Genomic DNA, 144179 nt, shown 5'->3' on the forward strand with positions numbered 1-144179 from the left:
GACGAACCGCACAGGTATTCCGACGGTCTAGGAGACCCTAAATCCTCTGAAGGTGCAAGTCCTTCGGTGTTTGTCGTGCCCGAACGACTTTTGATGAGTTGCATTATATATGTATTTTAAAGCCGCGTGTTATCGCGCATTCCATGCAACATGCATTTTATACATCAAAAACAAAAAACAAACACACATGCATTGCCACGCATCATCATAAATAGTTGCATTGTCATGCATCGTTAGAACATAGTGCATACTGCATTGTCATGCATGTTTGTAAATATCCATTGCATGTTTGTAGATATTGCATTATAGTTTGCATGCATTTATTGCATCACCTTCCATCTATGGCTTGCGCCTTTCCAGGTTGAGCTTGGTCTAGTATGTGCCCTTTCTTTTCACGTTAAAGCACAGTTCTGCATGTGTACGCGCCTATTCCACGCTGGTATGTTGGTTTGAGGGTTGCGGCACCTTTTCTGTGTTAGACATGGCTCGTATGCGTACATGCCTTTCCTAGGCAAGATTTAGTTTGGCCCGCGTGCCATATCCATTGTATCCATTTCCATTGCATATTTGTAGATATTGCATTGTAGCTTGCATGCATTCATTACATCACATCCGCCCATGGCTCGCGCCTTTCCATGATTGAGCTTGGTCTGGTATGTTCCCATACTTTTCACGTCGAAACATAGTTCAGTGGACCGTTCTATGTTAGGCGCGGCTTGTACGCGTACATGCCTTTCCTAGGCAAGATTTAGTTTGGCCCGCGTGCCATATCCATTGTATCCATTTCCATTGCATTATAGATCGCATGCATTCACTGCATCACCTTCCATTTATGGCACGCGCCTTTCCATGATTGAGCTTGGTCTGGTATGTGCCCATACTTTTCGTATCGAAGCATAGTTCAGTGGACTGTTCTATGTTAAACATGGCTTGTATGTGTACATGCCTTGCCTAGGCAAGATTTGGTTTTGCCCGCGTGCCAAATCCATCGCCATCTCCCCAGCATATCCATATATATATTACATTATAGTGTAATTTTTGCATCCGGCATTAGGATCGTAGTCCTTTCTCCAGCGGGTCGTTTCCCCACTTGTGTCAATCCCCCCAAATACTTGTTCTTGTGTCTACCTACGTTACTCATAGTTCAGTTGACCGTTCTGTGGTAGGCGGACTTGTTACCCCCATCAATCTTTTGACATAGGTAGGGTTTTGAACCGCTCGCGATTGGATCATGATTCAATTGCTTTGCATATAGTTTACATTGTTTCAATCGCATTTTCATTTTCATTTGCATTATTTATACATTGTTTTGTATATGTTGCATGATCATAAATTGTGTCTGGCTCTGTGCATTGTCTTGCATTTTCCCCTGCCTTCGGGCGCATATCTTGTTTGTCTTGCGTGTTTGTCTGAGTCTTCGGCCTTGTCAAAAATGGGTCGTCTCTGGGCTTTGACATTCACTCCCGTCATTGTTATGACTTTCGAGTTCTGTCAAAGAGGGGCAACTGTAGACACCCCATTTTTGACCGTCCTCAAGACTCGGACGTCACCGTTTGAACACTCGGTGATCATCCATGTTTGTGTTCGTTTGGAGTTCCCAGAGGTCGCGGCTACGCGCCCTGCCTCAGGATCTCCGAACTTGACCGTTTTGTGTTTGGTTTTGCACCAAACACTTGTGTTTTGCCTTGGAGGGGCAGGGAATGCCTTGTGAGGCATCCTCACACACCACCGGCAGTGGCTAGAGGTCACCGGCTGGTTTTTGCTGACATCGGCACTTTTTGTTGCCGGTCGGCACTATTTGTTGCCGGTCGGCACTCACTTTTGCCAAAATGGCATCTTTTGCCGGCCGACTACTGTGCATCTGCTTTTGCAGATATTTTATCACAGCTGTCTTGCATTTGGCTCCCCTCCATACACGTGTATGGAGGGATCTCTCTCTTTAGAAGCTTGTCTTGTGAGCTTTACAAGACAATAAGCTCTATAAAGAGAGGTCTTCTCTCTTGTTGAAAGGGTTAGACACTTTAGACACTTTAGAGAGTTTAGACAGCCATATTAGGGTTTTGAGTTCTAGGGTTAGATATTCATACATATCCTATCTCTATTCTCCCTCTTGTGTGTGTTCTAGGTGTTTTAGTCCATACTATTACACACAAACACCTAGTGCTTCACCTTCCTTTGGCTACTGAGGTTCTAAGGGGCTGGTTTTGGTGTTTTGGAGCTGGATTCAAGCCAAGGAGGGCTGTTGGAGCATCATTGGTAAAGGTAGTCTTCAAGGGTAAGAAACTTGCCTTTATATTCCCCATTTTTGCATTGCTTTTCTACCTATCTTAGAGCTGTTTTTGTGCTTAGTGTATAACATAAAAAAGTTCTGTTTTTTAGCCCTTTTGATTGTTTATTAAGAGTGTTTTGTGGTTTGGAGGTGTTTGACCCCTCTTAGGCCTTGAAAGGCCCCATTTTGTGCTATTTTGAGTGAGGTTTGAGACTTTGGTGTTAGGGCCTCTTCACCACTGAAATCTTGAGGGATTTCAGTGGCGGAGATGGTGCCTTGAAGTCTCCAAAAGGGGAGGGCCACCCCCTCTCCTTGTTGTCCTTGAAAAGGACCCCTTTTGGCCTCTTGAGGGAGCATCATGTTGGAGTGTGCATTAATCATGCCTTGGCTGTTTTCCACGCTCATTATGTCATAATATAACCTTGTTGTGTGTTGGTTTTGGTACACCATGCATACTTAGCATACCTACCATGTAATGCCTTGTTATTGCCTCAATATGCCTTAGGTTGTTAGCCCTTGTTCTAGCATGTTTTAGGCTTAACTTTGTGAAGTTTTTGTGCATATTTTGCCATGTTTAAGGTCTGTCCTAGGTTGTTTGGGTCGGATTTGGCATGCTTAGTATAGCCCCTTTGCATTCCGGCTTGTTGGCCTTAAGTGTATGGATGTATAGCATGACATTCTTGCATTGATTTAGTGGTTTGGAACTATTCACCATGTCATTTCAGTCCCCTTTGCATGCCTATATGTTTGCCTTGGATGTCTCCTTGATGCCTCATGAGCTTGTGTTATATGCTCCATGTTTTGGCCATTGCACATGCCTTAGAATTTGAGTCACTTAGATGCCATCTAAGAGCCCCATTTGCATGGTCTAGGCCTGTCTTGAACCTATTTTAAGTCCTCTTAGCCTTGTGAGGCTTAGTTGACTTGGTCATGGTTCAAGCCCCTTTGACTTGCTTCAAGTACTTAGGCCATTTATTGCATGCTTAGTCTATTTTGTTTGCTTGGTTTGGCACCATCCTTACATGATTTTCAATGCTTACCTTGCATGCCATATGTCCATGATTACCCTCTTTCAAATGTGTTTGAGAGTTGTCCCATTTGTGCCTAAGTGTTGGCCCCTTTAACATGTGCATGTGTGTATGTGTTTAGTCCTTTATTTTGGTCACTTTGGCCATTGTTTTAGGCCTATTTAGAGTTGCCTAAATCATGTATAAGTCCACCTTTTCATCAATTTGCATTGCCTCATGTTTGCTTGTATGCTAGCATAAGTGTCTTGCCATGCCATGTTGCATCCTTAGCTTGCATGCCTAGGTTGCATTGCATCTTGCATGCATGCCTTGTTCCTTGACTTGGTGGTAGGAATTGGGCCTTGGTTCATTTGTTTGGTTTGCATTTCATTTGACATGAAAGTTGCACACTTGATCCTTTGGGCCATCATGCACAGAAATGCGTGATTGGTGGTCCGAGAATTGAGACACATGTCCTTTTGAGTTACAAACATGATAGGGGACATGATTGGTGCATACATTGCTTGAATTGTATTGCCATGCAAGTTCTGTCCTCTGCTGCTGTGAGTTGCAGGTTCTGCAGGCATTCTTTGCCGATCGGCAGTAAATCACCAGCCGATGGATTCATCTTGTGCCGGTGACCAAAATTCACTGCCGGTGGTAATTCTACTCAGCCGGTGGTGATTCCCAGTATCCAGAGAAGCATCCTTGAGACTTTGGCAGTCTTCAGAGAGGCAGAGCAGGGAAAACAGAGGCAGACTATGCATGGCCGTGCAATTCCGAGCGGGACCCGAGCATGCGCTGCATCTGGCTCTCCTCCCGAAGCGGTTTACTGCTTTTCCCAGTTTAGTTAGTTTGTTAGCTGATTAGGCAATTTGTAATATTTAATTAGCTTGCGTAGTTAATTAATTTGTACTATTTATTTGTACCCTCCGAGTGAGGGCAATTGTGTAATAAGTGTGCGTGAATGGGTGTATGTCTTCCAACCCCACGTCTTTCTTCCCTTTTATTTACCTGCTTATGATGGTAGACTAGGGCATATTTAAAATTAGCATACCTCATGCAATGCATGCGTGCATTCATTCATTTGTCTTACATGCACCGGGCTCGGCGCATCATTCTAACTGCATCTGTACTTCAATTCCAAATTGAATACGTGCATCAACTGATTGCATTTCACATGTCATGTTTAGGTTAGCCGAGCCTATTCTAATTGCATTCTATATGTGTTGCATTAGACATTCAAACATGGACTTGGATCATGCATCGTTTACTAACGAGTTTATTGTTTTGGCTCGAAGTACGATGTAAGTATTTTCATGTTTTAGCATATCGCATGCGTGTGAATGCTATCATAACAGCATGTTTACCGTGTGGCTAGATGCTTATGTGATAAACTGTTTGAATGCCTGTGGATGAAGGTTGGATTGCTTGAGTTGGAATCGCTCGTTGAAATTCGTATTTTAGCCTACTTGCGAGTAGCAAATTCCAAAGCTTTTTTTTTTAAAACAAACGGATATGCAATGCTTGCTTCCAAATTAGGCAATCTAGTCTATACTTGTTTGCTGTGCGCATAACATAGTAATTCTAGGCTAAAAACCGGATTAAGAATACATAACGTTTTCAAAATCGGATATCACGGTTAGTAGAGGCCGATCTTCGGATCGGGCGAGAGGGGGTGCTCATAGCTGACCTTCCCCAATCGTACCCTAGCTCCCGAGCCGAGGCAACTCTAGTAATGACGGACATGTGGCCTTTGGCACCGAGTCAGGGTTTCCTAAATTCCCCCATTTTAAAATATTTAGGTGGCGACTCTGTATCTGGCAAAGCAGTCCATGTTTGGCACTTCTTTTCAAAAAAATCTGTTTCTCAAAACGATTTGCCGGATTTGGACTCTTTGGTTCAGATTAAGAACCGTGACGATTTGAGAGTCCGAGCTGTAGTGACCCACCCCCCAAAATGAACAGAACGGGACTCACCCTCCCGGGGCGTTCGGGGACGTCTACACCAACCGATTGAAATTCGAATTTTTTTGAAGATTCTTCTCAATCTTTGCTCCTTTGCTTGATTCTTGAGGTAGGGGTCCTTATTCCCTTTCAATATTTGCATTCATGGATGGAATTATGGAATTTTGTGTATATACAAACAAAATCTATAGTTTTGAGCATATTATGTCCAACTTGAGAATTGAGGGTTTAGAGTTGGAGATGTTGGAAGTTGAATTGGTGGGTTAAAATGATGGATTTTGACTCCTAGATGTATAATCATTGGGAAAATTGGAATAAAAAGTAATGGGTTAATAAGTTTGTATTTTTCTTGAAATTTCAATATTTTTTTGAAACCCTAGGTTGATTAATGATGATAACCAATGAATTGGCCCAAATTGAAAGTATAGTAATGAAATTGAGGTATGGAATTATATGTGTTCAAGTTTAATTGGAATTTGGAAATGTTTGAAAATTATATTTAAAATTTGCGAATGAGCTATATTATAAACATTGTAATTCATGCTGTAATGTGAAGGGAAAATTGGGGAAATAATCTATTAATGATATGGATGATATGAACTCGGTTTTGGAATGTTGAAATGGAATTCAAGGATTTATTTTGAATTATGTTAAATTACAAATGGTGTTGATGAATTAAGTGATATCGACTTTGTTGGATTATGTTGTCTGACTTATAGTGAATTGATTGGTGTTGTACTATGATGAATTATGTTTGAATTATGTGAATTGTGTAGGGTCAGCTACAGGGGCGGATCAAGCACCTGAACGCTGTGAGTAGTAGTACTTTGATGTACCTTTAACCGTATATCGTTATTGATGTTAAATCTTCGTCGTAAGAATTATGCTGACATATATGTTATGTATGCTATGTGAGAAACACTGTGACATTATGGAAACTTCAAAAGAGTTTGTGAAGTTATGTGAGAAACATTATGAAATTATGAAAGCATCAAAAGAACTTGTGAAATATGAAGTTATGTGACCAAGGGCCATTTGTGAAGATCAAGCCTACGTGGCCAAGGGCCGACTTGTGACTTATGAAGCTATGAGGCCAAGACCAAATTTGTGAACTTGTGAAACCAATAAAGTCATCTGTAATCTAATGAAAATGTGCTTACTTTTCATTACTACTTATCAGGAATGTCCTGTTAACTTTACGTTAATTATGTCAACTCATGGGAATGGTGTAACGGTTACCATTAGAACTCTGTTAATTACAAGGCAAGGCAACAATGTTAACATATAAAAATGATTAAACAAAGGCGTATGCTATTGATTAATAGAGCACGTAAAGTAAGTCATTTACCCAAAAGAATTTATGTTCATTCTTGAAGAATGGATTCTGAGTAAATATAAGAGTAGCTATGTGTATCCATATGAATTGAAGTTATTTTGCTATGTTGCTTCTAACTTGGAAGTTATTCGGAATCTAAGATATAAGTGCAAAGTTTAGCATCATTGTGTGACCCTCATGAGGATGTGAATTAGTCTCTCATTGTTAAGCGTACGATAATGACATGATACAATAAGAAATGCTCTAGTCATGATATGTTCCGTTTGAATTAATGAATGATGTTCAAGTATGTTTCAGGCATGTTTCCAGTATGTTACAAGTTCAGGTATGTTCAGTTATGTTTCAAGTATATGTTACAAGTGTAAATATGCTACAAGGTCAATTATGTTTCAAGGGCTTTATGCCAATCTTTCAAGGGCTTTATGCCACATGTTTCAAGGGCCTTAGTGCCATATGTTACAAGGGCTTTATGCCACATGTTTCAAGGGCCTTAGTGTCATATGTTATAAGGGCTTTATGCTACAAGTTTCAAGGGCTTATAGCCACCATGTTTCAAGGGCTTATAGCCACCATGTTTCAAGGGCCTCGTGCCACCATGTTTCAAGGGCATATAGCCACCATGTTTATGTTGCAAGATTGAACCTAAGGCCATTATGTACTTAGCACAGAATCAGACTAACTATGTGAACTCTACATCTTTATATGCATTGCTATGTGTTATGTTTCAAGTTAAGCATCGTTTTATTTATGTGTTACTATTCACTGAGCCCGGCTCACTCTCTGTTATGTCTGTTTCTATAGGTCGCCAATTAGGTGATCAGTCCCAGCCGTGACGCCGCTTTCTTTTGTCAACCTTCGTATGTCCAGTCACTATACACAGCCATTGATTTTGTTAAGCTGATAAGATATTGGCTTGCTTTTCGAATGTCTATCTAAGAGTGATGTATATAGCTTTCGTGTTTTTGTATATGCCCAATGATAGGGCTGGGTCTGTATATATGTATGTATATAACCGATGTTCAAGTGTATGTTTTAGATTTTATTTGTTTGTAAAAGTTTGTGATCCTGGCATGATAGTAGTAGCTCGATGGAGTATGTTTCCAGTGTCAAATTTTGATATTTAGTGCTTCCATTTAGGCCCCATATATATAGATACAAAATAGGTTAAGTGTCCGTTTCTGAAGTGGTCATGCCCAAATTTCTAGGGACGGGTTTGGGCTGTGACAAATGGTATGGTAGATTCATAGAAAATAAGTATATGGCATGTGTTATATTCAATGAGTATTTTTGCTTGTAATGGTAGGCCTTGTGAGTGAAAGGTGGGATAGGTAGAAGTACTTGGCCACCACTATTTGTGAATGTCATTTTTTTTTTTTTTATGAAGTTTGAGGAATTAAACGGGTACATAAAGTTAAGGGTGCAATTTATAATTGTAAAATTTTGTACATAGTTATAAACTTTAAAACTCAGGAAAATATAGTAAACGAAAGAATTTGAAATTAATTTTTTTAAAGTAGCTTAATTAAATATTTAATTTCATACCAGATTTATTTCATAACTTTTGGGAGTCTAAATCCATATAAATTGATGCATTCAAATTTTTCCAGAAAACTAGTACAAAACAGTAACTTTGGAAGTCTCGTTCTCTTTGGGTATAAATCTAAAAATTATCAAATCAATGTCATTAGAACCGGCTACAAGTCTAGTTTCTTACATTTTTGTCCTTGCATTGATTGCTCGTGTATACTAAGAGAACCATTAATTTCTTTAAAGTACTACAGAAAACAACCTATTTGGATATAATTAATTGTAAATAATTATTTTTATAAGCAAATCAAGTAAAACCAATTGGGTTTGAAATTTAGAATATATTAGTTGATATCTTGAGGGTTTTGGAATTTTTCGCACAGCGTGAAGTGAGTTTTTAATTTTCAAAGTTAGTGAATAGATTGAGAAAATTTGCTTAAAACTCTGTTTTATCTTAAAGTTACTTTTAATTAAATTTCGATCTGAACTCATGTCTTGCGTAATTTTAGACCTTGAAGAACATGAACTTAGGTATTATTTAAGAGTGACGGTGAGTGGGTTAAGTTGTGTTAGTGCGCTTTAGTGTGGGGTACTTAGTTTATTATTCTTTTTACTATTTTTGAATTAGTAGTGACGTGTAGTTTTCATACTTGGTTCAGGACACTAGTTGGGCTTTTATACTCTATTCGAGAATTGCATTATTCCGTTTTCAGGTGAGTAGTTGCATGCTACATATTTTCATAAATGTTTCCCTACCTTGAACTGTTGGAAAATTAAATTGTTGTTTCAAGACTAAACTGTTTTGATAAATTGTTATAGTATCAATGGAATTAAATTATTTCTGAAACATGTGTAAACTTGGAATACAGTAAACTATTTGTTATGGTCTCATGTTTATAATGGTGAACTACCATGTTTTGTGAAACTAAATTGTATTGATTATTGGGATCATCTATATATGAAAGTCCAAGGAAATTTAATTGTGTGCTGTGACTCAGGCCACTAGGGAACAAACCCGGGCTAGGTTGTGATGACTCTAGTGCTCAACGATTGTAAGGAAAAGACCTAGACTAGACTAGGTGACCTTCAATCGGATCGTCTTAGAGAAAAGGCCCAGGTTGCTACCCCAAGGATGACTTTTGGTTCGATGTTGGATCCAACGGGCTTATAATCTTGTGAACTTTGTGGCGTGTTACTTGTTATTCTTGGTACCCAGAAAATTATTGGTGATCATGTTATAATCTGTTTTAAGTGGAGAATGTCATTTGTTATATTCTTGAGAGACATGAGTATTTTAACTGTTGAACTGTGGAACCTTCTTTTTGAAATAGATTATCTTTATCAAAATAGTATGTCAATCTAGTTTTTGTGATATATATCATATTTGGAAATTGAATCCTGTTTTCAAAACTGTATTTACTTTCCATGCTTCTACTCACTAAGTTATCAACTGATTTATTTGTTTATCATTTCCAGGTGGTAAAATGACTTAGAGTGGACTTATGGCATAGCAAAGACTCAATTACATGGACCTCTAGGACATTTTTTTTTTTTCATGTTTATTTTTCAGATTGTTATGTCAAGTTTGTACATTTTTTTTTTTATTGAGGTTCATTTAGGATTATTCTGTTATGTGGGCCATTTATATCACATTGGTTTGGATGATATTGATTAGGGTTGGTTTTGTCATTTATACTTGTAACTAGATTGGGTTTTGATTTATTTATTTCTGGACTATCGTTAAATTTATTCTTTGTGATATTGGGTTCGTATTGAGGGTTACGTGTGCTTTGGGCTTAGTCCCTGTGGGCCTGTAGACACCCCATTTTTGACCAACCTTAAGACTCAGACGTCATCGATTAAGCGCTCGGTGATTACACATGTTGTGCTCGTTTCGAGGTTTTGGAGTTCTTGGCTGAGAGCCTCGCCTCCGGACCTCGGGACCCTTTGTACTTTGACTCGGTCTGCGGGCCAAGTCTTGTTTTCTCTTCCCGGAGGGAGGGAGAGGTCTTGTAGACCATCTCTTAGTGGTCGTAGGCTACTTTTCGTGGTCATAGGCCACTGTTCCCATTTGGAGACTAGTTTCCGGTTTTCAGAGTCGTCGGTCGCGCGCCTCGGCTCGAGACCGCTAAACATTCTCCGTTTGGCACGGTTTTTGGAACACACATTGTTTCCTCTGTCTAGAGGGACACTGTGGTCCAGAAGACCACTTTTGTGGCCGTACGCCACTTTTGGTGCTCAACAGCCAGTTTTCGGGGCACCTGGCCGCGCGCTTTGCCCCCCGAACTCTCGTTTTGCATCCGTGTTGGTTCATTTTTGGCATGAACCTTGTTTTCCTTGTTTGGGAGGTGGTACACGGGTGGGAGACCACCTTTTCTCCTTGGAGACCACTTTCTCCCCGCCAGCCGATTTTCTTGTCGGAAAGCTGGTTTTCTTGGTCTTTGGGCCACATTTGCTGGTCTCCCACCACACCACTAGCTTGCTTTCAAAGTGGAGACCACCAAATGGAGCCACCGACCAATTTTTTGTGTGGGAGACCGACCAGGGAAAGTGGTTGGCCGACCACCTTTTCTGGTTGGCCAGCTCTCTCCTGTTTTGTCTGTTTAAGTGGGTGCCAGTTGTGCCAGCTGGAAGGCACAGACTGTATCCTCCATACACGTGTATGGAGGATCTTGAGCCTTGTTTTTAGCTTCTCAAAGAAGCTTTAGCCTTGTTTATCTATAAGAGAGGCCCTCCCCCTCCTTGAACCAGGTTTAGAATTTCTCTAAGGCAAAACAATACATATCTCTCTATATCTCTATATCTTGGCTCATAAGGTGCATCGTTCTTGACCCTTTTACACTACACCTCATAGCCATACACTTCCACCATTGATTTGAGGTTCTTGGAGGTTGTTTTCAGAGGTTAAAGAGCTAGTTTTTGGTCCCAAAGTTTGCTGGTTTTGCTGAGCTTCAAGGGTAATCATTTTTCCCTCTTTTAAGCATTATTTTGATCATTCTCTTAGCCTCATTTGCATGCTTATTTGAGCTTTGTTGTAAACTGAAAAAAGGTTCATATTTAAGTGATTTTCATGTTTGTTTAAGGCTCTTTTGGTGTTGGAGGTCATCTACCCTCTTGCATGCTCTATTTAGCCTTGTTTTGAGCCATGCCATGAGACCTTTGTATTGAGCTTTGCTTGGCCCTTTAGCCATTGAAATATAGAGGATTTTCAGTGGTTGGCATGTAGTTTTGAGAGCCAAAAATCAGAGCGGGGTGACCCTCTCTCTTTTGGCCTTATTTGCTTGCATTTTTGGCTTTCCAAGGGAGCATATATTTCCACACTTCCTAGCCTTGGTTCAGGCCCTTTTTAGTGACTTTTTGGACCTGCCTAGACTCTGTCTATGGCTGGTTTGGTCACCTTTTGTTTGCCTCTTGCACGTGTAGGACAATCCCTTGCATAGCCTATCAAAGTAACACCTCATTTTTGCATGTATTGGTCATGTTTCAGTGGGTTTTTGGCCATCATTTGGCGTGCCATGATTCTGTTTTTGGCTGGTTTGGTAGCCTCTCATATGCTTCACATGCTTGTAGTGTAAATCATGTTCGCTAGCTTATAATGCATGTTGTTTTGGCCCTCTATGCTAGCATATTTTGGCCATGCTCCAAACTGATTTTGTTCATATTTTGGGCTGCCTTAGCTCTGTTTTGAGGTCCCTTGGTCGAATGATGCTTGCCATGTATGGTTGTAGTGTAATAGCCTTGCTTAGCGTTGAGTTTTGAATCCCCTTGCATGCTTAACTTGAGGTGTTTGCATGTTTTAGCATCATTGAGGAATGTTATTTCAGAGCTTATTTCTTGGCCATATTCTCATGTTTGTCACTCTTTCAATGTGCTTGAGAGTTACATCATTATACCCCATTTGGGAGCCATTACATGAGCTTCATTTTTGTGCCTTTCAAGCCATCATCTTAGTTCACTTTTGGACCTTTTCTGGCCTGCATAGGGTCTGTTTGGAGTTGGTTTGGCCATTTGAGCATTGCCTTGCATGCCTATAGTGAAATACACTTCACTAGTTTCGGTGCTTGAGTCATTCAACATGCATTGTGTGAGTTGTCTACATCATTTGGAGTCATTTTGTATGCCATTTCAGAGTTGGAACATGTGTCCTTGCACTCCATATTTTATCATTTTCAATGCGTTTGGAAAGTTGTGTTTTATGCCTTAGGCTTGGGGCCATTGCATTCGGCATGTTTGCATGAGTTTTGGAGCCTTGTTTTCATCATCTTTGGCCACTGATTTGGGTGTGGCTGAGGCCCATTCATTTTGGTTTAAGTCCATTTTTTTGCATTGAGTATGCCATTGTATTCCATAGCATTGAGTATGCCACATTGTTGCATGATTGATCATTGCATTGTGCATGCCTTGTTCATCTCATTGTGTATGTTAGTTCTTAGGTGCATTGTGTATGCTAAGTACCACGTGCATTGAGTATGCCATTGTTAGTTCATAGCATTGTGTATGCTAGTTGCATGTTTGCATGTCATCCTTTGCATGTTTGCATCACTTAGTTGCATAGCATTTAGGTTGCATCCTTAAAGTTGCATTGTGCATGCCATGTTTGTTGCATTGTGTTCGGAATAGGAGTTAGTCCGAACATGGGAAACGAGGGACGTTTCGTACTCAAAGTGATGAAACGTGCCTCGATTCCCGATCGCCGACACTCTTGACTACCCATGACGGAGTTGTTGGCTTTAGGTGCTTGTATGTGCATTTATTTCACATTGAGTCGTGCAATTCGACTCCTCGGCCATCATGCATCGAGAAGCGCGACCGGTGGCCCGAGGGTCGAGGACTACACTCCCTAGAGCTTATGCAATGACGGAGAGAGTGGTCATGCACACATGTGTTGCAAATACCTTGTCGTGTCTCTCTCTTTCCCTTTGTTGCAGAAAAACAAAATCTAGGAGAAGAAACTGGTCGGCCGACCAGGTTTTCTGGCAAGCCGACCACCTTCTTTGGTTTCCACCACAAAAGGTGGTCGGTAGTTGGTCTCCCATGCCTATAAGCTGGTCGGCAGCCTTCCCACAGTTTCCCGGGGTGGAGTTTCATCTCTCTGGAACTTTGTGCAAATTTCTGAAATCAATTGCAAACAAAGGCAAGCCGGGGCATCACGATGGCTTTCCCGACAAGGCGACTCGAGCATGCATGCATCCTTTATCATTCAAGGTAGAGCTGAGGCCGTCCACATTCATGTAGTTTGCATGCTAGTTTAATTGCTAACTTAGTTAATTTGTTAATTAGTTAGAGTTGTGTAATAATTAGATGTAGCTTGTTATTCATTTTGTTGTGTAATAACTAGTTTAATTAGATTAGCTTAGATTAGCTAGTTGGTTCTGTATTATTCATTCGAACCCTCCATTGAGAGGGCCAACTGTTGTAATAAGTGTGCGTGTGTGTGATGCATGTCTTCCAACCCCACATCTTTCTCCCTTTTATTTACCAGCTTATGATGGTTAATTTTAGGGCATGTTTCAATTAGCATCCTTATGCTCGCTTGATTGCATCCATTCATCTGTCTTGCATGCACCGAGCTCGACGCATCATACTAATTGCATTGTATTTCAATTCCAAGTTGAATGCATGTTATCTGTAACATCTCATATGCCATTTTAGAATAGCCGAGCCTATCTTAGTTACATCCTGCATGTGTTGCATTAGGTATCTCAACATAGGTAGGATTCATGCATGATTTCTAATTAGCTTCTTTCTTTGGCTCAGAGTACTTGGTGAGTGTTTATGCATTAACATCCTTGCATGTGTGTGAGTGACTGCCATGATAGCATGCTTGCCATGAGGCTAACTGATTATGTGATATACCTACCTGAATGCCTGTGGGTGAAGGTTTGATTACTTGAATTGGAACAATTCATCGATTACGAGTTTTAAGCCCACTTGAGAGTGGCAAATCACCCTATTTTCTAAGCCCACTTGAGGGTGGCAAATCCACGTCTTAGCCTACTTGCGAGTAGCACCATCAAACCATTTTCAAATAAACAAACATGAAATGTTTTGTTCCAACTCAGGCGATCTAGTCTATACTTGTATGCTGTGTGCATCACATAGTAATCCTAGGCTAATAAACCGGAATAAGAACGCATGTGTTTTCAAAAACTCGATATCATGTTTAGTAGTGGCCAATCTTTGATCAGGCGAGCGGGGGTGCTCATTGCATGACCTTTCCCAATCGTACCCAAGTTCCCGAGCCGAGGCAACTTTGGTGATGACAGACACATGGCCTTAGGCACGAGTCAGGGTTTCCTAAATTCTCCCAAAATAAATATGTAGGTGGCGACTCTGTATCTGGCAAAGCAGTCCATGTTTGGCACTTCTTTCTAAAAATCAGTTTTTCAAAACGATTTGCCAGATTTGGACTCTTTGGTGATTTATCGGCCTCGCATTGCACTTTGCGGGATTAGATTCAGAACTGTGACATTTGAGTCCGAACTGTAGTAAGCCTAATGAACAAAACGAGATTTTCCCGGGACATCTACAGGGCCACAGCCGGTCATGCCTGGTTTTGGGGTGTGACAGGTCATTTCTCAGAAAGTCCTATTCTTAAATGTTATGTTTCATTCAACCAATTTTCTTTTTTAATATTCCATTAGGTCTTGTTTAAGGTAATATAACCAAATTGCCCTTCTAAGCTTTTTGGGCGTATTTATATTTTGAAACAATTTATAATAAAAAATAATAATAGTCTTTCATTTCATGGAGAACATTTCTCTCTCATTCTAGGGAGAAAATCTCTCCCTTATTTTAGGGAGAAAATTTCTTACATTCCCAAAATCCTAAATCTACCTTACTTTGACGTAAAGAAACAACATTGTAAACATTCACATCGATCAAAAGACACCATGAACATCCACATTGCTGGTGGTTGCTTATATTTGTATACACATAACAATTGGCTTCATGTGAGTTGTGGTAAATAAATATTGATGTAAACTTTCACATTACAAATGTATGTTGGTAAAATAACATATTAATGTTGTTTGCGCTTGTATGACTATTTCTGAATGTAATATTGACATTCATTAATAATGTGATGGTCACAACACCAATTGTAACACATTACAATGTAATAATGCATAATAAGCAGTGACACCTTACAATATGAATATTCACCCCATGTAATAATCATGCAAAACTCATACAATAATCAGTGATATGTAAACATTCACATTATGCAAGCTTGCTTACGGGGCAGAAAAAGTTGTTACTTGATTTGAAAAGACTGGATATGGAAATTGTGTTACATGGTCAAGATGCGGTATTAGCAGCAATGTCAGCTCAACAGGCACTTATTAAAGAAATCAAACAACGGCAAGTAGAAGATGAGTATCTGAAGAAAGTTTGTGATGAGATGGAAACAAGGCCAAGGCCTAGGTGTACCTTTGAAAATTCAGTGGTGAAGTTCAAGGACAGGTGGTTTGTCCCAAATGTTACAAAAATCAAGAGAAGAATTATGGAGGAAGCACATGTCTAAATTTTCCCTACATCCCGGTAGTACGAAAATGTACCAAGATTTGAAGCAAAATTTTTGATGGCCAAGTATGAAGAAAGAAATTGCCGAGTTCGTTTCAAATGATTGCAATGTCAGCAAGTAAAAGCCGAGCACCAAAGACTAGCAGGACTACTTTAACCTCTCCCAATTCCGGAGTGGAAATGGGAACATTTGATCATGGATTTTATTGTTGGCTTACCCCAAACACTCTAAGGTATGAATTTCATATGGGTTAGCATTGATAGATTAACTAAATATACTCATTTCTTACCTATGAAAACTCAATATAATACGGATAAACTTGCAACTGTGTATATGAATGAAATTGTGTGGCTATATGGTGTTCCAGTTTCAGTTGTATCCGATAGAGATCCAAAATTTGTCTCCAGATTTTGGCAGAGTTTACAAGATGCTATGGGAACAAAATTAAAATTTAGTACAGCATTCCAACCCCAAACCAATGACCAGTCAAAGAGAACGATACAAACACTAGAGGATATGCTTCGGATGTGTGTCTTGGATTTCCAAGGGAGTTAGGAAACGTATCTACCATTGGCGGAGTTTGTATACAACAATAGTTTCCACTCAACTATAGGATTGGCATCATATGAAGCGTTATACGGAACGAAATGTCACTCTCCAGTGTGTTGGACTGAAGTCGGTGATAGATCATTGCTTGGGCCAGAACTGGTACAACTAACTACAGAGAAAATTAAAACCATTCAACAAAGATGGAAAACCGCCTAAAGCAAGCAAAAAATTTATGCAGATTACCGACAAAAAGATTTGGAATTTGAGGTTGGTAATTATGTCTTTGTTAAAGTCACCCTGATGAAAGGACAGACAAGATTTGGTAAGAAATGGAAATTAGCACCCCGATATGTAGGTCCGTTTCAGATTCTAGAAAGAGTTGGTCCAGTGGCTTATTATGTTACTCTACCATTGAGTATGGGACAAATACATAACGTTTTTCATGTATCCGTGTTACAGGGTTACCTCCAAGATCCGTCCCATATTATAGATTACCATCAAATTGCTTTGGATGATAACTTGATCTATGAAAAGAAACCGATTCAAATTTTGGATCGACAAGTGAAACAATTGCGGAACAAGACAATTCCAATTGGTGAAAGTTGAATGGCAAGAACATTATGGGAAGGAAGCCACTTGGGAAAGAGAAGAGGAAATGAGACAATGGTATCTGGAGTTATTTTCTACTTGAGGTAAACTAAGTTTAAAGGGACCAAACTTCTTAAAGGGGGGAAGACTGTAATAACCCGACCCTCTCATATGCTTAAATCCCTCATTAGATGTGTGATTATATGTGTATTTATATGTTTGATGTGAAATTCCATGTTTTAATGTGTGAATTATATGTTTATGGAACTATATTTGTCGGTTATAAGAACATCTGTTGAAATTGCAACCTTTGGATTGAAATTGGAAGCTTTAAAGGCGCGATAACCGGAAATTGGCTTTACAGTTATGATGAACATGATTTTTAGAACATAATATGAAGTTTTGTAAAAATTTGATACGTAATGATTTAATTGACTTTATTTGGTTAATTTTCTTAATTTAGCTCACTCTAGCTAAAGAAGTGATATATACTTAAGTCTTAGTTGAGGCTTAGGCCCATCAAAAACATAAAATACCTCCTAGGAGGAGCTTTAGAGAAAGAAAGAAGAGAAAAGAGGAGAAGGAAAGGAGAACTCAACCTAGGGTTTAGAGATTGAAGAATTGAAGAGGATATTCAAGGAATTTAGCTCAAGGTATGTTTAACTCATCAAGAATATTGTATGTCTTTCCCCAATTGTTTAGAATCAAGACTTAAAATGAAGCTTTGGCACTCATGGAATTAGGGTTTATGAGTTATGAACTTGGGAAAACAAATCTCTTGAAAGTGAAAATGTGGTCTTTACATTTTTTTTGCTTTATGAGTTAATTCCTTTATTTTGAGTTTGATTATGTGAAATTGTTATTTAATCTCCTCCCTTGCATGCCTTGAGTTCATGTGTATATGTGTATATATGTATACATATGAAAAAGATGAAGTACTGAAGGAAATATAAGGAGTAAAGTTTGATATGTCAAATAAAAGGAAGTTGGTATCTATCTAAGCTTGAGATTCACATGTATTGTGTTCATATGTTATAATTTTGAAGTTGTATTGCTTGATTTGTGCCATAGAAATGCCTTTGTAAGCTTGAATTTGTTGGATTTTCGGACTGCACAAACAGAGCCAGAACTGCACGTATGGGGCTCATGGCCACACGTGCGGGGATGCACAATTGCACGTGCAAAGCTCACAGCAGCACATGCGGAAAATAGGGGAGGCAGAGACTGGCATTCTGAAATAAAAGCACGTGCGGGCCGCACATGCAATGAGGGACCTCCGCACGTACGGAAAGTGGGAAAAATTTCTGTTGTTTTCTGATACCCTTTTTGACCTTCTGAACCTGTTAATATATATCTTTTATCTCTCCGAAATACTTAAAAATGAATAGAAAGTGAACCAAACGAAAGAATGAGGAAGACAAGAAATAAAGAAAAGAATGCATTACTTATCAATTTCAGTGTGTGATGTGTAGGTCACTTGCCGAAAGAAATGATTGCACGACCGGATCACTGTGAGTAATAACAGTGTAACGACATGTTATGCTTATATGTTAAGAATGCATTCTTTTTATGGAAGATGATATCACACTAGATCACAATGGCATATGAATTGGGCCTGAGGCCATTCTGTTATTATTGGGCCCAAGGTCGTTCTCTTATTATTGGGCCCGAGGCCATTCTATTATTATCGAGCCCTAGGCCCTTCGAAATGTATTGATAAAAAGAACATACATGCATTATGTACATATTCTACAGGACACATGCTTATTTATATGTCTTCATACATTATTATTATTCACTGAGCCTGACTCATTCCGTATTCATGTATGTTTTGTAGGTGGTCAGCTTGGAGACCAGGCCTAGGTTAGCTTCAAGCGTTTTTTGAGGACTTATTTTGTTAAGCCCAAAGTTGGAGTCTTTTACCTTTTAAGGAGTCTTTTTCATGCCACATTTTTGTTAAGTTCTTGGTGGCTTTTGTTAAACATTTTCTGATTATGCAACTTTTGGGCTGTTAACTCTTTGTATATACACATGATTTGGATTTGGCTTTGTTTGACCTGTACACTTAGATGTGAATCTGAATGATCCTGGCATACATGCACTACTTAATGGACATTCTATTATTTAATTGCTTTCTGTTTTGGGCCCCATTAGTGAATAAAATATTGTTGGAAATTTTGTTTGGAGGCCTAAGTGCAAGCCGGTCATGTCCTAAACTTTTAGGGGCAGGTTTGGGTCATGACAAAAACTCTTATATATTGTAGTGCAATATTCTGTAAATATAGTTATTTTGTATATATGTTTCGGTGAATTAATTGGAAGAAAAAGAAATGAAGGGTTAACTGATTAGGTGGCTTGAATATCTATCAGGCTAGTAGTTAGTGTGGAATAGTGTAATGGTATGGTGGATTCATAGAAAATAAGTATATGGCATGTGTTATATTCAACGAGTATTTTTGCTTGTAATGGTGGGCTTTGTGAGTAAGACATGGTAGGAGTACTTGGCCACCACTATTTGTAAATGTCATATTTTTATTTTTTTTTTTATGAAGTTTGAGGAATTAAACAGATACATAAAGTTGAGGGTGCAATTTATAATTGTAAAATTCTGCACATAGTTATAAACTCTAAAAATTAGGAAAGTATAGTAAACGAAAGAATTTGAAGTTGAAATTTTTTTACAGTAGCTTAATTAAATATTGAATTTCATACCATATTTATTTCATAACTTTTGGGAGTCTAAATCATATAAATTGATGCGTTCAAATCTATCCAGAAAACTAGTACAAAATAGTAAATTTGGAAGTCTCGTTCTCTTTGGATATAAATCTGAAAATTATCAAATTAGTGTCATTAGAACCAGCTACGAGTCTAGTTTCTTGCATTTTTGGCCTTGCATTGATTGCTTGTGTATACTAAGAAAACCATTAATTTTTTTAAAGTGCTGCAAAAAACAACCTGTTTGGATATAATTAATTGTAAATAATTATTTTGATAAGAAAATCAAGTAAAACCAATTGGGTTTGAAATTTAGGATATATTCATTGATATCTGGAGGGTTTGGGAATTTTTCGAACAGCATAGAGTGGGTTTTTAATTTTCAAAGTTAGCGAATAGATTGGGAAAACTTATTTAAAACTCTGTTTTATCTTAAAGTTACTTTTAATTAAATTTCGATCTGAACCCATGTCTTGGGTAATTTTAGACCTTGAAGAACATGAACTTAAGTATTATTTAAGAGTAACGGTGAGTTGGGTTGAGCTGTGTTAGTGCACTTTAGTGTGGGGTACTTAGTTTATTATTCTTTTTTCTATTTTTGAATTAGTAGTAACGTGTAGTTTTCATACTTGGTTCGGGGCACTAGTTGGACTTTTATACTCTATTCAGGGATTACATTATTCTGTTTTCAGGTGAGTAGTTACATGCTACATATTTTTATAAATGTTCCCTTATCTTGAACTGTTGGAAAATTAAATTATTGTTTCAAGACTAAATTGTTTTGATAAATTATTATAGTATCAATGGAATTAAATTATTTCAGAAACATGTGTAAACTTGGCATATTGTAAACTATTTGTTATGGTCTCATGTTTATAATGGTGAACTACCATGTTTTGTAAAATTGAATTGTATTGATTATTGAGACCATCTATATATAAAAGTCTAGGGAAATTATTCAACTATGTGTGGTGACTCTGGCCACTAGGGAACAGATTCGGGTTAGGCTGTGATGACTCTAATGCTAAACAATTGTAAGGAAATGACCTAGGCTAGGCTAGGCTAGGTGACCTTTAATTGGATCGTTTTAGAGAAAAGGCCTGGGTTGCCACTCCAAGGATGACTCTTGGTTCGATATTGGATCCAACGGCTTCTTACCTTGTGAACTTTGTGGCGTGTTACTTGTTATTCTTGGTACCTAGCAAATTATTGATGATCATGTTGTGATCTGTTTTAAGTGGAGAATGTCATTTGTTATGTTCTTGAGAGACATAAGTATTTTAACTGTTGAACTGTGAAACCTTCTTTTTGAAACAGATTATCTTTGTCAAAACTGTATGTCAATCTAGTTTCTGTGATATATATCTTATTTGGGAATTGAACACTGTTTTCAAAACTGTATTTACTATCCATGCTTCTACTCACTGAGCTATCAGTTGACTTAGTTGTTTAACATTTCCAGGTGATAAAATGACTTAGAGTAGACTTATGGCATAAAAGGGACTTAATTACATGGACCTCTGGGACATTCATTTTTTTTTTAATGTTTATTTTTCATATTGTTATGTCAAGTTTGTACATATTTTTTTATATATTAAGGTTCATTTAGGATTATTCTGTTATGTGGACTGTTTATATCCCATTGGTTTGGATGATATTCATTAGGGTTGGTTTTTGTGACTTGTAACTGGATTGAGTTTTGATTTATTTATTTATGGACTATCGTTACATTTATTCTTTGTGATATTGGGCTCGTGTTTAGGCTTACGTGTTTAGTCCCTGTGGGCCACGGCCGGTCATGCCTGGTTTTGGGGTGTGACAAGTCATTTTTCAGAATGTCCTATTCTTAAATGTTATGTTCCATTTAACCCTTTTTTTTTTAAATATTCCATAAGGTCCTGTTTAAAGTAATATAATTAAATCATCCTTCTAAACTTTTTGGGCTTATTTATATTTTGAAACAATACACAATTAAAAATAATAATAGTCTTTCATTTCATGGAGAACATTTCTCTCTCATTCAAGGAAGAAAATCTCTTCCTTATTTCAGGGAGAAAATCTCTTATTTATTCTATGGGAAAAATCTCTCCCTTATTTTAGGGAGAAAATTTCTCACATTCCCAAAATCCTAAATCTACCTTACTCTGACGTAAAGAAGCAACGTTGTAAACATTCACATCGATCGAAGTGTAGACACTGTGAACATCCACATCGCTAGTGGTTGCTTATATTTGTATACACATAACAAGTGGCTTAATGTGAGTTGTGGTACATAAATATTGATGTGAACTTTCACATTAAAATGTATGTTGATAAAATAACATATTAATGTTGTTTGCGCTTGTACGACTATTTTTTAATGTAATATTAACATTCATTAACAATGTGATGGTCACAACACTAATTGTAACGCATTACAATATATTAACGCACAATAAGCAGTGACACCTCACAATATGAATATTCACACCATGTAATAATCATGCAAAACTCATACAATAATCAACGATATGTAAACATTCACATTATGCAATAACCATGCAATCATTACTACATTGCACGTCATTCAACCATCGCATGCTTCTAATGTTGAAGTTCACATCATGAATGCAAAACATTAAATTATGATAATCGACAACAATAATAACTTCAGTGAATGTGAACATTAACATTCACTGAAATACCCCACCCAAAAGCATATACACACTAATACATGAAGGTATCCATTTGTTACTGTGGACACCCCATTTTTGACCGTTCGCAAGGCTCGAACGCTTTACTCAGAACACTCGATGATGAAAATGGTATTGTGCATGGTTCGAGGTCTCAACGAAAGAGCCTTATTTAAGCTTCGAAACAACCCCAAACCTTCCATATTCCCAATGATCATACCCAAGAAATTCATTTTTACAGCTTGTGCCACCTTGTGTTGAGGCTAAAACAGAAAACAGGAGAATTCAAAAAGGCCCGGCCGTGCCTCATTGAGGGCCAGTCGTGGCTATTGAGGGCCGGTCGGGCTTCAATAGCGAGAAACACTGTTCTGGGCAGGAGGCCGCCAGCTGTCCATTTTTGAAGATATTTATCATTTTTTGTGCTCAAATTCTTTAAATACGACCATATACCTCTGTTTTGGGGGTTGAACAATTAAGAGAAAGCCTATATGCATAGAGAGAGCTCCTTCTTCCTCTTTCTTCCATTGCAAGCTACATTTGAGTTAACCTACTAACCTTGTATCATCTATATACACCGTACACAACCTTGACTCATCATCTTAGAACCTTGGTTGACCCTTGAAAAGCATAATTCAAGCTTAAGAGTGTGTCAAGAGTGAGTTTGATCATTAACCAAAGCTTACTCCATTTTAAGAGGTATAAGCTTGTAACTTTTGTTCTTGCTTTTGCTTACTTTATTTCTACCTATTTCTTGTATTCTTGGACTGTTTTGTATTCATTTTAGGTGTTGGAACTTCGGTTTGGATAAGCTATCAAAGGTGGTAAGGTTGACACCCTTACTTGCACCTATTTTTATAGCTCAACCCTTGGTTCTTTACACTCTTTTTCTTTGATTTTTGAACTGATTTTCAGAGTTAAACTAAGGCCAAAAAACATGGTTTGAAGTCTTGAAATTGGCGGGATTAGCCACCCCTCCTTGTTTTTGCTTACATAGCTTTAGTGTCTTTGCCTTTTTGTTTAGCTCTTTGAGTTCTTTTCTTACATTTTCAGCCACTATTTTTGGCTTTTTAGAGGCTGTTTTACAACTGTCCTAATCTATTTAATTGATTCAAGCTTTGATTAGTTCATTTGTTGTAGCATTGGTCTTTGTACATAGCTTGTATTATGTTGTTCTTAGCATTTCTTTGTCCAACTTTCATAGTAATAACCTCATTTTAAGAATCAACTTGTCACTCCTTTCTTTCATTTGAGAGTTATTTCAATCAATTGATAGTTATTCGACACATGAACTAGAAATTTACGCTTAATAGCTTAATCTCTACGGAGATTCATTGTCAACGGCATAATTTCTCTTTCATGTTGAGAATTACTTCCCGTTTGGCACTTCTCTCCTTTTAGAGGACTTAATCATCACTTCAGACAAATGGACTAAAGAATGGAAATGACTAAAAGAATTGGTTTAAAAGAAACCAACACACATTAAGAAAATGAGTCATCTTGCTTAGGCTTGGCCGGACGTTATGCCAAGTTTATCGAGTCAAGAGTGATCATGCGCTAATTCATGGCATTTTGATGATTCTTGAAGCGTCTCTACTTCCTTTTTTTGAGTTCATTCCATGATAATAAAAAAATAAAAAATAAAAAAGAGGAGTGGTCATATTCATTACATTCATTGATGTTTGTTCAAAATTGTATCCGGAATCAACAAGTAATCAATTTGCTCATTGATGGTTTTGGAAACAATTCTAACCTTCTCTCGAGGCTTTTCCATGATAGAGAAGGAATGAAGGAACAAAAAGAGCTTGAACAACTCTGTCTGCACTGTTTTCACTGCAGAACACAAAACAGAGTTTTGCACAAAATTGAGGCATGGTCGGCCTTCTTTAGGCCCGGCCGAGCTTCATTAAGGGCCAATCGGCCCTCAATGTTTAGTCAGCAGTGTATTTTTGCAGAAAACAGATGGCAGTGGCAGAGGTGAAATAGAGCAAGCCTGAGGTAGACAAAGCTGTTCTCAAACATTGTGCATGTGCATGCATGTAATCCTTGCGCATTGTCGCTTACATTACGATCGTTGTTTTAATTAATTAATTTAATATTGCTTATTGTAATTAGTCTCGTTAATTATTAAGTGTTGTAATTATTATTATTGTCCTTTTGTAATTGTTGTAGTTACTTAGTTTAGAGAGATAGTTTACTTAACGTAGTTATTCTTGTTGCAATAGCATAGTTAGATAGTTAATTAGCCTTATTTATTTATTCATTCGGTTTTGTGATAATTAGTTAAATTTGGACTTTTCGGACTTTGATTCGCACCCTCTTGCATGAGGGCAATGTTGTAATAAATTATATGTCTTCCAAATCCACGTCTTTTTCCTTTTTACTTACTCTCTTACAATGGTTAGTATAGGACATCACATTTCATTAGCATTCTTATGATTTGCATCCATTGTCTTGCATACATCCAAGGTTCGGCTCATCATGCTAACCTAATATCAAATGTTCAAATTCATTTACTTAAATACATGCTCTCTTGCATGTCTTGAATGAAATCATATGACATGCTCATAGCTGGGCCTATAAAAATACATAATGTGTACGTTGCATTAGTCATATTGCATAAGTTAGGGACATGCATATTTTTCTAACTCTTTCACCTGTTTTGGCTCAAAGTACTAGGTGAGCTTTTATGTCTTAGCATCTTGCATCGGATGTTTGTGTTGCCATATCTAAAGCATGAATACCATGAGACTAATTGCTTAGATGATATAATTGTTTGAATGCCTGTGGATGAAGGCTAGTTGCTTGAACTGGGATGGTTTGATTAAATGTCCATTTTAGCCCACTTTTTCTAGTGGCAAATTCACAAAACAATTTCAAAACAAAGCATGAGATCAAATGTTCCAATTCTTGCAAACTAGTCTATACCTTGTATGCGCGTCACATAGTAACATAGCTAATAAATATGAACAAGAGCATTTAATGTAAATAAAAAACACATCATGATTAGTAGAGGTCGATCTTTGATCGGGCGAGTGGGGTACTCAATTCATGACCTTCCCCTCTCGTACCTAAGTTCCCGAGCCGAGACACTTTGGTGATGACGGACTAATGGCCTTTGGCACGAGTCTCGGGTTTCCTAAATTTTTCAAAAATATTTAGGTGGCGACTCTGAAATCTAGCAAAGTAGTCCATTTTTGGCATTTGATTCAAACATCGATTTTCCAAAAAGAATTGCAGGATTTGGACTCTTTTTGTGTTTTCACTATTTCACATTGTACTTGTGAAATTAGATTCAGAACCACAAGTGGAGTCCGAACTGTAGGACTATTCACTTTCTGGAAGGAGCAAGGAAAGTCAAGCTACAGTTTCTGGCGACTTTACTGGTGAATTAAACTCATGATGTGAATTTTTATTTACACTTACATGTTCTTTGCATTGCATTTGCATTGGTGCACTTAAGTCACTGTGTTTGCCGACTGCTATTCCTGGACGCTTTACCAGAGGCTTGCCTAAAAAGCTTGCCAAAAGGCTGATCGGTCATGGGCTCTACCATGTTGGGAACACAACCCTTGGATCTGGATTACTGTCGTACCGCTTGATCCACCTTTCACTTTTCGGTGTTAGGTGTGAGAGGTATATTAGGTATTCTTGCTAAAGTACTCTTTTGACCATTCGACCTAGTTGCATATAGTAAAGCTATAGTGACTATTCCAACTTACGACAAGATGCCACCCATTTGTAGGATGTTGTGAAACTCGTTGTTTGAATTAGTGCAGCCTAAATCATGCCAAAAATCTAGGACAGGGTAACCCTACCCCTTATAGGGGTGTTTTGGTTTTTTTACTTGATAAGTGCTTTTACAGTGAAGCTGTACAGGATGGTTCATATCAGTATGAGTTTAAGAATAGAGTTCAATGGGGATTACAGTTCAGCTATGCGTCTTGACTGTTGTGAATTGGGACCGAAGTGTTGTCCAATTTCGATTTTGTTTTTTCTTTCTTTTTGCTAGGTAGTTTACCATCATAGCTTCAAAAAGACCCGATATTCCCCAAGTTGCGTGGACTCGTTTTTGCAAGCTGTGTAAAACTCGAGACCTTATTGGTGGTCAGCCCGTGCTAGTCTTGCTTCCTCTAGTCACTCGACGGAGAAGAAACAGACGGTTAGTAGTATCAGTATAAAGCACTCCACAAACACCTACCCGTTCTCAGTCAATCAATTCACCAACATCTAGTTCACCTAGACTAGCAACGGCATAGAACACAGCACCAAACGTAGAGGAATTCGCTACCATGATGACTGTCGTCCAAAGGACTATGGGCACTGTAAACCAAAGGATGGGTGCACAAGATAGAGTCATTGCCGATCTACGGCGTACATCTAGGGCATCAGCGTCAACCGTGCACCCGATCCCTACTGCTCAGACAAACTTGGATCTACCCCCGCCAGCAGAAAATCTACCAGTCCTAGATCCTCAGGACATGTTTCCCCCAGCTCCAGCTTATCGTCCTCTGATTCAATCTCATCTAGGGATTTTTCCTTTCAATATCAATGAAATTGATCTAGCCTTGGTCAAAATTACTAGATTGGAGAAAGCATTGAAGAAATCCCAGGGCTTCGACTCCATTCCAGACATCGAAGATGGGTACACTGAGGCTTCGGTCAGATTACCAAAGAAATTTGAGATGCCCCACATCAACAGATTAGATGGGAGTGAGGATCCAATCGTGCACGTCTGATTGTTTTCAGATGTATTGAGGCCCATGGGTTTGTCTCGGGCGCAGAAGCTTTCGTTGTTTAGGAGAACCCTGTCTGATGTGGCGGCCATCTGGTACGCTAAGTTGGAGGACTCTACAAAATGGAATTGAGAGGAGCTATCTGAGGCATTTGTCAATCAGTACTCATATAACACCCAGATAGAAGTAACCATTAGTGAGCTGGAGGCTATTACCTAGAACCCCAAAGAATTATTCATTGATTTTGTCGCCCAGTGGAGAGCCAAGGCAGCCTGAATGACAAATAGACCTGTCGTGAGAGAACAAGTCCGACTAGTGGTCCAGAACCTAGAGCCAAACATGCTGCAGAGAATGATAGTGGCTCTGTTATCCACATTTGCTTCCTTACATGAGTTGGGGGTCCATATTGAGAGTGCATTCAAAAAGGGTATCATCCACAGAACAAGTGAACCCGCAAGAAGGTCGTTCTCTCCAAATACCAATGCTAGCAATAGCACTATTCCGCGACCCGCAGATGTCAGCAATGTCGTCACAATGGCCAAGATGGTTGATTCTTTTGCTACTGCCACAATCTCACAACCTTCACAAAATACTTATCCACCCCGAAACCGTAGTCTTTACTTCCCTCCATATGAGCCCAACCCACGCCCTCAAGCTATTAATGCAAAAGGGGCATCTCAAGCCCCTTGATCCTCATCCACTTCTAGATCCATTTCCACCCAAACACAACCCTATCCAGTATTATATCTTCCACCAACAACATGGCCATCCCACAGACATGTGCTACCATCTACGTCATAAGATCCAGGATCTCATTGACAACAAAGTTATCGCCCCACCTTCCAAGCCCAACATAACAACCAACCCACTTTCTGCACATAACCAAGTCCCCCTGTCCAGAAATATTCACCACATCCATATACTACCGCCCACCTTCAACCCTAGCATATACATCACCTCATCCTGCCTACCAAAATCAAATATGGTCATTCCAGAAATCACAGACATGTGCATGACGGATCTGATACCACAAACCCAACCCAGGCCCGTAGCAGTAGAAATAGAGGAAGAGAAGAATTCACCAAAGACAGGGTCGCCTGATACTCGTGTCATAGAGAAGGGGGTTTCGCTCGCAGAGGAGTACGATCCTAGCTTATACATTGTGGCCATTGATCAGCCAAAGCTAGTGGTCATACTGCCGGACTTTCTCAACATCAATACTATAGGGGAAGACCAAATGGCGTAGAATCAGAATGAGTGGCCCGAGCAAGGCCTGAATGACTTAGCAAACATAGAAGAGGATCTGACATAATTAGAAGAGGATCTGGAGGATATGTTGGTTTGAGATTAGATCCCATCAAATATCTCTTTAAAAAACCAACACTTACAGGTAGGTTAGCCCGTTGGTTGCTTCTTCTCTCCGAATTTAATCTTACATATGTTACACGCAAGTCGATTAAAGGGAGAGCTGTAGCAGAATTCCTGGCAGATCACCTAGTAGAAAGGAATGAAGCGGTAGAGAACCTTTTCCCAGATGAAAATATTTTGCAAATAGAGGAGAAAACGTGGACGATGTACTTTAATGGAGCAGCCAATCAGTACGGTTATGGGATCGGTGTGTTGTTGATAGCACCTGATGACTCTCATATACCCTTAACTTTCAAACTTCGGTTCAAAGTATCCAACAACGAAGCAAAATATAAGGCTTGTATTGCTAGTTTAGAAGCTGCCCTGGACTAGGGGCAAAAAGGTTGGTCGTCATCGGGGATTCGAATTTGGTTGTTTCTCAAGCCAACAAAGATTGATGGGTTAGAGAAGAAAAAATGAAGGTTTATCATCAGGTCTTGGATATGCTGATTCCGAGATTTGAGAAGTTAACGTTTACCCATCTGCTAAGAGAGAACAACCGATTCACTAATGCACTAGCAACTCTATCTTCTATAGTAGACATTCCATTGGAAATCAGGATGCGTCCGGTCATTATTGAACAGAAGTACACGCTCGCCTATGAAACCATTTTTGCGATAGATGAGGCTTCAGACAAGAACCCCTGGTACTATGATATTTGAAATTTCCAAGAAAATTAGGCATATCCACTAGGAACAAATGGCAATGACAAAAGGGGAATACGGCGTATGGCCGTTCAATTTATGATCTGCGGAGGCAAACTATATAAAAAAGGCCATTTGGAAATGCATATGCTATGTGTTGAAGAAGAAAAATCAAAGCGCCTTATGGAGGCCATTCACAGAAGAGAGTGTGGAGCCACATGAATGGTGTGATGCTCGCTCGAAAAATCCTTAGACAAGGCTACTACTCGTCAACCACGGAAGAAGATTGTATTGGTTTCGTTCGGCGATGTCATAAGTGCCAGATTCATGCCAACTGAATGAACATTTCGTCGTCGAAGCTCTACAACATGACTTCACTATGGCCATTCTCTGCTTGGGGGATAGACGTTATCGTCGCAGTTATGCCAAAAGGGTCAAACGGGCATGAATTCATTCTGGTAGCAATCGATTACTTCACAAAATGGGTGGAAGCCCAGTCCTACTCTGTGCTAAAAGCATCGCACATGGCTAAGTTCATCAAAACAGCATCATATGTCGGTTTGGGGTGCCCAATGAAATTATCTTCGATAATGGGTCACACTTCAAGAAAGAGGTGATAGACTTGCTTGAAAAATATAACATGGCTTTCCATAAGTCATCAACCTACAGGCCGTAGACCAATGGAGCTATCGAAGCTGCAAACAAAAATATCAAGAGAATTCTGCAGAAGAAAATGGAAACCTGCAGTGACTGGCCAGATAAATTGTCATTTGCACTCTGGGGCTACAGAACCTCAATCCGAACATCTACAAACGCAACCCCCTATTCTCTTGTCTATGGGATGGAGGTTGTTTTGCCAATCGAAATTGAAGTGCCCTCGCTACAAATTATGGCCGAGTTTCAAATAATAGAGGCAAATTGTCAGCAAAGTAGGTTTGAGGAGTTGATGTTGTTTGATGAGAGAAGACTAAGAGCATTGTATCATGTCCAAGGCTACCAACGCTATATTACTAGGGCTTTTAACAAGAAAGTAAAGTTCAGGAATCTTCAAGAAGGGGACATGGTATTGAAAGATAACTGAGCTCCCATTCATGACCTTAGGGGCAAGTTCAAACCTAACTGGATTGGTCCTTACATCATCAAGTCAATCTGGTTATGAGGGGCAGTTATTCTTATGGATTTGGATGGCCTGGAGTTCTCGTAACCAATCAACATGGACAAGTTGAAGAAATATTACTCCTGAGAGGCTCGCTAGGCCGAAAACCCGAAAGGGCGACCTAGGCAAAAGTTAAAGCATAAAAAATTAGAAAAAAAAAAAAAAAAAAAAAACTGAGCTCGCAAGGTTGAAAACCCTAAAGGGCAACTTTGGCAAAAGTTATAGTATAAAAGGAAAGAGTTAATACTTGAGTGAACCTTAACCAAACTACGTAAGGCCTGATTCCCATTTTTGGGATACGTAGACAACTTCATCCTAAAGTTCGGCCGTAAATATCTCCAGTTCAACTGTCCAATCCGTTTTCTTGATCAAGTCATCCTTGTTCATCATCTATTAGTTCAGTTGTGCTTCATATTTCAGGCAGAAAAGCTGAGTACAGAATAGAGGCAATAATATGCAGCGAGGGAGAGTTATGATTTCTTTTGATTCGGAATTATACATCTTGAGGATTGACTCTATGCGTGTTAGGTGGTGATCGTTTTTGAAAATTGTTTTGGAAATTTTTAACAAAAGTTGATTTTGTTCAAAACTTTACCCTTCTACAACTTGGACCATTTTGGGACCGAAAGGAAAATTTTCAGTACTCGCAACTTTAATTTTATTAATTTCAACACAAGTACATTCTCCAACTCTTTGATTCAAATCAAAGTTGTTTTTTACATCTTAAACTTGAAAAGAAAATATCAAATCCATAAAACTAGGGGCACAGCTAAGTCATGTGGCTCTATACCAAAGACGGCCCAACCGCTGCCTCTTTTTGAAGCCAAGTCAAACACTCCTCTGACAAGGTGTAACTGAAACTAATGGCAAGGGCCAGAATCTCTCTTATTCTCCAGGCCACAAGATACCGGGCTAGGTGCGACACATGAACTGGAAATGAAGCAGTGTATTCCATCCCCTCATCTGGTCGTATCTAATCATGCCCAAATTAACGTCGGAACCGGAGAGGAAAATAAAATACGCAATGTGTGAGACCAATCAACTCTACACCTGACTATCGGGACATGCTGTAGCACATCTCTACCAAATTAAGCCAGGGACAACGCTAAGTTATGTTAGCTGCGGACCGGCTGCACATCCAATCACACCATAAACCCTCTGAGGGGAAATCTATTAGCCATTGACGAAAGAAGTAGGCTCGGGCCGAATACTCGGGAAAAGGAGCAGCTACTTATAATTTATCCATGAGCCATACCTGGGAAGGGATGAAAAATAAGAGAGATTAAAGAATAGAGAGGTGTATGATGAGAGAAAAGTAAGGAAAGGGGCTTTAAGAGAAAAACAGAGAATGAGTGTTGAGTGATGTAAGAATCATAAATTAGAAGGGTGGAAAATAATACCTGAAGAAGTAGCGGATTCCCTGTCAGCCGGGTGGTCTCTCCTCGGTGGAAGGCATCTAAACCCATCAAGGTTTCGGCCAGTACCAAACCCATGCAACTTTTACCCTATTTTAGACGTTGAGCTACGTCGATTAACCAGATGCTAACTCCACTGAAACTAGGGGCAATGAGGAATTGTGCAAGAAGGCATAAATAGAGAGCATGTTACAGGCGACCTCGCCAAAGAAGGTCATTCCTGTCTTCAACAACGAAAAATCGATGAACTAAACCAGGGATATCTAGCTCCCCATTATGTACCAAAGACCGAGCCTCATGTAATGTTAACCCACACATCTATCCCAAAGCTTAGGTATAGCCAAAACGGAGCTGCAGTATCATTTCTTCGTCGTGCCGAGACTCCATCAAGGCTTAAAATTCCTTGAGTCTCAGACACACTTCTTGAGATCTGAATTGAAACACATGTGTGATCGGGTTCCAACATCGAACAGTAGCATGTAAGAATGGAAGGCAAAGAGAAGTGCAACTTAGAGGAAACAGGGCATTTTGGCCAAAATCGCGAAAATTCACCTTCTCCGAGCCATCCAAAGTGGCTATCCAGTCTCGGAGCCTATTGTTGCACAATGTCTCCATTTTGAGAGCAAAATATCTAAAACTTGTTATTCTACCAGAAAAACAACATGGGAGCATTATTTATAGAATATGAGAATGAGCAGTGCATGACAGATGGGCAGCACTAACCGTTCTCACATTGAGGCCCGGTCGTGCCTCAGTGAAGCCCGATCATGCATATTTAGGACCGGCCGGGTCTAAACGGTGTTTCAGAATCGATGCAGTTGCAAGAAATGCCAACCTTTGCCTTGACATACCATAGTTGTATCTTAAGTCTTGTTTTGTTTGTACCAAGTGTTTTTTTAGTATTTTCGAGTTGTTTTTATTTTGTTTTCCTGTTATCGAGTTGTATTTCACAATTTTGTCCGGTTATGGGTAGTTATCCGATTCAAATGAATGCAATAGCAAGTTTTATGTAAAGTTATCATGCAAGGATTACGCCATTCATCACATGAAAATATCATTCATCACATTGTGCAAGGAAATCATTCAACAAAAACTTATCTTTTATAACTAGTGGGTCCAATCCCGATCATTGTTTTACAGAGCAATAAAACAAAAGAAATCCTTTAAAACAAAAACAAAAACAAAAACAAAAACAAAAACAAAAACAAAAGCAAAGGGCTCTATCTGAAGCTAGTCTTTAACTACAAAGCAAAAAAAAAAAAAAAACTAAATCAAAAATCATCATCCTCATCAATAGCCCATCCTCTCTCTCTTTCTCCTCGGTTGCAGAGGAGGTGCATCACTATTATCACTAGGGCTGCTAGACTGCAAGTCAACCTCCTCTCCCTTGTCCTCAGGGGTCGTAGACCAGTCAAAAGACACCTCGAAAGATGAGCACTGCCTCGCTCGACCTCTCCCTCGATCGGCTCCCCCTCAACCCCTCACTGGGTCCCGTCTCTGTCTACTGGCTGCGGAAGGTCCTACAGGTACTGCTAGCAGTGACTCAAGCTGAAAAGAGTGCAGGCATTAGTATGACTAACAGGAGTGTATAGTATGGCAATAACAGTAAACTACAGATAGAATGTACCTCGATCCCATGGAAGACTAAGGTAGACTGCCTCCTCCATACCATAAGAAGCAGTTGGTCGATCGTATGAAGAAGGTCATCAACATACGCCCGGGGTACCTACAAAATGAACAAAATCTAAGAAAAGCAGACAAAAATAATAGAGAAGAATGAACAAAAATGGTAGAAAACAAGGTAAAGTCCAATAAGTAAAAGCATAAAGGAATGTGTAGCTGCTCAATGCCAGGGGCAAAAACTAGTCTGCGGTCCCTCTCCTCGATGCACTTAAGCAGGATATGCTCGATCACTCCATCCGGATGCATGTACATGATCTCAATGGGGATCACAGAAAATCCAAGAATGGAAGCAACAGTAGGGGCACCTCCAGCAGGCGCATCACCAGCCACAGCAGCAGCAGTAGCAGCAACCTCCGGCATAGCTCAAGCCACGCCCGGGGTAAGAGGCCCCATCACCCAAGTGTGTAAGAAGGTAGTGAAGTCACCAAGCTCATGATGTCAATCGCCATCCTCGCCCAACATCAAGAGGTCGATCTGAGGACCATCTTGCAGCTCATCCACTACCCTTATAACTAGAGGAGGCGAGTGTGGAATGTCGGGGTCAACGACACCTCGCGTCTGGAGATGAACCTCTCCCCCAGGTAGTAAGCCCGACCGGACCCTCAAATAGAATCCGCATGGTGGAGGCATACCATACCACGACGTAGGTCGTCCTCGATACTTGGGGAGTGCCCGTCTAAGGATGCTAGTCAACTTGTGAAATCAGTGCAGTGTCAAAAATCAGTACAGTGCGGGAAATCAGTCCAGTATGAGAAGTCAATGCAGTATCAGATGTTAGTGCAATGCCAGAATCAGTATAGTGTGAAAAACCAACAGTATGAGAATGACGGTGCAGTGTGGGAAACAGTGCAGTATGCTCATGGTATGTAACAGTCAAAGGCTGGTATTTTGTTATCTGGTATGTAGTGATCGTGTCAAAGAAGTCATGAAAATAAAGGAAATCTCGGTCTACGCTGCGGCGGCACTCAATCGAGAGTTGTAGTACCGTGAGCAAGGTACTGACAACTCTATCGGCCTCACCGGGACCGGAGCCAAAGATGCAAAGTATATGTAAACCCAAAACTGCAAATAAAAAAAGATAGATGAAGCAAATGAGCAGAAAATGAAAATGTGAGGCATACCTCCCAAACTCTCCAATAGCTGCCGAGTGAATCCACCTTGTGGCGGGAGACGGAGCTCATATAGCAGTATAGGATGGCCAAACCAGCGCCACCCCAATTGTACTCTGTCACCTGAGGAAGGTGCACTAGTGCCCTCAAAAGATACAACCCCACAATATTTTCTATGTTCGTAAATAGAGTAGCACCGAGGAGATACATAAGGAGGCCACGGGTGTACTGGGCGACCTCATCTGGAGTAGTGGGCTGAAAGTCGGAGAAGTACTCGAAGAACCAGTTGTACCTCACCATCCCGTGGTTGGTAATGTCTAGGATCGCTCCAAGAAGCTGACGTTGTGTGACTCTCCACTACGTCATGTCAGGATCGCATGGGATCGGGCTGCCAACTCCAACCCGCAAGCCGATGGGCATTACAAAGTCGTACGTGGTCAGAGTCATCTCCCCGATCGATAAGAAATTGAATGAGTATGTGGTGTCCCATCATCTCTCAACCAGGGCCCCATACTACAGTGACTCGGCTCTCATCTGTATAAGCCCTGAGCAGAAGGGTTCGAAGCCAGCTACATCAACTAATGCGCAGACCTCCATGAGCAGTCTCTCATACCAACGCCGAGGTCTGGATATGGATCCGTATCCACCAATCCTCCTAGCTATCACCTACAAATGGAAAATATACGGCATTTAACTGGTGGTCTATTTGTGAGCTTCAACAATGCATCAAAACAAAATGAAAGTTACTTACTGTGGAGGCATTGACGAACAAGTGCTCTGTGGGCTCTCGTAGCAAGATATCCTCGTTTATCCCGAGAATGAGGCCCTCGAATCTCAAAATCCTACTAGAGGGTGGAGCGTGTGTGCGTGGTCGGTATATGGCCGCGTCAAATGGCCTATCAACGAGGGGAGGCAACACGGGAGCGTCCTTCGCCTCCATGTATACGTCTAGGGCAGCCACAATACCAATGGCGAGGTCTAGAATGGGAACTTCGTCACTAGCCATGGAGAAAAATGGAAGAAATGAAGAGAAATCAAGAAAATGTAAGGGGCTAAGCCCTAGGAGAGAGAAAATGAGAGAGGAAAATGAAAACACGAGAGTGAGTCCCCAAAAAACCAAGAAAACTCGTAAGAAATAAGGCAAAAACAATGAGAAACCCAAAAACTTGGCCGAATCAAAATCCAATCGGTTTAAAATGTAGAGGAGAGAAAGGGTTTTGAATAAAAAGTGGCGAGGTTTGTTGATAAACGCAAGGAAAAAAGGAAATCTAGAGAGAAAGGAAAGCTAAAGAGAGAGCGGAAGTGATTTCGAGCAAGAAGGTGTGAGGAAATAAGGTTTGGATTTTTTTTAAACACATAAGTCGCGAGGAAAGGCCAAAACTGCCCCTGCCATTATCGACGCCGGCTGGCTGTTGCAATGCCGGCCGTGCTTCATTAAGGCCCGGCCGGCCCTCAATGACAACACAGTACAGCACAGTTTTGTTCTTTCCCTCTTTCTCTTCCTTTCTGTTATTTATTTCTTGTTTTATGGAGTTGAAAAATAAGAGAGTTCAAAAAAAAAAAAGACAGTAAAAAAAAAAGCAAGATGAAAAACCAAAAAAAATAAGAGAGTTCAAAAGAGAAAGAAACAGTGAAAGAAAAAAAAAAAAAGAAAGGAGAAAACCAAAAATAAAAAATAAAAAGAGAACAAGAAAAGAAAGACAAAAAAAAAAAAGAGAAGAAAGAAGAAAAACAAAAGATAAGAGAGTGAAAAAGAAAATAAGAAATAATAAGAGAGAAAAAATAAAAATAAAAAAAGAAAAAGAAAGGTTTTTGTTTATTTATATATATATATATATATATATTTATTATGTGAACGCATTTGTTTGATTCTTGATTTAATTTGTTTAAAGTTTACTTGTTCAAACTCATTTGTTCAAAGTTTTAATATATTTAAACTATTCCGAGTAGTTTATAATCTGCTTTATCTAAATCATGGTTCATTCTGTTATTATGTTCTGTTGTAACCAGACGATATTGTATGTATGGTTCATTCAAAAGAGTTCCAAGTAAAATCATTCGTGCCACAATAAAATCATCGTCCATTTCACAACCGAATTGAAACACGGTGCACTATGTTCATTGTTTTACCACATGGGTAAATTGGCTTCCACTTTACTACGCCGCTTTGATTGTTTTGATTTTGCGCCTTTCTGTGTAGAGTCCTTGTTTATTTCTAATTCCTACTTATGTGATTTCCTCCTCTCACGTGTGACGCGTTAGGATTGTATCCTTAGTTAAAAACATCGAGTGCGCCAAGTGTTCACACCACTTTTCCTCCTCTCGCATGTGACACGTTAGGATTGTATCCTCGGTTAAAAACATTGGGTGTGCCCGATGTTCACACCACCTTTCCTCCTCTCGCGTATGATGCATTAGGATTGTATCCTCAGTTAAAAACATCTAGTACGTCCGGTGTTCACACCACATTTTCTTCTCTCGCGTGTGTTACATTAGGATTGTATCATCGGTTAGAAGCATCGGGTGCACCCAGTGTTCACAACACCTTTCCTTATCTCGCGTATGACGCGTTAGGATTGTATCCTTGGTTAAAAACATCGGGTGCGGCCGGTGTTCACACCACCTTTCCTCCTCTCGCGTGTGACGCGTTAGGATTGTATCCTCGATTAAAAACAACGGGTGTACCTGGTGTTCACACCACCTTTCCTCCTCTCGCATGTGACCCGTTAGGATTGTATCCTCGATTAAAAACATCAGGTGTGCCCGGTGTTCACCCCACCTTTCCTCCTCTTACGTATGACGCGTTAGGATTGTACCATTGGTTAAAAACATCGGGTGCGCTTGGTGTTCACACCACCTTTCCTCCTCTCATGTGTGACGCGTTAAGATTGTACCCTCGATTAAAAACATGGGGTGTGCCCGGTGTTCACACCACATTTCCTCTTCTCGCGTGTGACGCATTAGGATTGTACCCTCGGTTAAAAACATTGGGTGCGCCCGGTGTTCACACCACATTTCCTCCTCTCGCGTGTGACGTGTCAGGATTGTACCCTTGGTTAAAAAGAGCAGGTGCACCTGTGTGTTCACACTACCTTTCCTCCTCTCGCATATGACGTGTTAAGATTGTATCCTCAGTTAAAAACAACAAGTGCGCCTGTTTGTTCACACTACCTTTCCTTCTCTTGCGTGTGACGCGTGAGGATTGTTTACCTTGGTTAAAAAACATTAGGTGTGCCTATTTGTTTACACCACCTTTCCTCCTCTCGCGTGCAACGCGTTAGGATCTCGGGTGCGCTCGATGGTTACGTCGCCCTTCTCCCTTTCTACATGAGGCGTAGTTAGGTCTGTATTTTTTTACATCCTTTCTACGTGAGATGTAGATTGATTTGTACTTTCTTTGTGTTTTTCACACGAGACGTGCCTGTTTATTCATTTCTTTCCATGTGAAACACGGCGAGGTTTATTTTGCTTTGTTTTGCATTGTCTTTCAAACGTTGCATTATTGTCTAGATTGTTGCATTGTTTCATTACTTCATTTATGTTATGTTTCATTGCATGATCATAAGTTATTTGCTGCATTTCGTTTTTGCATTTTGCCCCGAATTCAATTTTTGCATTTATGTCTTGATTCTTGCCCGAGACTTGCAGCCTTGTCAAATGGGTCATCTCTGGGCTTTGACATTCACTCACGTCACTTTATGACTTTGAGCTCTGTCAAAGAAAGGCAACTGTGGACACCCCATTTTGATCACCTGTAAGGCTCGAGTGTTTTACTCGGAACACTCGATGATGAAAGTGGTATTGTGCATGGTTCGAGGTCTCAACGATTGAGCCTTATTTAAGCTTCGAAACAACCCCAAACCTTGTATATTCCCAATGATCATATCCATTTTTACAACTTGGACCATTTTTGGGATCGTTGTGTCTTTCAGTTTCGTCGTGCCGTCACACCTCTCGGCTCCGATCAATCGAGATCTCCGTCATCCCCAACTCCTTCCTCTCATCCGATATGATTGTGAAGAAACTAAGATCTGTGCAGCGACTCTTCCGTTGGATAAGGCTTGTGGAGATGATCATGATGATGATGGGTGTTGTGAAATTATGCATTGAATATTGATAACTAGCACTATCTGCTCCGATTCTGCCTTCAAGCCTTAACTTGTTAGGGGGGCTCTTGAAAAGAGTCCATTCGAATCAGACTCTGAGAAATTCTTCATATATCATATATATATGTTTTTTTTTTAAAAAAAAAAATTATTTGTTAATTGTTTTGAGTTTGAAACATGTATGAGAGAAATTGAAGTGATGAATATTTCCCCAAATGATCGAAATTGAAATTACCGAGCACTATTCTCTTTTAGAGAAAAATCCAAGCTAGGATATTCTAATCCATCTCTCTTTTTTTATATATACATTTATGTGCGTATATATATATATATATATATATCTAATGCTTATGGATTCTATCTTGATATGTTTCTGTTTCCGATCATGATGATGATAATGATTATCGATTGATTCATCGTCTACCCCAAGTAGTTGTAGACGGTTGTTCTTCAAACCGCCCTCCTTTTTGCTTGTGGATTCTATTTTGATTTGTTTCTATTTCCAATCATGATGATGATAATGATGATTGATTGATTCGTCGTCTACCCCAAGCATCTTTCTCTTTTTTCTTTTTCTTTTTTTATTGTAACAGATAGCGACAAAAATACTTTTTGTGTGTGTGTGTATGTGTTGTTGTTGAAATGTTTATATTTGTTCAAATTTTTTAGTTGTTGTTGTTGTTGTTGTTCAAATTTTGAACAATGGAGAGTTATTGATGATGATAGAAAAAAATTAAATAGATAGGGTTTTGTATGGCTCTGTATTGCAACAGATAGAGGTTGGTTTGGCTTTGTATTTCAATAGATAAAATTTGGTTTGGCTTACTATTTCAACAGATAAGATTTGGTAAAAAAAAATTGAAGAGATAGAATTTTGACAGATAAAATTCAATGAAAAATTTGAACTAATAATAAAATTTCGAGAGATATTTGAACAAATAGACAAAAAAATTTGAACAAATAGACAAAAAATTTGAATAGATAGGTATAAATTTGAACAAATAGTTAACGAAAAGTCAAACAGATAAAAAAAAGTCAAAGGGTAAAATTAAAAATAAAATGTCGTCCAGAACTTTTCACCAAACTATTTCCCAAAGTGTGAATTTCTCACTATAAATAAAATAAAATAAAATAAAATAATAATAATAATAATAAAACCATTGGACAAATGCCTTAGATTTTCTATAGTAGATTTTTGACAAATTTTCTCCTATAAATTTTCTTCACGAACTTATTGATTTATCAATAAAAATCCTACTTTTTTTTCCGGTTCTATTAAATAAAAAATTATATTTGTTTTTTTTTTAAAAAAAGTGAGGTTTGATATACTCCACATGATGGTGGCCAATGGAGTGGTAAAGGAAATTAGGGGTCTTTTCCCAAACTAAACCCCTACACTATTTTATTTTTCAAACTAAGTCTAGTTTGGCCGAATTTCCCAAACTAAGCTGAAACATATTTACTAAACACGCTTTCAGTATTTTTGTGGTCCAGACAAACAAAATAAACAAAATTATGAAAGCGTGTTTAGAAAATGCGCTTTTAATTAAGGTCTCACGGTTACAAATCGCACGTTTATTAATTATCGCGTTAATTAATAAAACGCAATTAAAAAACGTACAACATGAAAACGTGTTTTGAAAACATGCTTTCAATAAATAAAAAATAATTAATTAATTAATTTTACACCCACATCACTCACACTCACATCACTCCACTCACTTTCTCTCTTTCACACACATTCACACACACTTATAATAAATAAATAAAAATAAAAATAATTAATTGTATTCAATATATTTATTTTAATAAAACTTATATAATTTTTAATATATATAAATTTTATTTTATAAAATTGAGACCAATATTAAATATGTATATATATATATATATATAATAATTTACAATAGCAAATAATAATCAACTATATACAATGATCATTTTTTTTATTTTAATTCTTAATTTTTTTTTATTTTAAGATTTAGGATTTAGGGTTTAATTCTTTTTTTATTTTATTTTAGGGTTTAGGGATAAAATTTATTTATTTTTATTTTAAGGTTTAGGATTTAGGATTTAGGATTTAGAATTTATAGTTTAATTCTTAAAATTTATTTTTTTCTTTTAGAGTTTAGGGTTTAATTCTTAAAATTTTTTATTTTTTTATTTTAGGATTTAGGGTTTAATTCTTAAAATTTATTTATTTTTATTTTAGGGTTTAGGATTTAAGGTTTAGGGCAAAGTGTAATTTATGATGCCAAAAAACATAGTAAGAACATAAAAAAAAAAAAAAAGAAGATAAATTTGTGTCATTCTAAGGACGATAAAAAACACAATAGGGGGTCACAGCAATGACCCCGTGGCCATAAACAATAAAATAAGGCTCAGCGTCAGACATCACACACACTCACACTCTTTTCTCTCTCTCTCTCTCTCTCTCTGACGAACTTACACCCACATCACTCCACTCTCCCTCTTTCACACACACTTATAATAAATAAATAAAAATAAAAATAATTAATTTTATTGATTATATTTATTTTAATAAAAATATATAATTTTTAATATATATAAATTTTATTTTTATAAAATCAATACCAATAAAAAGATATCAATCATATTTTTAAAATGAGACCAATATTAAATATATATATATAATAATAATAATTACTTTGTGCCAAATATTTTTTGTTTTTAAATTCTCAATTTTGAAGATAAATATTTATATTGACATAAAACGGCTATAGGAAAACCGTTTTATAATACGGCTTTAGCAAAGCCATTTTTAAAAAAATGTTTGTTTTTTTGGTTTGTTAGTGTTGGTTTTGGTTGAATACACGTTTTTGCCCTGCTCCCCAGTCCAACACATACAAACGAAGTCGAAGAGAAAGGAAGAAAGACGAAGGTAGTGCACAACGGAGGAGGGTAATCACTTTTTTGGTTATCACTGTTGAACAGATGAATGAGTTCAGAGATCTTGTTTGTTCCCTTAAATATTTGTTGTCAAGAAATATTTAAATGAAACTTCACACAACATATACAAAGTATCTAATTTGCTAATTACTACTACGAACAAGGAAACAAAATAAAGGTATAACTATAACACTTATAACACTTTAGAACAACGTAACTAGTTCAAACATAAGTATCTTACAAAAATAATTTGTGGAAACATTCAACATAACACAGTACATAAAATAAAGCGACGAGTACAATACTTAACAATTACATAGACAAATATTAGACAAACCTTTCACAAACTCATTGCCGGAAGAGTTATTTTAACACACACAGTACATAATTATAGATAACATATAATTTAGTAAACAGATAGACGCCTAATCCTCGCTCAAATCGGCAATCTCAAAGTCCGAACAATTTAAGAGCTCAGGGTTAGAGAGAAGTGTAGGATCCTCCTTGATCGCCTCAATATTTGGAGTTGTTCCTTTCTTCTTGGCATCTGACTTAAGTATAGATAGTTTCATATCGCGGGCTAACCTACGACACATTTGAGAAATCTCACGTCGAAGTCTTTCACATAGTCGATCAACATTATCTGGATCTTCCTTTTGGATTTCAACTGAACGTGCTTTTGGCGCCTTCAGTTGATTTTCTTGACATAATCTTTCCATTTGCACTTGCTCTATAAATAGTGTAGGCCACTTCAGAAGTGTAGCGTCTGCTAAACCATATATTGTTTGATTATCAGATGGATCCTCCACAAAACCACATGGATCTCAATAGTACATGGGCATGACAAAATGTCACTTCCCAAACCTATCATGATAAGTACAATAGGCATCTAACAAAGCAAATGGTGTTTTATCTTCAGCATCGCCACTTCCCCTTCCCGTTTCTCTTCATCGGCGTGAACTCTCACCTCTTTCGAAGTTCCTACCCCCTACGAGTCCCCTTCCCGTTCCTCTTCCTCGTCGTGAACTCTCACCTCTGCAATTCCTATCCCCTGTCGTGAATCTATACTCTATTTGATTTTTTCTCAATAAATGAACAATAGTTTCCTAGGGCGAACTGAGTGGAAAGGTTGTGTGTTTACCTTCATTTCTTTAGTCCTTTATATAGTTGTTTGTCAACACTATTGTCAAGTGGTCGTATTAATGTGACTTAGATGAGTTCTAAAATGCAAGAAAAAAACAAAGCATCTAAGTCGCGCTGCACAAAGTCACATGCCATTAAAAGCCCACATTTACCAACACATCTTTATGAGTTGTCATTGTAAGGAATAAATAATCAATGCTAAACACGCTCCACACAATCAGTACTTCAATCGTCACTCGAAAGTGACTACTCACTTTTTCAAAAAAGACCAATCATCCGTACGCTGTTTACTGTGGCCATGTGAACTTGGCCATTTCATTGAGTCCTTTAATTTATTACGTCTGTTAAAGTCACTGCATCACTAAGAAATGTTGGATGTATCACTGCGACGACTTTGACGAGACTACTCACTGTATGAAAAAAACAAGAAGTCGTACCATAGCTACTGTGCCCATGTGAGCTTCAGCAATTCATAACGGGATGAGGGGGTGTCAGAACAAAATAACAAAACAATTAGACCCTTTGTGACCCTATGCAGCTTCAAATAGATTGATAAATCTTGAAGCGAAAATATTATAGAGTTGGAATATATTGAAGATTAATTTGTAGTAGAGTACTTATAGATGGGTTTTGGATGTATAGAACTTGAAAGTGTTACAGATAAAAACTAGCCTAGTATCCAAACAAGAACAACAACGACTTAAATCAACACATAGTTAACTAAAAATTTGAGAAAAATCATTAAAAAGTAGTTCAAAGAGATTTTAAGAGTAGTTAATACAGCAACAATTCAAGAAAATCAAGGAAGTGGAACAAGTTAAAAGATATCTGCCGAACTGAAGAATCCAAACCCCATCATGTACATCTAAATAAGCTCACAATACCTACAAAAGATAGAGAAATTAAATTGAAATTGAATTGGTGAAATTTCTCCAATTAAATTAAATTAAATATGTAAGGTGAAAAGTGAAATTAAATATATTGTCAAGGCAAAATAAATTGAATTAAATTTGTAAGCAGAAAAGTGAAATTAAATTTCTAAGCGGATTTGAACTTTACTTAAAACCTTTAGATATGCACTGAGTAGTCAATAAAAGTCGAAGTGACAACTCCTATAAAGCTGATGCATAGTTGTTCAGGTCATAAAGGTTGACGTGACAACTCTTTTACAATAATTTTAAACATACAGCTACCATGTGAAACCTCCTAAAGTATGACAAGTCACTGTCGGCATGTGAGTTTAGAGTTTATAAGACATGAATTCCTGCGTCTATTTCCATTTTGAATTTGTGCATGTTGCAACAACTGTGCATATGTAGTATAAAAATATTGCATCAAAGTTTTATAGATATATTGAGAGATATCATCATGAGATATACGGTGGTTGATCTATATTCAGCAACGAGTTGCCATTAGGTTGCAGATGGAGATGAATTTCAATACCCATTAAATCCAAATTTGCGTTACTTACATACCACTGTTAATACCATGAGAGCTGAGTGGGAATTTCGCATAACTCGAACAAGCGTTCTCGTTGAGCTATGTCGTGAAGTTAATGTTAAATTTCCTTGACGGTTAGCCATGTGTATGCCAATTGACACTCCACTGTTGTTGCAAAAGGCATTGCATCATATCCGCGACGAAGTTAATCGCATGACCCAACGTTTGCAAAGGTCTAAACTAATGAAGACCACAAATAAGCGTGCCGAAGATGGGTTAATGGATGATGCGCACCAATACTTCACTTGAAGCATGGATGCTATGTATGAATTTCACATTGAGATGTCAGATGATGAAGATAATGAATGAAATTGATTGGATGAATGACCAAACCATTTCTCTTGTAATAGCTCTCTAATGCGTATCCACGACTTATCAATGAAGGGAGAAATGTCAATAGTTTTTGAATAGTTCTTGTAATTCTACAAATAACAATTACCTTTACTTTCTCTCCGTTATTGTTATTTTGAAGACCGCTTATTGAAAGTGTGTTCCAAGTTTAGTGAAAGTGAAAGAATATATATAGATTGTTACATTTTATTAATTTGATTTTTATTTTCTACATAATGTTTGGTTTATGGAATTTTTAGATTTCATTTCATTGATTCGCCAATCTTCCTGGTGACTAACAAGTTTGTTTGTACAATTTTCAGAATTTGTATATCAATTTCTCAAAAAATTAATTTAGATTACATGTGATAACATATCAAATGTTAATGTCATTTGATTTGTTCATCCATTTTGTGCATGTCTTAATAAATAATAATGATTACTTAAAAAGAATTTTTTAAGTAAACCTAAATAATTAATGAGGTAATACAAGAGTTGATGTCCTATAACACGCCAAAAAAAAATAATTTAAATATAAGTAAACCTATGAAATTTACGGTTCAACCACTTAAACAGCACAGACAATAAAATTAATAAGCTTAATTATTTCCAAACTTTCAAAGTTAACAAAAGGAAAAATCAAATGCTACTTACGGGCTAAGACAATGTATGTCCGTAATTAAGGGATTTGATCTCTTAATTTATGTTCATTTGTGGGAGAAACTCTGGTATTTCCCGTGACAATACCCCAAAAAATAGCACTTGAATCTCTCTGGGCCTTTGTTATAATCAAGCAAAATATTGGAGTATAAAATATTAGAAGAAATGATCATATCATATAGCAATATCATTATTCAAAATACATTATAAGCGATGCAAACATTTGAGAAAAAAATATAATATATAAATAATTTAGAAAAGTTCTATAATACATCTCAAAAAAATGGGGTACCACTGGATTGAACTCACATTCCTTTGGAAAAAAATTGATTATCACTTTGGCAAAAGCTATGTACCACTAGATTGAAATTCACAAAACCCTAGCTCTAACCCTCTCTAAACCCCAATTTGAATTCACAGAACCCTAACCCTAACCCACATTGGTATCTTCCAAACTTCCTCCCTTACTATTCTACCCACATTCGCATTTTTACAAATGAAATCAACATAAATAAAATTCAAACTGAGAAAGAGAGAGAGACAGCGCCAACATACCTGCGAGAGAGACGAGCTGCGAGAGAGACGAGCTCAGAGAGAGAGAGGAAGGTGCAGCGAGTGACAGAGAGAGGGAGAGTCACTGCGAGCGACCCACAGAAAGAGAGAGAGAGTAGAGAGCGATAGAGAGAGGGAGAGTGATTGTGAGCGACAGAGGGAGGAAGGTTGCCTCTAGTCGGGGTTTTGGGGGAAAAGAAAGAGAGGAGGTAGAAAGCGTGGTTGCAAATGAGGAGGGGGACCATTTTATAATGACTTTCTGTTAAAAACGTGTTTTCAAATCACATGATCATTATCTGAAAGTGTTAATAGTAACAACGCTTTCTTAAGTAAAGGCGTGTTTTCTAACAATACTTTCATAACTTCACTGCCTGAGCCAGAAACATGCTGAAAACGTGTTCTTAGTTTGAGAAATTCGGTCAAACTAGACTTAGGCCTCGTTTGGGAACAAACATTTTTAGTAACTTTTTAATTTTTTGGCTAAAACATGATGTAAAAAAAATTAGTATGTTTGGAATGACTTTTTGACTTTTTATGAAAAAATATATAAAAAGTAGAGAGAAAATGAAATTTTTATTTTTTTGATATGAGTTATTAACTTTTTAATAACTTTTTAATTTTTTAATTAAAATAACCACTTAACAAACGAGGCCTTAATTTGAAAAATAACTTAGTATGTTAGTATAGGAGTTTAGTTTGGGAAAAACCCCCGAAAATTAGAGTGACCCTCATTTTCCCGCCATGTGACTTTCCCGGCAAATCGTGACCCTCTCTTTTTCTCTTCCAATCTGTTTCAATTTGTATCTAGGTTTTTGTTGTTACTCATTTCCAAACTCACATCCATACCTCTCTCTCTACCCCCAAAAATCCCACCCTCGATTTTATATTTTCTCCAAGGGTTTCTTGTGAACCAATCTGTGGAAAAGGAAATCCAAAATCGAATTCTTCTAACTTAATTGTTGTTGGTGTTGTTGTTGAAGCAGAATCATGACGTCTTTGTCGTGGAGACACCACACTCTGATTCAAGCTCTGCTGTCGCGTGGTCCTCTCAAGGACCAAGAATTCCACTCCATCTTTTCCGGTGTTACTGGCAAAACCCCAGGTCTCTCTCTCGCCCTCTCTTCCAATCTGTATCTTAGATTTCACCTACCTACTCTTGTTTTGTAGAAACTTTATTTTGACTATGATTGCCACAAGTCCATTATTCAGCTTTATTTTGTGTATTTGAAGAAGATCAACTAACTAGACATTTTTTTATTTGATTTTTTTTTTTTTTGGGTTAATATAATTTATATAGAGTTAACTGTGCAGATATTTTTAGGTGCAAAAATCGCAACTTGAATGGGTGTCATTGTTGTCCTCATGTTTTTATTTATTTTTTATTTAATTCCATTGGTCTGTTGTTTGATAATTTTATTTTTTTAATTTCCCTGCTTTAGTGCCCTATTGTAAGGTTTATAATTGGGAACCAAAAAGTTTTTAGTTGTATGCTTTTGGACTCTGGGATTGTAGGTTACCAATTCCAGGCCACTGCTTGAATGATTTCAAACATTCAGACCTGGAGCCAGGATTTTGGCTTAGAGTGGGCAGCATTAAGCCATAAAATTATGTATTTCATGTAAAAATACCAATAAATACACCTGAAAAGAAAGAAGCCTATATGTATTATGTTATGTTATATCATAAATATTTAAATATCAAATTTAGCAAATAAAAGTTTAATTTAATTTCATAAAATACTCCATAACACTCCATCCATCTAGAAAGAACCAACAAGTTTTATTTTTCACACAGTACACTCTTGCCGAATTGTAACAATGTTGGATGATTTCATGAAAAAAAAAAATCAACATTGTCATGTGTCAAACAATGAGCAAGGGTCATTTATGCCAAACATCGGTTCACTATCAGATTCTGCCCAAACAACAAAGAGCAAAATCAGGGCAAGCAAGAGTGAGCCCAAAGCTGAACTGCCCCGTGTTGTTCCTAATAGTGCATCATGACTGCAGAATATGCCAACCATTTAAACATAGACCACAAAATCTCACAAAACACAAGATTCAAAGACAAACAATAAAGCCTAAAAAAAATACAATCAATCGAAATGGCATGTGCAGTGTGTACAACTCACAAAATCTATAAACGGAGATCAAATAATACAAATGAGTGTGAAATAATATAAAGTAGGATTTTTTTGGCATAATGAAAATTTTCTGATAGGTTTAAATTTAAAATTTATCCAGGAAAAAGAAAATAAAATCAACTATAAATCTCATTTTTGTACGAATAATTAAAAAAGACATGGATTCTTTATGTTTTTATTTTTATTTTTTTCTCATTTTCTTAATTCAAGCAAAATTTTTTTTTTTTTTTGGGGGGGGGGGAATCAACTTCTTTCACTGCATTTTGAATATCTTTTTCCATCTAAAATTCTAGATTCAAACATAGGTATTAAAGGAAAAAATTATAGGGATTTTGTTAAAAAGAGAAAAGAAAAGAGGGGTTTCAAAGATTTAGGTGGTATATATGAAATGTAAGGGGGAAAATTGAATTAAGTTATTACAAGAATGGGTAAAAATAAAGGTTTACAAAGTTTGAGAGGGGGTAGCTGCTCCCAGACTCCTGGTGACTCCGTTACTGCAGTCTGTAGACACTAGCCATTTTCTTTTTGCTTGCATTTGTGTGTGCCTAGGAAGCACGGGTGCGGGTATGGGTATAGGTACATTGATACAGCAAAATTAGACAAAAATAGGATACGGGTATGACTAGGGTATGCCCAAAACATAAATGTTTTCATAGTTTGAGTAGTGCATGGTATATAACAATTAGAAAGACGAATGTAAAAAATAAATGAAATAACAATTAGAAAAATAGAGAACAATTGATTTGAGGATGGAGAAAACAAATATGAAGATGGGTACTCCAAGAGAGAGGACTGTTAAAAAAAGTAGAGAGGAAGCCAAAAAAGAACTCCTAGTATTTTAATTTTTTTGATAATTTCAAAAATATACTGTATGTTTAATTTTTTAAAAATACGCACAATATGCTTGTTCTACTATATTTTTAAAAAATTACATATATGCCCCGATGTACCCACAAAAGAACCCAAAAGGAACCTATCCCATACTTGAAACATACCCACACCGTATTCAAAACATATCGATCTCGTATCCAAGATGTTACTCCCCAATTTTCAAAGAGTAGGCGGAAACTAATTAACCTAAGCGTGAGGTTTTTAAGTGAGCTCCATTTATTACTTAATTCATTCTCAAAATCACTTTCCTTAGCCAATTCTCATTTGATTATAAAAATGTGGTTTACCTCGTAAAATGTGCCTGTTATCATTTTCTTAAACTTAAGCAAAATTTAAATGACAAAAGAAGTTTTTCGGGATATAACTGACTAGCCTTGGGAAATGTGTATAATTTATTATTTTTTATAGAAATAATAATTAAATGTTTTTGAAAAGCATGTGAAACACTCAATTACATAATGTATTCCCAGAAAGTGAAATGCAACATAATATAATAGAGGAAATGTTTAAATTACAGTCCCGAGATTAATTAATGCAAATAATTTGACAAAAATGTATGAAGGCACGCAGGCCTAATTAACCTAGGGTCTAAACTTAACAAAATAAACTACGTTCTGACACTCACAACAGCGGGCGTCCATCAGTATCTACACAATGCAGGGGGGTGAGTAATGACACTCGCCCGACAATAATCTCATAGCTACATTATTAAGCATGCGGGTACAGTGATAGAATATATAATGCAATGGACATGTTTGATCTCATAAACACATACCATGTCTAAACCGCAAATAAATACCTACTAGGTCCTAGCCTGAGCATGCCCCAGGCTCCCTCTGAGCCGCATGGCAGAAAATCCATACCGACCTCTCCACAGAGGCTACTATTCCTCTCAACTGTGCAATCAATGTTTGGGATTCTAACCCGCAAATAGTTGGATCTATTATCTCCTCAAGCGTATTGGACCACAATATCGGCTATAAGCCTATAACCCGGGCCAAGCCCATAAAATCAATAATACCGGGACACGCCCGAAAAGCAAGTAAAGTATAGTAAATACAAACACCAGTTATTTAATAATTAAGTTCCACTTTTCTACACTTTGAATATTTTTCAACACTAGCCACTTTCTCAACAATTCCTCTTTCTAGCTAATTTTATCCAATTGCCCCTATGACTATAATAGTACATATACTGTAAGCATTACCATTTGTTCTATTAAGTCCCAAATCATTAAATAATTCAATTAAGTCACTAAACTAACTTAATCATAAAATAATCATTAAAATGTATATTTAATGAAACTAGCAAGTAAACTAAATTGAAATTTATAAAAAAAATATCAAATCACTATCAAATCAAACCATCTTTTAAACTAAGTCAAATTATTCCATTATTAATCTAACTAAACTATTTTCTCCAATTTTTCAACAATTTAAATTTAAATAATTCAAAAAAAAATTCAAAGTTGTTCAAATCTCATGTTCTTTATATCAATAGTCTTTTAATATGCCATAAGGTACACTTTTTAATGTTTGACATGAAAACCCTAAATTAATTAAATAATGATTATTTATTTATTTATTTATAGAAGACATGACAATATTATACTCAAAATTTATGAAATCATGCAACACTATCAATCTTAAGGATTTCATAATGATAACTCAACTCTAGTTTAAAAATGAGTTATTAAGCATGAAACAAAGCTTGAATAGGAATTTAGCTTAACACATTCAAAACATGGATTAATGGAGCATTAGTTTCATGGATTGAAATATATATGAAACAAATCATGAATACAAAACTAACTCATACTTTTCATGCTTGAAATCATACTATTAGTTAAAAAAATAGAAACCCCAACATGCTTCTAATGGAGATGTGAGAAGACCCCTACCTTTAACGAAGCTTTTTGTCTCACCTGAAAGCCTAACAACAAATAATTTAATATATGTAATAATTCATACTAAATCATTAATTAATTTTATCAATCCAAAGGCATATAATCAATCTTAAATAAGACAAAATAATCACAAAGCTCCATTCAAATAGATATTTCGATAATCAAGTTTATATATTTCTTAACACACTTAGCAAAAGTAAGCTAATACATTATTCTTTGATGTTGTGTAAGGTGTAAGAACTTGTGTAAGCAAAAGTAAGAATTCCCCCAAGGTGCTAATCTAACAACTAACCATTGACTTTCGCTAATCGGAAAAAAAAAGGTTTTTGAAAAAAGAAAAAGACGGACTTTTGGAGAGAGATGAAGAAGGTTTCGGTCAAGATGCTTGGAGGATCTCAAAATTGTTCAAAATTGATTTATTAAACTTTTTCCTTTATCCCTCCAAAGTCTTAACTCAAATCTGTACAAACTAATACAATTTTTGTACGTTTTCTGTACTAGAATTTAACAAAATTTGCAAGGACAAGTAATAATAATAAAATATACACAAATAACACACAATTAGTAATTATAGGGCTCGAAGAGTCCATCTCTCAAATCTCAAGTCGGATAGGGCCCATATGCATGCATAACGAGACAATCTATGTATTGAGATTTTCGATTCACCAGAATATCTCCAAATTAACTAATAACAGTCTACAAGCATAAAAGCATTTGATACCAAGCCTGGTGAGTCTATCTCTCGAAACTTATGCCGATTCAGATTCAAGTGCACATAAATTGAGATAAACATATGTGTGGAAAGTTGAACGACGAAAGTCTAAATTAAAAAGATTAGGGAAATTGATGGGTTTAATTTTTTTTTATTTTTATCAACAACAAACGACTTTATTGATAAATCAAAAAAGGAAGCGAGGATGAGGCATCCTCTTACAAAAGGAAAAAGAGAAAACAAAGAGCAAAACCCTAATAAGATAATCTCAGGCAAAATCCTACATATCACGCACTGTCAACCAATCTCTAACTAACAAAAAAAGTGGGACCCCCTTAAATAAAGAATTCCTTAAAACCCAAAAAGAAGTTAAGTGGCAAACACTATCCCACAAACAATTCACCTCCCGGACCTTATCTTCAAACAACCTCGCATTTCTTTCCATCTATAGAACCCAAAAAGTTGCAAAGACAGCACAAGACCATAGCATTTTGGCCTTCGATCCTCCAAAAGTGCGAAAGTCAACTCGGAGCATATGCGCACTCCCTTTTAGGGCTACTCACATAACATTTCCCAACAAAAATAATCTGTGCCATAAATTCAAAGCAATTGGGCAATGCATAAACAAATGATCCACTGATTCCCCATTCTTACAATATAGAATGCACTACTGAGGATTTAGAAAGTGATTAGGTCTCCATTCTGCTATGTATCATTTGTCAAAATATCTCCATGAACCAAGGCCCACATGAACACCTTCACCTTTAGAGGAGCACAAGTCTTCTAAATTCTTTTGCAAAAGGAAACTGAGGAAAATAAGGAGTATTGATGATTTTATCAAAAAAAGACTTACAAGAAAATATCAACGATAAATGAAGAGCCCAAATCCTCTTGTCCTCCAAAAGAGGAGGCAAAGAAAAACTATCAATTTTGGACAACAAAGAAGTCAATTGTGAAGCCTCCTTATCATTAAGATTCCTAGAAAAATCAAAATTCTAGGAAATTGGAGTCAAAAGTGAACAAGTCATGGAAGCAATAGAAGAGTTATGAGATCGAGCCATTCTATAGAGATGTGGAAAATCAGAAGCAAAAGAAGATTGACCCATCCAAACATCCTCCCAAAATGAACAATTTTCCTATTGCCACCCTTATAGAAAGATGACGAGACCAACATGTGTAGATTTGATAAATTGATTTCCAAGAAGTGAGACAGTTAACCCTCAGAACCACCTGTGAATCCCTACCATTGTCTTAAGCCTCATACATGCTTCTAATAACCGAATGCCATAGTGAATCACTCTCAAGTGGAAACTTGCATAATCACTTGCCAAGAAGGGCCATGTTCCTAGCCAAAATGTTACCAATAGCCAAACCCTCCTTCTCCTTAGGTAACGAAACTAAATCCCAATTCACCAGGTGATCCTTTTTCCCCTCATCCTTGCCCTCCCAAAGAAAATCCCTCATCAACTTTTGAAGTGCCCTTGCCACCTTATTCAGAATCTTGAACAAAGATAAGAAATAAATAGGAATACTACTCAAAACCGTCTTAACCAATGTGTATCTACCCCTATGTGACAATAAAGCCTTACTCCACCCTTCCAACCTCTTGCCAATCTTTTCCACAACTGGATTCCAAAAAGCTTCACTCTAGGATTGCCCTCCAATGGAAGACTTAAATACTTAAACGGAAGTGACTTATACCACATCCTAAAAGTGCCGCCTTATTTTGAAGCTGATCTTGTTGCATATTAATGCCCACTATATAGCTTTTCTCCAAATTAACCTTGAGCCCTGAGATTATCCCAAAAAGTCTCAAAATAGAATAAAGGTGAACTATCTGACTTTCATCCGCTGAAGAGAAAAATATGGTATCATCCACGTATTGCAAATGTGTCACACTAACTCTATCCCCCCGCCCCCCCTCCCTCCCCACCTCCAATCCCTCAAAAAGACCTTCTTTAGCTCTATCAACCATCCTTCCCAGTACGTCAGCCACCAAAATAAAAAGAAAAGGAGTTAGTGGGTCCTGTTGTTGTAACCCTCACGAAGCCTTGAAGCAATCCCTTGGTTTACCATTATGACATATTGCACGTTGACAAACATCCCTAATCCAAGATCTCCACCGCCCACCATAACTCTTCTTGCCTCAAAAAGACCTTCTTTAGCTCTATCAACCATCCTTCCCAGTATGTCAGCCACCAAAATAAAAAGAAAAGGAGATAGTGGGTCCTCTTGTTGTAACCCTCACGAAGCCTTGAAGCAATCCCCTGGTTTACCATTATTGCACGTTGACAAACATCTACTAATTCAAGATCTCCACCGCCCACCATAACTCTTCTTGCCCATTACATAATACAAAAACTGTCAATCCACATGGTCATATGCCTTCTCGAAGTCCACCTTAAAAATAAGTCTCTCCTTCCCTAGACTTCTATATTCCTTCACTACTTCATTTGCCATTAAGGCTATATCTAGGATTTGTCTTCCTTTCACAAAAGCCCCTTGCGCCACAGACATAGTCTCCCCCAAAGAAATCCTTAGTCTTTTTGATAAAACATTCCCTACAATCTTATAAAGTAATGTGACTAAACTGATGGGCTTAAAATCTCAAATTCTTACAACATTCACTTTTTAAGGAATTAAACAAATGAAAGTGGCATTTGAGCTCAAATTAACAACCCCCGACTCATGAAATTTTGAAAAAACTCCCAACAAATCCCCTTTCACCACCTTCCAACAGTCCTGAAAGATGATCATGGAAAAACCGTCCGGACCTAGAGCTTTGTCTCTTTCACAATCGAAGACTACCTCCCAAATCTCCATTTCGTCAAATGACCTTTCAAGCCACGATGCAATTGTCTGATCAATGGGAACCACTCCCCGGTCTATTCAACTCCTCCTTTGAATAAAGCTTAGAATAGAAGCCATAAATTCCACTAACAATCTAATTCTCCCTTTCCTCCACTACCCCTAGGCTCACTTCTAATCTCTTGATGAACATCTTCTTTCTTTTCCCATCTGCCACCCTATGAATTTTTTTTGAATTCACATCCCCTTCCTTCAACCATTTGACCTTTGCTTTTTGAGCCCAAGATATTTGCTCCCTAAAACCAACTCTTCCAATTTCAATCTCAACTCAAATCTTTCCCTCTTAATTGACTCAGCTAAACCCCCTGCAACTCGAAGCAATCTAGCTCTTCGATTATGCTCACCACCTCTTTCTTTGAAAACTCCAAATTCCCAAAAACCTCCCTACTCTAGCTTTTCACATTCTCCTTGACCATCTTCAACTTTCTTATAAATTTAAAACCTTCTCATCGATAACAACTAGCATTGGCCCACTATTCCTCAAAATTTCATTCAAAAGATGGATGCTCTAGCCACATGTTCTCAAATCTGAAAGGCATCAGTCCCTACTTTAATGGGCAACTTTCTATCACAATAAGACAATAATCTGAAATTAATTTAGGTAGCGATTCCTACCTTAAATTGGAAAAAACCCTTCTCACCCCAAGGAATATAAAAATCTATCCAGCCTACAACACACTAAATTTTCTTGCACATTAGACCATATAAATCTTGTATTACACAAAGGAGGATCCACCAACTCGTATTCTCTTATAAACAAATCAAAGTCCCTCATACCCCTAGTAGATCTAATCCCATTGAGATTTTCTGCACTCTTCCTAACCACATTAAAATCTCTCCCTAAACACCAATTTAGGGAACACAACCCAAATAACCCATATAGCTCCTCCCAAAAATCCCTTCTCCTAGAAGGCCTATTAGGTCCATAAACCCTAGTCAAACACCACTCTGTACTGTCAAGATTCCTAAACCTAATTGATAGTGAAAACTCCCCCAATATAGTTTCTTACTCAGAAACAACTCTCTTATCTCACACAACCAAAATGTCCCCCTATCTACCAACTGAAGGCAAACAAACCCATCTCCTACGTTAACTCCCCAAAGACTTTTCATGAACCTTCTATCACACACTTCTACTTTAAATTCTTGAAAAACAACTATGTCCGGTTGATGACTCCTTAGAAAATCCTTAATAACACTCCTCTTTCTCTGAGAACCCAACCCCTTACATTTCAATTAATAATCTTTATTGGGAAACATTTTCACCCCTTACCTCCTCTCGCCTCCCCTCATAATTAACTGAACTTGCTAAATTCCTTAGTTCCCTTGCCCCCTTTTTGCTACTCTCTCCTACCTTTCTAACAGCTTTCTCCTTTGTGATCCTATTATTCTTACTAAATGGTCCAGGAGTCCCCTTGAGTTTTACTAATGACAATCCCATAACTTGAAGTAACCGCATAAAAGGGACGTCCTTGTCCGCAATTGGGCGAGTCTCATACTTGCTCAACTCCTTCAACCATCTTTCCGTTTCCTCTCCTTCACTAAAAACTTGTACCCCCTTGTCAAAATGATTGCCTGAGACCTTGCCTTGATTGCCATGCACCTGACCATGAGAAATATTAGCATGTAAGGACTCAGACACAATAGTAGACTCATTCACAATGGCCCCAGGGATTTCAGAGGTAACCCCTTGTTCAATAATATCAACTGATGAGACCTCAAGAACAGGACAAATCAGTCTGGAAAAATGAAACACTGGAACCCCACCCCTAGCCCCTTCCCCAAAAATAGAAGAATCTGGAATAGCTTGTACCCCCTTATGAGGAGATGAAAATGTTAAATTTTGGTTAAATGAAGGACTAACCTGATTTAGAGAGTTGGAAACCTTCTCGATATCCTCACCGTCAATAGTACAATCAGCATTGAAAAGACTATTGAGGTCCCAGTCATGATCAGCCTGCTCATCCTCAATGCTTTCCACTTCAGATTGTGAATCTGAGCTCTCAGATTGTGAAAAGACTATTAAGTTTAATTACAATTAATTAAACTTAATTGGAGCTCAATTATACTAATTAAAAGTTCAAAAATTTTCTTGATCATTACACAAGCCTTACCCAACATTCAAAAATTACCAAATATGTATTTTCACGTACCCTGTATGCATGCAGCATACTGGTACTTGTACCCATATCGGGTAAGTATCCAACACTTGTATGACAATATTTTTGGAGTACCCATGCTGCACAGGTTGTGCAGTCATGTGTGTGTGTGTGTGTGTGTTCCCCTTAGATATGCAGTTCCTGTGTTATTATAATGCTCTAAGGAGCCTCACAATATAATTGAAAGATTTAAGTTCTCAATTGTTGAGAACTTGTTTGACCTATCTACATTTGAGTGCACTTGAGAGCCACTGAAACTAATTGAAGCATAAAAAATGTTTATATCAGGAGGAAAAAATGATAAAAAAAACTCAAATATGCATGAATTTATTTCTAAAGTTTATATTGACATGATGCCTATGGTAGGTTCAATTAATGTGGTGGCCGTGTAATTTTAATTTCTATATTATATATTACTCTTGCTATCCAACACAAAACAATTGGGTTTACTCTTTTTTTTTTTTTTGAATGGACTAACAAGAAATATATATGTTTGGACTTTGAAGTACTGCTTTACTAGTTGATAATCGTTTATTGAATGGTTGATTATTGTTTTTATATCTTGTTCAGGTACTCATCGAAAGCTATTTGATGATTATCTTCTGAATATAAACAAGGAACTTGCAGTTGTTCAATTGGAGTTGCGGGCTTGCAGAAACCAATACAATGGTGATATTTTCTATGGTGTAGTGAATAATGTAGTGGATGAACAGTCCAAACTTGGAACCAAATACACAGTTCCTCAGATTGCTTTTTATAAGGGCATTGTAAGTTTTGATGCACCTTTATATCTTTTTTTAGATTTTTTCAATAAACTTTGCTTATTTATTCTATCTACTTGACACAATGCTGATGTGAGTTATCATTGGGTCCTCAATATAAATTAAAAAAAAAAAGTTAGGGCAAGAGAAAATGGGTAATTCTTGAAAAGATTTAATTATTTTACTCAATGAGAAGAAGATTAAGTGATCTTAATATAGTTATTGTAGTAGGAAAAAAGGGCTTATAGAATTACGACAAAAAACACATTGGGAGAGGGATTTTTTTTTTGAATGAAGAGCAACATTTTAGCTTGACTTCACCCAAATCTCTTGTATTAGCTCACCTCTCAAAAGTTTTATCCTAAAGTTCATGCATCTTCTAAGAGGACACATCTAGGACATTGAAGATGTTGGTGTCAACAGGGAGCAATGCGAAGAGTAACAACCAATTTAAGCTGCAAACTAGTTCCTTTCAAGGTGAATGCTAAGATGTTTGGAATAGCTCACATCCAATTATCATGAACTGTCTTGGGTTATTTATAGTAACAATAATGTCACACATGATGCTTGTGCATAATTTCTTAATTTAAATATAATTGATTAGAATAAAAAACAAAATTTAAATTACATCATTTGATACATTAAATTAACAAAACAATCTCACTTCCCTAGTTTCTAGATTCGTGTTGGTCCAAACAATAGGACTATAAGAGTGATCATTAAAATATGAAGAAAATCACCAAATAATCAGAAATGAATGAACCTAAAAACAATAATGATAATAGAAAAGTTACATGTACAAAAAAGGTGCACATAAAGTTAATGTGGAGTCCAAATTCATTCCAGATCACACATTATTTTTTTTTTTTTGGTGCACTTTTCTGTGCATATGGCATTTCTCTAAAGATAAACATATAGAGAAAAGAAAAGGTTGGTGAATAACAACGTTGAATCAAAAGATCTTTGAGAAAATATATACAATTGATGGCATTGACATAGTGAATTATTAAAGGAAAACAATTTTTAACGAAACAGAATTAACTAATGTGAATCTTCAACAATTCTCTTCTTGATTCTGTTAACATGAAGAGGATCCAACAAAAAAACAAACAAACCAGTACTCCATGCCTAATGCTTTGTGTTACGTATAAAATAAATAAATAAAATTAAAAAAAAAAGGAAAAAGCAAAAAAAGGGATCATTTTTCTTGTGTGTAGTGTGTGAGGCCATGTTTCGTGAACAACCATAGTATAGCCTACCCAAGACCAATTGATCTATCACCATGTTGAAGTTGGGAAATATCAATGTTTAGCATTGTCCTAGAGCTTTAGACTTGAGAATTAGACGAATCCAACAGTTGGATATGTTTGGACCACCCAAACCCAACTGTAATCCAATTGCATCTTTTTCTATCCCTTTAGTACCTTCATTTCTTGGGAATTCAAATTATTAAAAACTTAAAAAATAGCCCTGAAATCAATGAAATCTTTTCTACCAGCATTGACTGATAGTCATTTTTTCTCTTCCTTCGATGAAAATATTGAGAGTAGTGTTAGGCGATCTTTCATTTCTTACCTATATTTGCTTAGTGGAGCTCATATTTTATCTCTCTTTCGTTGGTGACATATATCTTCAATGCAGGAATTTGGCTCTTTTGGATAAATCTTGATGATATATAAGGTGTTAGAGTCTATTGAATGTGATTATGGTTAAACTGTAGTTTGGATGCATAGTTCCTGAAATTAAGAACCCTTCACTATCCTACTGTTTAACTTTATGTATGCATATATTTATCTAATTATTATTTCTATGAACATATTGGTTTTTTGATGATAAATATATAGAGATTAAGTTGTCTGTGGTTAATTTTCTCATGTTTAGTATTGTTTGATGTCATATATCATCAGATAGAAGCTATTGCACAAGATGCCACAGCTAAGGGTAGCATATCCAATATTGATGCTCTCAATATACGATTGGAAAATCAGGTTTGATGATTTCTACTTAAGGGTCTTGTTAAAAAGATTATACATTTTTTTATTGCACTCACTTTCACAGGGTATGTGCAATCTTTTTAAGCTTAACATTTTCCCTAAAGGACACAATAACAAAATCCTCTAGTTTACAATAAATGATCTTCTGTAAGTAAATTTGTTACCTACTTGTACTGTTCCTTATAGTATGGTATTAATGTGCATTCAACTAATCATTCATGTAACTTAAGTGATAGAAAATCTGATCTTTTAGTTATCTTCTATATAGGAATGGCTTTTTACTACTAGGTTTTTGCTTGAGTGGTATTTCTCATTACTCCTAAAAGGAGAGCTGCAGGATTGTAGTCCTAGTAGGGAAAAGTGTATGGGTTTGGGCATCTTTGGTCTAGGAGTGGTGTGAGCATCACTCCAACACTGCCTCTTTTGGAGGATACTGTAGATTTTGACTTCTTTGGCCCAGGTGTGGTTGTTTGTATTATATGGTTATTTAGATAAAAAATGGTTAGCTTAGTTCTTTCTTCTTTTTCTGTTTTTGGCATCAAAACCTTATGATGCACATGTATACTTAAATATACATTTTATAGGCTTTTGGTGGTGCCTCAAGGTGTTTTGTTGATTGATGCTCTTTCAATCTCTTCTCATTCTCATTTCCCTCCTTGCACTAGGCACTAAGCATGTTTTTGTGGTATGGTTTTGAGTAGAATTGAACTCCAAAAGCTAGCTCGTCAAGTGAGTGCTTTCATGCTTCTACACTGCAAATTCCCTTTGTACCCAAACAATGTGGGACTTTGCTCACAACCTCCCTCACATCTAGAATGTAAGGCCCAAGACATGCATTTTACCCATCCCTGCGGTACGTCCAGTTTTGATACCATGTGACACAGTCTTGGCTAGAACTTAACTCCAAAAGCTAGACAGGTTTGCACGTGAGTGAGGATGTTGGATAGCTTGATATATATTGGCCCCGTTTGGTAGAGCTGTGGGAAAGTGATTATAACTTATAGCCTAACAGCTTATAGCTGTGAACATAAGTTGATTTTTGACTTATAAATTAAGCTTCTCCTCCCCCATTCAAAGAATAAATTGATTTTTGACTTATAAAAAACCATAAGCTGTATTGTTAAGCTAAACCAAACACATCAAAATAGCTTAAATTAAGCTAAAAGCTGAAATAAGCTGGAAATAAGCCCTACCAAACAAGGCCATTGTTGGGCTCATCTCCTAAGAGCTTAAGTTTTTGGGACTAGTGGTGATTGATCTAAAATGTGAAGCAGAGTCCCACATTGCTTAGGTACAATGAGGATGTGCAGTGCGTAAGTGTGAGGGTACCCTCATTTCACAATGTAACTTTTAAGGTTGAGTTCTACACAAGACCGTGTCACATGGTACAAGAACTCTAGTTCCTAGAGGTCATAGGTTCAACTGATGTAATAGAATAAGTACCTTTAGTGTATCCTATTAGTTGTAGCTTAGTTGTAGTCTATAAATAGCTGATGTAATACCTATTGTACTTAGTTTTTGATTAAAGAATATACATTGTGATTGGAGTAGAGCTTGGTTTCTCTCTGTAGCCCTTGGGGGTTTTACCCAGCTTGTATAACCAGACTTGGTTTGTAACTCACAGAGCTTTTGGTTTTGATTTGTGATTACAATTCTTGCATTGATTGTAATAATTGGAAGAGATTTTTTACCTGGTTCTTGCCAATCTAGCTTCAATTAGTGGTCATCTCTGGTTAGCAGCAACTGATTTCAGTCCGAAGCCCTAATCAAGATCCAAGTTCGATCTGAACCTGTCTTAGTCAAGATCTGAAATCCTGGTGGAGATCCAAATTTGATCTGAAAGTACGGTGGAGATCCAACTTGATCCAATTGCTTCTGTTAAGATCCTATTTGTCTTCAGGAGCTGGAATTTGAGTTCACAGAAGTTGTACGAGAAACCGTAGACAATCGAAAGTTGAGTTTGAGTTTGTCTTACGTCCAATCAGTCCTGATCTGAGTTGCTACTTAAGATTTGAGTTCGCGATTTGTTTTTGTGATATGGATTCGACTTCGCAGATTGAGCTTTGACCTAGATCTGTTCTTGGATTTGCGAGCTGTAAATGGATCTTGTTGCTGATTGTGACTTCGATTCTCCAATTTCGTTCAATTTTGGATTGTGATAACGCGATTGCAACTTGTGATACATCTTGATCACGATTCTTCTTTGCTGTCTGCATTGACCTAGGTTCAGTGTTGAGCCTTGACCTGTTGATTTTGATTTCTGTTGCTCTGCATGTCGTGATTGTTGTATGACTTCTCTTGCTTTCTGTTCAGATCTCACTTTGCATTTGACTTTCCTTGCTGCGATCTGTTTTGTTCTGGTTTGAGTTGCTGCATGTGTAGTTGCTGTATCTGTGTGGTCTCACAGCTGAAGTGTCCTATTTTGTGCCTTGGATCAGTCTTTAGCAACTTTAGAGAAGTGTTACTGGTTTGGCTTGATACATTCTCTTAGTTTTGCTTGATAATGAGGTGATTGAGAAGAGTTTTTGCATTGAGTTTGGGTGAAGAAGCTGAGGTAATTTCTCTATTGGAAGGAGAGTTTTTTGCATTGACTTTGGGTGAAGAAGCTGAGGAAATTGTTTTCAATTGTAAGGAGCAATGATGCTATCCAAATCCAACTCATAATCAAAGAGATGAGTTGAAAGAAATGAGTAAATCAATTGTCGCATTGCAAGATGACATTGATATTTTTCACTACTTCAAATAATTTGTTTGATGCTTTATCGTTGGGACTCCTTTCATGCCTTCTTTAGGAAGCTGTTTTGAGTTGAGTAGGTTGCTTCTTGTGTGCACATTCGGGATTTTTTTCACAACTTCACATAAATTTTTATTTTTTGATAAGTCGTTGGGACTCCTTTCATGCCCTCTTTAGGAAGCTGTTTTGAGTTGACTAGGTTGCTTCTTGTGTGCGTAGTTCACATTTGTGTCTGAAGGAAGGACAGAAGGCTTGCAATGCCGAATTCCAGCTTGTGATCAACTACTCGTGTTTTTGCTTAGTGGATGCATCGTCCATCCTATCATTGTGTCAATGTTTCTCAGCCTTGCTTTGGAAGATGTCATTTACTAGCCCATTGGTCTCATTCCGATAGAATGAGTACTCTTTTGCACAAGTATGCTGTTGTAGGTGTCGGGGTTTGAAAGTGGGGGTCCGTCCGAGTCTTAACGAGAGGGTATGGACACACCTATGGTTGTTGAGCCAAGGATGCAAGGATGAAGTTCAATGTATTTGTAGACGGCTAGGTTGTGAGAATCATGTTTATTCTTAAGCAAGGAAATGCATCACTTGTTCCTTACCTACGGTTACATGAGTAGTGTTACATTGAGTTTACTTACGCTGCATAACCTGAGGACAGGTTTCTTCAAAAAGGGGGAGTACTGATGTAGTAGAATAAGTGCCTCAAGTGTATGATTAGATGGCCTAGTAGTTGTAGCTTAGTTGTAGTCTATAAATAGGTGATGTAATACCCATTGTACTTAGTTTTTGATTAAAGACATTGTGATTGGAGCAGAGCTTGTTTTCTCTCACTAGCCCTTGGGGGTTTTACCGCTAATTGGGGCATGTCTTCTCTCCCTCAATTTAATCCTTGATTTGCATTTGGATTGCATTATCAAGTCTTGGCATTCCCAATGCACTTCATTTTGCTTGTCTTTGTGCACCTTATTCACCAAGTGTATTTGCCTCTCCATGTATGAGACGGGGTGATGCAAGATGATTAGGGACAAAAGCAATAGTGGGTTTTTGGGTTGATTTTAATTAGATTTGTGGCTAAAATTGCAATTAAAGTATATGGGACATGTAGGGCTTGTATAGGGTAATAAATGGTAAGGGTGTTCATGCTTCTGTTTGCTTCTGGTTGGCACCAAATTCGGAACCAACCCAATCATGATCAACTCGGAACCAAACATATTATGCACTAGAAGTCTAGAAGCAACCGAACCCAATGTAGCTCGGGTTGGTTCAAGTTGGTACCACAGTTTCACTACACAGGTCTGTAACATTTAAACATAGCCCAAATAAAGAACAAAATATTGTTTAATACATATCAACAACTATGAATGGTATAGTAAAGTCCAACTCGAGCTTAAACACAACCAACAACAATTATGAATGGTATAGTAAAGTCCAACTATGAATGGTACATATCAACAACAATTAAGAGAAGACATGTCAATATATATATAGAATTTTACATAATATATATAGTTTTAGTTCGTAGGTTGGTCCGGTTTAGGCAATGCCTAAACCAAAAACTAACCCAATCCTATTGGGTTGATGATTTGAAGACCCGAAACCAAATCCATGTACTCGAAAACTAGATCAAAACAACCCAATGAGGTCGGGTTGGTTTGGTTCTTTGGTTTACTTGGTATTTTGCACACCCCTAATAAATGGTTTAGAGTTTAAGCATGAAAAAAAATGAGATTTTGGCACTGTCTAGGGACTGTTAAAGTGCAGAAAATACAAGAGGGAAAGAAGGAGAAGAAGAAGATAGATCTAGGAATCTAATGCAGAATATAAGAAACTCAAGGAAAGCTAAATTCAAAGAAGTGATGATACTTGAACATTGGCATGATTTTATAGAGACATTGATAGAAATCTTATATAATTATGTTTTAGAGTCTTATTTTATGATTAGTTTAAATTTTATAAGATTTTTATGTCAAGGGTATTTTGGTAATTTTCATATTTGCTAACATGGGTTGTAGGGGTCATCCATGGGTCGTCTTGTGGGTCAAGCTATTTAATTAGTTTTTGTTTTTGTTTCTTATTTGGTCTTAGATTAGTTGTGAATGTCAAAGATATTATAATAGTTTCTTTTTTTTTATTATAGTTTGTTTAGGAAGTCTCCTAGTTCTAAATAAAGCCATGTAATGCTTATAATTTAATAGAATTGATATTTTAGAGAATTTTTCAGAGCTTTTGAGGCTTCTTATGGATTGTGTGATGCCTACGGAATCTAGGTGCGTTGCCTAGACCTATCTTCTCTTCTTCTTTTCTGTTTCAATTTACTATTCACAGCCCTCTGAAAGTGCACTTTAACTTCAAAACTCTATCCAATCACCCCCAAATCAACCGTAATCCTAGCCTTCAATTTAACCTTTGAAATTCTAAATTACTCACTATTTAGGCCTTCAAATAACCTCTGTTTTCAAAATCTAGCGCTGTCCCTAATCGTCTTGCATCAAAATTACTCCTTAAATCCCTTAGGCATCACACCTAGGGTTTGATTGATTGCATCACACAATCCATAAGAAAATTTCAAAGCTCCTAAAATTTGTTAAAATGTCAAACTCTATTGAATTAGAAGCATTGCATTGCTTTATATAGACTTTAGAGACTTTCCATTCCAACTAGAACTAAAAAAGGAAACTACTAAAAATATTTCCAAAACTGATTTAAGACCTATAAATAAAAGTAATTAAATAACTTGATTCACAAGATGATCTATCCTACAGCCCATGTCAGTAAATATGAAAATTATCAAAATACCCTTACATAAAATTTTTAGGAAACATGAAAATAATCATAAAATAAGATTCTAATAATACTAGAAATATAATTATATAAGATTCCTATTAGTTTCTCTTTAAAATCATGTCAATGTCCAAATATCGTTACTTCGTTGAATTTAGCTTTTCTTGAGCTTCTTATACTTTGTATCACGGGGTTGCATGTGAAGGGGAGTGTTAGCTTGATAAAAAATGTAAGTAGAAGTTTTTTTTTTTAATATATATTTTTGGTTTCTTTGCATTCTTTTCATGTTTTATTTTTCTCATGATTTTCTGGTTAGGGTGGGTATTGAATCTGTAGAAATTTAATGTATAAAGAGAAATAGAGAATTGTATTATTGATTGATATAATGTTATATATATTACAATGATTCATGATTCCTATATATAGAAGAGGGTGAGTGTGTAGTAGGTAAGGAGTAGGTGAAGTGGAGGTGGTAGTGGTGTAGTGGGTTAGGTTTAGTGGAGTAGGTTTAAGTGGGTGAAGTAGGTGATAGGTTTTAACAGCCCCCCGCAAACTCAAGGGGGATAGGAACTAACCAACTTGAGTTTGGAGAGAGTTACAAAACAAGAAAATACATAAAAATAAAAGAGGATAGGTGACACTGTATGGTCGTGTCAGACCATTGGTGAAGACACTGGATGGTGGTGTCATAACGTTGTAGAGGACATGGTATGGGGGTGTCATAACGTTGTAGAGGACACTGTATGGTGGTGTCAGACCGATGTAGAAGACAGTTTATGGGGTCATGTCGGACCGTTGTAGCAGACAATGTTGTGACAGTTTACAGAGTCTTGCTGGACCCTTGTAGAAACTAACCGGAATCAATGTCGGGACAGTTTACAGAGTCTTGTCGGACCCATAAAGGAGCTAACCGGAATCAATGTCGGGACAGTTTACAGAGTCTTGTCGGACCCATAAAGGAGCTAATCGGAATTAATGTCGGGACAGTTTACAGAGTCTTGTCGGACCCATAAAGGAGCTAACCGGAATCAATGTCGGGACAGTTTACAGAGTCTTGTCGAACCCATGAAGGAGCTAACCGGAATCAATGTCGGGACAGTTTACAGAGTCTTGTCGGACCCCTAAAAAGTCGCACCCTCAAAAGGTGTGCCCAATCTTTCAAAAGGCGTGCCATCAAAAGGCGTGCCCAATCCATAAAAAGACGTGCCATCAAAATGCGTGCCCAATCCATAAAAAGACGTGCCATCAAAAGTTGCGCCCTCAAAAGGCGTGCCCACTTCATCAAAAGTCGTGCCCGACAGAAAGCGTCGAGCCATCAAAAGGTGAGCCGGAGACGCGGCGAGGCACGTGAGCGACAGAGTGGCGTGTCGGCCGCGTCGTTAGTGTCGATATAAACCAATGCGGAGGCTGTGCTTGAGGCAGAAGCGAAGACAAAAAAACCTGGGAAAAAACTTCTGAAAAACTCTTCATTTTCTGAGAGATTGCCTCTAAGAGCTGCAAATCTTGAAACACTCCCCTTCCGAACATTATCAGTCTGAAATTGCTACTTCGCTGAAACACTCAGCAACCCAAAAAACATGGCCTCTTCTTCCCGTTCAGCTACCCAGAATATGGCCTCTTCATCCCGTGGTCTGCTCACTCTCTTTCCCGACCTCAATGAGTCAACAAGAGAGAGAACTGGTGCGGTGGCCAGTGAACCTCAACCAAACACCTCTGTGTTTGCTCCGTTGAACTTTCCGATGCGGTCGGTGGAGCAAAAAATGGCGGTGCAAACTGATATTGAGGCCAATCAGTATACTCTGAAGTCATGTGTGGAAACCATGACTGCGGTCACAAACTTGTCGCACCGGTTGCAGAGCAGGACAAATGAGGTGCAGCAATTAAACGCCCAACTGGCTCTGCTCCAGCGCATGTATAAGGATGCGCGAGCAGAGATAAGTGTGCTAAAGGCGGAAAATAAGGAGCTGAAGCGGAAGGCCACCGTTATGTTCCGATTTGGAGGGCCGCCATTTGCTGCAGTGGAGGAGCAGGGAGTAGTGATCGTGCCCAGTGGAGTGGGAAACACGGAGGCAGCACCGGCAAGGGCCGCCCAGGACGGAGGCAAGAAGAAAAGACCGGCGGAATAGGCGAAGAAGTGAGGTCGGTTGATGGCCGGCTGCAGAAAAGAAAACAAAGCTGTTGGTGTTGTGTGGTGGTTTGTTGTTGTTGCTTTTTTTTTTTTTTTTTTTTGTGTGTAAAATTGTGATCGGGGTGGATCCCTGAGATGAATAAAATATGGTTTGGTGTGCAAAGCTATATGGTATGAATGGAATTGGAAAAAGATTAAAAATAATGTGAAAGAAAAAAATAAAGAAAAAATAATAAAAATATATTTAAAATAAAAAATGAAAGATGGGGGAAAGACGGAAAGTGGTTTGAAGAAAAATAAATAAAAATAATGGAGTTGGAAATCAAACGGAGGAGAGATGATTTTTTTTTTTTTTTTTTTTTTTTTTCAAAAGTTGTTCTGAATAGAATCTGCTGCCAGGACCAAAGCCCCCGAAAACAAGGCCACAAACTTTGAACTGTCAAAAGCAAACCAAATATAAAGAGATCCAAGGAATCTTAGCCCACCCCAACAAGGAAAACAGGGACCTAACCATCACATGCAGAACACGAGGCTTCAACACCATGGAAGAAAAGGTAAAACTGAAAGTGGACGGACTCAAAAACTAAAAGCTTAGCCTATGCATGATATGGATGCATGATGTCGATGCATGGCCACATTAAAACACAAACTGCCAATGAGACAGAAAAAGACAATGGAAAATAAATTCTAGAACTAGAACCCGTATCTGTATTCTCAGGGAAGCATGGCGATGAAGAAAGCAACGACCCGTCATTTGGGCGGCCAAAGTTCTTCCAACAGCTTCCTTATGGAAGGTAAGTTGCAAAAAAAAAAGAGTTGCATGCCAAATCCCGAGAGCATAACACATCGCCATAGGCGCTCCACAAGCAGATCAACGATGCTGCTGCTTAGCGCATAGCAGTGCTTGATGTTCAACCCCACAAGAGTCTGACCCAACTGTACCAATAAGGCAAGCTCTTGGCCGATATGAAAGAACAACCGGACAGAGAAAGGATCTGCAAATAGAGCTGGTCTACACTGTAACAATGATCTCAGACACCATTGATGAGAACTCCCAGAAGAATGATGAGAAAAAGTTGTTCATGTGTGCATGGTCACGCTTTGGAGGCTGTATGGTAGCTCAGTCGTGGAGTTGCAGCAGTGGTGTCTGCCGGTTGTGGAGGTGCAGCAGTAGGAAAGTGAATGTATGTGTAGAAAAAACTCCAGCGGGCAGCGAAGGCAAGGTTGCCGGCCGGCTGCCCGCCAGAAAGAAAGGAGTATAGGCCTAAATCTTATAGCTCTGATACCATGTAGAAATTTAATGTATAAAGAGAAATAGAGAATTGTATTATTGATTGATATAATGTTATATATATATTACAATGATTCATGATTCCTATATATAGAAGAGGGTGAGTGTGTAGTAGGTAAGGAGTAGGTGAAGTGGAGGTGGTAGTGGTGTAGTGGGTTAGGTTTAGTGGAGTAGGTGAGGTGGTAGTGGTGTAGTGGGTTAGGTTTAGTGGAGTAGGTTTAAGTGGGTGAAGTAGGTGATAGGTTTTAACATAATCCATTCCCTTGGTTTGTGTTTTATAAATAGCTTTGGACCATGAAATTAATTTGTGTTTTCGAGAGAAAAGTATTGACATGAAATTTCTGTTGAAGAAAACCAGCTAAATTTGCATATGCCAATATCTTCGCACAACGTGCATTTTGCTTCTACATAGGAAGGTTTTGGAGTTTATAGAGTCAATAACAGTGGTAGGGATGTGGGAGAGTGACCTTGGTATATTCTCTTGATTTGGCAAATTATCTTGCTTTGTTTTCATCTAAATCGCGGATTTCCTCTTGTTGAGGAGCATTGTTTATCTTTTCATAGCTGAGCATTAGACTGAGTTGAAAGAATGGAAAACAATATTTTGGAAAAAATCAAGGGTTGAAGTGCTGGACTCCGACCATCCCCCATTTGGACTGGATTTTCTGTAGAAAGTGCTTTTCTAAGAACATTTTGTTTTTATAGGACATTTTGTGTTGATGGTTGAATTGGCAACCCGTCCAATGTATTCTCTTGGTTCCTAAGATCACAAGGTCTAGAATCACTTAAGGAACATGTATGTTCAATAAAACTCACTCAGAACAACAAACAGATTTTGCCAAGGGGAAAAAGCAGGTAAAGCAAACAAAATATTTAAAAAGCATATATTTCAAAATTTTCTGTAAAAGATACTCTACTAAAAATTTGCTATCAGTTTGAACTCAACACGAGGAACTTTTCACTTGTTAAAATAATAGTATTCATTTAATCACTTCTGAACAAAAAGGAAGGGACGGAATTTTCTGTAAAAGATGCTACTAAAAATTTGCTATCAGTTTGAACTCAACATGAGGAACTTTTCATTTGTTAAAATAATAGTATTCATTTAATCACTTTTGAACAAAAAGAAGGGTTTTCCCTTCAAATTTTTTTTTTCTCCCTTTTCTAGTGATATTTAAAGTGATGATGATTAAATCTGCTGGAAATTTGTGATAATGTATATAATATGATAGTGGTGTTGGTGAAGGATAGTGGCATGTATAGAATATGATAGTGGTGTTGGTGGTAGATAGTGGCATGTATATAATATGATAGTGGTGTTGGTGAAGGATAGTGGCATGTATAGAATATGATAGTGGTGTTGGTGGTAGATAGTGGCATGTATATAATATGATAGTGGTAGATAGTGGTAATATATAATATGTAAGTGGCATATAATGGGTTATAATGATGTTTGTAATATCTCCTATATAAGGAGTGCCATTTGGTCTTGTAAGATAAGAAGTTTTGAATATAACAGAAATATATTCCTTCTTCCTCATATTTTCGGAGTTCTTCTTCCTCATATTTTCTAAGTTGGTATCAGAGCAACAAAAAACACAGCAGCCCTAAAACCGTCATAGCCATGTCGGAAGTCACGTCCGAAACCACTTCAACCCCTGCCGCTGCCATTCCGGTGAAAACATCCAACTCTCACTCTGTCCAAATCACCACCATTCGCCTAAATGGTGATAATTTTCTCCGCTGGTCACAATCTGTCCGGATGTATATCCGTGGGCAAGGAAAGATCGGTTACATCACTGGTGACAAGAAGGCTCCTGCTGTTAATGATCCGCTGTTCGACAGTTGGGACGCTGAAAACTCCATGGTTATGACATGGTTGGTCAATTCCATGGAGGAGGATATAAGCTCTAATTACATGTGCTATACTACTGCACAAGAATTGTGGGATAATGTTAGTCAGATGTATTCTGACCTAGGAAATCAATCTCAAGTTTTCGAATTAACTTTGAAGTTGGGAGAGATTCGTCAAGGAGATGATTCCGTCACCAAATATTTCAATTCGTTGAAAAGGTTGTGGCAGGATCTTGACATCTTCAACACATACGAATGGAAATCGGTTGACGACTGCAACCACCACAAGAAAACTGTGGAAGACAGCCGTATTTACAAGTTTCTTGCCGGCCTCAACATTGAGTTCGATGAAGTGCGAGGAAGAATTATTGGCAGACCTCCTCTCCCATCCATTGGCGAAGTATTTGCCGAAGTCAATTTCGTTCAAAACTTGACCCCCGTGCTATAAAATGTGTTTTTTTGGGTTATTCCTCAAACAAAAAGGGGTATAAGTGTTTCGATCCTCAAACCAAGAAATTTCATGTGAGTATGGATGTGTCATTTGTGGAAACAAAATCCTATTTCCCCAACACTTCTCTTCAGGGGGAGACAAGTGGAGTAGAAGACCGTTTTTGGGATATTTCTATCCCGCTCCCCAATGTCATTTATCCTACACAAAAACCACATCTGTCTGATAATGATCACTTAGGAGAACCAAGTTCTATGGTGCCTAGTCAAGAAGATTCTTGTTTAGGGGGAGAAGTACTACAAAATGATCTAAATCCTGAGCTTCAGGTTTATACTAGGAAGCGATTTCATCTGAGGAATAATGACCCGAATGTCCATCCTAATGACCCGAATGTCCACCCGAGTTCTGGCATCGAAATTTTAGGTCATCCTATTCCTTCTATTTCTGACCTTGATGTTCCTATCGCAATTAGGAAAGGTGTCCGAAATTGCATTAAACATCCTATTGCAAATTACCTCTCCTATAAAAGACTGTCTAAAAACCATAGAGCTTTCACATCTAGGATTTCACACTTGTTTGTTTCAAGGAATATACAGGAAGCATTGGATGATCCGAATTGGAAATTAGCAGTCATGGAGGAGATGAATGCTTTAAGGAGAAGTGGTACTTGGGAGATAGTTGATCTACCCAATGACAAGAAAACAGTTGGGTGTAAATGGGTGTTTACGATAAAATGTAACGCAGATGGAAGCGTTGAGAGATACAAGGCGAGACTGGTGGCTAAAGGCTTCACTCAAACTTATGGGATCGACTATCAGGAGACGTTTGCTCCTGTTGCTAAAATAAATTCCATCAGAGTACTGTTATCTCTTGCAGTAAATTCAGATTGGCCTCTACATCAACTTGACATTAAAAATGCATTTCTCAATGGTGATCTTGAAGAGGAGGTGTTCATGAGCCTACCGTCGGGATTTGAGCAGAGACTTGGAAGCGACAGAGTATGCAGATTGAACAAGTCATTATACGGACTCAAACAATCACCAAGAGCGTGGTTTGAACGCTTTGGGAAGGCAGTTATCAGTTGTGGCTTCTCGCAGAGTCAAGCAGATCACACAATATTTTATAAACATTCAAAAAACAGTAAAATTGCAATTTTGATTGTTTATGTTGATGACATCATTTTAACTGGTAATGATGAAGCAGAGTTAGCAGCCCTCAAAGAGAAACTCGCAAAAGAATTTCACATTAAGGATCTGGGAGCCCTCAAGTATTTCCTCGGAATGGAATTTGCAAGATCCAAGGAAGGTATATTCGTTAATCAGAGAAAATATGTTCTTGATCTCCTTGGAGAAACAGGTATGCTTGGTTGTAAGATGGTGGAGACTCCGATCGAGCCTAACTTGAAGTTACAAGCTGCTAAGGCTGAAGAAGTCAAAGAGAGGGAACAATATCAGCGACTTGTAGGGAAATTGATTTACTTGTCTCATACGCGGCCTGATATTGCCTTTGCAGTCAGCATGGTAAGTCAGTTCATGCACTCACCAGGGGCAGAGCACTTTGAGGCCGTTTATAAGATCTTAAGATATTTGAAAGGAACTCCAGGGAGAGGCTTACTGTTCAAGAAACATGGGCATCTTCAAGTTGAAGTATACACAGATGCAGATTGGGCAGGAAGTGTTACAGACAGGAGATCAACATCCGGATACTGCTCCTTTGTAGGTGGGAACCTAGTTACATGGCGGAGTAAAAAACAGAATGTGGTAGCTAGAAGTAGTGCAGAAGCAGAGTTCAGAGCTGTTGCCCATGGAATCTGTGAAGTAATGTGGATTAAAAGAATTCTTGAAGAATTAAAGCTTTCTCACCCGACACCTATGAAGGTCTATTGTGACAACAAAGCAGCTATATCTATAGCTCATAATCCAGTTCTACATGATCGCACAAAACATATAGAAGTGGATAAACATTTCATTAAGGAGAAAATCAATGCTGGCATAATCTGTATGACCTACCTTCCAACAGGTGAACAATTAGCTGATGTGCTAACAAAGGGACTACACAAGAAGCAATTTGATAAGCTGACTAGCAAGCTGGCTATGGAAGATATCTTCAAACCAGCTTGAGGGGGAGTGCTGGAAATTTGTGATAATGTATATAATATGATAGTGGTGTTGGTGAAGGATAGTGGCATGTATAGAATATGATAGTGGTGTTGGTGGTAGATAGTGGCATGTATATAATATGATAGTGGTGTTGGTAAAGGATAGTGGCATGTATAGAATATAATAGTGGTGTTGGTGGTAGATAGTGGCATGTATATAATATGATAGTGGTAGATAGTGGTAATATATAATATGTAAGTGGCATATAATGGGTTATAATGATGTTTGTAATATCTCCTATATAAGGAGTGCCATTTGGTCTTGTAAGATAAGAAGTTTTGAATATAACAGAAATATATTCCTTCTTCCTCATATTTTCGGAGTTCTTCTTCCTCATATTTTCTAAGTAAATCCCAAAGTATTTTATGGTCCACTGGCAGTGACATTTATGCATAAGCCAATTTATGAATTTTGATTTGGGATGCCATAAATGTCTTCATGATGTTTCTAGAGCCAGACCTTTCACCCACCTTTTAAAAGACCCGTACACAATTCAAAAGTTCACAGCCTGCTTCAGCAGCCCAGGTCATGACATGACTGTTTATGTGATTGATTCATTTCAAAATTAAAATGAAATTAAGAAAATGAAAGACTTTCTAATAAATCCTATTACACATAGAAAATTTGCGTGGAATAAAAAAACTCATGTGGAATAAAGAAACTAGAAAACATGACACATGAACTAAAAAATGGTGTGTAGAAAGCTAGTTATGAAATATATAATTCCATAAATTAGGGAAGAGAGAGCTGAGTAAATTATATAGGTACTAAGAACGTGACACACGCTTTATTTCAAGAAAAAATGACTTGACTGGGAAAAAAAAATTGAATTATCTCAGTTGCAGCAATTTGGTTTGGGAAGATCATTCTTTAAGACAACGCGTTGAAGATGGACAGTGTAGAGGGGCAGAAGTCCTAATGTTGACTTTCTCACTTAAGTAGCCTAAACTAGGGGAATATTTATGATAATTGGAGTATGGGCAAAATCCTAAGGAAAGTGGGTCAACAAAGAACCAAATGGAGTCTGATTTACTGGATTCGAAAAGACTACCTGCAGTATAAGTACCTGAGGTAGGACCTACCGCAGTTGGGGTGGGCATTCATTGGGATGAACCAGGTTCGGACCAAGCTAGCATTACATAATAAGACTTTGTGTCTGTCCAAACTAGGCCCAGCCTGGGCCTAACATTGGGCCTTTGTATCTACCCAAGCCTAGCCCAAAAAATAATTGTGAGTCCCAAGCCCACCCATCATGCTATATGTTAAAAAAAAAAAAATGAAAATATTTCATAATTAAATTCAATCACATTATATTTCTTAAATAAATATACTGACATCATTATAAATTAAAGAATTTTGTGTATAAATTAAAGAATTTCTTAAATAAATTCAATCAAGCATCACCACAAATGGGAGTTTCAATAAAATCAATAAAGATAAAGTCTAGATCCCAACAAAAAAAGTATATTATAATTAATTAATTAATTTAATAGCAGGTTGGGTCAGGCTAGGTTGAAAGTATAAATTCCAAGCCTAACCCATTAATATATCGGGTAAAAAATATTGGCTAGCCTAGCCCTATGGGGCTAAAACAATTTTTCCAAATCCTAAAAAAATAAGGCCAGGTCGGGCAGGCTAATGGGCCAATGTCGACCCCTAACCGTGGTACCAGTACCCAAGTTGACACATTGAGGTACTACCCTCGTCAGAAAACCATTGTTGCCCCACCTCCAAGGCATGAGTACTTGAGGTGTTCCTCTTGAGGGAAGACAATCTAAGGTGATTGCAGCCTCAGGTATCACTATCTGAGGCAAGACTCCCCAAGGTAATTGCAGCCTTAGAGGGAGGCCTCCTGTCACTATCCCAACTCGTCCCAAATAGGATGGTGTAGTGATCGGCCAGTAGTCCTCAACTACCAAAGGCCTAACAAAACAAAAGCAAGGCGGACTCTTAATATAATTGGGGCCAGTGTTTTTAAAGGCTCAAGGCACACTAAGGCGCTGAAGGTCTCTCGAGGCCTAGGCGCAAGGCGAGGCGTAAGCTTTATTGAAGTAAGGCACACAGTCTTAGTAAAAATAAAAAAATTAACATAGACTAATCATTCATAGTACTAAGACAATTTTTTTAAAAATAAAAAGTAATCAAGATTCAAGACAAATTATAGAATAATTCTTAAAGTCATGAAAGTGCATATTACATAGCATTCCAATTTTCAAAGATAAAATAATCCACATTCAATAAAATAAATATAAAAATTAAAAAAAAAACATAAACGCTAAACATCCAAAACATAAATATCCAATAAATACTAATATATGTCTTAACACTTAAAAACATCAATATCAAAAGAAAAGGTAGGTTAGGTAGGTCAGTCAATCATCATCCTCAACGTCAATGGCAAGCAAACTAGCATCTTCTTTTCCATCAGTTGATTTATATCCCTCAACATCTTCCTCATCGATGTCATTTGAGCCCGCTTCCTCTTCATCTATTAATTGAAGTGGAGTTAATCTTGATAATTTAGATATCTTTGGTTGTGCCTTTGAGCGTGAACTTGTTGCTCTACTTGCATGGCTACTTTCTTCTACTCCTGAAGCTCTAGCAACAGTGGCCCATGTCAAGCCATCATCATCATCAAACACAACCTCATTATCTTCATCTGATCCTCCATCCATCTTCTCAAGCAACCACTCATTGCTTTCATCAATATTTTGCAAAGATATGGGATCAAGTGTGTTGCACATGTCATACCTAAATCTCAATGTTCTATTATATTTGACAAACACTAAATCAGTGAGACGTTCCAATCTATTTCTTTTCTTACTATGAAGCTGCAAGTATTAAAAAGATATTAAATTTTATATAATGAGAATACAAAATATTTGCATTCAACAAAAAATTAGTTAGAATGTTAAATACTCACATGCTCAAATACACTCCAATTTCGTTCACAACCCAATGAACTACATGTTAGGCTAAGGACTTTTGTGGCAAAAGTTTGCAAGTTTGGGGTTTTAGAATCATATGATGCCCACCAATTAGCTGCAATAATCACTAGTTAGAAATAATTGTTAACAAGTATTAAGTTTTACTAAAAGAATTACTAAAAATAAACTCTATGAGTCTATGTTCAAACCTATCACCTACTTCACCCACTAAACCTAACCCACTACACCACTACCACCTCACCTACTCCACTAAACCTAACCCACTACACCACTACCACCTCACCTACTCCACTAAACCCACTACATCACTACCACCTCCACTTCACCTACTCCACCTACCACCTCCACTTTACCTACTCCATCTACCACCTACTACCACCTACTCTTCTATATATAGGAATCATTGTAGCATTCAATAATTCAACAATTACAAACATCAATCAATAATACAATTCTCTTTTTCTCTTTATACATTAAATTTCTACATGGTATCAGAGCAAGGTTAAGCACTTAGTATTTTTCGCTTCACCGGCGGGCGGCAACCTCGCCTTGGCCGTCCGCCGGACCTCAACCTAATCTGCTAAAATTTTTCTACACATACCTTGAAATTTCCTTTCTGAGTGCACTACTGTTCAGTCGCCGGAGACCACCACCGCTTGCACGTCGATGTCCCTTTGCCAAAGCTCCGTCGCGACACCGGCCTTCCTTACGTCTGGTTTCAATCCCCTGCTATTCCAAGCCACAAAATAGGGCACGACTTTTGAGGGCTCGATATCTATATCCATGTATATCTTTCTTTTGGGCAGTCTATATACACACTCATACAGTGTCTTCTACACCGGTAACATGGTACAAGGGCCCAACCCTTCTTGATGCCCTCGACATGATTACAGAGCCCAAGAGGCCATCAGACTAGCCTCTTCGTCTCCCACTTCAGGATGTCTACAAGATTGGCGGTATTGGTAATTTGGCCCACTTTTTTGATCAACACCAGCATATAGTTTCAAAGAGATAACTATATTATATAATTTTTTCTATTTTAAAATATTTTTCCACCGTCCAAACCTTTTTTTTTATCTTATATATATAAAAAATTGGATGGAACTCACGTGGGTGCTACTTTTTCTTTTTCTTCTTTCCATAGCCCAACTTTTCCTTGAACCTCAATTTTTTATTATTAAAAATAAAAAAATAAAAAAAATTAAAAAAAAAAAATTCATTCCATCTAATTTTTCTGCTCAGTCTTGTACCTTCAAGCCATTCGGATTTGCACAATACACTCATTTTATTTCTATTGGGATTTCGCCCTGATCACAATTTTACACCAAAAAAAAAAACAAAAAAAACAAAAAAATAAAAAAATAAAAAAAAACAAACCCAAACAACCACATCCACAGGCGGGATTTTTCTCTCTACTCTGCCGCCGGTCTCTTCTTCTTGCCTCCGTCCTGAGCGGCCCTTGCCGGTGCTGCCTCCGTGTTTTCCACGCCGCCCAGCACGTTCACTCCCCCATACTCCTCCACTGCAGCATATGGCGGACCTCCAAATCGGAACATCACGGTGGCCTTCCGCTTCAGCTCCTTATTTTCCGTCTTTAGCACACTTATCTCTGCTCGCGCATCCTTATACATGCGCTGGAGCAGAGCCAGTTGGGCGTTTAACTGCTGCACCTCATTTGTCCTACTCTGCAGCCGGTGCGACAAGTTTGTGACCGCAGTCATGGTTTCCACACATGACTTCAATGTATACTGATTGGCCTCAATATCCGTTTGCACTGCCATTTTTTGCTCCACCGACCGCATCGGAAAGTTCAACGGAGCAAAACCAGAGGTGTTTGGTTGAGGTTCACGGGCCACAGCACCTGTTATCTCTCCTGTTGACTCGTTGAGGTCGGGAAAGAGAGTGAGCAGACTACGGGAAGATGAGGCCATGTTCTGGGTAGCTGAACGGGAAGAAGAGGCCATGTTTTTTGGGTTGCTGAGTGTTTCCGAGAAGGGTTGGATACAGAGTATTTACAGATTGTTTCAGAATGACAAGTTCAGAGGTTTCAGTCTGGTTTGGTTTCCTCCGCCTCCGCATTGGTTTATATTAACACTGACGACGCGGCCGACACGCCGCTCTGTCGCTCACGTGCCTCGCCGCGTCTCCGACTCACCTTTTGATGGCTCGACGCTTTCTGTCGGGCCCGACTTTTGATGAAGTGGGCGCGCCTTTTGAGGGCGCAACTTTTGATGGCACGTCTTTTTATGGATTGGGCACGCCTTTTGATGGCACGCCTTTTTTGAAAAATTGGGCACACCTTTTGAGGGTGCGATTTTTAAGGGTCCGACAAGACTCTGTAAACTGTCCCGACATTGATTCCGGTTAGCTCCTTCATGGGTCCGACAAGACTCTGTAAACTGTCCCGACATTGATTTCGGTTAGCTCCTTCATGGGTCCGACAAGACTCTGTAAACTGTCCCGACATTGAGCTAACCGCTCTGTAAACTGTCCCTACATTGATTTCGGTTAGCTCCTTTATGGGTCCGACAAGACTCTGTAAACTGTCCCGACATTGATTCCGGTTAGTTTCTACAAGGGTCCAGCAAGACTTCGTAAACTGTCTTCTACAACGGTCCGACATGACCCCATAAACTGTCTTCTACATCGGTCCGACACGAGCCAGTGTCTTCTACATCGGTCTTCTACAACGGTCTGACACGACCATACAGTGTCTCCTATCCTCTTTTATTTTTTATGTATTTTCTTGTTGTGTTACTCTCTCCAAACTCAAGTTGGTTAGTTCCTATCCCCCTTGAGTTTGCGGGGGGCTGTTCAAACCTATCACCTACTTCACCCACTAAACCTAACCCACTACACCACTACCACCTCACCTACTCCACTAAACCTAACCCACTACACCACTACCACCTCACCTACTCCACTAAACCCACTACATCACTACCACCTCCACTTCACCTACTCCACCTACCACCTCCACTTTACCTACTCCATCTACCACCTACTACCACCTACTCTTCTATATATAGGAATCATTGTAGCATTCAATAATTCAACAATTACAAACATCAATCAATAATACAATTCTCTTTTTCTCTTTATACATTAAATTTCTACAGTCTATAATATATTACTTGGTGCCTTTGTATTTCTTTGCCTAATCGCAACAGGCTTGCCAATATGGCTCTCAGCCTTCGTATAAACACTCATCCCATTAGTGATCAAATTTTGAACAGTGACATCTAGGACCAACCTTTGCATGCATTCATAAAACTCATTCATCACTTCATGATCTTTTTGCATCTCTAATGCTTTTGGGTAAAAGAATTCTGGGTTAAGAAAGTGCGCAACTACATGTAAAGGCCGATGCAATTGGACATCTCATCTTTTGTTGATGTTTTCGAAGATTTCATTGTACTTCTCTTCTTTATGATCAAATGAACTTGCAATGCATTCTTTTTCCCTATCCATTGCCTCATAGATGTATCCCATGGGAGGTTTCTTCTCGGTATCAACCAATCTAAGCACTTTGACGAGAGGACCCGAGATCTTAAGGGCAAATACAACAGTATTCTAAAATGAAGGTATCAACAAAGTTTGTGTCATTCTTTTACCTTGTGGCTCCTTTGCCCATTTGCTTGAGGTCCAGTCTTCGGAGGTGACCATCTTTCTCAAATTGTTTTTTTGTTGATGCATCCTAGACAAAGTCAGAAAGACAGTTGCAAATCTAGTTTTTGCAGGCTTGATCAAATTCTTCAAATTTGTATAGCGCCTCATCATGTTTAGCAACGTAGGCCGGTTGTAAATGTAGCTATGTACTGCAATACTCCTTCCAAATGTCTTTTTCAATCTAGGTATCTTGAAATGTCTTCTAACATCAAGCCCAAGCAATGAGCAATATATGGTGTCCAATACAAGTGTTCATACTTTGCTTCCAAAAACCTCCCCATAATGTAACAATAACGAAGAATTATTATTTTCAAGTTTTTAAATTTTAAATACAAAACAAACTATGAGTAAACAATCTTGATGTAAGGAAAGAGGAAATATTCTTACCCGCCAACACATTATCTATAGCACTATGAGTGATAACTTGCACTACATTCTCTTTTTCAACTTTCTCCACAAACTTGTCTAGTAATTCAAATAGCTTTCGTCCATCCTTTGAATAGCTAGAAGCATCAACCGACTCAACAAACATGGTTCATCTTGGACAATTAACTAAAAAGTTAATCAATGTCCTTCCTCTCTTATCAGTCTAGCCATCAGCCATTATGGAACATCTGTATTTTGTACAATCCTCTTTATGATTCTTCATCAAATCTTCAGTATGTTTCACTTCTTTTTGAGTTGGGTAACCCGCACTTCATAGTAAGTTGGTGGCTTCATGCCAGGACCATATTGCCCAATGGCTTTAATCATTGGTCCAAAACTCTCATAATTTACTGCTTTAAAAGGGATACCAGCATCATACATTCACGTTGCAAATCTTTGCACTACCCAAGCTCTTATTTCTTTTTGGTAAGGGACATTTGCATCAATTTTGGTTTGCTTCCCTTTTGCTTGGTCTCTTCGATTTTTCACCACTGATTCAGGATTGGGTGTGAAGTAAACATCCATAGGCCCTTTTCTCTTTGGCATTTTTGATTTGGATTTGGATTTGAATGAACCTTGGCTGTTACTTGTCAACTTACGGCGTTGATTGACATTGATCTCAACAACATCTTCATCTTCATCTTCATCTTCCATGTCCATGTCATCGAAATCAAGCAACATGTTCATTTGACATTCCTATGACCTCTTGCGAGGTGTTGTTTCACCCAATAAACACCTCCATTTGATACTTTGCCACAAAAATTACATTCAAACTTATTTAAATTATTTTCCTCTACCAAATGGGCATATTGCCACGTTGGATCTTTTCTATTACTTTCAGATGTCATTTTTTACTTAGTACTTACTACACAACAATAAAAATAAATGAAAGAAAAACAATTTTAGTATAATGTAATTATGTGACCAATTAATTATTTGTATTTTATTTTATTTTATTTTTAAACAGAGACGAGGCTCAAAACAAAGGGAAAAAAGAAAAAAGAAAAAGAAGAACAGAGAGCAAACTAGCAAAATAAGAAAAAGAAAAGAAATAGAATAAGAAGGAAAAAAAAAAAAAACAGAAAAATTTCACCCAACAACCAGCAACGAAGAAGGGAAAGGAGGAGAAGAAGAGGAAAAAAATTCACCTAGCAACAAGCACAGCCAGCGAAGAAGAAGGGAAAAGAAAAAAAACCAACGAAGCAGCGAGCAACAGAGAAGAAGAAGAAGAAGAAATTCAGCCAACCAAACCCAACCCAGCAACCAACGAGCGAAGAAGAAAAAGAAAATAAAAAATAAAAAAATCGACAGAGCTTCGAATAGTGAAGAAAAAAAAAAATTTGTCGACAGAGGTTCGAACAGTGAAGAAGAAGAAGAAGAAGAAGAAAAGTACCTGGTTCGAGAGAGGAGCCCAGTCGAAGTTGACACAGATTAGGGATTTGATTTGAGTTGTATTCTGATTTGGGTTGTATTGTATTGTACATGAGTTGTAATTGTATGTGCTGGAGCCTTTTGGAACACAATTTTGAGCCGTTAGATCTGAATAAGGAAGAAAAACAAAAGCCCGCCTCCTCACTGCGCCTCTCCCAATCACGTTCAAGGTGCACGACTGCTCTACTACACCTTGCCTTGGCCTCCTTAAGTTGCGCCAGCTGCGCCTAGTGCCTAGGCGTACGCCTTCTTTCACAACACTGATTGGGGCAAAATTTCTTTTCTAATATGCGGAAGCCATTTTTTGTTATATTTGTTGGAATGTATCCCATATCGCCTGGAGTTGCCCATCTGTGCTAATTATAAGGTTTTAGTTTCATTTTTCTTAATATCTGGGTTTTAAGGAAATGTGTGGGTTGAGCTTTTCAGTTTGGTATCAGAGCTTGGTTGGGCTTGTGATTGGTGTGTCGTTTGTCCGGCTACTATATGTTGTGGTCCAGGAGAGTGTGTTGGAATGTGTCCCACGTCGCATAGAGTTGCTCCATCTGTGCTGGTTGTAAGACTTTAGTTTCCCTCTCCTTAACACCTGGGTTTTAAGGAGAAATGTGGACTGGGTTTTTTAATTTGGTATCAGAGCTTGGTTGGGCCTGTGATTAGTGTACCGTTTGTCCGGCTAGTGTTTGTTGTGGTCCAGGACGGTGTGTTGCAATGTGTCCCACATCACCTGGAGTTGCTCCATATGTGCTAGACTAAGGTTTTAGTTCCTCTTTTCTTAATACCTGGGTTTTAAGGAAAAGTGTAGGCTAGGCTTTTCAATTATATTGAGTCCATTTACAACATCCATTTAGAGCAATGCTTAACTATATGAAATGAAAGCATACATTTTTCTTGAATTATTATCTTACAACACTGCATAACTTCAATAATGAAATAAAATACAATACTCAAGTCACAACTTTACAAATCAGTACAAGCACACAAGACCGGTTTCTAGCGAACTTCTCTCTATACTTGAACTCTTCATCACCTATATATATATATAAGGAAGAGGGGTGAGTAATTGCCCAGTGAATTGCAAAAAAATAAGGCGGTAAATGAATGAACATCCATGAGCTTTAGAAATATAACATTCAACATAACTTGTTTATATCTTTAACTTGAACAAGAAAAAACATAGTTGACTTGCAAGCATTACATAGTGATGGACATTTCAAGGATAACAAGGTGGTTAACCGGCCCGGGTACTGGCTAAATGTAATAAAATGAGCTCGGCCATCATATCTGATTGGATATTTCCCCAATTGTGGGCTTGATCCATGAATGTCATCTAAATACATGATAAAAGAGTATAGAATGTTCATTTATAGCAAAACATATCAAAGCTTATAAACATAATCAAGTTTTGCATTGAAAAACATAATTTGACAAACATAGCATCACTAAATTACTACTCACAAATGGCTCTTGAACAAGGGTTTCTCCTCCAATGCTTGACCTACACAAAGCGTGAACAAGGCATTGAAATTCAATTCAATTTGTGAGCTCCTACTTCAATTCAAGTGCCTAAACATACTTTAATATTTCTCATTTATTTTCTTAGATTGTTCAAAGTCTTCCTAAGCTTATTCCAAGTCTATATCAAGTGTCAAATGCATGCCTAGAAACATTCTATAGGTGATTAAGGTCTGAAGAATGTTGAAGTGTGTCTAAGACATACGTTAAAGGGCCCCAAGTATTCTACATCAATTTCATATACTAAGCATTAGAAAAATATCATGTTTACATATTTAAAGTTTAAGGAAAAAGCAAGAAAAAAAAGGAATCTAAGTTAAAAAAGGAATTAGCATGAAATGGTTAGGAAGAAAGTAAGCAGCCTTCACTAATTTAAACATATCTTTTTGTGTATTTATAATTTGGATGTGAGACCATCGCTATTGGAAACTCACCTAAAACTGAGTCCAAATGAGAGAGATATGCTCATTTGAAGTTGCAAGGTATAAGCTGAAATAGGGTTGGCCACATGTGCGCCCATCTTGGCCGCTTGTGCGGTGGCTGGGCCGCTCAAGCGGTGGACTTGGCCGCTCGAGCAGTGGGTCAAGACATGCAAAATGTGTTCTGTGCACTAGTGCTGGCCGCTTGAGTGCCCAGCAAGCAGAAAACAAACCTGAAGCTGTTCTTTGAGTTCTAAGGCTTCCCAACCTGATTTTCTTCATTTCTGCTGGAAATTTGTGTTAATGCATATAATAAGATAGTGGCATATGATAGTGGTGTTGGTGGTAGATGGTGGCATGTCTAGAATATGATAGTGGTGCTGGTGGTAGATAGTGGCATGTATAGAATATGATAGTGGTGTTGGTGGTAGATAGTGGCATGTATATAATATGATAGTGGTAGATAGTGGTAATATATAATATGTAAGTGGCATATAATGGGTTATAATGATGTTTGTAATATCTCCTATATAAGGAGTGTCATTTGGTCTTGTAAAATAAGAAGTTTTGAATATAACAGAAATATATTCCTTCTTCCTCATATTTTCGGAGTTCTTCTTCCTCATATTTTCTAAGTTGGTATCAGAGCTACAAAAAACACAGCAGCCCTAAAACCGTCATAGCCATGTCGGAAGTCACGTCCGAAACCACTTCAACCCCTGCCGCTGCCATTCCGGTGAAAACGTCAAACTCTCACTCTGTCCAAATCACCACCATCCGCCTAAATGGTGATAATTTTCTCCGCTGGTCACAATCTGTCCGGATGTATATCCGTGGGCAAGGAAAGATCGGTTACATCACTGGTGACAAGAAGGCTCCTGCTGTTAATGATCCGCTGTTCGACAGTTGGGACGCTGAAAATTCCATGGTTATGACATGGTTGGTCAATTCCATGGAGGAGGATATAAGCTCTAATTACATGTGCTATCCTACTGCACAAGAATTGTGGGATAATGTTAGTCAGATGTATTCTGACCTAGGAAATCAATCTCAAGTTTTCGAATTAACTTTGAAGTTGGGAGAGATTCGTCAAGGAGATGATTCCGTCACCAAATATTTCAATTCGTTGAAAAGGTTGTGGCAGGATCTTGACATCTTCGACACATACGAATGGAAATCGGTTGACGACTGCAACCACCACAAGAAAACTGTGGAAGACAGCCGTATTTACAAGTTTCTTGCCGGCCTCAACATTGAGTTCGATGAAGTGCGAGGAAGAATTATTGGCAGACCTCCTCTCCCATCCATTGGCGAAGTATTTGCCGAAGTCAGAAGGGAAGAGAGCCGAAGGAGCGTCATGCTTAAGAAAAAAGGTACTGGTGAATCAATTGAAATTTCTGCTTTAATTAGTGATGCTGCGGCCAACAAGGCTGCAAATTACCAGCGCAGGTTTGATGATAAGCCACGGGTCTGGTGTGATTTTTGCAACAAGCCTCGCCATACACACGAAACGTGTTGGAAGATCCATGGCAAACCTGTCAACTGGAAAAGCAGCAAACAAGGAGAGAAGAATCATGGCTTTCCTACCGCTAATGAAGCCGATTCAGGTCCCTTCAACAAAGAGCAGATTGATCAACTCTTAAAGCTGATAAAATCCAACTCCTCATCCGGTACTCCTAGTGTTTTGTTGGCACAAACAGGTAGAAATCCTAAAGCCTTCTCTTGCCTAAACTTCTCTCCGTGGATCATAGATTCCGGTGCCTCCGATCACATGACTAGTTTTTTCCATTTATTTAGTACCTATTTCCCTTGTTCTGGTCATGACAAAATCAGAATAGCCGATGGTAGTTTTTCACCTATTGCAGGAAAATGATTTATTAAACTAACTGAGAAAATTAATCTCAATGCTGTTCTTCACGTCCCCAACTTAGCCTGTAACCTTTTGTCTGTCAGTAAACTATCTAAGGATTCTAATTGTCGTGTTACATTTTTTGAATCCCATTGTGAATTTCAGGACCAGAACTCGGGGATGATGATTGGGCGTGCTAGGATGCTTGAAGGTCTTTACTACTTTGATGAAGTACTTGTTAGTAATAAAAAAGCTCAGAGCTTTAATAGTACTAGTTCAATCTCTGTTCGAGAAAAAATAATGTTATGGCACTATAGGCTAGGACATCCTAGTTTTCTTTATCTGAAACATTTATTTCCAGAATTATTTAAAGGGATTGATTGTTCTTCTTTTCATTGTGAAAGTTGCATTTTTGCAAAATTGCATCGCTCTACTTATTTGCCAAAACCTTACCAGGCTTCTAAACTTTTTTATTTGATTCATAGTGATGTTTGGGGCCCTTCTAAAATCACTACTCTTTCTGGTAAAAGATGGTTTGTTACATTTATTGATGACCATACCCGCTTATGTTGGATTTATTTGATGAATAAAAAATCTGACGTGAAAAATTTATTCACAAATTTTTACAATATGATTGAAAACCAATTTCAAAGCAAAATTGGTATTTTACATTCTGATAATGGAACAGAATATTTCAATGAGCAGTTGGGTGAGTTTTTGGAAAAAAAGGGGATTTTTCATCAATCTACACGTCGGGATACCCCTCAACAAAATGGCATTGCAGAACGAAAAAATAAACATCTACTTGAAGTAGCACGTGCTATAATGTTTTACATGCATGTTCCTAAATATTTATGGGGTGAAGCAATTTTAACAGCCTCTTATTTGATAAACAGGATGCCTACAAAGGTGTTAACATACAAAACACCTTTCGATTGTCTCAAAACTTTTTTTCCTGACACGAGGTTGTTTTCTGATTTACTCGCCAAAGTTTTTGGATGTACTGCCTATGTTCATGTTCCTAGTCAATTTCGTTCAAAACTTAACCCCCGTGCTATAAAATGTGTTTTTTTGGGTTATTCCTCAAATAAAAAGGGGTATAAGTGTTTCGATCCTCAAACCAAGAAATTTCATGTGAGTATGGATGTGTCATTTGTGGAAACAAAATCCTATTTCCCCAACACTTCTCTTCAGGGGGAGACAAGTGGAGTAGAAGACCGTTTTTGGGATATTTCTATCCCGCTCCCCAATGTCATTTATCCTACACAAAAACCACATCTGTCTGATAATGATCACTTAGGAAAACCAAGTTCTATGGTGCCTAGTCAAGAAGATTCTTGTTTAGGGGGAGAAGTACTACAAAATGATCTAAATCCTGAGCTTCAGGTTTATACTAGGAAGCGATTTCATCTGAGGAATAATGACCCGAATGTCCATCCTAATGACCCGAATGTCCACCCGAGTTCTGGCATCGAAATTTTAGGTAATCCTATTCCTTCTATTTCCGACCTTGATGTTCCTATAGCAATTAGGAAAGGTGTTCGAAATTGCATTAAACATCCTATTACAAATTACCTCTCCTATCAAAGACTGTCTAAAAACCATAGAGCTTTCACATCTAGGATTTCACACTTGTTTGTTCCAAGGAATATACAGGAAGCATTGGATGATCCGAATTGGAAATTAGCAGTCATGGAGGAGATGAATGCTTTAAGGAGAAGTGGTACTTGGGAGATAGTTGATCTATCCAAAGACAAGAAAACAGTTGGGTGTAAATGGGTGTTTACGATAAAATGTAACGCAGATGGAAGCGTTGAGAGATACAAGGCGAGACTGGTGGCTAAAGGCTTCACTCAAACTTATGGGATCAACTATCAGGAGACGTTTGCTCCTGTTGCTAAAATAAATTCCATCAGAGTACTGTTATCTCTTGCAGTAAATTCAGATTGGCCTCTACATCAACTTGACATTAAAAATGCATTTCTCAATGGTGATCTTGAAGAGGAGGTGTTCATGAGCCTACCGCCGGGATTTGAGCAGAGACTTGGAAGCGACAGAGTATGCAGATTGAACAAGTCATTATACGGACTCAAACAATCACCAAGAGCATGGTTTGAACGCTTTGGGAAGGCAGTTATCAGTTGTGGCTTCTCGCAGAGTCAAGCAGATCACACAATATTTTATAAACATTCAAAAAACAGTAAAATTGCAATTTTGATTGTTTATGTTGATGACATCATTTTAACTGGTAATGATGAAGCAGAGTTAGCAGCCCTCAAAGAGAAACTCGCAAAAGAATTTCACATTAAGGATCTGGGAGCCCTCAAGTATTTCCTTGGAATGGAATTTGCAAGATCCAAGGAAGGTATATTCGTTAATCAGAGAAAATATGTTCTTGATCTCTTTGGAGAAACAGGTATGCTTGGTTGTAAGATGGTGGAGACTCCGATCGAGCCTAACTTGAAGTTACAAGCTGCTAAGGCTGAAGAAGTCAAAGAGAGGGAACAATATCAGCGACTTGTCGGGAAATTGATTTACTTGTCTCATACGCGACCTGATATTGCCTTTGCAGTCAGCATGGTAAGTCAGTTCATGCACTCACCAAGGGCAGAGCACTTTGAGGCCGTTTATAAGATCTTAAGATATTTGAAAGGAACTCCAGGGAGAGGCTTACTGTTCAAGAAACATGGACATCTTCAAGTTGAAGTATACACAGATGCAGACTGGGCAGGAAGTGTTACAGACAGGAGATCAACATCCGGATACTGCTCCTTTGTAGGTGGGAACCTAGTTACATGGCGGAGTAAAAAACAGAATGTGGTAGCTAGAAGTAGTGCAGAAGCAGAGTTCAGAGCTGTTGCCCATGGAATCTGTGAAGTAATGTGGATTAAAAGAATTCTTGAAGAATTAAAGCTTTCTCACCCGACACCTATGAAGGTCTATTGTGACAACAAAGCAGCTATATCTATAGCTCATAATCCAGTTCTACATGATCGCACAAAACATATAGAAGTGGATAAACATTTCATCAAGGAGAAAATCAATGCTGGCATAATATGTATGACCTACCTTCCAATAGGTGAACAATTAGCTGATGTGCTAACGAAGGGACTACACAAGAAGCAATTTGATAAGCTGACTAGCAAGCTGGCTATGGAAGATATCTTCAAACCAGCTTGAGGGGGAGTGCTGGAAATTTGTGTTAATGCATATAATAAGATAGTGGCATATGATAGTGGTGTTGGTGGTAGATAGTGGCATGTCTAGAATATGATAGTGGTGTTGGTGGTAGATAGTGGCATGTATAGAATATGATAGTGGTGCTGGTGGTAGATAGTGGCATGTATAGAATATGATAGTGGTGTTGGTGGTAGATAGTGGCATGTATATAATATGATAGTGGTAGATAGTGGTAATATATAATATGTAAGTGGCATATAATGGGTTATAATGATGTTTGTAATATCTCCTATATAAGGAGTGTCATTTGGTCTTGTAAAATATGAAGTTTTGAATATAACAGAAATATATTCCTTCTTCCTCATATTTTCGGAGTTCTTCTTCCTCATATTTTCTAAGTATTTCCAAGCCTCAAATCATGATATCTTAGTTACAAATACATATATAAATGATGCATGATTCATGGAAAAACACTTATGCATTGAATCAAAATTTCATGAAACAATTCATAGATTTTGTTAGAAAATTCAGCATCTCTTTCCTTTTTGAAACCCTCCATTTTCATCTTTTCAAAGCATGAATTATCCTTTCAAAAATCGTGCAAACCAAAAGGAAATGTGGAATTATTACTTTCTATGAATCAAAAACATGAAGAACAAGGTCAAATCAACAGAAGTTTGGAACTTCTTGGTTGTTCTTAATCCTAGTTCAACCTCCTCCATTCTTTTCCATTTCTAGTCCAATTTAATCCTAATTTCTTCTTGTTCCTAGATGCTAGGAGAGTTTACTACAAGAATTAGGGTGAAATCTTACCTTAGAACACTTCTTAGATTGAATTTGTTGAAGTTCTTGAGCTTTCCCTCTTTTCTCTCTTCTCTATCTTTTTCTCTTTTCTTCCTCTCTTCTCTAGCTCCTTCATGTTAGTTCTAGGCTGCTGAACTCTCTTCTTCTTATTTGATTTGGGTCTTGAGCTTTTATTCGGTGAGGCGGGGCAAAAGGGAGGTGTATGCATAATTCATTTGTATGCCTCACCAATTAATCTAATCTCACTTGCTTAGCTTAGTTAATTGATCTTAGGTATAATTAATCAAGGTTAGTCTCTAATTAATCAAGGTTTAACTTAATCTTGCTTAGCCTAATTAATCTTAAAAGTTTCACTAATCCTGCTTAATAAACACTAATCCCGATTAGCAAAATGATATATGGTATTAAAATGACGAGTACATTAGTCGAAGATCTTTAAACTCCTCAATTAGTGCATAAGCACATGCTAGCATTCACAAATTCTAACTTAAGGTGTCCCCTAAATCTTAATAATCTTCAAGTATTTCTATTCTTAAGTTTGTCTTATCAATGCATGTTTTTCATTTCTAAGTTTCTTGCCAATTGTATTCATCTTTTAGGGTTTCATCTTATCAATTCCTATTTCTATCTCTAGAGTATTGTAAGACGATGAAATTAAGGTAAATATTCAGTCATGCCATATATAAACACTTTTGATATATTACACACTTGCTTGCCATGCTCAAGAGCGAACTAATTCTTAGGCATTAATAGTGGATGGTAGAATTCTCATGTTCAAAGTCTCCTAGCTACCCATTCCTAAGTTTTACCTTAAATATTTGTGTAGTAAGATGGTTAATTTGACTTAAGGTATTCAAGGATAGGTAATAATATAATTATAACACATGGTGTTCTTTGGGGTGTCACACCTCCTCTCTATGAAAACAGAGATCACTGCTTGGAGTTGACAGTAGGCCCCAAGGCTTATTAGTTGGAGCTGATAGCAAACCCTGAAAGTACTAGTATATCGTGACAAGTTAGAATTATGACTCCCGCGAAGGTGGATGAAGAGAAGCCTAAAAGTAAGGGACTTCCTTTCCATTCTCCCAGGCTAAGGACCTGCCTCGGTCGCAATGGCCAGACCAAGGAAGCCCCCTGGGGCTTGGTATGAGGCATAACCCAGTTGTTCTAGGCTTTGCTGTGACCCAAAACTAGGAAGCTGGGGATTTGGTGGCTAAGAGTAGGGGAGTCGCTGAGGTGGATTCAAGTATGGTTGAATGCAAGCTATAACTCTCGAGTAAGTTATGTTGCAAAACCATACTGAGTAAGGTGGTACCGAGTGAGCTATTATCGAGGTAAATACCCTCGAGGGAGATACCACCTCGAGAGGTGATACTGCGGGAGGTACCATCAAGGTACATACCAAAACATTACGTATCAAGGGAGATACGTGTCTACAGAGGCCCTACAATTAGGACAAGGAATATTCCACGTGATCCCAGAGTTACATGTTATCTCCCTATTGGCCATTTGGTATCTTCAGTATCATGGAAAAGTCTATAAATAGAGCTCATTTCCCAAAGTTTGAAAGGAGGATTTTTGGGGATTTAGGGAGATGATGCCCATTTTTATTGCCATATTCATTCCTTCCTAAACCATTTGCCCTACTCTCACCCGGCTACTCTCTCTCTAAGCCCTCAAATTATCTACCGTTTACATCCTTTTGCCTCTCTAAGTGATATTATTTACGCTTCACATTTCAGACCTCCTACAAAAAGCACCTTATCAAAAGGACACTCGTCTCAAGTATGGTGTGAAATTTGAAACTTTGAAACCTCCAAGGCTTCAACCAATGAACATAACAAAGAAGCGCTAGATTTGACTTTTCATATATTAAATCTCTTCCCCAGGGATGTGATGCTTATTAGGGAGCAAGTTGGTCAGGCTTGGGGAATCCATTGGATCAAAATGGCCTTGAGTTTAAGACTTAAGATTTAGTTTGGCATTGAGAATCACAATTATATCAAGGTTTAAGTTGGCACCCATTGGCAGCTCGAACTTTGGCTAGACATGTACTTATGAATCTTGTCATGGTTCGATCAGTGAGAATTTTAGTTTTAAGGTCTTGTGGCCTTCTATTCTACCATCCTGGAATTGGGTAATTGTTCTAGGTAATTTGGTCTTCGGCACAAGAATGTTGCAGATCATTTTATTTATTTTTTATTGTTTTTTGGCCAAAACCCCCTTCTTGGTGAAAAGGACAGCCCAAATGTTTTTAATTCGTATACCCCCTGAAGAAGAAGTGCGTCCTTCATGAAGGACAAACAAATTTGTTTCCATTTTTTTATGGACTCTTGCCCTTTGTGACTTATTTTATATTTCAAACTTTAAAATTATATAACTTTTGATCTATATATTGGTTTTTAATTAAATTAGTATTTTTAGAATCCTCTTATCAAGATCTATCAAACAAGATCCATATTAGCCATAAAATTCTTTAAAAAATAATATATAAAAAAATTAATTGTTGAAATTAATGTGTACAATAAAATTTTAATCTTATCTTACAATAAAATTTTCCTGTGAAATTTTAACATTTTAAGAAGACACATCCTTCATAAAGAACAAACAAATTTGTTTCCATTTTACTGTCAACTTTTAATATTTACTCTGTCAATTTCTAAAATTTTACTATAGTTTTTGTTTGGTGACAATATGTTTAGTTTTTGTTTGGTGACAATATGTTTATAAATGATGGTAGAAGTTTACTTTATTTGTTTATAAAAATTGACAGTTAACTTTTATCTAATTTGACATTTTTTTTTACTCCTACACAAAATTTTACTATGGTAGGCAGTAAAATTTACTATTTTCGCTATTGAACATACATCGACAACAATTTCGTTTGAGATCCCAATCTCAGTATTTGAACTAGTCATAACCAAAAAAAAAAAAAAAAAAGGCTTTGAATTTAAATAAACTTGCTAAAATTGGGAGATTTTTACAGATCTAAACCTCCAACCTTTATATTCAAATAGATCAGCCTTGGAGACGAGTCAATGATCAATGATTATGTAGAAGATATCTGTGATGTGAAAACCAACGTGCAAGAGAAATAGCGATGAATCTATACCAAAATGCGATGATTTCGCCTTCGAATAAGGATTTTATAGAGTATTTTAGAAGAAAAAAAATTGACAGCGAGAATGGTTTGGTGTATGCGAACCGTCTCTATCTCTCCATATACATACAGAGTTATTATAGTCAATTCACCTTATTTTTTAATGGAGGAGGGTGTTTTGCAAGATGCAATTAATTTGCATCCTTTTCGCACCAAAATGTTGAGCCAATGGGTTTTTGGCCGAAAATCCCTATTTTTTAATTCGTAGTTATTTCTCAAATGATTTTTGACTTGTGTATTTCTCTGCTTCCCAAAGAAATTAGAATCACTAGTTGACCTTTTTCTTTCTAAAAGCTCATGCATGTTTTGTTTTTGATGTTTCTGAATTACAAAAAAAAAGGGTGACCTAGCGTACAAGGCTCTCTCTTAAGTGGGGTCTAGGGCGGCAAGATTTAGAGAACCTTACTCCCATTTTTGGAGAGGTGGTTTATATGACTCGAATCCAGACCACCAAGGACGATAACAGCAAGCCTTACCATTTTGGTCAAGTTGCCCTTAAAAAATGAAAAATAAAAATTAGAAAAAGGATTAGATGTTGCATGGGCTCTTCAGATTTTTGATTGTCCTGTGCAGGGTTCAAGTCCGAGCCTCCTAGGTGGGACACACATTTGTCAATCTTGTCAAAAAAACAAAATGCTAAGGCTACAAAACTCAAATGCAATATATGTGTTTGGAAGACTATAAAGCTCAAATGCAAACCGATGTTTCCCTCAAATTGAGGGGCATGTTATAGTGTTCTCTGTTATCAGAATCTTACGATTCGCGATTCGATTCACGATTCGATTCGTAATTTTTGCAAAATCGATACGAATCTAAGAGTGAATCTATTTTAGAAGTGAATCTCTAGTGAATCGCACGATTCACAATCGATTCACGATTCGATTCACTTTTTACGATTCATGCAATTTTTAAAATTATTGTGTCCGACATATTTTTGACTCTATTTTTCCTCCATCTTTTTAATAAAAATGACATAACACAACTTCTAATAGCATTTAATACTAAAATAACCAACATATATACATGATTTGTTGTTGTTTTAGTGATCATGAAGTTTTTAATAAGATCCAATTAGATTTACTCAGACCCAACATATTTTTAACCTTTCTTCTCTTTTTATTTCCCTTTAAAAAATCGTAATATATCTTCTAAAGATGTTTAAGATTAAAATTACACTATGAATTATCTATTGCTATTTTATTAAATTAAATATTACATGTATGAGGTCAGTTATACTTTTTAAAATATTTTAGGTTTTAAAAAAAAAGATTCTAAATAATTATTTCTTATTATTTGTTCACTGTTACTTAGAAAAGTATGTATACTTATTGTCCAAATATCAATATTATTATTAATTATTGTTACTTTAGAAATTGATAGTTTGTCTATTTGGTTATTATTTTTATTAAGAATGGTTGATAAGAAATATCTTAAAAAAAAAAAAAAAAAGATAAGATGGTGATTTTCCATAAGATCGTTTGTTAACTTCTTACTTATTAAACTAAGTTATTATCATTCAAAATAACATTTTTATTTATTTAAGTCTAAATATTTTATATTCATAAGATATATTTAACATCTAAATGTGTAAATATATGTTTTTAACTAATTTAGAAGAAGTGACCGAATCTTTACGATTCACGATTCGATTCGATTCGCGATTCGGTACGAGACCATTTCGATTCACGATACGAATCCCGATTTGACAACTATGTGTTCATAAGCTTTGCTAAAATTTATTTTATAATATGTTCGCTGAGTTTAATGGAGCTTTTGATGGAAGGAAAATTTGTCATTTCGTAAATTTTTTTTCCTGAAATTATGTTCCACAAACAAACAATTACAGTTATGTAGTAATACTGAACTAAGGAAATGTAAAATCACCCTAATTTGTGCCATATTGTGTGAAAAAAGTTTCAAATTAATAGAATGACTGGTAAAGCAATGTGAAGTTTCCTTATCATATGGGTGTTGTAGCTTTTTTTTTTTTTTTTTTTTTCCCCCTCTATAAATACCAACTGTCGGTCTGACAATCCTTTTGGTTAATCTTCAGGTTTCAACTGGAGTAGGTTCCCAATCTCAGGATACTCCTGCTCAAGCTCCTCATGCATTGAAGAACTTCTCGATGTCTCAGAAGGAGAAAACTCTTGAAGAACTTGTGCGAGACCAGTGGCTCTGTTCCATCACAGATGGTAACATTGGACTGGGGCTTAGATCCTTCCTTGATCTGCGCAGTTGGTTCCGTAATAATGATATTCCTGCATGCGAAGTTTGTAATGAGGCTGGAATTAAGGTAATAATTTCTCCAATTTTATTCTCCAGATATAAGGAATATACTCTCTGATGAAGTTGTTTATAACTTGGAAATGTTTTACTATTGCGTCTTTAGTTGAGACTTGAGAACATAGAAATTCAGTTTGAAGATCTGAACTGTATATCAACTGGAAGCATTTTCTTGCATTGCTTCTTTTGCTTCCTGAGGATCCAGAAGATTGCATGTCATGTATGACTGCAATAATATGATCAAAGGAAAACTCTTGGCAAAAAATATATAATCATACTTGGTTCCACTCATTTGATTAGGAGTTCGTATCTCTACTGTCTATCCAGTCCCAAGTCTGTTGTTTGTGGTGGAGTGCTTTGAGTAGGATCTGATCTAATCTCAGCAGGCAAACTCCTTCCTGACCCAGCTCACCTGCCTCTGAAGCTGGAATGCCTTTCTAGAGGTAGCTACCCGAGGAATCGAAAAGTTTGAAGTGAGATGTGGATGTGTAGTTTAGTAATGAAATACAGTAGTGCCCATACCCATTAGGATAGTAGTAAGAATCTCCCACATTCCATGTGTGACAATTTCTAAAATTTGGGTAACTTCTTGCTTGATCTAAGCTTATGAACATTTTCATAAGCCATGTAGTTTTATATTATTTGAACTAGAATGTAATAATGACCATCATCTTACCATAATTAGAAGTATCTTCAAGCGTTTTACAATTGTTTCTAGGTACATGAGTGTCTCATATGCTACACCCACTGAAATTGCTTTTCAAATTTTAAAGTGACTAATTTGCTGTCAATTTTCTTTTATTTTTTCAATAATCTTCCCCCCCACCCAACCCCAAACCAACTAACAATACTTGGACACACATAAGGTCTTTGTTGCTGCTGTTGAATCTTCATATATTCTGCCGTGATTATTTTGAGCAGGCAGAGTTGTGCGAAAATGAAGGTTGTACTGTTCGATTGCATCAGTACTGTCTAAAAAGGAAATTTTCCCAGAAACGGGTATCATTTCGAACTCCATATTTTCGAACTTCAAATTAACTTAATGAATTAAATTAAATTAAATTGCTGAATCTATGATTTGCAGGGTGAGAAAGTTTGTCCAGGTTGTGGCACTCCATGGCTGCTTCCTGTTTCCAAAATAGAAACTGTGGAGGAAATTGATGATGACACAAATGGGTCCACTCAGAACCAGCCACCTCCTCCACCCTCCATGAGAAAGAGGCTCAGAACATCCGGAGCTGTTGTTGATTCCGGTACTGCTGGATCTGAATCCTCTCTCGTGCCGCCGGTGTCTACTTCTGATGCTAGGAGGACAGCGCGAAGGTCTGCCCGACTGAGATGAAATATGTCTAAAAGCTCTTCTCTGTTGGAGTACTAATTAAAAATATATTATGCTGTTTATTTTGCACCAACAACTTGCCATTAGTTAGTACATATTAACCTCGCAGAACCATGTTTAGTGTTCCATAGCATAGCAGCATTTTGTGTATACTCCATCAATCTTTTGTTTATGGTTAATATATAATTTGCTCATCGGTTTCCATCATGATGCTGTGAATATTAAGTCTAAATTTTCATTTCCTGTGTCAGCAGCAATTGAGTTACTGAATAAAAAGGTTGAAAAAACAATTCAGATTATATTAGTCTTGCTTCTCTATTTGTTTAAATAGCTCGATTTAAAATATGTGAGAGAAGTTGTGGTTTCCACAGCAATGGGTTCCATCACTGTGGAACCCATGACTTCTTTACATTTTTTGGATCAGCCGATTTGGTTATTGAAAAATGCTTCAATATATGTAATTGCCGTGAGCATCACTAAATCTCTTGCCATATTTATATGTACAAATGTTTATGATACCATAGAGATTTCATTTTGACCACTCTTAATATTTGGGTGCCCGCAAAGCTCCTCAATGATGAAACAAAGATAGATAATCTTCTTAGTCCTCCAAAAATAGCTATCCAACTGGTCAGATTCTGAACCCAAATCCAACCCCTCTTTTAGCCAAAACGTTTTCAAACCTTTAACAATGTTTTCAAAAGAGTTGAGTATCACTTCACGCATTTTGACGAGTCTTATCACACTCCAAATCCAAGGCATGATTCGAGGCATGACTAGTCATGGGTCAGAGGGCCGTAGTTTAAGGCACACGTAAACTTGTACAACAAACTACAATTGAATAGTAAATGATGCAATTTTATTCCGATGTCATAAATAAATCAATACCCAATCCAATGACAATTCAAATAATAAACAAAATAATTCTAACTAGATTTGAACCAAAATGTATGCACAAAATTGACATAACTAGCTAAATGTAAGTGTCCTAGAGATCCATGCAATAGGATTGCAAATGAACAGAACCGTTCGTGAACAAGCTCGAACTTGGCTCGGTAAGAGCTCGTTCGAACTCGGTTTGTTAAAAATTTTTTTGCGTTCGCGCTCGAGCTCTAGCTCTAGCTCTAGCTCGTTAAATTTTTAATAACTAAGTCCAAACATTCGTAAGCTCGGCTCGTTAGCTGGATCGTTTAATATTTATTATTTATATATTAAATAATGTAAAAATATGTATAAAAAATAAGATAAATATGTTATTTATATATTTAAAAAATATAAATATAAATAATAGTTAATTATAGATAGTACATTGATATAATAGTGGTAGTAGATATTATTATTTTAGTAAAATATTGACTTTTTTTTTAGAATGTTTATATATATTGTATATATAATTGTATAATCAAAGTTTTAATTGTAATTTTAGTCTCATCCACAAGTATGAATTTATAAATTTTTTGGCTCGTTACGGTTCATGAACAAGTTTGAGCTCGAGTCTAAGCCAACTTGGCTCGAGCTCGGTTCGTTAAATTTTTATTGAGCTCGAGCTCGAGCTCGAATTAGTTAAAATCTTAATAAATAAGTCCAAACATACTAAAGCTCGGCCTGGCTCGACTCGTTTGCAGCCCTACATGCAATAGATCCCCACTAAGCTATGAGTCCACTCTAAGTCTTTATCACTTAAAAATGTTAAACTAAGTCAGCAGATAACTCATTGAGTAAAAGTATTGATAGTAAATATAGTTTTGAAAACAATGTTCAATTCCAAAATAAAATGTATATAACAAAAATTAGATTGATATACAGTTTTGGTAAAGACAATCTAACTCAAATAATAAGATTCCACATTTTAACAATTAAAAATGTCAATGCATTTGAAGAACATAACATAACACATGTCTCCACTTAAAATAGACAATAGCACAATCATCATCATAACTGGGTACCATAGAATAACAAATAACATGCCACAAAGTTCTCAACTCATCATGCCCATTGTATACAACATCGAACAAAGAGTCATCCTTGGAATAGTAACTCAGGCCTTTCTCTAAGAAGATCCAATGGAAGGTCACCTAGCCCAGCACCAGTCTATTCCTTACAATTGTTTAGCACAAGAGCCATCATAGCCTAACCCAAATTTGTTTCCTAGTGGCTAGAGTCACCATACACGGTGGAATAAATTCTTTGGCCTTTTATATATTGTTACTACCCTAGCCCACCGCTAAAGGTTAGGGACATGACCGGCCAGTAATCATAAATTATCTACAACCTCTTAACCAAATCAGAAAATATTAATTAAATAGCGGGGCCTAAAGCGGAAGCAAAAATAAAAATAATATTGTCTATTGAGCTGTGCATACATGATATGAACCAAATTAATTAAACCATTTCATATGCACACTTATATATATATATATATATATATAAACATTCCTCTCATACATATCCCAAGACCATACATATGACTTATCAAAACTCGACAAAACTAAGACTTTACAAAACTCGGGCAAAACAAAAGCTAAAGCCTCAACACTGAGTCAAATCTTGGATAGTCTTCACCAAAGGGTTAACTCCAAAGCAAACTTTAATGTAGATCCTCCTAATGCTCACCTACATATATAGGGAAATGGGGGTGAGTTAGAAACTCAATGAGTAATGTCAAAATAAAAAGGTTAAATGAATGAGTTACAGAACTTTATAAAAAACAACATTCTTCACATGGTCAAAGTATTTTTTAGATATATATGATACATAAAGTTCATCAAACCTTTCAAAGTTAAATACGTTACATGGTACATCCCAATAGTATTATTAAAACTTGACAGAACGATCTTCACGGATCAAGACCATACAGAATGTCCACAACGGAACGAAAGCATACAGAACGTCTATAACAAATCGATAACATACAGAATGTCCATGAAAGTATGAAGCCATACAGAGCGATCATACATGATCAGAGCCATGCAGAACGATCATCAAGAATCGACATCATACAGAACATTTACTACGAATCAATAACTTATGCAGAACTTCTATAACGATTCTAAGATAGAATGGAAGTTTTCGAAGATCAAATTATATTTTGTCACATTAGATGTTCAAAAAGGAAACTCATTCATTCTTATCAAAACATAATTTTCAGAAAACCTGTCATATCATAACATTTCGGAAAATACTTATTATATTGGACATTTCGTAAACAAAACATAGATCTAATAAAACATCGTATGGTGTAGCCATTACAAAATCATTTATACAAAAATATCTTTACAAAGATATTACTCACAATGCTTGGTCAGACAATACTCCTTGGAAAAAAACCTACATAATACACATAAAGACATACTCATTGAAACACTACTTCAATCAAATACTTCTCTTTCTTATTCATTTTGTTATGTCGGTTTTTTACTTATTGTTGAAAATCAAGCCACGTTTTCATCAGATGCCATATGCATCAAGCCCTTTTCTTTATTTCATATGCTTTCGGTGATTAATTTATTTCATATGCTTTCGGTGGTTAATCAAGCTAGTTATTATAATAATAAACAGAGTGTATGCTGATATATATGTAATATATATTAATGTATAGTTAAATATGTAGTGGCCTCGTGGCCTGCTTGTTTGTGTTTTTGGCCTCGTGGCCTCGTGGCCTCCATCTAATCATATTGTATAAACCTCCTATATAATGGAGTAGCATTGTAAGGCTTAAGAGATTGAAATAAAAGAGTCTATGTTTAGTCTTTCAATCACTCTCTCTCTCTCTCAATATTAATATTTTTCATGGTATCAGAGCAGGTGTAATCCTGTCTCGTCATTTTCGCCTCTTCAGTCAATATTCGAATTTTTCTCTTCTACTCAAATATATCCTTCTATTGCATGACTAAATACGGTCCAGCTTTCGGAATGACTATCAACTCATCCTCATCTTCTTCTGATATTATCATCTCATCATCTTCATCCTCTCATCAAATGGAAACCTCTCATCTTCCGATCACTGCCCATAAACTGAATGGGCAAAATTATTTGCAATGGTCTCAATCCATGTTAATGTTTATACGGGGAAAGGAGAAAGATGACTACATCACCGGAGCCTCGGCGCTACCAGAAACCACAGCATCAACCTACAAAAGGTGGATAGCTGAAAATAATATGGTCATGTCGTGGCTCGTCAACTCTATGACCACTGACATTGGCGAAAATTTTCTGTCATTTGATACTGCCAAAGAGATCTGGGACATGGCAAAAGAAACGTTTTCAGACAAGGAAAACACATCTGAAATCATCCAGCTTGAAAGCTCCCTCCACAATTTACGTCAAGACAATCTTACGGTAACTGAATATTTCAATACCCTTACTCGTCTATGGCGTCAACTTGATACGTTTGAGGTTCATAACTGGCAGTGTGTTACTGATGGTCTGTTATATAAAAAGATTGTCGAAGGGAAGCGTGTGTTTAAATTCTTGTTAGGATTGAACACAAATCTTGATGAAATCAGAGGAAGAATTATGGGAGTAAAACCGCTCCCTAACCTTAGAGAGGCATTCTCTGAAGTCCGTCGCGAAGAAAGTCGGAAAAAACTCATGATGGGATCTCATCAACAACTGAATATGGCAGAAAGCTCGGCTCTTAAGACTCAATTCGCTCCTATCGACAACCGTCAGAAAAATAAAGGAGGTAGGCCTTGGTGTGATCATTGCAGAAAGCCGGGTCACTCGAGAGAAACTTGCTGGAAGATTCATGGAAAGCCAGTAGATTGGAAACCACGTCAGCCTCTTGAGAAAGAAGGACGAGGTAATCATGTAGGTACAAATGAACCATCACCACAACCTGAAGCAAGCCCTTTCACCAAGGAGCAAATGGAGATGCTCCAGAAACTACTACAGTCACAATCTGGTTCGTCTTCCAACCACATCATAGGATCCGGAACCTTGGCTCACAAAGGTAATTCTTTGAACGCCTTTACTGTTAGTAAGAAACGTAAAAAACCTTGGATTGTGGACTCAGGAGCATCTGATCATATGACGGGAGATGCAACAATTTTTGATACATATAACTCATGTCAAAATAATTTAACGGTCCGAATAGCAGATGGTTCACTATCAAAGGTTGCCGGTACAGGTTCAGTTGTGCTGTCTAGGAATCTTATTCTCAACTCTGTTCTCCTTGTTCCTGACTTGGACTGTAATTTATTGTCAATTAGTAAACTTACTAAGGAAAAGAGGTGTGTTACTAATTTTTTCTCCACTCATTGTGAATTTCAGGATTTGGATTCGGGGAAGATGATTGGCAATGCTGAGGAATGCTCTGGACTCTACATCCTTAAGGAACGCCACTATTCACAAGAACAACCTCAAACGGCAATTTGTGGTAGTTCTTTTTCGGTTTCGTGTCAAAATAACGATAGAGCAATTATGTTGTGGCACTATCGCTTAGGTCATCCTAATGTTATGTATCTCAAGCATTTATTTCCTTCATTATTTAATAAAAATCCAAAACCTTTTGATTGTGAAATCTGTCAATTTTCTAAGCATGTACGGTCCCATTTTCCCATTCAATCCTATAAAGCGTCTCGTCCATTCTCACTAATTCATAGTGATATCTGGGGTCCATCCAGAATAAAAAATGTAACTGGTACTAGGTGGTTTGTCACATTCATAGATGATCACACTAGATTAACCTGGGTCTTCCTCATGAAAGACAAATCTGAAACGAGCCAAATCTTCAAAAATTTTCAAATTATGATTCAGACACAATTCCAGTCAAAAATCCAAATTCTAAAGTCTGATAACGCTCGGGACTATTTCAACTCAATTCTAGGAGATTTTTTAGCAGACAAAGGGATAGTTCACTTAAGTTCATGTGTTGACACCCCACAACAAAACGGCATCGCTGAACGGAAAAATCGGCATTTGTTAGATGTTGCTAGATCACTCATGTTTTCCACAAATGTTCCACAATTCTTCTGGGGGGAAGCTGTTCTTACAGCTGCCTATCTTATCAATAGGATGCCATCTAAGGTACTACAATTCCAAACTCCTTGTCAACTTCTCCTAAAATCCTTTCCCACTACTCGCCTCATCTCCACCATCCCACCCAAAATTTTCGGGTGTTCTGTCTTTGTTCATGTCCATCAACAGTATCGAGGTAAACTTGATCCCCGGTCGCTCAAGTGTGTCTTCATTGGGTATTCGTCACATCAGAAAGGGTATAAGTGTTACTCTCCGGTCACTAGGAAATTCTACACTTCCATGGATGTCACATTTTTTGAAACCCAGTCTTACTACCCTAAAATTGATATTCCGGGGGAGACTCCAACCCAGGAATATCAATTTTGGACCCCTGAGTCATTTAGTGAGCCATCCATCACCACCAAAAATCCCACACCTCCTGAGTCATTGAATCCATCTGTACCTGCCGAAAATTCCGAGTTCATTGTTGCCTTGCGGGATAATGAACACATCCAAGAGGAAATGGAGGAAGGAGCACTTTCTCAACAATCCCATGAGGCTGAACCGGGTTCTAATCCAAGCAACATTCCAGGTAACAATCTTCTTACCACAGATAGTACTGTTGATTCTGAGTTCGAAAACAGTATTCTTAATATGCCCATAGCTTGGAGAAAAGGAGTTAGATCATGTACTCAGCATCCCATTGGGAACTTTATTTCTTATGATAATCTATCACCTTCGTTCCGTGCCTTCACTTCTAGCATCACGGAGATACACATTCCTCGGAATATTCAGGAAGCCTTCAAGTCTCCTCAGTGGAAGGCAGCAGTCATTGAGGAAGTTCGGGCTCTGGAAACGAATGGTACTTGGGAAATTACTGATCTTCCAAGAGGTAAGAAACCCGTTGGATGTAAATGGATTTTCACAGTAAAGCACAAGGCAGATGGTAATGTGGAACGTTATAAAGCTCGGTTGGTTGCCAAAGGATTCTCCCAATCCTATGGCATTGACTATCAAGAAACCTTTGCTCCGGTTGCCAAGCTCAACACTGTTCGTGTACTTTTATCCTTGGCAGCTAATCTCGATTGGTCACTTCACCAACTTGATGTAAAAAATGCCTTCCTCAATGGTGACTTAGCGGAAGAAGTTTACATGGACATTCCGGCTGGACTTGAGACGACATCAAATTTCAACAAAGTTTGCAGACTCCGAAAATCCTTGTATGGTCTCAAACAATCTCCCAGGGCCTGGTTTGAACGGTTCACTAAGGCAGTAAAAGGGTACGGTTTTGTTCAATGTCAATCCGATCATACATTATTTGTGAAGCACTCCCTAGGAGGGAAATTGGCAATTATCATTGTTTATGTGGATGACATAGTTCTAACAGGTGATCATGAAGAGGAAATTGGCTTACTTAAAACATTCCTAACAAAGGAATTTGAGATTAAAGATCTTGGAAATCTTAAGTACTTTCTTGGAATGGAAATTGCTAGGTCAAAGAAAGGTATAGTCGTCTCACAACGTAAATACGTTCTAGACTTACTGAATGAAACAGGGATGCTAGGATGCAAGCCGGCAGAAACTCCTATGGACACAACTATCAAATTGGAAGAAAGTGACGGTAGTGCACCAAGTGATAAAGGGAGATATCAACGTCTTGTGGGAAAACTCATTTATCTTTCTCATACAAGGCCAGACATCGGCTTCTCTGTTAGTGTGGTCAGTCAATTCATGAACAATCCTACCGACAAACACATGACTGCTGTGACCAGAATATTGAGGTACCTAAAAAAGACACCGGGAAAGGGTCTCTTCTTCCAAAGAACAACAAATAGAAAAATTGAGATTTTTTCAGACGCAGATTGGGCAGGTTCAGTAACTGATCGAAGATCAACCTCTGGCTATTGTTCATTTGTTTGGGGGAACGCGGTTACATGGCGAAGCAAGAAACAGTCAGTGGTCGCCCGTAGTAGTGCTGAGGCAGAATTTCGTGCTATGGCCCTAGGTATCTGTGAGGGAATCTGGTTGAACAGACTGTTAGAAGAATTACGAGTTCCATCTGAGCATCCCATGGTTTTATACTGCGACAACCAAGCCGCCATCAGTATCGCTAAGAATCCGGTTCATCATGATCGCACTAAGCACGTGGAGATAGATCGACACTTTATCAAGGAAAAGATTGAAGAGGGAGTTTTTCAAGTCAGCTACACTCCAACAAACTGTCAAAAAGCTGACATTCTCACCAAAGCTCTTGCTCGAGTTAACTTCGAAGATCTGACGGACAAATTGGGCATGATTAACATCTACAACGTTGCTTGAGGGGGAGTGTTGAAAATCAAGCCACGTTTTCATCAGATGCCATATGCATCAAGCCCTTTTCTTTATTTCATATGCTTTCGGTGATTAATTTATTTCATATGCTTTCGGTGGTTAATCAAGCTAGTTATTATAATAATAAACAGAGTGTATGCTGATATATATGTAATATATATTAATGTATAGTTAAATATGTAGTGGCCTCGTGGCCTGCTTGTTTGTGTTTTTGGCCTCGTGGCCTCGTGGCCTCCATCTAATCATATTGTATAAACCTCCTATATAATGGAGTAGCATTGTAAGGCTTAAGAGATTGAAATAAAAGAGTCTATGTTTAGTCTTTCAATCACTCTCTCTCTCTCTCAATATTAATATTTTTCACTTATTAATCTCTCGTGAGGCTTAAAGCATGCCTAGGAATACTCAGAAAAAGATAGGAACGAAAATACAAACAAAGAGCAATTTTTCCAAAATGTGACAAAACAGGGTGACCGCTCGAGCAGTGAACACAAGTTCACAGTACTTTCGGACCTGCAAAACATAGATACTGGATGCCTTCATTGTGCGCTTGAGCAGTATATAGACCGCTCGAGCAGCCTGCAACATTTCAGAATCCGAATTTCATAAAAATGGCATCCAAACACATTTTCAAAAATTGAATCCATGCATGTCTTAATTTAAACCATGAAAACACTTTAGAAAATAAAAATACATGATCCTTTATAAACCATTTCCTCAAAACCTCTTCAATTTGACAAAGATTTGAACTAAAACTCCATGCATGCAAAGGTTTTCAAACTTCTTTTTCTTTGAAGAGCAAAACATGAAATTGAACATATAAACTCATGAATTTATGAAAATATGGCAAATAAAAACTCTCATGCATGCAAGAACTTTGAAACCCAAACCAAAAATCATGAAACATTACATAATCTTTCATATATTTTCATTATAGCTCAAGTTCTTCATCAACTTGCTAATTTCATGAATATGATTCCAAACTCTTTTTTAATTTCAAGTGTAATATGAAATCTTTACATGAATTAAATTTCCGTTTCCTTACCTAGAATTGTTGACATGCAGAAATTCTTGAGTTCCCCCTTGGTTTCTTTACTTCTCCTTCAATTCTTTGGGTTTCTCACTCTAAAGTTGAGTTCTCCCACTTTCTCTCTCTAAGTTGAACTCCAGCAGAATGTAGGAATGAATCCACACTTCTTGACTTAACTCAAATATAACTCTCACACATACAAAAGGCAGAATCCTCTACACACTTCTTCACAATTAATCACGTGAGTAGGAATAACTTAAACACTAATTAGCCATTAGCTTAACTAATCACAACTTAGGTCACGTTTGGAAAGTTGGCTATTTTAGTAAGCTATTTTAGTTTTTGGCTATTTTAGTAGGCTTTAGTAGGCTAAAATATTTATGTTTGGAAAGATGGTTGGATTTTTTTGTAGTTGGATGTGATGTTTATAAGAAAAAAAGTGAAATGATTATGGGTTTAATGTGACATTTTGTCTTATTGGCTATTTTAGCCTATTTTATTTTTTTGTAGATTTTAGCCCAAAAAACAAAAAATAACCTTTGCCAAACAAGGCCTTAATCTTACTTAACCTTGATTAATCATACTTACCACATGACTTAATTAATCTAATTAATTCCAATTGGGTTTAATTTCATCATATGTAATTTTACTAAATTAAATCAAATATTTAATTAATTCCCCATCAGGCACCAAACATGATATTAAACTGATTTAACTCATCAATTATATTTTCTTAAGTCATCTTGGATTTCAATTTTTGATTCAGAAACAAATCTTTACACTACAAGAATTTTCACTTTTGGCGACTAAATTTTTAGTCGCCAAAAGTTAATTTTTAGTCATCGAAGGGTTTCAGCGACTAAATTATTTGGTCGCAGAAGTAGTCGTGGAAGAATTGTCAGTAAAGGTAATTAGTGACTAAAATTATTTTAGTCGCCAAATGAATTCAATTTCTGACTAAATTTTTAGTCGCCAAAAGGTTGGACATAAAATTAAATTAATACATTTTTGGCGACCAAACTTTTAGTCGCTTAAAGTCCCACATTTTTAGCTACTAAAATTTTAGTCGGCAAAGAGTTCTTGTTTTGGCTACTAAATATTTGGTCGCCTAAAGTCCCACATTTTTTGCTACTAAAATTTTAATCGGCAAAGAGTTCTTCTTTTGGCTACTAAATATTTGGTCTCCTAAAATTTCACATTTTTGGCTACTAAAATTTTAGTCGGCAAAGAATTCTTATTTTGGCTACTAAATATTTGATCACCTAAAGTCTTACATTTTTTGCTACTAAATTTTTAGTCAGCAAAAGTGTTTTTATTCTTTAACTTTTGTTTTTAGCTACGAAATATTTTAGCTGCCAAATGTTTGATTTTCTTTTGGATACAAAACTTTTGGTCACCAATTTTATTTATTTATTTTGCTACAAAACTTTTAATCGCCAAATGTCTATTTTTTTTTTTGATACAAAACTTTTAGCTACCGAAACTATTTTTCCAATTTCTTTTTAGCTACTAATTGTTTAGTCGCCAAAAACATGATATTATGTTTTATCGTAAAATTGTAATTTCTCCACAACCTGTCTATATTCCATGTAACCTGTAATACGTATATAAACAAAATGATACATATTCCATCAATCATTTCACAATTTGCATCCATATACAAAAAATAGATAACTTTAAATGTCAAAATCCATACAAACCAACTCTTGTCCAAACTAAAATAATAATTCCATACAAAATATAAAATCATACAAAAATCAAAACCCGCCGTATACAAAAAATACATTTACTACCAAGCGAAATTACCATTGTAATCTGTACCATGACAAAATGTGATTTATGTACCACGACAAAAATTTTCTATAAACCATGACAAAAAGTCATATATGTATGCCGACAAATGGTCATATATGTACCATGACAGAAGGTGATCTATGTACCACGTTACTCACTATCTGTTGATTGCCAAAAAAAATTTGTATCAGTAATAGTGAACTGCACAAATGCTGATGACGACAAAAGTATTATATGAGTACTATTCAAAAGTGAAATTTCTTCTCCATTCACCAAAATAAATTATCCAAAAGTTTGGACCGATGCTCATTTTGACCATTGAAGAGCTTACTTCTTCACCAAATATGGTTCTCAGGCAAATGGCGGTAGGCACCCATATACCCTATCTTACTTCGCAGACGCTGAGATGATGCATCTATGTTACAATTAGGGCAAGCCAAGTAACCTTTTGTAGTCCAACCAAACATGGTACCATATGCGGGGAAGTCATTGATGGTCCATATGACTGCTGCATGCATTTTAAATATTTGACCACTTGAGGCATCATATGTTTGCACACCATGCTCCCACAAATTCATTAACTCCTCCACTAATGGTTACAAGTAAACATCGATGTCTCTTCCAGGGGCGGATGGACCGGGAATAAGCATTGACATCATCAGAAATGGCTCTTTCATAAACTTCCACGGGGAAAGATTGTAAGGCATTAAGAGTACGGGCCACATGTTGTACGATGTGCTCATATTTCCAAACAGATTAAAACCATCTGTGGCAAGCCCTAACCTTACATGCCGAGGTTCCACAGAAAATGTAGGATGTTGCATATCAAAGTCCTTCCATGCCTGACCATCGGCTGGATGCCTTAACATTCCATCATCCACACGCTTCTCTTTGTGCCATCTCATATTTGCGGCGGTTTTTTCGACATGTACTATCTCTTCAACCTCGGTGTCAAAGGAAAGTATCTCAATATTTTGTAAGGAATCTTTTTGCCACTCGCATTGTTGAACTTATATCTAGACCCCTTACATGTAGGGCAATTATCCAGTTTTGCGTTGTCCTTCCAAAACAAAATACAATCATTCTTGCATGCAAGAATGGCCTCGTATCCCAAACCCAATTCACGTAAGAACTTTTTCGCTTCATAAAGGGTCCATGGAACAATTTCATCACACTTTGGGAGAATGTCTTTGAAAACTTGCATAACCATATCAAAAGATTTGTTGCTCTATGTAGCCTGACTTTTTCGCACCCCATTTCGGAAAACAAAATAAGCCCTACAGTTTAGACTCCTGCGGTTTTGAATCTGATCTCATAAGTGCAATGTGAAATAGATAAACAACAAAGAGTCCAAATCTGGCAAAATCTTTTAGAAAATCGATTTTGAATCAAATTGCCAAAAATGGACTGTTTTGCCAGATACAGAGTTGCCACTTAAATATTTTATTTTGAAAAAATTTAGGAAACCCATGACTCGTGCCAAAGGCCACATGTTTGTTATCACCAAGATTGTCTCGGCTTAGGAATTTAGGTACGAGAGGGGAAGGTCATGAATTGAGCACTCCCGCTCGCCCGATCAAAGATCGGTCTTTACTAATCATGATATGATTTTTATCAACATTATATGCTCTTGTTCCGCTTATTAGGCTAGCATTACTATGTGATGCAGACACACACAAGTATAGACTAACTTTGCAAGAATTGGAACATTCGATTCATGTTTGTTTTGAAAATTGTTTCGAAATATGTACCACTTGAAAAAGTGATCGTATATAAACACTACTCAAATTATTCCAATTCAAGCAACAAGCCTTCATCCACAAGCATTCAAGCAATTTATAGCACTTAAGAAATTAGCCTCATGGCAAGCATGCTAGACATGGCAACAATCACATACATACGATATGCTAAAGCGAGTAAAGGCTCACGTAGTACTCCAAGCCAAAAGAAGAAATGAGTTAGAAAAATGCATGATCCTAACTTATGCAATAATGACTAATGCAACACATGCGTTCTGCAATCTAAATAGGCCCAGCTACTAACATGGCATATAAATTAATTAAATAACATGCGGTCTAAGCACGTATTCAAAGAAGTATTAAACTAACAATGCAGTTAGAATGATGAACCGAGCCTCAGTGCATGCGATACAAATGGATGCAAACATGAAGTATGCTTAACGAAACATGATGTCCCTAATCTAACCATCATAAGCAGTTAAATAAAAGGGAGAAAAATGTGGGGTTGGAAGACATACACAATATTACAACATTGCGCTCACATGAAGAAGAGTCCGAACAAACTAAGTTAATTAACTAACTAATTAAAGCTCAGCTAACTATTACAAAACAAATGAAATTAGCTAAACTACTTAACTAATTATTACAACAAAATGAATTAACTAACTAACTAGTCTAGCTAGTTAAAATAATTACATCACAACTAGTTAACTAATTTAACTAATTAAATTACAGCACAAGTGCAATTAAAATAAGTAATTAAACTAAACAACTAGCTACTCCGTCTCGGGAAACGAGGGATGTTCATGCGTATGCTCGGTTTCCACCCGAAAAGTCACTATTTTGCTTCCAGAGAGCCTCTGTTGCACAATAGAACACTAACATTGTTGCCCACTTCCAGAACAACCCTACTTTTCTTCAGAAACACACTGCTGAATTTGCACCAGTGCTCGGTTGGCCAGTGTTGAGGGTTGCCTGCCACCAATGATGGCTGGCCGGCCATCAAAGGTGGTCTGCCGACCACAGAAAGTGGCCTGCCGGCCATTGCTGCCCAGTTCTCCTTGTTACAACAGAGGACAAACAGAGCATATACAGGGTATTTCAAGGGTTTGTTTGCACAACTCACCCCTCATTTTCATGAGCAAATCAAAGGAGGAGCAAATTCGGTTCCCAAACCATCAATCGATAAAATTTCATTGCATGATAGCTTATGAAACCAAGTGTGCAAGTTCAATAAATGCAAAACAAGACACAAATCTCTTCCCTTTCATGAATGATCAAGGGAAGTGGTGACCTTAGAGCCTTGAATCATTTCATCACTAATGAGTATGAAATAGTTCAAGTTTTTATATGTTCAATTAACGTCCGATTGAACACAACCAAATTATTATCTTGCTAACTTTTAGTTCCAAGTTTTAAGTACTTCATTTCAGATTACCAACCATCTTTTAATTCAATTAAGTCCAATAGTGAGTTTAAGTCCTCTAAATGGAAAGAAGGCTCAAACTAAAAGTTATTTTAGGCATGAAAGAGACATTATACTGTTGGTAATGAACCCCTTAAGAGATTAAACCATTAAACATGACATCTCAATCTCATGCTTTAAACAAACAAGTTGTTTGAACCACTTTCAAAGCAAAACAAAAGCCAAGAAATGAGGGAGGTTGTAGAAATGATTAGTGCTGAAAATAAGTGAGATAAAGCATAAATAAATGCTATCAACTCAAACAAGATGGTGTCTAAGGCCTAGAATACCAATCTCATGAGGATTATTACACTACAAGTATGCAAAACAAAGCTCAAATGCAACTAATAGCTCAAAATAGTGCTAAAACAAGTCCTAAAACATGTTGGAATTAAGCTGAAACAAGCTAGATTAATATTCTAAAACATGGCATAAGCTAGACACAAGAAGGAGAGGCTAACCCCTCCAAATTTGAACTTCAAAATATGATTTTGGCCACTGAAAGAGCTCTAAAAACCAGTGTTTAAAAGCTTGGAAAAAGATAGTAAAAGGGTGAAAAATACAAGGGCTAAGGCCTCCAAAACAAGATACAAAGAAGGGCTCTCAACCCCTCAACCTTTAATGGCCTTAAACCCAAGCTTCAGCCCAAAAAACACACAGTTTTGACAGCCCAAAACGATGGAAAAATAGCAAGAATAATAGTAGAGAAAGCAAGTAAATGAGCAAAGCTTTATACCTCTTGAAGAGAAGAAGCAATTCAAGCAACAAAACCAAGCAAACAACACCCTCAAGAGCTCAAACCGAGCTCAAAGACATCTCAGCTCAAAGATGAGAAGATTTGGTTAAGGGTGTATAGGCAAATGTTAAGGAATCGTAGGCTTAAGTGTAGAGATTTGCTAGAGAGAGAGAGAATTGTAGACAGAGGAAAATTTTTTATCTCAAAATTTTCTAACCTTAAAACATGAGAGAGGGGCCTCCGATATATAGAAAACATGAAATTCCCTCAAGGAGATCCAGCCTTACACGTGGGGATAGATGCATGCATCTGTGCAAACAATCGGCATAGCTGGCATAAAATATCTACAAAAGACACTGGTGGCCAGTCGACCATCACTCGTAGCCGGCAAGCCACATCAGTGGCTGGCACCCCAAAAGTGATGGCCGGCAGCCTCAAAAGGTGGCCGACAGGCCACCAGAAGCTGCAGGCTTGAAGAACCAAGGCTTGGTCCAAAACTAAGGCAACAAGGGTGTAGGGTTTGAAAGGCTCAAAGCTGTGGCATTCCGTAGAGGACTTTGAGCACTTGGTGAGCAAAAACATTCATCATCGGGTGTGCATGCGATGGCGTCCAAGTCGTAAGGGCCGTAAAAAATGGGTGTCTACAGTTGCCCCTCTTTCACAGAACTCGGAGTTAAGAAATAACGTGAGTGAATGTCAAAGCCCGGAGACAACCCATTTTTGACAAGGCCATAAGACTTTAGACAAACAATCAAGACAGAAACAAGTGGTTGGCCCGCAGGTTGCCTATGTATCCCCTTGCAAGGAATCAAACAAACGTAGTTCTGGGGCAAGATGCAAATGATATACAAAATGCAACTTTGAAAGCTGGACTCACACGCCACGTGAAACCGGTTATTTTGAAAACTTATAAGATGATACAATAAGCAATAACAAGATGCGATAAGATAACGAAATAATAAGATATGAATGAGCAGCTTCAAGCTAAAAACCAAAACAGGCTCAATGCAAAAGAAGATAAAACACATTCTGACCACGCCAAAGCAAGAGAGGAGGAAAGAAAACACCGCTCAAGGTTACGTTTCATGCATCCTGAGAAACTGAGAACAAAAATCGCTCGAGGTCGCGTTTTACGTGTCTCGAGAAACAAGAGAAATCGCTCGGGGCCGCGTTTCACGCTTCCTGAGAAACAAGAGAAACCGTTCGGGCTTGAGCCGAGATAGCAAGAAAAAGGCTCGGGCTCGCATTTCACGCATCCCGAGATAAAATCCACCTAGGGTCGCGCGTCACGCGTCTTGAGATAAAATCGCTTGGGCTCGTGCTTTGCACGTCCCAAGATGAAACCCGTCCAGGGCCGCACGTCACGCATCCTAAGATAAAACCGATCGAGCTCGTGCTTCGCACGTCCCAAGATGAAACCAGCCCAGGGCCGCGCGTTACGTATCTTGAGATAAAATCGCTTGGGCTTGTGCTTCGCACGTCCCGAGATGAAACCCACCTAGGGTCGCACATCACGTGTCCTGAGATAAAACCGCTCGAGCTCGGGCTTCACATGTCCCGAGAAGAAACCCGCCCAGGGCCGCATGTCACGCGTTCTGAGATAAAATCGCTTGGGCACGTGCTTCATATGTCCCGAGATGAAACCTACCCAGGGCCGCGCGTCACGTGTCTTGAGATAAAACCGCTCAGGCTCATGCTTCGTACGTCCCGAGATGAAACCCGCCCAGGGCCGCGTGTCACGCATCCTGAGATAAAATCGCTCAGGTTTGTGCTTCGCACGTCCCGAGATGAAACCCGTCCAGGGCAGCGTGTCACGCATCCTGAGAAATAACAAAATTGCTCGAGTTCACATTTTTCTCGTCTTGAGATAAAACCTGCCCAAGGCCACGTGTCACCTGTCTTGAGAAACAACAAAACTGCTCGAGTTTGCGTTTCACACGTCCTGAGATAAAACCACTCGGGCGCGTGCTTCGCACGTCCTGAGATGAATCCCGAGCAGGGCCGCACGTCACGTATCCTAAGAAATAACAAAAACCATTCGGGGCCGTGTTTCACACGTCCTGAGATAAAACTGCTTCGGCGCGTGCTGCACACGTCCCGAGATAAAACTTGCCCAGGGCCGCGCGTCACGCCTTCTGAGAAATAACAAAACAACTAGGGTTCGCGTTTCACGCATTCTAAGATAAAACCTGCCTAGGGCCACGCGTCTTAAGAAATAACAAAATCGCTCGGGGCCGTGTTTTACACATCCCGAGATAAAACCACTTGGGTGCGTGCTTCGTACGTCCTGAGATGAAACCTGCCCAGGGCTGCACGTCATGCGTCTTGAGAAACAACAAAAACTGCTCGAGCTCGTGCTTCGCACGTCCCGAGATGGAATAGAGAGGTGTGTAATAGATGCACAAAACGAACAAGTGAGATAGATGCACAAAGTGAACCGCTCGAGCTCGTGCTTCGCACGTCTCGAGATGGAATTGAGAGGTGTGTAATAGATGCACAAAACGAACAAGTGAGATAAATACACAAAGTGAATGCATGCGATAGATGTACAAAGTGAATGAGTGCCATAGACGCACAAAGAAAACTTATCTACGAAGTTGTGCAAGTTCTCCTACCAAGACACAAATGACTTTATCTGGAACTCCTCTGAATGAACCGTACATACAGCATCGTTTGCCTGTGTTAGCATTGGAAGAAAGGAAGCATAATTCACATGAAGAACATGTGATGTAGCGACAATGCATATTCTATACAAGATAAACAACCGAGATATGAACATGTTCTATGCTATAAACAAAAACATATTCTATGCATGATTATGATTAGAATGATGCGAGATACGCATGCAATATGTATACGTGAAATGCATATTCTATGAAACAATACATGTGAGATACGTATTCTAGCAACAAATATGTGAAATGCACATTCTATGCAACAATAGAGAACGAAAGGAGAACGAAGGCAAAACGAACAAAAGCGACATTCAATGGCACCTTCCAATTTACCTCTCGGAGGAATTACAATATGTTTAAAAATGATACACCCCATTCATGTTGACAAGTGATGAACATCGTGTGTCGAAAGCACAGTTTTGAGCTTCCGTAGAGACAATCTGAACCCAACAGCGAACTTTTCTTGAAACTCTTGGGAAACAAAGACACAAAACAACATCAGGACTCAGAGGGAGGCCACCGGCCACCTGCCAGCCACAGGAGGAGGCTGCCGGCCACATGTCGGCCACTGAACAGTCTTGCCGGCCACCTATCGGCCACCGATGGCAATTTGGGGCAAATTTGCCTTTTCACGCATAGGTCTTTAAGTATACATTGCAACACTTCATTTCCTTACTTCTCTATGGCTGAAAATTTTCCCCCTCTCTCTCGCTCTAGACACTTTTTCTCTCTAGATCCGAGCCTTTTACGCGTTTTCCAACGCCCCACGCAAACTTTTTTCGCTAAACCCTCTTAGTTCTCTTCACTTTGAACCGATTGGAATTTGATTTCGACACTTTTTCTTGGATTTTCACCCTTCTAGGTTTGTTCCTCTCAAGTTTCTCTCGAGTTTGGTGACCTTTCTCGGCTTTGACTTTTTCTTCCATTTTCTCTCTCCTAGGGTTGACTTTTTCCAAGTTTACCCTCTTTTTTCTATTTTTCTCCATTTTTCACCCACTTTTCACCCATTTTCCAGATGGCGGATGATTCACCACATGACGGGGCCCCTCCAGAGGTTCCCCCAGTATTTCCACCTATTCCTGAGGCGGATGAGCCGGTCATTGTCAAGGCTGACGAGGCAGCTGAGGGCATCGAGGCAGACATCGAGGTGGAGTTCGAGCCTGAGCCTGAACCTGAACCTGAACCAGAGCCACTACCATTGAGGATACGGCCCTTCGATCCAGAGAGATACCATCTTCGTACACATATCCTGCCACCTAGAGGCATCAGGCACTTCAGCGACTTTATTCACGGTGTACCGGAGGACCTTCTACTAAGGGAGCCGGCATCATTGTTGAGGTATGAACCTTGTTTTCATGCATTCCTGCCTATATTTACACTGCATTTCTTGTACTGCCTTTCATCTGACTGTAATTTGATCACTTCTTTGTATCTGACTATACTTTCATCACTGCCTGATCTGATTCATCTGTTCTTTGCCACAGGGAGAGTCTCGCACTTTCAGAGGGTACGGAGCCAGAATTGTGCGAGATTAGTACGACGAGCTCCCTACCGAGGTTCGCGACATTATAGACGAGACTGGCTTCAGCCTATTTTGCTCCGGCTTGACACGGGTTATTATGAGTCGTTCTCTTCTGGGCGTGCTTGTGGAGAGGTGATGATACACCACCAACTCCTTTCATTTCTCCACTACTGGGGAGATGACGATGACTTTCTATGACTTCGCCATGATCACTGGCTTAGGAATAGGGGCGATCCGATCCCGTTTGACTCCGACATGGAAGAGTGGGAGGCCACTTGGATCGAGTTATTGGGAGCGCGCTCACCCTTGTATCAAGCAGGTATGGTCAAATATACCTAGTTTGCTGAGCAGTTAAGAGGGAGCGAGCTCAAGACGGTAGAGGAGATGGAGCAGTACGCCAAAGGCTTTCTGATGTTTGTTTTCGATACCACCTTGTTTTCGAACAGGTGGAACACCGTGGGCTTATATCTGCTGAGTGCCCTGGTGACCCTTCCATGGGTTTGCTTTTACGACTCCGGCAGAGCCAGCCTTACCACCCTATATGGCTACATGAGCTCTACCTCCCACTTGAGGGGAGGCTACTGGCGAGTCTGGAAGGTATGCATTTCAATTCCCTCTTTGCACTTTACATTTTCTGCTCTACATTTTCTGGTTTATATCTGCTTAACACCTGTGCTTTCTGCTTTGCACTTTCTGCATTTGTTCATATGTTTTGCTTTTTATTTTACACTTTCTGCATCTGTTCATACATTGTGCTCTCTGCTTTGCACTTTCTACATCTGTTCATACATTGTGCTTTCTGTTTCGCACTTTCTACATCTGTTCATACACTATGCTCACATATTACTGCCCTTTCCTTGTAGCTGTGGATCTATGCTTATTTTCGAGCTCTGGCCCCTGAGCTCGTGAAGGAGCTTCCCCTTACAGTTCCTTATTTGAGACGATATGACAACCGATGCCAGCGTAGGACCCGCGAGACCTTCGCATTCTTCTGGTACTATTTTGACACAGTAGCTGCCCACGAGGTAACCCGAAACACAATCATTTTTGTTTTTCAACCGTTTTGATTCACATTTTAGCAACTGACAGCAACTAACAATCTGTTCACTCTTCGCTTGCAGATCACGTGGTAGCCTTGGGCCATGATGCTGACTGGAATACAGGACCAGTATACTGGGGCTGGGCCATTTCTCGCTTCCGCATTCTACTTGAAGGGCTAGTTTGCCGAGCCTGGTTCTTGAGTGAGCGGTTTGTCCGGCAGATCGTGGGCTTACCAGACCCGATCCTCCCAATAGCACCTCCGGAGTCCATAAGATTAGTAGACAGCCTATCCGTAGACATGATTACTTAATTTATGGTGGGCTTAGATGCTGATTACTTCAAAATAGAGGGTGACTATGCGACCTTCATTCAGACACACCTCATGCGACCCTTGACAGGCGCTAGCGGAGGCGAGGGCTCTTACTATGAGAGAGACGCGTAAGGTGACTAGGACGACCAGGGCCCGTACTAGAGGAGCGCCTTGAGCGAGACAGAGGGCCAGTTGGCCAGAGCTTCCCACCGTGAGGACATGCTAGCGGCATACTAGGGATGCTTACCAGGTCCTGATTGAGCCTGCAGCAGCTAGGCACGAGCTTGTCGAGGTTCGAGGCTCGACTCAAGTATGGACTGCACTTTACGATTTGCATCCCACATTTCATTTTAGATATGTTTATTGCGAACACTGATCACCCAAATGCATTTGCAGGCATCCATTGAGTACACAGGGAGCGCTCTCAAGTTGATAGCCTCCTTGATGGGCATGATACAGAGGAGGGAGACGCTGTTCAGTCTCCATGGCATCCTGGTAATTTACTTCAGTTTTGCACTTCATGCTATCAAATTTCCACCGATACACTGACATTTCAACTGTAGTTCGTTCTGCTCTGATACACTACATTGGCACACTATATTTACACACTATACTTACACACTATATCTGACTTCTGCATACACTTATTCTGCATCGCTATGCTTGCATCTAATATACATAATATAACTGATATGTTGACAACTGTCCTTTCAAATCCCAGCTATACCGATTGCTCTAGGGACGACAGCAGTAGCACCAGCATCGGCAGTACACCTTCCAGCAGCAGGGCAAACAAGTATAGACAAGAGTACCCGAGCCTGGAGCAGTCCTTCAGAGCCCATCTTGAGGGATGACAATACTGAGACCAATGGCTCGAATGAGGCAGCGAGTCAGCACTCTGAGTCGTCCGAGAGCGGAGATGATGATATCAGCTCGGGTTTCAAGAGTAGAGGCGATGATGCTGAGGAATGTTTTGGAGCGCAGAGTGGAGATGATGCCGGCTCTGGTTCTGGTTCAGAGGCAGATTCAGACAGCGGCGCTGATGGAGATAGTGCCCCAGAGTCCTCTTCTCCAAGGTAGAGGACAAAGAGGGCCTCTCAGGCATGAGGTGACTGGCGCTGATTTTTGTATATTTTGCTTAGTTTCTTTTTGTTTGGTAGCATTAGCAGATGTATAGCTTTAGGAAGTTTTATTTTGCTTTTAAAACATGTACTCCTCTTTTGTAAAAAACCATGATCGGAATAAAACCCGCAGTTTTTATAAAAAAAAAGTGTTGTTTTTGCATCATGAGCACCAGAAAAGCATGAAATGGACATAGAATTAAAATGGCCAACAACATCTGACTAAAACAAAATTCTTAATCGGGTAATGAACCAACCAATAACCAAAATGCCAAATACAACTCGATAAACAAAACAACAACAACTCGATAAACAAAACAAATCAACTCAAATACAACTCAGCAAACTTGCTAAAACGAAGAGGACTCAAAACAAGACTTTAAAACATAGAAAAAGCAAAACACAACATTTGCTTTCATCATTGTTCAGCAGACAGGTGGACAGCAGGTTTGAAAAAAAAGACTATCGGCCAGAAAAGGAGCCTGCCGGCTGCATGTCGGCCACAAGAGGTGGCCGGTTGTCCGCCATCAATGTGAAGTACCTCCAGATTGTTGACAGCTGGCTTCCACTCACTGTCCTATCTTCTGCAAAAGGATGAACTTCGTAATTTCTTCTCCAGAACTTCATTTAAGTTGCAATTTCTTCACAAATGGAGCCATTTTGTGTCTAAAAGCTCTCATATTGGATTGTGACTTTGCACAGCTCAAAAAAGGTGAATTTTTGGGGTTTCAGCATAAATGCACTATTTTCACTAAGCCGTACTCCACTTTTTTTTTCGTTCCTTCATGTCGCGGCTAGATGCTGGAACCCGATTACACACGTCTTTAGCTTCGGAGGACAAGAAATATGCCCGACAATTGAAGAATTTTAGGCATTAATGGAATCCCAGTGCGATGAGAAAATCATGCCTCAGCCCCGTTTTGGCCACGCCCAAGCTTTGGGACAGATGTATGGGCTTACTCTGCACGAGGTTCGATCTCTAGCCCACAATAGAGAACTAGACATTCCCAGTTTGATTCACCAATTTTTCGACACCGGTAACCGAGGCGACCTTCTCTGGTGGGGTTTTCGACAACATGCCCTCTGCTTGTGCATGCTTGCACATTTTCCTCTTGCCCCTAGTTTTGGCGAATCTAGTATTCACTTGATCGAAGTGGCGCAAGGCCTAAAAGAAGGCAAGGGTTGCATTGGTTTGGCATTGGCCGAGACATTGATGGGCTTAGACGCCTTCCATTGGTGGGAGACAACCAAATCTGTGGGAAGTCCACTACTTCTTTAGGTAATGTTTCCTACCCTTCCTGATATGTGTATCTCATATCTCTCGACACTCATGTTCTATTTTTCTCTCAAAACCCTTTTCGTACTTTTTTCTCAACATACATCTCTCTATTATTTAATCTATCTTTTCTTTCATCCCTTCCTAGGTGTGGCTTATGGATAAGATGAAGGTAATGGACTCTTGCCCTGAGTACTTAGCTCCAAGCTATTTCTTCCGCCACCGGCTAGTGGATTTCCCAAATGAGGGATGGTGGTGTGATTGGATGTGCAGCAGGTCTGCTGCTGACATTGCCTGGCATTGCCCCTGGCTTAATCTGACCGAGATGAGTTACAGGATGGCTCGGCAACTTGGCATTCAGCTAATCGGCCTCATACACTACATGTTTTACTTCCCTTTCCGATTCAGGCGTTAGTTTGGGCATGATCAAACCCGTCCAAATGAGGGGATAGAGTACCTGGTTTCATTCCCCATCCGAGGTTCACACTGGGCTAGGTACCTCACTGCTTGGAAGATGAGAGAACTTCTGACCCCTGTCCCTAGTTTCAGTTGTGCCCTTTCTGGCGAGTGTTTGGCTTGGCTCAAGGATGAGGCACAAATTGGGCCCATTTTGGCTTCAGAAGCTTTCACAAGCACAAGTAAGGGACGCAAGAGCACTTGACGCATCTATGCACCTAGTTTATTGCTTTGACCTTTCTTTTCAAGTTTTTCAATGTAATAAAGCAACTTTGATTTGTATCAGAGAGTTGGAGAACTTTTATGTCTAAATCAATAAAATTAAAGTTATGAGCACTGAGAATTTTCCTTTTGGTCCAAAAATGGTCTAAGTTGTAAAAGGAAAAATTTGAAGAAAAATCAACTTTTATCAAAACTTTTCAAAACCATTTTCGAAAAGGATCACCACTTGACACGCACGGAATCAATCCTTGAGATGTACAACGCCGAAATCCAAATATCATAACTGCCCTTTGATTACACCACTGCTCAGCACTGTAACCAGCTCTTCTCTTAGAATGAAGATCACAACCGAACTCTTAGGTAAAGAACAAACAAAGATGACCTGATCAAACACATGGACAGGACAGTTAAGTTGGAGGTAATTATGGCCGGACTTCAGGATGAAGTTGTCTACATATCCTGAAGATGGGAATCAGGCCTTACATAGTTCGGCTGAGGTTCACTCGAGTATTAACACTCTCCTTTTGTGCTCTAACTTTTGCCAAGGCCGCCCTTTAGGGTTTTCAACCTTGCGAGCTCAGTTTTTCTTTATTTCTAATTTTTTGTGCTCTAACTTTTGCCTAGGTCACCCTTTCGGGTTTTCGGCCTAGCGAGCCTCTCAGGGATAGTATTTCTTCAACTTGTCCATGTTGATTGGTTGAGAAAATTCCAAGCCATCCAGGTCCATGAGAATAATAACTCCACCAAACTAGATAGTTTTGATGATGTAAGGACAGCCCAATTGGGTCTGAATTTGTCCCTAGGATCATGGATGGGAGCTCGGTTGTCTTTCAACACCATATCTCTCTCTTTGAGATTCTAGGACTTGATATTCTTGTTAAAAGCCCTAGCAATCCTGCGTTAATAGCCCTGAACATGGTACAATGCTTTCAGCCTTCTCTCATCAAACAACATCAGCTTTTCAAACCTGCTCTGTTGCCAGTTTGCCTTTGCTATCTGACACTCAGCCATAACTCGTAGCGACGGGACTTCTATTTCAATTGGCAGAACAACTTCCATCCCATAGATGAGAGAATAAGGAGTTGCCTCTATAGACGTCTGGATTGAAGTTCTATAGCCCCACAGTGTGAATGACAATTTATCTGGCCAGTCCCTGTAGGTCTTAACCATTTTCTGCAAAATATGCTTGATGTTCTTGTTAGCGGCCTCAATAGCTCCGTTGGTTTGTGGCCAGTATGTAGATGACTTATGAAAAGCCACGTTGGTCTATCACCTTCTTTTTGAAGTGGGAGCCATTATCTGATATAATCTCGTTTAGGACTCATTATCGGTAAATGATGTTGTTTCTGATGAACTTAGCCACATGCGATGCTTTCAACACTGCATAGGAGTGAGCTTCCACCCACTTTGTAAAGTAATCAATTGCCACCAGAATGTATTCATGCCCATTCGACCGTTTCGGTGTGACTGCGCCGATGATGTCAATTCCCCAGACTGAAAAAGGCCATAGTGAAGTCGTGTTGTACAGCTTCGACGGTGGGATATTCATGTGATTAGTATGAATTTTGCATTTGTGGCATCTCCAAACAAAACCAATACAATCCTCCTCTATGGTGGACCAGTAGTAACATTGCTTAAAAATCTTTCGGGCTAACATTACTCCGTTCATATGCACTCCGCACTCCCCTCCATGGATGGCCTCCACCAGGCGTTTTTCCTCTTCTTTGACACACAACTTGTGCACTCCCAGATGACTTTTCTTGTATAGTTTACCTCCACAGATGATAAATTGGACGACCATTCTCCGTATTCCCCTTTTGTCCTTGGCATTTTCCCTTGGTGGATAAACCTCATTTTCCAAGAAGTTCTAGATATCAAAGTACCAAGGGTTTCTGTCTTGCGCTTCATTTATTGCGGCGATAGTTTCATAGGCCAGCGTGTATCTCTGCTCAATGATGATCGATGCATCCGGACTCTAAGCAGGATGTCTATCATGGATGATAGAGTTGATAAAGTGTCAGCGAACCTGTTGTTCCCCCTCAGTAGATGCGTGAAAGTCAGCTTTTCAAACCTAAGAATCAAAACGTCCAGGGTTTGGTGATAAATCTTCATCTTTTCTTCCTTAACTTTTGAGTCTCTATTTGCTTGAGAGACAACTAGGTTCGAGTCCCTGATAACGTCCAACCTTTTTGTCCCTAGTTCTAGGGCGACTTCTAAACCAGCAATACACGCTTCATATTTTGCTTCGTTATTGGACATCTTGAATCGGAGTTTGAAGGCTAAAGGTATATGGGAGTCGTTGGGTGCTATCAGCAACACACCTATCTCATAACCGTACTGATTGGACGCTTCGTCAAAGTACATTGTCCAAGCCTCCTCCTCGACTTGTAGAATGGCTTCATCTGGGAATAGGTATTCTACCGCTTCATCTCCCTTCTACTGTGTGATCTGCCAGGAACTCCACTACAGCTCTCCCCTTGACCGAATTGCGAGTGACATACTTGAGATCAAATTTGGAGAGAAGAAGCAACCAACGGGCTAACCTATCCATAAGCGCTGGTTTCTCAAAGAGATATTTGATGGGATCTAATCTTGAAACCAGAATTATGGAGTGAGCTAACAAGTAGTGCCTCAACTTCCTGGAGTAAGCTAACAAGGCTAGGCAAACTTTCTCCAGCAGGGTGTAATGAGTTTCGTAATCTAGCATTTTCTTGCTCAAATAGTAGATGGCTTTCTCCACCATATCCTTAGATTCCTGAGCAAGCATGCATCCCTTAGTTGTGTCTGTTACTAACAAATACAAAATCAAAGGCTTCCCCAGCTCTCGCGGTGACAACACAGGCGGATTCTGAAGGTACTACTTAATCTGCTCAAAAGTGAACTAACATTGATTATCCCATCGGAATTTCTTTCATTTCTTTAGGAAACCAAATAGTGGTTCACAAGTCAAGGTTAATTTGGAAATAAACTGTCTTATGAATTGCACTTTACCCAGAAAGCCTTGCACCTCATTTTCAGTCCTTGGTGGTGGCATTTATAGGATGGGCTTGATTTTGGAAGGATCTACCTCGATGCCCCTCTGTGTGATCAAAAAGCTCAGTATTTTCTCTGCTGTCACTCCGAAAGTACACTTCTGCGGGTTCAACCTCAATTAGTATTCTCTGATCCGTTGAAAGAATTTCTTTAAGGTGGTGTAGTGGCCCTCTCTTTCCTTGGACTTGACAATCATGTCGTCCACGTACACCTCGACTTCTTTGTGGATCATATCGTGTAGAATAGTGGTTGCAGCCAACTGGTAGGTAGCCCCGGTATTCTTCAGCCCAAATGGCATCACCCTGTAGCAGTAGGCACCCCATGGCGTAATGAAAGCGATTTTCTCTCTGTCTTCAGGCGCCATCAGAATTTGGCTATACCCGGAAAATCTATCCATGAAGGAGAGCAATGCATGGCCCGTGGTGAAGTCTACTAATTTATCAATATGTGAAAGGGGAAAATCATCCTTCAAACTAGCCTTATTCAGATCCTTGAAGTCGACACAAACCCTGATTCTGTCATCCTTCTTCGGGACTGGAACAATGTTGACCAACCACGTTAGATACTCAGACAAAGCAAGAACCCTACCTCAATCTGTTTGGTAACTTTTTCCTTAATCTTCAGAGCCCAATCTGGACGTATTCTCCACAACTTCTATTTGACGAGTCAGGCCTCGGGATCGAGAGGGATCCAATGCTATACAATCTGGGGATCAATTCTAGGCATGTCTTCATAGGACCAAGCGAAAACGTCTTTGAAATCTTTTAATAAAGCGACTAAGCGCTCGCGATTCTCTGAAAACAACGTGGACCCAATCTGGACCAGACGCGGATCCATCTCAGTACCCACATTAATAGCAATGATTTCATCAGCAAGGGGTTTGACAAGCCTCTCCTCCTCTCGATTAATAAAGTTTTTCAAAACCAGAGGAATTCCTTCCTCATCGTTTTCATTAAAATTTTGAAAGTCTTAGTCAATGCAATAAACAAGTGGCACAGAGAAATACTCAGAATCAGCAGTGTTCTGATTCATAAGGTCTAGCTCATCTAGCTCTTCGGTTACAACCAACTCAAAAGTAAAAGAAAAAGAGGACCTGGACAAGACCTTGGCATCTGGGTTATCACCCCTAGGAATACCAGACTCAAACTCAGAAGAATCGGAATCTAATTCTGACTCCATAGACTCTGTGGAATCAGATTCTGGCTCATTACCTGACTCAAAACTAGACAGATAGCCCTCCTCCAAACAAGAGATCGTGCTTTAGATGCATCCAAAATGCTGCTAGATGGGTTCACACCCGATTGGTCCCCGATCATGGAGATGGTCAAGTTATCCCCCAAGCTCTCTGAGTCGGCCAAAGGATCTAAAAGGAGACATGCCAGTGCTGCCCCTACTCCAAGCTCAGTGTTGTCAGAGTCACTTTCCATGCCTTGTTCAGCTTTAGCACTTGGTTCAGTTTTTTTCTCGGTATCATTATCTTGCAGCTACAAGTCGAAGAAAATTTCGAAGCCAGGGACATACTGCTTCGCAGAATTCATCCAGGGTTGAGGAAAGCCGCAAAAGGGGAAATCTTTTCCTTCCCTAACAAAGTGACCATTTAGTATTCCTCGGATTGGCTTGTGAACAAGATCATAGCGTTTCCCAGCCTGCTTGGCTCTAGCTCTGCCTGCCATCTCTTTTCTTTTCCTGACCCAATCTTCTTTGGTGGGCACATAGCCAAGACCAAAGGCATGCAAATTACGCGACACATCGGCCAATGCTATAACGTCTTTCCAGCCACTTCTTCCAAGTCCCATTCCTAGCATGTGTTGTAGTTTGTTCATGAAATAAACAGACTAGGCACTGACATACATACCCTCATCTGCTGCTAAGATGGTCTGCACTACTTGGGCCTCAGCCAGAGTGAACCTTGAGAGGAAAACATCCTCTTCGCCATGTATGATTTCCAACACTAGTGTAGTTACCTCTAGTGGCAAGTGAATGGATGAATTCCCTAAAACAATAGCCACTCCTGTCCCGTGAGGATACTTCAGCATTTGGTGGAGGGTAGAGGAGACAGTTTTACATGACGTAGCCAGGGTCTCCCTAGCAGTAAATTGAAAGTGACCGGCACATCCAAGACATGGAACTCGACATCCTATTGAGCTGGGCCCACCTAAACTCTGATCTGTACCGTGTCCATAACCTTCCTACTAGTATTGTCATATGCCCGAATCACTTGTGCTGTGGGCACAAAATCTGTTGGTTTCAGGCCGATGGCATAAGCTGTGCGAGACGGACAGATATTGATAGTTGACCTAGTATCGACCAACACTACTGGCACCCATTTTTCTCTACACTCAACAGATATATACAGGGGTTTGTTGTATGCTGAGCCTTCTGGCGGCAGTTTTTTATCGGAAAAGGTAAGGGTTGGCCTGACGCCACTTGAGAAGACCAATCCCACAAACTGTTCAGGTAGAGTGTCAATGGATAGTTTGGCTTTGTCCATTGTTGATAATACAGCCTGTTGATGTACCCCGGAGGCCATAAGAAGACCCCCGATCGAGATGTTGGCCTGGATCTTCTTCAGTTTTTTCAACACTGCCTCTTCCTCCAGCTGCTTCTCTTTCTGTTTCTCAACCTCTCTATCTTTCCTAGAGGCCTCAGCTTGGTCTAAGTGCGGTGGCTTAAAATACCACCCACTCCTTGTCATGTGATCAATCTCCTCAGTGTAAGGGACTCATTCTAGTCTTCATCGGTGTGAGCCAGATATAGATCGTCATCCTCTCACCATACACCTCCGGCAACCGATAAACAATTGTCCGGCTCCGTTCTGATCACTCTTACATCACATGCATCCCCCGCACCCTCTCTTCTTCAAACTACTTCAATGCAGTTTCCTTTTCTATGTCCACAGTACTCACAGTACCCAATTCTTGAGCTAAATTCTCGACGCCGATGCACTTCGATCGTTTTTCCTTTTCATCGGCCATTCCGGCCATTGCAGTAATTCTTGCTTCCTTTTCTTCTGGTTTTGTTTCAATTCCTTCCTCTTTGTCGGGTTCATCACTCAAACGCCCAGAGTTATCCATTGACCCATTCAAATCGAACCAGTCAATCTGCACGTCCCCTTGATCTTGCTCATCGAAGAACTGTAGGTTGTCTAAGTCTTTCTCAAGCTCTACCAGATCATACAAACCTTGGCTCGGGCCATCTTCTCTAACCACATTAACCACTATTGCAGTTAGCAATACCACTCCTAGCTTAGTTTGATTAGTCGGTACAATGTAGCAGCTCGGATTGTACACCCCCTCAGACAAGTCCTCTAAGCACCCAAGCAACGGACTCATACTTCCTTCTAAGGCCAACCTCTCTTCTTCTGCCACTGTCACCACCACAGGTTTAGGTTGAAGAGCGGACATGTCCATCATATACAAATCTGTGTTTTCAGGAATGAACACCGTCGGTCTGGGTAGGTGGAAGGGGTAATATATATACTGGGGTCGTATGGAGTGGCTAGTGTATGGATTAGGTTTAGGTTCCAAGGTGGTGGAACTTGATTATGGGCCGGGAGAGGATTTGTAGTTACATTTGGCTTTTGGGGTGGTGCGATCACTTTGTTGTCAATGAGGTCTTGAATCTCATGACGCAGTCTGAAGCATTGGTCGATGTCGTGACCGTGCTGCTGGTGAAACACACAGTACTTGGCTGGGTTGTGTTTCGATGGGAGAGGATCAGGTAGAGGGTGAGGCTCTAATGGTTTGAGATGCCCTTTTTTAATCAACACCCTCAGGGCTTGAGATAAAGGCATGTAAAGTGGGGTAAAGGTCCTTTGGGATCGGGCGGGGTTATTTGAAGTTTGTGGAGCTGTATTGGTGAAGGGATTGGCGGTCTTGGCTTTGGTGGTGACAACACTCACATTAGATGGCCGTGCAGCTACGCTTCCGCTGGTGGTTGCATTGGAACTACGGATAAAAGGCCTCTTGGTCTGCTATTTCTCATCAATGATCAACCCTTGCTTCACAGTGTCTTCAATCTGAACCCCTATCTAATGGAGCTCGGTAAATGTGAATAGCGGTAGGACGATCAATTTCTGCAACAACTTCCCGTGCAGATTATAGACTACCATCCTTATCTGATCTTTCTCGGAAGGTCGTGTAGTCATCATTGAAGCTTTAGCCCTCCACCTCGTCACAAATTTTGAGAAACCCTCTTTTGGCTCCTGGCACGTTGCCTCGAGATCACGGGTTATGACCTCGATTTGTGTATTGTATGAGTACTGTTCAATAAAGGCCTTAGCCATTTTCTCCAAACTCTGCTTCACAGAATCCTCTAGCTTCGCATACCATATGGTGGCTATACCCAACAGGGTTCGACCAAAGAGTGAGAGTTTCTGCAATCTGGTTAGGCCCATCGGCCGTAGGATGTCTGAAAACAACTGAAGATAAACCATGGGATCTCCAGAGCCATCGAATCTATCGATATGCGGCATTTTGAACCGATCTGGTAATGTCATTGCAGAGTCGGTATACCATATCGAGAATAGAATTAACACCCTGTGCCCGCTTAAATAGTTTCCCCAATTTGTTGGCCTTAAGCACAGTTGGGTTAACTTCAAATTCAAACAGAGCCTCAGTTTGATGCACAGGTGCTTTGGAGGCTTGTGGTGGGATCGACTCTGTCGAATTACCCTAATTCTCAACTTGGGCATTAGCAATATGGGTAGTGGCTCCGAGTGCTGGGATACCCGTGAGAGGTGCATGAGATGCAGAAGTCGCTGCCAATTGTGGTTGTTGCTGTTGTAGCCTAGTTATTACCTCTGCCTGACATGCTGTGACCTCAGCCTGACGAGCAGCGTCTTGTTGCATAATTTCAACTGTTTGCTGAAGGTGGTAGATCAAAGTCTTCCATGCTGACCGAGGGATATTCTATCATCGGAATGGGCGAATGATCTCGTACTGGACTAGTTGTAGAAAATTAAGCTTGATTATATACAGGTGAAGTGAGGGGTGATTGCTAGACTGGTGAATTGTGCCTAACTCTTCTCCGTCTAGTAACCGGTGAGAGCGAAGCAAACATAGGTTGTCCTCTAATAAGATCTCCGGATCTATAAAGCCTCCTGACACGGGTCTAGAGCACTTGGGGGATATCCAAACTGTCCGAAGCTATGATGTTATACTACCTAGCAAAAAGAAATAAAGCAAAAAGAAAGCAGTAATCAAAAACTGCACAGCAACTCAGCTCAAATGTTAACAACACACAGATGTAATCAACGCTGTAGGACTGCACTTAACACTGAATTCTGCCTCCAAAACTGATACCCAACTTGTAACTGATACGTACATTCTTGTAAGTTTCACTGTAAAGCACATACTAGTTAAGTGAGAACAAAAACACCCCTATGAGGGAATAGGGTTACCCTATCCTAGTTTCGTCAGGAGCTAGGGTTCACTATTCAAACAAAGCGGTTTCACGCAATCCTGTATTCGGGTGAGCATCCTGTTCTAGTTTGGAACAATCTCTATGCCTTTCGATATGCAACTAGGCCAAATGGTCAAAAAAGGGTGCCTCAGCAAGACCACCTAATATACCTCTCGTACGTAACGCCGAGAAATGAAAGGAGGATCAAACGGTACATCGGTAGTCTAGATCCAAGGGTTGTGTTTCCATCATGGCAGAGCCCGTGACCGGTTAGCCTTTTGGCAAGCTTTTCAGGTAAGCCTTCGGTAAACCGTCTAGGAATACACAGTAACTTAAGAGCACCAATACAAATGCAAATGCAAATGCAAAGAAATATATAAATGTAGATAAAATTTCATATCATGAATTTCAAGTTAAGTTCTCTAAATCCCTAGCAGAGTCACTAGAAACTGTAGCCCGACTTTTTCGCGCTCACTTCCGGAAGGCGAAATAAGCCCTACAGTTTGGACTCTCGCGATTCTGAATCTGATCTTACAAGTGTAATGTGAAATAAATAAACAAAGAGTCCAAATCTGGAAAAATCTTTTAGAAAATCAATTTTGAATCAAATTGCCAAAAATGGACTACTTTGCCAGATACAGAGTCGCCACTGTAGCTCGACTTTTTCGCACCCCCTTTCGGAAGCTCGGAAGAAAGCCCTATAGTTCGGACTCCCGTGGTTCTGAATCTAATCTCACAAGTGCAATTTGAAATTGATAAACACTAAAGAGTCCAAATCCGGCAAATCGTTTTGGAAAATCGATTTTTGAATCAAATATGTCAAAATTGGACTACTTTGTCAGATACAGAGTCGCCACCTAAATATTTTATTTTGGAAAACTTTAGGAAACCCATAACTCGTGCCAAAGGCCACGTGTCCGTCATCACCAAAGTTGCCTCAGCTTGGGAACTTAGGTACAAGAGAGGAAGGTCATGAATTGAGCACCCCCGCTCGCCTGATCAAAGATCGGGCTCTACTAATCATGATATGATTTTTATCAACATTATGTGTTCTTATTCCGGTTATTAGGCTAGCTTTACTATGTGATGCGCACATGCAAGTATAAACTAGTTTGGTCAAATTGGAACAACTCAATTTCGTGTTTGTTTTGAAAAAAAGGTTTGAATTTGCCACCTTAGGTGGGCTTAAAGTTTGCAAATTTGCCACCAAACAAAGTGGGCTTAAAATAGATTTGCCACTCAATAAAGTGGGCTTAAAAACGTACATTCGTTGAATCGCTCCAATTCAAGCAACAAGCCTTCATTCACAGGCATTCAAATAGTTTAACAAGTAAGCATTTAGCCTCATGGCAAGCATGCTAGACATGGCAATCACTCACACTCATGCAAGTATGCTAAAGCATTAAAAACTCACCTAGTACTCCGAGCTAAGAAGTTATGAGTTAGAAAAATATGCGTGATTCCTATCTATGCAAAATGACTAATGCAACACACGTGAAAAATGCAACTAATAGGCTCGGCTACTAATATGGCATATGATTCAATTAAATAACATGCAATTAAACACATATTCAAACAATTATTGAAATGACAATACAATTTGAATGATGCACTGAGCCTCGGTGCATGCAATACGAACTGAATGGATGCAAGCATAAGGCATAAGGTATGCTAATTGAAACATGTCCCTAATCTAACCATCAAAAGCAGGTAAATAAAAGGGAGAAAGACGTGGGGCTGGAAGACATACACATTATTTCAACATGCTCTCACAAAGGGCAGTCCGAATGAATTAAGCTAACTAACTAAGCTAAGCTAAGCTAGTTAAGCTAATTATTACAACACTTAAAATGAATAATTAACTAACTATCTAATCTAATTAATTAAGAATCTAACTAGGCTAAGCTAATTAAATATTACAACACCAAATAAATTAGCTACAACTAATTAGACTAATTAAATATTACAACACAATTCATTATGCTAATGAAACAATTAAATGATCAAACGCATTTGATAAGGACACTGAGGAAGATAGATGGAGGTTGCATACGCATCGCCTGAAAGCTACGCTGTCTGCCCAGGCCGCCTCTGTTTCACCTTCAGCCACTGCCTCTGTTTCTGCAAAATAATACTACTGGCCACACACCAAGGGCTGGCCGTGCATCACTGATGGCCGGCCGGGCCTACAGAGGGCCGACCGTGCATTGATTTGGTGTAAAACTCTGTTTCTGTGCTCTGAGGTAAAATCAGTGTAGATAGAGCATTTTCAAGCTCTATTTATTCTTCCTTCCTTCTCTGTCATGGGAAAGCCTTAAAAGAAGGTTGGGATTGACTTTCAAGAAGTAAACTTGTTGTCGATGTTTCAAACTAAGTTTCAATGCACTCTCAAGCTTGAATTACACTTCTCCAAGATCAACCAAGGTTTTAGGATGGTAAGACAAGGTTGTATATGGTGTGTATAGGTGGTATAAGCAAGCTAGGTTAGCTCAAAGATGACTTGCAACGAAAGAAGGAGGAGTCAAGAGTTCTCAAGGTGTATATATCACTTCTAGAATTTTGTTCAACCCTCAAAACAATCCTAGAGCTTCGGTTTTATACAATTCGAGCTCAAAAGGTGATAAATATCTTCAAAAATGGACGGCCCGCGGCCTCCCGCCCAGAACAATATTTGTTATCAACGAAGGCCGGCCGGCCATCACTGATGCACGGCCGGGTCTTGATGGCCTCCCCTATTTTCTTGGTTCAAACTCAGCTCAGGGTAAAAAAAGGTCCAAAAATGAAACTTATGGGTTTCAACAAGGTATATGTTAAAGACGTGAGGTTATTTCTGAAGCCTGATTGATTCCGAATCGCTGCGAATTCACAATTCAACTTTCATCATTGAGTGCATTGAACCAAGCATCTGAGTCTAGCAAGCGGTCAAAAATGGGGCGTCTACAGCCACCTAAATATTTTATTTTTGAGAAATTTAGGAAACCCATGACTCATGCCAAAGGCCACGTGTCCGTCATCACCAAGATTGTCTCGGCTCAGGAACTTAAGTACGAGAGGGGAAGGTTATGAATTGAGCACCCCCACTCGCTTGATCAAAGATCAGCCTCTACTAATCATGATATGATTTTTATCAACATTATATGCTCTTGTTCCGCTTATTAAGCTAGCATTACTATGTGATGCGCACATACACAAGTATAGACTAACTTTGCAAGAATTGGAACATTTGACTCATGTTTGTTTTGAAAATCATTTCGAAATATGTACCACTTGAAAAAGTACTCGCATATAAACACTACTCAAATTATTCCAATTCAAGCAACAAGCCTTCATCCACAGGCATTCAAGCAGTTTATAGCACTTAAGCAATTAGTCTCATGGCAAGCATGCCAGACATGGCAACAATCACATACATGCGATATGCTAAAGCGAATAAAAGCTCACCTAGTACTCCAAGCCAAAAGAATAAATGAGTTAGAAAAATTCATGATCCTAACTTATGCAATAATGACTAATGCAACACATGCGTTATGCAATCTAAATAGGCCCGGTTACTAACATGGCATATGAATCAATTAAATAATATGCGGTCTAAGCACGTATTCAAAGAAGTATTAAATTAACAATGCAGTTAGAATGATGAACCAAGCCTCAGTGCATGCGATACAAATGGATGTACACATGAAGTATGCTTAACGAAACATGATGCCCCTGATCTAACCATCGTAAACAGTTAAATAAAAGGGAGAAAGGCGTGGGGTTGGAAGACATACACATTATTACAACATTGCACTCTTACGAATAAGAGTCTGAATAAACTAAGCTAATTAACTAACTAATTAAAGCTAAGCTAACTATTACAAAACAAATGAAATTAGCTAAACTACTTAACTAATTATTACAACAAAATGAATTAACTAACTAACTAGTCTAGCTAATTAAAATAATTACATCACAACTAGTGAACTATTTTAACTAATTAAATTACAACACAAGTGCAATTAAAATAAGTAATTAAACTAAACAACTAGCTACTCTGCCTCGGGAAACGAGGGATGTTCATGCACATGCTTAGTTTCCACCCAAAAAGCCACTGTTTTGCTTCTAGAGAGCCTTTGTTGCACTATAGAACACTAACACTACTGCCCCCTTCCAGAACAACCCTACTCTTCTTCAGAAACGCACTACTAATTTGCACCAGTGGCCGGTCGGCCGGTGTTGAGGGTTGCTAGCCACCAATGATGGCCGGCCGGCCATCAAAGGTGGTCTGCCGGCCATGGAAAGTGGTCTGCCAACCACTGCTGCCCAATTCTCCATGCTACAACAGAGGACAAACAGAGCATATACAAGGTATTTCAAGGGTTTGTTTGCACAACTCACCCCTCCTTTTCATGAGCAAATCAAAGGTGTAGCAAGTTCGGTTCACAAACCATCAATGGATGCAATTTTATTGTACGGTGGCTTATGAAACCAAGTGTGCAAGTTCAATAAATGCAAAACAAGACACAAACCTCCTCCCTTTCATGAATGATCAAGGGAAGTGGTGACCTTGGAACCTTAAATCATTTCATCACTAATGAGTATGAAATGGTTCAAGTTTCCATGTGTTCAATTAACGTCTGATTGAACACAACCAAATTATTATCTTGCTCACTTTTAGTTCCGAGTTTTAATTACTTTATTTTAGATTACCAACCATCATTTATTGAATTAAGTCCAATAGTGAGTTTAAGTCCTCTAAATAGAAAGAAGACTCAAACTAAAAGTTGTTTTAGGCATGAAAGAGATATCATACCATTGGTAATGAATCCCCTAAGGGATTAAACCATTAAGCATGACATCTCAATCTCATACTTTAAACAAACAAGTTGTTTGAACCACTTTCAAAGCAAAACAAAAGCCAAGAAAGGAGAGAGCTTGCAGAAATGATTAGTGCTGAAAATAAGTGAGATAAAGCATAAATAAATGCTATCAACTCAAACAAGATGGTGTCTAAGACCTAGAATACCAATCTCATGAGGACTATTACACTACAAGCATGCAAAACAAAGCTCAAATGCAACTAATAGCTCAAAACAGTGCTAAAACAGTCTAAAATAAGTCTTAAAACATGCTGGAATTGAGCTAAAATAAGCTAAATTAATATGCTAAAACTAGTAAAGAAGACACATGGAGAGAAGGCTAACCCCTCCAAATTTGAACTTCAAAACATGATTTTGGTCACTGAAAAAGCTCTGAAAATCAGTGTTTAAAAGTTTGGAAAAAGATAGTAAATGAGTGGGAAACACAAGGGCTAAGGCCTCCAAAACAAGGTACAAAGAAGGGCTCTCAACCCCTCAACCTTTAATGACCTTAAACCCAAACTTCAGTCCAAAAAACATAGAGTTTTGACAGCCCAAAACAATGAAAAAATAGCAAGAATAATAGTAGAGAAAGCAAGTAAATGAGCAAAGCTTTATATTTCTTGAAGAAAAGAAGCAATTCAAGCAAACAATACCCTCAAGAGCTCAAACCAAACTCAAAGACATCTCAGCTCAAAGATGAGAAGATTTGGTTAAGGGTGTATAAGCAAAGGTTAAGGAATTATAGGCTGAAGTGTAGAGATTCGCTAGAGAGAGAGTATTGTAAAGAGAGAGGAAAATTTTTTATCTCAGAATTTTCTAACATTAAAACATGAGAGAGAGGCCTCCTATATATAGAAAACATGAAATTCCCTCAAGGAGATTCAGCCCTACACGTGGGGATTGATGCATGCATCTGTGCAAACAGCTAGCACAGCTGACATAAAATATCTGCAAAAGACACTGGTGGCCGGCAAGCCACATCAGTGGCCGGCAGCCCAAAAGTGATGGCCGGTAGCCTTAAAAGGTGGCTAGCAGGCCACCAGAAGCTACAGGTTTGAAGAACCAAGGCTTGGTCCAAAACTGAGGCAACAAGGGTGCAGGGTTTGAAAGGCTCAAAGCTGTGGTGTTCCGCTGAGGACTTCGAGCACTTGGCGAGTAAAAACATTCATCATCGGGTGTGCATGCAATGGCGTCCAAGTCGTAAGGGCCGTCAAAAATGGGATGTCTACACTCCATTTATTGTACACCTTAATATGAAGCATTTTAATAATGAAGGACAACATGGAAAACTTTTCACACTCCGGGTACACTTTGCGTTGAGCATCGTCAAACAACCTAATGAACTTCACTAAATTTTCTCTCTCCGAACTATTAGGTTCTTCGTCGATATGATCATCCATGAGGCCACTTATGTAAATCTCTTCCAACATTGTAGGTAACTCGCCCAAATTATCGTCAATGTCAAAAATTCTAGCTCCATCTCTTTCACTATCATCGTTTGACACACTAGGTTGATCATGACACAATGGAACATATTCCCCGTGGTGCACCCATGTCACGCCCCAAACCCGCCCCTAAAAGTTTCGGGCATGACTTATTCAGAAACGGACACTTAACCTGATATACGTAGTATATGGGGCCTGGACGAAAGCATTAATAAAATTAAATAACATAAAACATCATCCATTGAGCTACCACTACTATGCCAGGACCGCAAACATTACATTAGGTAGATAATATACAGGAAGCATACACCCGAGCTTTAGTTACAGTCATTCACATTCATACGAAAGTACTAAAGAAGAAAGGGGTTATTTACATTCATCCATAGGCAGACAATCAAAGCATAAACCGAAAACCTAGTTAAAGCTTTACAAAATGCATGGGTCCCATCTTAAGTGCCTGGACACACTAAGGTTGACAAGAGATAGACAAGTCTCAAGGGTTAGGACTGGCTTTCCAGTTGGTTACCTACAGAAACAGACAAAATACAGGGTGAGTAAAACTCAGTGAATAATAGCACATGAATAATGCAATGGTTAACTTAAATAACAAAGCATATAACTGTGGAGGCATATGATTAATTACATTCTGTAGTCATTTCTAGAACGGCCATGGGCCCAATTTCCTTAATAGAGTGGCTTTAAGCCCAGTAATACACAGAACGGCCATCGGCCCAGAAATAACAGAACAGCCTATCGGCCCAGAATAACAGAATGGCCTATCGGCCCAAAATAACAGAACGGCCTATCGGCCCAAAAATAACAGAACGGCCTAGCGGCCCACAAAGATATATGTATGGACTCAAGAGGTGGCTCGTACGGATTCTAGAGGTGGCTCCCACCAAAGTGTAGCACTTAGTTCCATACAGCACTTTGTTCCATACCCGAAATCATCAGAACAGATTAACTTCAGAATCATACAGAAAGTACATACATTCTTCCCATTGTTCACATGAATTACCATCGGTAATATAAGTTTAACAAAACGTTGTTGATAATTGTTAGCAAAAGGTAACCACATTCCAGAGATATGTAGATACCATAGTTCCATAATGCACATACATCCCATTTGCTTGTCATGAACCAATACCACTAACTTGCAGATAATGGAATGTCAACATTAACTATCAACAGTAAACAAAACGTATGATCCAACGATGCACTTAGATTTTCTCATGGTTCTTTGTAGGTCGACATATTTGTCTCGTAATTAGCAGAACATTAATATTAACAATAGTCCAAAGGTAAAGGTACCATTACATCAATAGGTCAGAACAGTTCACATCATAACATGAATCACGTAACAATGTTATTGATACTCAATTCCTTTCAATTAACCAACTTCACAGTGTTAATAGTTTGTATGCAATTCTTATGCAGAATCATGAGTAATTCATAGGATGGTACATTCACGATAATCATTAGCCATAGCCAGAATACAATGTAGGTTTAGAGTCATACCAATGTTCACAAAAATCTTTCAATGTCCACACTATTTCCCAATCAACATAATATTAACATAACTACGTCTGAAGTGCAGAGCGTTAATAAAAAGAATTATTAACGGTAATCAAATGTGCGATTACAGTACTATTACTCACAGTGGTAGGTCTCTGATAGCGGTGGAACGATGTCCTCGTCTTGACTTACAAACATGATGCCCATAGCAGATTATGAGAATAAAATCAATCTCTTTTTATTCCTTACTCAATAGCTATGGTGGTTCTAGACTCATTACTCCTCCATAGGTTATCATAAACTAGGAGGCATCGGTAGGAGAAAGGTTTAGGCAAAGAAACAGTACAAACTCAATAAACAGAAAGTGAATAGTCATCACTAATTTGGGCATAACTATTTATGTACTTAGCATTTTGGAGGAGACCACCACCATTGGAAACTAGACTTTCGGGGCTTGATTTTAGGCTCAAGAATCACTCAAAACGGAGTCCGGATGCAAAAGATATGCTTGTTCAAAGTTACAAAGTATAAGCTGAAACAGGGTTGGCCACTCGTGCGCCCACTTTGGCCGCTCGTGCGGAAGAACCCGGTTGCTCGAGCTCCCAAAAGTAGAATGAAAACCTCTTTTTCTTCTTCATGTCCGCTCGTGCGGTGCCCATGGCCGCTTGTGCGGTCTGGGCAAGAAAAACCAGTCCGAAACTCACACAAAACCCAACTTAAAGAACACATAGCAAGGTTCAAAATAGATCAATCTAACACAAAATAAAGCTCAAAATCACATGGAAAATTAATCATAAATCAACTTAGGTTCTTAATCACTTTGAATTCATAATTATAATCAATCAATTCCATGGAATTTCTAACTTTCTCACACACACACACACATTTATATAACCATTTGGTCATGAAATGAATTCAAGCTTACTAATAGAAGAAATAGAATTCTCAGTAGATGATTGAAGTTAAGTTTAAACAATCAATTAACCCCAAGCACACACACAAGACCACAATTACAAACCCTAAATGACATGAATCAAAAGGAAATTCTTACCCCACTCCATGACTAAGGTTACACAAGATGACTAAGGAAATTCTTGAGCTTGATTCTCTTAAATTCCTCTCAATCTCCCTTCTTCTTGATGACTTTCTTCTCTTCCCTTCAAACCTCTTCTTCTCTAATTTTTTTCTCCCCAGGAGATATTTTTGAGTGATGGTTCCAAGTCAATCATATAAGAAGCATTGATACATATATATATAAAAAGTGAATAAGACGAAATTTAATCAGTTTAATCATTCCAAATTGAAATTTCACAGAAAATCATATTATGACTTAAAAATTATGTTGATCCCAAATGTAAAGTCAATTTCAGATAATAATGCTTCTAAGGCTTTCAATTTCTGATTCAAACACTAGAATTGTAACAGATATTTCTCATATTAAACAGATACACATCCATAAGCATAAGATTCACTTCATTAAACTTACTTTCACATAAGGTTTTACAATAAGTACTTAGATGCACAGAATAAGGGACCGAAAGTGTATCAGGAAACATGTACGAGGGTCGGGTTATTACAACCCAAGTTCTATAAGAACATGCGATTCCTCTTCGAAACAAGTGCAGCCATACAACTTGTCGACTATGTTTTGTGCCATTTAAGCAATCGACACACGAACAACGAATGTCATCGTGTGGGCCTAAATCCTTCGTAGCAAAGTCAATAAATGACTTAACACCTTGTTGGTACTCTTTACTTTTCAACCTATCTTTTATCATCATCCAACTCTTGTTCATCTTTTGAACCCTACAAGTTAAGCAAAGATTAACGTAGGAATGGACAACAAATAAACAAAAATACTCAACAATGGAATTGCGTATCTTTTATCATCATCCAACTCTTGTACATTTTTTACGACAAAAGTTTTGGTTTTCACTTATTTGCAACATAGATTAAAATTTGGAAACACATGGTTTAGGGATTGTATTCAAAAGTTAGGGTGAAACAACAAACTATTTGGACTATACAAGTACAACGTAAACAAGGAGAGGTAAAAAAGAATGAGAAAATTCACCAAACACAACCATCGTAAGTACAAGAAACAACCAAGCTACCATCAAAGGTTACGAATTATAGTAAACAACCAAAGCTTAAATGCTTGTTCCACTGTGGGTGAAGTTGTAGAATGTTCCTTAAGAGCAAATATGGTTTAGGTATACTGCTAGCATCATTGGAACTCCTCTCTACTTGAATTAGCTCACGTTTACTAAAAACAAGCTTACTTTTGTTATAGGAGCAAACTTACAAAAGTGTGATGTTTGCAAGGGTTTGGTCTCATAAGCAACAGACATTTCATCCTCCCTCTTATACACGCAATAGTGGAGAGTAAAGAAGACTCAAATACAAAAGCCAACAATGTAAAAAGTGGTAAAGAAAAAAAAGAGGAAAGCTGGTATGCAAGTTTCTTTAACAAATATCAACGAAGAAATGGCACAAGGTCCTCCACCTCTTTTATATCTATTGTCTTTGAAATCCTCAAATCTTGTGAAATGGGAGTTTTAGGTAATAGAAAATTCACTTCTAATCAAGAGTTGCCATGCCAAAAGAATGTTCTAAATTATTCTCAAGGCACACCCAACAAGGATAAGAAAAAGAACCACCAAAGAATCCACATTGTGATAAGCTAAAAATTTCTATCATAACTCAAGCTAATGAAAGACCGAGTAGGACTTTTGAGGTTGGCCATAAAATATGACAATTTGGGTGAAGTAGGATAATAAAGAAAATACAAACAAAATTTATATAAAAAAAAATTAAAAAAATCACACATAATAATGTATCTTATTTATATTATTTAATAAAAATTAAAATGTCTATCAATTTAGTTTATAATTATAAAAATAACATTATTTCATCAATTTTGCCTTTAGTATCATTTTTGTTTTAATAATGGAGCATCAATCTCCTTATATTGTCTTTCAAGTGTTAGATGACATTTTGCACTATATTTGGCAAAATTTATGAGAAGAATGATACAAAACATGAGCAAATAATTGACCAAACTGATGAGAATACATATTAATTATATTTAAACTGATGAGAATACATACATAGATAATCTCAATTTCATAACACAAAATTTAAACTGATGAGAATACATAGAGAACATATAAACAGAGAATAAACAGATAATCTAATTGAGATTATATTTAAACTGATGAGAATATATACACAGATGCATATGTTTTTAGTTTAGATTACCCAATCTCAAAATATATATTAATTATATTTAAACTGAATCTTCGCCACTACATCTAAACTGATTACCCAATCATAGATTACCCATTCAATTTAATCCATTTAAATGTAAACTGGTTCATGTGTTGCTAGGCGTAGTGTAAACCCAATCTGTAAACTGAAGATTCAGTTTACAGTTTAACTGTAAACCCTATCATCAGTTTAAATGTAAACTCAATCTCAAAATACATACACAGATAATTTCAATCTCAGAATACATACACAAATCAGATAATATGTGTATGTAAATTTCATACATAGATTTACCTAAATAATGACGAGTAGAATACATGAGAGAGAAAATTTCAATGAAAATAATTAGAATACATGAGATTAGATAGACAATCAATGGATTAGATCTTTGAAACTAATGAGAGAGAAAGGAAAAAGAGGGGAAAAGGTATCAAACCCTAAAATCAAACCCATTTATAACATCAAATCCATAAAACTCTAGTAATGAAACCACTTCAAACAAACCCATTTCAGAAATTAAGAAAAAGTAAATTGGAATTGGTAGAATAAAAACCCTAGAGCAAAAGTTCACAGTTGGGGAAATAGAAGAAAGGATAGAGAAAGAGAGGGAGAGCGAGATAGAGAGAGTGAGACCGAGACAGAGAGCAACAGAGCAAGAGAGCGAAAGGGAGCGACCTTGTTAGCGGCGGTGACTTTGGTGATTTGCGGCGTACGGGGAACGACAGTGCTGAGGATGCGAGGTCGTAAGGTTTGCTGGTGATTTGTGCGGCGAAACAACAGAGCAAGAGATGTTCTATGGCTGTGTGTATACAAAGAGAGGCAAAATGTGTGAGATAAGTGCGAAAATAAATCTAAAACATTTAGAGTTTTAGCGGCTACATGTTTTATTTGTCGGCAAAAGTTAATATATAAGGACTAAATAATTTTATATAGCGACTAATGTTTTTGTTAGTCACCAAAACTGAATCATTGGGAACCAAACTTGTGTGGTCGCTAGAAGGTTTTGAGTATCATCTACTGCCATTTGGCGACTGAAGATTATTTTGTCGGCAAAAGGTATAAGACACCGACTAAAAAACAATTTAGTAGCCTAAAATATATACTATCGGCGACTAAACGTTTTTTAGTAGCCTATAATGGAATATTTAGCGACAAAAATATTGTTTGGTGGCCAATAAGCTATATTTCTCGATTAAAAAAATTTAACAGCTATATCATTTGGCGACCAAATAAATTTAGTAGCTAAAACTAATGTTACAACGACTAAAAATTGTTTTCGTCGACAATTATTCAATAATTAGCTACTAAATAATAATTTAGTAGTTAATTGTGCCATTATTAGCGACTAAATTTATGTTAGTCGCCGATAAGCAATATATACCGACTAAAAAATTTTAGTAGCTAAATCTTGTTTTTTTGCCGACTAATAAAATATTTAGTTGCTAATTCCACCACTTTTGGCGACTAAAAATTGTTTAGTCGCCAAAAGTGTCATTTCCTGTAGTGCTAATAAAATCAGACACAAATTAGATACAGAATATGCAAATAAATTTCATAATCAAATCAGATTACGCAAATTAACATCCAAAATCTCATAATTAAATAAATGTAAATGATGTATAATGTTCGGTTATCATATATATGGTCCTAATAATCAATTTAATCCAGTTTCAGAAGACATGATAGTTCACTATTATAAGCATGAGACCTTATCAAATAGTTTACTCTATGCCAAGTTTACACGTTTAGTTTTAGTGATATAGTAATAATTAACTAACGTAGTTTAGTTACCAAACAGTATTCACTTTTCAAACAGTTTTAAGGAAAGAGAATATTTATAAAAAAAAAAATATGTAACATGTAACTACTCATCTAATAAAGGCATAATCGTAAAGAATTAAGAAAGTCCAACTAGCACCCTAAACCGAGTATGAAAACTACATGTCATTACTAATCCAAAAGTAACTAAAACGGGTAATAAACAAAACAACTCCAAGCTAAAGCGCATGCACTCCTACAGCCCTACTTAACTAGCTGTTATTCTTAAGTAATACCTAAGTTCATATTGTTCAAGGTCTCGAATTACTTAGGACATGGGTTTAGATTGAAAATTAATCAAACGTCGTTTTGAGGTAAAATAGAATTGTGCACAGATTTTTCCGATCTGCCCGCTAACTTAAAAAATTAAAATCTCACATTACACAATTTGAAAAATTCTAAAACTTTCCAGATATCAACTAATATATCTCAAGTTTCAAACCCAATTGCTTTCACTTGATTTGCATATCATATGAATTATTTACAATTAATTATATCCAAACAGATCACTTTCTGCAGCACATTTAATAAATTAATGTTTCTCTTAATATATACAAGCAATTGATGCAATGCCAAAAATGTAGAAAATTAAACTCATAAACGGTTCAAATGGCGCTAACTTGATAATTTTCAAATTTATATCCAAAGGGAACGATATTTTTAAAGTCAGCCATCTTGTTCATAATTTTAAGACCAAGAATTTCCGCCCACCATTTAAGCATGAGTTTAGCTCCTTAATTTGGTTTAAAATTATGCATGAAAATTATATACACAAAAGTTGTTATGGTACAAAAGGCTAGCCAAGACTTAACTACTAGATGGATCACTCATGCATTAATATTTGCAGCCCCAAGAATATACACAGCACCATAGTTATACCCACGGCCGGCCCTGAGGCATAGGCCACAAGGCCATGGCTTAGGCCCCTCAAAATAGACTCAAAAAAGAGACCCCCTACTATTATAATTTAGTGTAATATATTAGGTATATTTTAAGCTTAAAAAAATTAAAAAATGCTCAAACTAACTTAAAATAAATTGACCCATTAAAAAATTGAAAGACCATTGAAAAAATTAGCATTATTATCAATTGAAAATAGGCCCAAAAAAGGGGTCTCTCTTATTATAGTTTAGTCTAATATATTAAGTATATTTTAAGTCTAAAAAAATTAAGGAAGACCCAAATTAACTTAAAATAAATTAATCCATTAAAAAATTGAAAGGCCCATTTAAAATAATTAGCATTGTTGTTCATTGAAAATAATTTTGCAAAAAAATTAGATTATTCAAGTATAATTAATTTATTTCTTAGAAGAGTGAGGATCAAGCGATATTTATTAGTTATTGTATTGTAATGCTAAGTATTTTTTGTGATTTTGACACAAATCTTTTGTCCTCTATTTTCAATTTTTTTTTTCATTTAATGAAAAAAAAAATGTGAAGGATCTCAAAAATTTATTAATTAATTATTAACTTTAAGTCCCGAAAATCTCAAGACTGGCCTGATTATAGCCTAAACATCCACTTGTACTTGCTTGCAAGAACCCCCTACGGCTAAAACTTCTAATCACCAACCACTAACTTGGCACCCAACCAGGCAACCCGTTTCTCTTTTCCTTCCCAACAACTTACATAGCACACATGCACCATAACTATATATATATATATATCATATAGTAGAATAAGAAAAGGTTGACTCCTACCTTAGAGTTATATTGAACCACCACGCTGGAACGTTGCCTTCTCTCTACTACAACTTTATGCTACTACTCTTTTTTCTCTCACAAAAGGTGCACCTCTCATACAATTTTAGAGACTAAATTTGATTTATTGTAGCCCTAAATAATACACCCTCCTAATTAAATTGATAATCCCACATTACTATGAATATTATTGTGGGGGATTTAGTAGAAAGTCTTATTTAGGAGACTTATATCTCATTTAGTCTTATTATACTGTGTTTGGCTGGGAGAAGGTGTGTGAAATTAGGTGAAATGTAGGTATATTTTACTCACATTTCACCTAACTTTTTTCTTTTCCTTTCCAAATCTCTCCTCAAATCCCTTCTAATGTTCCATTAGGTCCTGTATATTTTACAATTCCCATTGAGTACATTCTCAGGTCAGTCTTGGGGTCGCCAATAACATTAAACTTCTCCGTTTCTTGCATTTTGAACTTCTCAAAGAGCTTCGTCTTTGGGAACTAACAAAGCCCTCAACATCAAGTATGTAGTCTTTGACCTTTGTTCTCCTCAACACGCTCTTGATCTTGTCAGAGGTGATTTCAGGTTGGGTCTTGATGGAAGTATCAAGTATGTTGAATTTTGGGTTATTTGGAATAATGGGAGTAGGATTTGGTATAGGTTTAGGGACAACATGATTTGGTAGAGGGTTTAGGACAGCAGGATTTGGTTGGTTTTGGGGGTTTGGAACCTCCGAGGCTTAATTTAGAATTGCTTGTGCCATGGTAACTTGTCAGTTAGTCATGGCCCTTTGCATGTCGGTTATCATTTGCCTCAACTCATCAATAATGAAATCCTTCTCAGCCATTGGACTAGGTGACTTTTCAGATGTTTTTATGAAATATATGTCAGAGTCGGCAGTCTTTTCTGCCCAAAAAATTTTCTTTCTTGAACCAATCAAATCAACGAAGGAATTCTGTTTCAATTGCCCGTGTCAACTTGCTTGTAACCTACCTTTCAGTTTTGCCCCTTGATTTCAGAGCAAAATATACACAATAATGTATATATCCAAAACAGCAACAGTTTAAGCATGCCTTAAGAAGGGTTGCCCTATCCTAGTTTGGGTTGGTTCTAGAGTTGTGTACATGCACCAAAGGCTGGTTTTGGTTAAGGAGGTTTTCTCATGGCTAAGGAAACATCGGTGTGTCATCTATTCACGGATTAACTTGCTTGCCAAACAACGTAGGATGCGTGATAGTAATAGACACACTGAGAGTCCCTTTTGGTATACCCGAATGCACTTGGTCACAAGACAACAACAATCCTCCATGGGATTCTTGGCTAATCAGACAAGGTCCCTAGGGATTGCTACGAGGCTATCCAATAATGTAAAGATGAAATGATCTTACCAAATTTAATTTCAAATTAAAAAGATGCTTTTGAGTCAAGTCGTCTATAATCCTTAGCAGAGTTGCCACTATAAGCGTAGTCCCTGGGGTTTTAATTTGGGTTAAGGCACGACGGGTTTAATGCTTTCATATTCTTAATATCCCACAAGATTGTTTGTAAGACTGATCAAATAGCCTTTTTATTTAAACCCACTAAGATCCACCATATAGCGTGCATGGATCTTTTATTGTTTTCCTAGATAGGCTAAATGATCAAACGAATAGCAATCAAAATTTAGAGCCGCCACTTGGTTTTAAGGTTCAAGAACCATAAATTGACTCTGTGAAAGTAACTAATCAATCACCACCAGAGAGGAACTCCAGGTATTTAGGTGCGAGATGGGAAGGTATTACGCGCACTCACCTCGCTCGATACAAGATCAGTCTCTACTCATCATCTTGATAATTTTAAATTCAAAGTTGGTAAGATTTATGCATGATAAAGCAAACAATAAATAAAGGGAGCGCTAAAAGTGGGGAACAAATATATAAGGGGGAAAATAAAATACATAGAAAGAAATAGACAAGAATAGGGAACATGCACGAGGGAGATAACAAACATAATGAATAACCAATCTAAATGCAACCAAGTCAATAATGACTAAATTACATATAGATCTTATGCTTAGTATTGCTGAAAATAAAACAGAAAATAAACTTAAAAAATAGAAGCTGACTCATATGTAACTAACAAA

At 38.2% G+C, this 144179-nt stretch overlaps 1 protein-coding gene and 1 non-coding gene across 3 annotated transcripts; both read left to right on the forward strand.

The window, feature by feature from the left end:
* The first annotated feature begins 38601 nt into the window (after positions 1-38601).
* On the forward strand, positions 38602-38698 carry LOC145814375 (small nucleolar RNA Z103). The gene has a single exon (XR_014357671.1). It is a non-coding gene; the product is annotated as a small nucleolar RNA Z103 (small nucleolar RNA).
* Positions 38699-46176: 7478 nt separating this feature from the next.
* Positions 46177-95562, forward strand: LOC114279614 (uncharacterized). Of its 2 annotated transcripts, XM_082910846.1 has the most exons (7): positions 46200-46608; positions 56756-56952; positions 58854-58934; positions 92307-92368; positions 93786-94026; positions 94938-95015; positions 95101-95562. In XM_082910846.1, exons 1-7 carry the CDS (start codon positions 46494-46496, stop codon positions 95356-95358), a joined length of 1032 nt encoding a protein of 343 aa, XP_082766972.1. In that variant the 5' UTR covers positions 46200-46493; the 3' UTR covers positions 95359-95562. The 2 variants fall into 2 exon arrangements, with proteins under 2 accessions (XP_082766973.1, XP_082766972.1); XM_082910847.1 differs by lacking the exon at positions 92307-92368 and having other exon boundaries at positions 46177-46608; positions 93787-94026.
* The last annotated feature ends 48617 nt before the right edge of the window (positions 95563-144179 follow it).

The sequence above is a fragment of the Camellia sinensis genome, unplaced genomic scaffold, assembly GCF_055761805.1.
Source record: "Camellia sinensis isolate YWXY unplaced genomic scaffold, ASM5576180v1 Unanchor1, whole genome shotgun sequence".
Classification (NCBI taxonomy): Eukaryota; Viridiplantae; Streptophyta; class Magnoliopsida; order Ericales; family Theaceae; genus Camellia; species Camellia sinensis.

Bases quoted from the DNA above. Each gene is read 5' to 3' on its own strand.
- LOC114279614 (XM_082910846.1), top strand. From the start codon at position 46,494: ATGACGTCTTTGTCGTGGAGACACCACACTCTGATTCAAGCTCTGCTG. The intron at 58,935-92,306 runs GTTTGATGATTT...TGTCCTGTGCAG, and splicing joins ATATACGATTGGAAAATCAG to GGTTCAAGTCCGAGCCTCCT. The intron at 95,016-95,100 runs GTATCATTTCGA...TATGATTTGCAG, and splicing joins GGAAATTTTCCCAGAAACGG to GGTGAGAAAGTTTGTCCAGG.